Raw genomic sequence first — 105570 nt, 5'->3', positions numbered from 1 at the left:
TTTTTAATAAAATGTGTTATTTTATTTATTCATTTTAATATTCATTTTAAAATAAACTTAACTCATTTTATTATAATTTTAAATTACTTTTAAAATCAATGGCAACTTGATAATCTTGTTTTCTTTTCATTGAACTTAATTTTTAATTTATCACATTCATTCAATGATTCACAAACTTTCTAAATTGTTGCTTTTAAATCTACTCATTTTCACATATAAATCCCTTAAAGTAAATAACACAAACTTCATCCTCTATTCCACTCAAATTCATCTTCTCTTTCTCACTCTCCCTCAAATCAATTCACACAAATGAATATACAATAAGAAACTGTCTTCAAGTTTCAAAGAGATGTTTTGTCTGTTTCTTTGTAGAGATCTAGAACAAATATTTTTTATAAATGAACACACCCTAAGAGATAGTCTTCAAGCGTTTTTAAGAGATATTTTGCTTGTTTTTTGGTAGAGAGACCTTAGAAATTCAAAAGTTTTTTTATTTAAAAAAAATTGTAGGAATGAAAGACAAAAATAATATTTTTGTTTTTCTAAAATTTGTTAAATCAATTTATATTTTTTTAAATTAGTGTAGTTAATTATTCTAGGTTTCAACATAAATAAATATAGTGAAACCAAACATCATTAATTATACCCTATACAATGTCCTATTTTAATTATTGAAGTTAATTATTTTAGATTTCAAAATAAATATAATGAAATCAAAATCATTAATTACACTTTAAACATTATTTTTAGGATACTGATTATCATTTTTCTAACTAAAACAATACTAATATAGTTGTAGAGTGTATTTATTAGATTTTTTATATAATATTCAACGAGAAAGATAAATTATAATTATATAAAAATAATAATAAACTTATTGGCAGTTACGATCGCTATTAAATTTTTAAAATTCTTAAACTTACAGACAATTACAAACGCAACTAAAATTTTGAAATTCCTAAATTTAGTCGATATATTTTTTTAAAATTAATTTATAAATATTTTTAACAATTTTAGTAACGGTTATTCCAATAATTATAATAAATCAACGTTATTATAATTTTATAGTACTAATGTGTAAACTAATTAACTGACGAAAGAAAAAATAATAATAGTTATAATTGTCACTAAATAATACATTAAACTTACACTAAAATTTAAAATTTTAGTAATGAAAGCAAACATCACACACTTATAGATTAAAGATATAATATATCAATTAATTGAATTCAAAATTTACTAGTTGTATTTAACTCATGTGAATCAACCTTAAATGTGTCTTTCCTATAGCTAATGGGAAAATGTTTTATAGAAAATTGTCATGCAAACTTTAGTCGTTGTAAAGATTGAGTTTGGCCTGAGACATTATCAAAGTTATTTAGTTAAAAAATTTCGTTTTATAATTTATAATTAATTCTAATACTCTAAGTCACGAGAGACAATATGCTGAAGAGAATAAATATATAAAATTATAAAAAATAAAATAAATTTTTGTTCATATATTTAATAATAAATTTAACAAAAATTATGAATGTGTTTGTCGATGTTCGTTTACGTGTAAAACCGTCATATCCATTGGTGCAAATTGTTGATTTCATTTATTGACTACAGAATGCATACTATAATAATCCCATTATTCGTGAAATCAAAGTAAATATGCTGACATGTAATATTTAACTATAAATACACATTTATAAGCAAATTAAATCATTATTGAAAATACTAACATTGAATTCACGAACCACTAAAAAAAGACAAGCCGTGGCAACTAAATTTTTAAAGAGTTATGTAATTTTCGTTGTAGTCATATAATTTTATTTTCTTGATGCTATACAACTTTAACTATTTTATCAACTTCTCTTTTTTTTTTTATACACATTATTTTCGTTGAAAGATATTTACATTTTAAACTTGATAATAAATATGAAACATGTTTATTCCGTTAGTTTCTTAAACACAGGTTGATCCTAGTTTTCCTAAGTCATTATTTCATATGTTCTTTCCGTTTAACAAGGTAACCTTAATTTTAATAACAATAGATTAATAAAAATGAAATTCTTGGAGTTAGTTTTCCTAAACTTTATACAGAACCATAAAATATCTACTTGAAACACATCAACAAAATCAAATATATAATTCATCATCATTAATAAAGTTAAGGTTGGCAGCATCTTGTGTGTGCATAGATGTTCTGTAGTTTATTTTAGGTACTACAAAAATTCAAATACACTGGTAACACTTTATCATGATGTTTCTATACATGGTTATGAATTTAAGTAATTATTTATAACATATTTACCGAAAAAACTCTAATTTTGTCTCTCTCTTTTTCACAGAGACACGTAAAATGAGAAAAAAAATTATTACCTGTGATATTATACTAATTATTTATTGTTGAGAATAATAGTTAATAGGAGAGAAGTTGGACATGTATGAAAGGTATTTTTTTTTCCAAGAATACTTTATTCTATATTTAAAGTGACATCTAAAAAATACTTATTTTAAATATGCATGAAAATCTCTCATTCCCCTGATATACGTTTTTCTTTTTCAAAGTTTAGAAAAAAAAAATCAAAGTCACGAAAGTAAAAAAAGAAAAATCTTAAAATTAGAAAATACTATTCACATATCATTTATCAATATAATTATCATAAAAAAATTTGAAATTAAATCATATCTAAATTGTTGCTTTTGAGTAGGATTGTCAAGCATGTTTGACTTGTCAATTTGCCAAAAAAGTTATGGATTAGGTTGAAGTTTTTAACCTGTCAATCCATTTTAATTTAATTTGTCTAACCTGTCAAATTGGTGGACCAATTTGTTCCTAACTCGTTGACTTATTTTTCTTTATTTTTATTTGTATTTTTTAAAATAAAAAAATACTTATTTTACATTATATTCTTGTATAAATATAAATATGCAATATTATTATAATTTAAATTATTGACACTTACTAATTAAATTATAATTATTAATTATAATAGAATAATTTAACATGTAAATATAATATTTTTTTAGTTATCTAATTACAAATATTAATGGATCGCTTAAAAATATTTATCGATTAAATATACTCTAAATATGTATTTATAAATATATGTATAAACAAATTTTATAATTACAAATTAAAAAAATTAATAAATTTAAAAGAAATTAAAAAAAAAAACGGTAGTGGCCTATTAGCTTATCGATCTTATGACGAAACAAATTATAATTTATTACTATTTTTTATGATGGATTAATTTGAGGGGCTTTTCCCTGCACCCCAAATCTTCACCAGTATTCCCAATAATTACCATTTTATCCCTAATAAATATTTACCTGACAGGTGGGTGAAAGTAGTAAATGGTATCTATTGCAAGGCAACAATGCTTTCATTTTGTCTGTTTTTATCTGTGCACACAACTTTGCACCCCAAATATTTTGACGGGTCTGGGCACTGGTTAAGGATAATTAATATACATTGGATCCTACAAAAATACATAGATAAATGTAATATTAAATAAAATCTGACCTAATAATCATTAATGCAACTTTATTTTCTTTAAAAGACAAAAATGTCCATAAATATTGTACATGTGTATTTAATATTTTATTTAATGTTCACAAATAAAATTTAAAAACTAATTAAATAATAAAATAACTATATTTTAATGTTGTTAAAATTTAAATTAACAAAAAACCAACAAAAAAATAGTGGTAAACATCTAAAACTTAAAAAAAACATAAGAAAGTATAAATTAACAGAAAAATCAACAAAAAAATATTGTTAAACATCCAAAAATTGTTACAAAAAAAATAATAATTAAAGTGTCAATTTAAGACATAATTGATTTTTTCTTTTTAATAGAGACCTTAAACATTCCAAAAACTTGTTTTGTAACAGTAAATTATTGTCTACACATTTAAAAGGGTATTTTTGTCTTTATAAAATTTATTATGTGCATTTATACTGTTTTAATTACTGTATTTAATTATTTCAGCTTTCAATGTAAAAATGATGATATCAAAGCACATTTATTATTCCTTAACCAGTGCCCTAAGGGCATTGGTTAGCATTCTCCATATTTTGACATCCATTTCTTGTTTCCGTTTTCTCCACACTTTCTTTCACAATATCAGTGCTTCTTGTGCTTCAAGGTGGCAGTAGTCCTTGTCTCTACCTCTGCTTCAAGCTCGTCCTCTTGTCCTATTGTCACATGTTCAAGCTGCCAGTGGCCCAAGCTCCATGCACCTCAGTGTTTCATTTTTTTTTTTTAAATTGTGTTATTGTCTTCTTTGATTTGAATGTTGGAATGTTGTTCGTTAAGATCCGTTTTATATTTTTTTTTTCTAAAATGTATGTCGAGATCCGTTTTAGAAAAATAAAAACAAATCTCAACATTTATTTAGTATTTTTTTGTTTTATTTTTATATTACGGATGTCGATATCCGTTTCAGAAAAATATGAAATAGATATCAACATCCATTTTATTATTTTTTTTGTTTGTTAATGAAACGGATATCCGTTTCACATTTTACAATGGACAAAAAAGTAAAAATAAGAAAAGTGTTGGAAATACAGAAGTAAGAGTTGAGGGTACAGTGAAAAAAAATAAAATAACGTACCCGAGAGGCCGGTTTTGCCACCCTACTTTTGAGTTGAGTCTTATTGAGATTTGTGATTTAGATAAAAATCAATATACTACACCAACCACCATGTGCATTTTTATGGAGTTTAAAAATTGGCAACGAAGGAATTGAACCGAAATTCTCTGAATCTCTTTCTTTATACCAAAGACTTTGGAATTCGATTCTATCACAAACATTACAAAATATATTTATATGTTCTTATGATGACTATTAATTAGCACGAAGACCTATATGTCCAACACCACGCGTGGGTAAAAAGGTCTAAAATGCTTCCCAACAAAATTTAATTAAAAATCACATGATTCACGCATCTTTGTTAATTTATTATTCATTACTTAACATTGCATTATAAATCAGCTCTTTCTTCAACCCCCTCACCTAAGTTTTTGTTTTACCTCTTTTTGTAACTATTTTTCTGATTATCCTGATCAAAGCTTCTCATATAATTTTCAGGACCCTAAAAGTTTGGCACGTGTTAAAACTACTATGGCTTGCTCATCTTTCCTCTTTATATTTGTGCATTAGTCACGTTTATTTGTTTTCGTGTATGATGGTCCGTTAGCAACTGAATCAACATTATTTATTTACATATTTCTTTTTTTTTATAATTTTGAGTATTAAATATGTATGTAACTTCTAAATTTCTACATGAAATTGAAATTTTTTTTTTTTTTGAAATGTTGTACTTATAGATTTTTTAAGTCACAAGTAAATAAATATATTAAACGGTTAAAGTTAATCAAGTATTATACCATAATATATTGTATGTTGTTTTCATATCAAGAGAAATAATATTCATGAAGACATGATTGAAAGTGTCATGTATGCTTCGATCACATGATATATGCAAGGAAAGGAAAGCGTTAAGTTGAAGGAAAAAGACTTAATTTCAATCTCCACAAAGATTAAGGGTTTGTTCGTTTTGGCGAATTTTCTATTTCAGCTGAATTGAGAGGATGGATCATCAGGGAAAGTAGACGTTCGTTTGGGATGATATAAGGGCGAGTAGTTGGAGTGATTTGAAGGATGAGTGATTTTGTTCATCTCGTGTGTATTTGGCGGATTTGAAGGCTTGCTCTACCAAATTACCCTTTTATCCATTGTCACCTTCTTTTTCATGTGCTGTAGTAACAAAAATTACCTTTTTTTTTTCACGTGTTGGATCGATCCCAAAATTGTAGATCCAATCCCTCATGTTTTTGGAACGGATCTCCTCTTCGTTGGATTCGATCTGGGCAAGTGGAGAGTGGATTGGAGGATTGGATCCCTTCCTTTGTGGTGGCTCCATTCATACAACTTCCTTCCTACAACTAAATTAATTTATTCTATTAATTGTTGTTATGCATTTCTTTAAAGTGTAGTATTAAATAAAAATTTAAAAAATTATTATAACTCATACAAATACTAATTTATACTACTTTTTACTTAAAGGGCAAAATGGTAAACTATTTTTTCTATATATTATAATTTTTTGTTTTATCTATCACATCAATCAAATCACTCATAAACTCTCACAAACTTCACTTTCAAAATCACTTACAATCACCTCTAAATCCCTTAAAAAGAACTCATATTTCATTCTCAAATTCACTCAAACCCATCTTCTTCTCCTCCCACAAATCCATCTAGCCAAGTGAACAAAGCCTAAGGTTGTGTTCTTTTGAGAAGAAGGAGTAGAGGGAGAGAAAGAGGTAGAGATTGAAAGGATTAGAGGGTGAAATTGATGTTGTTCTTTTTAAGGAATTAGGAGGTGATTTTAGAGTAGATTAGAGAGTGAAATTGGTGAAAATTTGAGATTGAATTGAGTGATGTGATATATTAAAAAAAACTTTTAATAGATAAAAAAATGAGATTACCAAAATATCCCTAATGTTAAAATTAATATAAAATACTATATAAATAATTTAAAACAATTTAAAATAATTTATTTAATTTGTATTGATTGTTTGAAATAATAATAAATTTATTTTTAAAAAATGAATAATAAATTTTATTTTATTTAGGAATCTGCTATGGGGTTTGTATGTTTTGCTCTTGCTTGGATTGAATAGCCATCTTGGTCAGGAAGTTATTAATTTTCATGTGCAATGTGTAGAAAATATAAAATAATCAAAGGGTAATTATGTAAATATACATGTGATCCCTTCCAATCTCTTTATGTGCAGTGTGATTGTATTTTTAACGTATCCTACTGATCATCGCCTATCATCATCTCTTATCACCTTTAAACGAATGTAAAAATAACCTTTTTATCATCGCTCACACTTTCTTCTAAACAGTAATTCCATTCGTAAAAATAGGATTTTTAGAGAAATAAGTAAAAGGAGCCCTAACTTGGAAATGATGCTTCTTCGTGCACCTCCCTGTTTTTCTTCGTACACTCCTGTAGAAGTTGAACCCCTCAAATTGTTCCTGGTTACAAATATAATAAAAGTTCGTACATTTCTTTATTTTAATATTTTTCAAATTGTATGTTCCCGAAGATATTTTCAAATTTGGAAAATATTTTTCAGAGTATATAGTAAAAAAAAAAATCATAATAAGTGTTTCGGCATGTATTTCCAAATTCAGAATATCTTTTAAATCACTTATTCCAGGGTTGTTTTTTTTTTTAACACCCATTCCGAAATATAATTTTTTTTTTTCCAAAATACAAAAGAAATTCAGGAATTTCTCTCTATCAACACCATCTACCTATAAAGACAAAAAAATGAAGAGGAGTGCAGCGGTTGCAGCGCCGACCTGATGCAGAGACAGAACGGGAACGAAGAGGAAGTGTGGGACGACACATGTAAAGATAATTGGGGTTATCTTTTTACTTTTTACTTTTTATTAGGGGTTAGGGGTGGGAAAAAAATATAATTTTCTTGATCCAATTCACTTTTGTCAAATCCACTCCATTTATAATCCATTATATTAAAAATCTAATCCATTTAAAGTCCATTTAATGGATATGGATTTCAATCTAATTTACATTTTGGTTAAATTATACTTTTAGTCCCCATTTTCGTAGCAAAATTTGAATTTGGTCCCTCAATTCATTTTTATCTCAATCTGGTCCCTATTTTGGGAAATTTGACCCAATCAAGTCCTATCCGTTAATGGTGGAGTAACGGTGTTAAATGGGGTGCCACGTGTCAGCTTCAAGATTTTTTGAATTTTTTTTATTTTTTTTTGAATTTTTTTTTGAATTTTATTTTTATTTTTTATTAATTTTTTTAAAATTTTTTAAAAAATTAAAATTTTGCCACGTGTCAAGCGGACATTGTGTCACGTGGCAGTGACAGTGCCACGTGTCACTATTTGGGAGGTGTCATTTTCTCATTCTCAATTTGGTCCCTGTATTTTATTTTTTGTCTCAATTTAGTCCCAATTTTTGTAAAAATTGTGCAATTTTGTCCCTCTCCAAATTGAAACCAAATTTAATTTCTATATAAATATGCACAAATATTTCTATCAAAATTGATATTTCAAGTAAATATTTTTACCAAGATTAAGTTTATTTTAATTTATATTTTACGTTAAACTTTATTTAAAATTGTTTTAAAGTTGTTAATAGAAAATAATGTTAATAAAAAAATTCATAAATTATATTGATATTTTATTACATTATACTTTAATATTGTTTTTTATTTGAATTTATATTTTAAATAATTGCATATTTTTAAAATGTGTAAAATTCAATAATTTCTATACAAATATTTTAGTTAGTATAAAAATAACAATTATATAATTTAAGAAAAATTAACTAGTTTATGTAACAATAAAAAACAAATAAATTTAAAATTTGAAAACAATTTTAAGTAAAATTTAATGTGAAACAAATTTAAAGAAACTTGGTTTTATTGAAAATATATAATAAAAATATCAATTTGAATAAAAAAATCAAATTTAATAAAAATATTTGTATAACATTTTATAATTTTTGTTTCAATTTGGAGGGGGACGAAATTGCATAAATTTTACAAAAATTGGGACTAAATTGAGACAAAAGATAAACTACAGGGACCAAATTGAGAATGAGAAAATGACACCTCCCAAATAGTGACACGTGGCACTGTCACTGTCACGTGGCACGATGTCTGCTTGACACGTGGCAAAATTTTAATTTTTTAAAAAATTTTAAAAAAATTAATAAAAAATCAAAAAAAAATCAAAAAAAAATTCAAAAAAAATTCAAAAAATTCAAAAAATCCAGAAGCTGACACGTGGCACCCCATTTAACACTGTTACTCCACCACTAACGGAAAGGACTTGATTGGGTCAAATTTCCCAAAATAGGGACCATATTGAGATAAAAATTAATTGAGGGACCAAATTCAAATTTTGCTACGAAAATGGGGACTAAAAGTATAATTTAACCTTACATTTTATATATCTTATGGATTGGATATCCATTTTATAAATCAAAATTTTTAAATATGGATAATCCAAAAAATCCAATCCAAATTTTGAATTTAATTTTTTACTTGGGTTAGACTAAAGGTTGAGATGAACTATGCTAAATTCAGACTTGGACGGGCCTTACTCGACGACCTATACGGATTGGACAGGCCTGACAACCATAAGAGGTTGGGCGGGCCTAAAGATATGAACGAGATAGGCGAGCCCGAAAAATCGAACGAGTCGATCAGGCCGAATGACCTAATGAGCCAGGTGGGCCCAAACACCCGAACGGGCTAGCCAGTTCGAAGATCCGAACAGGCCAAGCGGGCTCGAAGACCCGAACAGACCAAGCGGGCTCGATGACCCGAATGGGTCAAACGGGCTCGAAGAATTGAACGGGTCAGGCAGGCCCGAAGACCCGAACGATTCAGGCGAGCCCGATGACCCGAACGAGTCAAGCGGGTTCGAAGAATCAAACGGGGTAAGGCGGGCCCAAAGACCTGAACGGGTCAGGCATACCCGAAGACCCAAAAGGGTCACACGGACCCGAAAACTCGAACGAACCAGGCAGAACCAATGACGAAAACAGGTCAGGCAGCCCAAAGACCCAAATGGGTCAGGCAGACCCAAAAACCCAAATAGGCCTGACAATCCGAACGGGCCCGAAGACACGGATGAGCCGAACGACCTGGATGGGCCAGACGACCTGGCGACCCAGACAGGCTCGACGACCTGGACAAGCTTGACGACCCGGATGGGCATGACGACACGAACGGGCCAGACGACCCGGATGGACCTGACGACTTGGACGACCCTGATGGGCTTGGCGACCCGGACGAGCCTGACGACCTACATGGGCCTTACGACCCGGATGGCATGATGACACGAACGAGCCCTACGTCCCGGGCGGGCCCTACGACTTAGACGGGCTCGATGTCCCGGACGGGCCCTACGACCCGGATGGGCCCGACGACTCAGACGGGCCTGATGACCTTGACGTACCTGACGACCCAGATAGGCCTCACGATTCGAACGTGCCTGACTACCCTATTGGGCCCGACTATTTGGACCGGTTCGTCCGGGTCGTCTGGCCCGTCTGGGTCATTGGGCCCATTCGGGTCGTCCGGCCTGTTCGCATCGTCTAGCATGTTCGTGTTTTCGGGCTCGTTCGAGTTGTCCGGCCCATTCGCGTTGTCAAGCTTGTTCGGGTCATCGGGCCCATCTGGGTCGTTCGGGTCGTCGGGCCCGTCTGGGTCGTCGGTCCGTCCGGGTCGTCGATCCCATCCGAGTCATTCGGGCCTTCATGACACAAGTTTTAAGAAATTCAATTTAAATTTCTTTTATTAAAAATGGATTCTGGATTTTAAACTTGATCCAAATATTTGGATTGGATTTAAATCTTGATCCAAATATTTGGATTTGGATTTAAAAAAAATCCAAACTACTTTTGCTAAAGAAATGGATTTGGGTCAAAAATCTAATCCAATTATTTGGATCTAAAATGGATGTGGATTAGATCATTAAATATCCAATCCATGCCCACCCCTACTTTTTACTCTAGAGTAGAATGGGTATTAAAATAAATTGTGGACGTGCAGAAGAAATAATTGGCCCAAACGTCAGTCCATTAACACAAATACAGAACCAGACAAAACCCGCTATTCACTTATGATGTATTTGATAGAGCAGAAATAAAAGATAATTTTCAGAAATTATGGATTTATCATAGTATTTTTTATTTATTTCTCTATCTCAATCATTGTTTTCTATTAAATCAATTAAATTACATACTTAATAATTTTTTGCTATATTGAAAGACTTAAAAAATATAACCCAAATCATACCAAATTTCAATTATGAACTAATTAAGAATTAAATTAGTTGAGAGATTGAGGTAACAATTAAGGAATTTCCACCAAGTTCTGTGATGGGGGTAAGAAAATGTTGGAGAGGAGAAAGATCACGATCATTACAATCTTGAGCAGAAATATAATTAATATTTTTTAATTTTCTAAGTAACTAGCTATATCCTTTCATATTTAAATGTTCCACAAGTTAGGTTAACTTAATCGGTTTTTAGTTTCATCCATTGTTTATACCTTTGTTTGGATTAAGTTTAAATTAAGTGAAGGAACCGAAAACACAGAAAACAGATTGAAATTGTTCGAATTAAGATAATAATAGTGAAAAAAAGAAGAAGTAACTTGTACTTATCGCGTTAGTACTTCTTATCCTATAAGTATATGTTGATTACAAGTTGTGTTTTTTTAAAGATTTTCTTAGCAAACTAAAATTTTAATATATTTTAAGAAAGTTCAAGTTACAACTTATTAAAATATTTCTTTTTAAAATCCTTGTTTTACATATTTGAAAGGAAACCAATTCTAAATCAAAGAATTTTGGTTTAGAGAAAAAAGACAAAAAAATATTGTTTTCTAAAAGGAGTTAGACAAGAAATACTTAATTGTATTTAAGAAAAATTGAGTTAGTTGTTACTTATAAATAGGGCAAGCTAATTGCGTACGTATTTCTTATCCTTTTAAGTATATGCAAATTACAACTTGTGTGTTTTTTTTTTTTTAAAGAATCTCTTAGCAAACTAATCTTTGAATATAATTTAAAAAAGTTAAAGTTATAACTTATTAAAATACTTGTTTTACATATTTGAAAAGAAAACAATTCTAACTCAATTTTGATTGAGAACATTTCTTCCAAAGAAAAAAGGTTATGTAAGTATAGGCTATAATTACAACTTGTGCTTTTTTTAAAAAAATAAAAAACTAAACTTTGAAAAAATAAAACGAAGAAAGCTCAAGTTATAAGTTACTAAAATATTTCTTTTTAAGGTATTTGCTTTAAGAGTTTGTCACACTTCACTTCTTAAAACCTCTTTTCTTTCCTTTTCATAGTTTCTTTAAGACTAAATTAAAAAAAATAATAAAAAATTTAAATAAACCAAACTAACAAATTAGAAAACTAAATCATTAATTAAACTTTTATATCATTCAAATTACGAAAAGAGATAGACTATTATATAAAATGAGTTCAACTTACAAATTAATAGTATTTCCAATTTAAAATTTTAAGTGAATAAATTTATAAGTGTTATTTTATACCTAACTAATATTTTTACTTTTAGAGAATGCGATATCTCAACTCACACATAAATTTTTAACACGTTTTTCTCACTAATTATTTGTCTTCCTGAAACTTAGTTGTCCCATAATTATGTTGTTGTCTAAAAGTATTGTTGGGATGATCCTACAGGCACCAAAAAGATCACTTCCAAGAAACCCATTATTGGAAGTATAACTATTTCTGGCCATAAGTTTCTGGGTGTAGTGTAATAACACGTGAACAATACATAAACATATTAAGTGATGTTGAATATATTGCTTCAAGCGATGTCCCAATCACAGATAGTGGTTCTGGGCATGCATCAATTTTTCTTTGGTATGTCATCAAAAGAAAAGCTTTTGTGGGACTTCAAAGTGATGTGCATAAATGCATAGACAATGCATGCCGGCCATTTACAACATCGATTACGAAATGCTGGAATTGGTGCAATGTTAAGCAACATCGTTGTCTTTGAAACATTACCAGACAAAGGCTAATAAAAAAAGAAGTAGTGATGCAACATGTTACCATCCAAATGTGGGATTCTTTTTGTTGATGAATTTCTTCAGAAACGATCCATTTGGTTTGAAGATGAACTTCTGAATAATAACCGACAAAAAAAAGCCCCTTTTTAAATTGTTCATATCATAACTCGATTAAAATGTTATTTTTATCAAATGATGTAATTTAATTCAAATAATTATAATTAATGAATGAGTATGGAATTTAACTTGGAGAACAACTAGATTAGAGTGAAAAAAAAAATACAAAAACATACCTTAATGCATATCATAAATGACCATAAGATCAAAAGAAACTATTGAAGATTCCTGGATATGGTTGAAGGAAGAAGAATAATCGTATACAAATATACAATAAGGTTGTATACAGTAAGGTCGTATGCAGTAAGGTCTACAAGACATTATAGGTGGGGAAGACAATAGTGATTTTAAATCTCTTTGGTCCTTAAATGTGCTTCCAAAGGCACAAATACTAAGATGGAGGGTAATATGGATACGGTGGCAATTAAGACCATTTTAGTAAGCAAAGACATACATTTAGGAAATACCTTATGTGAGTTGTATGCAGGAAGTGATGAAAGTGTCATACATATCTTCTTTGATTGTAAAATAACTAAAAAAATGTGGGAGATGTGTGATCGATGCATCATAACAAACCAAGTGCCAATTTCTAACACTTTTATCTTATGCAACTTAATGGAAAACAAAACAGAAGTTAAAAAGGAATGTGGTTGGCCATTATCTAGGAAATCTGGAAGCATAGAAGCAGGATTATTTTTAAGCAAAGGAAAATAGACCCAAAAGAAATCTTTTGTATGATACAAGTGAGTGCATGAACTTGGATGAAACATAAATCACCAAATATAACATTTCACATAGTGATTAATACCAATGGTCAATTCAATGCTTAAAATAATTGTGATTCTATAAAGAAATTACTACTCAATGACAAACACACTGGGTTTGAAAGTAAGGAAGTGAGAACTTATTTTGTAAGAAAGGAGTGTATGAGAAGAGTTGGGAAAGATATGTTCTATTTTTGCAGGGGATGAGATTGCAGTGGAGCACAAATGTTCTTTCTATATGGAATAAACAATAGGACAATACAATTCTTTTACTGAATGAAACTGGGTGACAAAAAGCACACGCAAGCATGGGGGACAATGTTATAGCAGGTTAAACAAGGGTAGACAGTCACTAGAAAAATGACATTATGCCCATTACGTCGTAGAGCATAATTTCATGTGACTCTTAATATGAAGTGGTACTAGATATGTCTATCATTCTAGCACATCTGTGCATTTATAGATTGTTGTAATATTAGACTAACATATTAGTCTCTCCTCAACACTTTGTTAGCATAGGTACCTAAAAAATGTGTAAACCTTATGTGAAGGTATCCTGTAACTCTTTTTGTAGAAGAGTTAGAATATCTCAATTACTCTATTTTATTTAATATATTCATTTTTTTGCTGATAAAAAAATTAAAATTAAAAACAGATGGTTTCACAATTTTTGTTAGGATAATGATATTTTGACCAATTTTTTTTGATCAATTTTTAACCCAGCATTCCAATCACCCTTAGATCATCCTATCATATCACTACAAAAAAGATAATTGAAAGATGATTTAAGTGGTGGGTTAAAAATGGATTAAAAAATCAAGTCAAAATATTATTATTATATTTTTTATTCAAATTTTTAAAACTAATTCATCATTTTCTTGCCATGTATTCAGCTAATCTACCCTCACGATGTGAGTTACGTTTCGGCATGATAACTCTAACGGAAATGTGAGAGAGAACACAAATTAAGAGACAAGCCTACTCTGTGAAACCAAAATTTGTTTGCTGTTTTAATCTCCTAAAGTTATAAAAAGAAATTCAAGATCTCACAAAACTATAAATTTTTAGAAACAAATTTTTAGATGTTACACGTTTTATGCATGTTTATTGTGTAGTATGCATATATTTTTTCTGGCATATAAAGTTTGTTGGAAATTTCACATCAACTAAAAATAAGACAACTTCATAGTATATGAGTGAAGTATGAATCTTATCTTATAAATTAGTTTTGTGAGGTTGAGTTAGACTTAAATTAATCTAATTTAAATTTTAGTGTTATCCAAATATTTATTATTATATTATTTACATTACCATAATTTAAAATATATCATTACAAGAAAAATGTTTTGAAAACAAATTATTAGTCTTTAAAGTTGTAAAATTAACCACTAATTTAATTAAAAATATAATTTTAATAAGTAGCTAAGACGGATATATCTAATAAAAGGTAAATTTAAGTTTTGATTTAGATATCAGTTTAGTTACTCTCAGAAACCAACTCCATATGTTATTATATCAAAACGACTGTGTTATTTAAGAATACAGAGAAGTGAAAACGTATGATTCATTCTGTTTTTTCTCAGCTTCGCTTGGCCTGCACTTCTCTTCTCCTTTTCTTTTCTGCATAATCAACGGCTTCTGTTATTTCAGTTTATCCGTTAGTTTCTCTTTCTACCCTCTTTATGTAAATAATACAGAAACACTTTTTCCTTTTCTTCCTTTCAGTTCAGTTGCTTTATTCTTTCCACTATTATTTGTTCTGCTGTTTTCACCTTTATGTCACATTGACTCTGACTTTTTGGGGAAAGCACGTTGTGCTTTTCTTGGCTTATCACAGCACTTGTAATATACAGCTTTCTAAAGAGTTAATTGTATTTAACTTACGTCTAAGAAAAGGTAAGCCAAGTAGCTTTTAAAATAAATAAAAAATACTCATTTTTCCATAAATATTTAGGAACAAGTTGCTCAAAGATAGATTTTCGACTATAAATGCACGTTACCATTTGTGTCTTTTGCATATGCACTCTCTGGTTGATTCTCAGACACAGTATATGGAGAATTCAATGGAGAAGAACGTGGCAATGTTTTTTATTCCAACAACTCGTGCTACAGAGTTGTTGTCAACTGAGGTTAGTAGAGACAATGTCTCTGGAGGAAAAGAGAAGTTGCAGATAGATATTGAAGACAAGCTTGCCATCACCGAGTTCAATGGCGAGACACAACCCAATTTGGATTCAGTTATTTCTCACTATATTCAAAGTCTAAATCAGACCAACTTACGATTCTTGGGTACCTTTCATGTCATAACTTGTTTTACATTATTCTTAAAATATAAAATGACACTTCAACAAATATTGATCTATAATACGTGCCAACATGAGAACATAATTGTTGATATTTTTATACTTTTCTTGTTTATCTCAATGCACTTTCAGGCTACCCCACTAATCAAAACTTCAACTATGACACATTAGCACCATTGCTTCATTTTCATTTGAACAACGTTGGTGATCCATTTCGAGGGAGCAGCTTCTCCATGAATTCAACATCATTTGAAGTTTGCGTGCTTGATTGGTTTGCAAATCTATGGGAGATAGAGAAGAGCAAGTACTGGGGATATGTCACAACAGGTGGAACCGAAGGGAATCTTCATGGGATTTTAGTAGGGTTAGTTTCGTTAAACCTGGTGGTACAGTTTCTAGACACTTTTGATGCTTCAAAAATATATGTTCTAAGCACAATCATCGACTTATATATGTTTTACGTAGGAGAGAAAAATTTCCAAATGGGATTTTATACGCCTCACAAGATTCCCATTATTCAATCTTCAAAATTGCAAGAATGTATCGAATGCAATGCATGAAGGTTAGCACTTTGGTCTCTGGAGAGATTGATTGTGATGAACTAAAGACATTACTTCTTGCTCACAAGGACAAGCCAGCCATCATCAATCTTAACATCGGTCTCCTCTTACCTTTGACATCTATACATATAACAAATTAATAACATGCACGCACTTGTATAAAATTTGAAAGGTTTCTTGTTGCAGGGACAACTATGAAAGGAGGGGTTGATGACCTTGATCTTGTAATAGAAATACTTAAGGAATGTGGTTTCACTCAAGACCGATTCTATATTCATTGTGATGGAGCTTTATTCGGAATCATGCTGCCTTTTATCAAACAAGTAAGTGCTACACATACATCACTACCTAAGAACATCTCTTGGCTATAGGTTGGATATATGGATATATGGTGATTATTAAGAATTGAGTTTAAATCTAAGGATAATTTTATTTATATATTATAAATTAATATAATGTTTAGTGGATATATAATCTCAACACATCCATCATTAGTTGATTGCTATTATATAATGATTTTCTTTTCTCCACATAGCACTAGTGTAGTAAGGGCTTTCTGCCCCGGTTGTTTTTCACATTTTGCCTCGGGTCTGGAACCGAGGCATATTGGAACGAGGCCAAAATGTACCCCTTTTGGCCTCGGTTATCACCCGAAGCCATATACCCAGTTTTATGCTTCGGTTGTTTCAAAACCGGTGCCATATACCCAGTTTCACGATCGCAAAAAACCACCTTCCAGATGCCCTGCAAGGGTCTCTCCGGCGTGGGCGAGCCTCTCCTTCTCCCTGCAACCTCCATTCACACCTAATCGGAACCCCCCATTCCATTCTAGCATCAAACACTCAAGCCTCTTCCCCAAACACACACATCTAATCATAAGCGGAGAAACCACAGGAGGAAAAGAAAATATCGCCGGCGAGTCAGATCTGGTGTGGGTCTCGCGAGCAGCAGCGACTTCAATCACCGTTGGGAGCGCGACAGCAGGGCTCATGGCATGGCTTCCAGACCTGGTGTGGGTCTCGCGAGAAGAAAGGTCGGAGCAGCGAGGGAGGCAAGGCCACGGTGGGCGCGGCCACATTGCGAGCACCGAGCGCGACCATGGAGAGGGGCCTGAATTGGAAGGCGAGCTTGGAGGGTGTGGTGGCAGTGGGTGCAGTAGAGAGATTGAGAGAGAGAGAGAGAGCGAGGGGAAGGAGTTGCGGAGGCGCGGGCGCGGGGAAGAAGAAGGGTTCGCGAAATTTGAACCCTAAATAAACCCTATGGCTTCGGTTGTTAGGGGAACCGAAGCCATAAATCCCCTTTTGGCACCGGGTCTCCTTAGACCGAGGCCAAACAGCCACTTTTTGGCTTCGGGTCTTACTAGACCGAGGCCTATACCACTATTTGGCACCGGTTTTGGGGGAACCGGGGCCTATACCCCTCTTTGGCTTTGGGTATTTGGAGAACCGAGGCCTAAAACTTGGCTCTAATTGCAAAAATGCCACCGCGTCATTATATGCTTCGATTCCTGGCCAACCGAAGCATATAAGACGAGGTAAAATGGGAATTCTGCACTAGTGTAGATTTTGCCTTTTGTTTAATTAAAATTGTACGTGTGAACCTACGTAATTATGTACAATATTATCATTCATCTTCAGATCATATGAAATGAAAAATTAAAATAAAATAGAGTAGAAAAAATTAAGTAGAGAATTCTTTCAGATAAACCATGTTATTTCTACCATTTTTATTCATTTCTGTTCACACGAACAAAGAGTGTTGAATTTCCAATTTAACCACAGTATCTGATATTTTATAAAATGTCATTCAAGTTACAAAAAGAGATATAGACCACTAAATAAATAAGTCTAATTCACCGATATTATTTTTAATTTAAAATTTTAACTCAATGAATTTACAGAGTCTTATTTTTTTTTATGTAACTAATCATTCTTAATTTCAGACAATGTGATATCTAAACTCACACATAAATTCTTTAACACACTAATATTCTCACTGATTATTTGTGGTTGTCGTATTTGAAATTGTTAATTATGTGGTTGTCTACAGGCACCAAAGATCACTTTCAAGAAGCCCATTGGAAGTATAACTATTTCTGGCCATAAGTTTTTGGGATGTCCAATCCCATGTGGTACTCTAATAACTCGTCAACAATACATAAACGTGTTAACTGATGTTGAATACATTGCTTCAAGAGATGTTACAATCACAGGTAGTCGTTCTGGTCATGCATCAATTTTTCTTTGGTATGCCATCAAAAGAAAAGGTTTTATGGGACTTCAAAGCGAAGTGCATAAATGCATTGCGAATGCATGCCATCTACAACATCGATTACGAAGTGCTGGAATTGGTGCAATGTTAAACAAGTTTAGCAACATCGTTGTCTTCGAAAGACCACCAGACGAAGACTTTGCTCGTAAGTGGAGTTTGGCATGCGAGGGAAACATTGCACATGTTGTAGTGATGCAACATGTTACCACTGAAATGTTGGATTCCTTTGTTGACGAGTTTCTTCAAAAACGGTCCATTTGGTTTGAAGATGGACGATTTCTACCTCTATGCATTGCAAGTGACGTCGGTTCTAGACACTGTGCTTGTTCAATACACAATTCAATGCGGTGATTAAGAATCTATCATTTAAAATAATACATCTCATGCTATATATATAAACACACGTTTCAGATTGCTAAAAGTGGTCAGATTTGTTATCAGTTGACTTTTAGTGATTATTTCTTAAAAACTAGTATGTGAAGTCTAATTTGTTAGTGGACTTTTTGTGTGATTTGAGAATGGATCGGAGATTTGGAATTGAAAATGAATAACTGTTTTATTTTTTATGAGTTTTAATTGATTTATTAGTTTGTTATTTTACTTTTTTCAATGAATGTGCTGTAAAGAAGAAGTAAAATTCTAAAATTTTAACTAATTAAATACTAGTATACCACCAATGATTGATTAGTGGACTGAACAACTAACAAAACCGATTATAGAATAAATGTCAGATTAATATTTATTCAATGATAATCACGAATCAATCAACTATATATTGATTAAGGTGTGAATGTTCATGTAAGGTGAGGTTTACATTCCACTTATATACTTTGAAATTGTCTTATCTTTAATCGATACGAGACTTCTAATATCAGGTACCATTCAAACGATTTTGAACAAACAAAAAACCTTGAAGACCGTACGGACAAAAAAAATGAGCGTCATAAGACAAACTATATTGAAGTTGTGGATATTCAATCGTCCCATACTAAAATAATATCTTTTTCCAATTCATTTTCCAAATAAAGCAATTTATTATTCTTTCCAATTATATCCAAATGTTAAAAATAGAATATATTTTACATAATTTATATAACTGACACAAAAAAAAATTAAATTGTTTGAAAAGAAATACCCGTGTAGAATTACTTAACATCATAACTCGATTAAAATAAGCTATTTTTCATCTTACATATATCAAAGATGCAATTTAATTCAAATAATTAAAATTAAAAAAGATGGTTTCACATTATTTTCTCTTCATTTTTTTTAAAACTAACAAGTATACAATTATACAAAAAAGGAAATTAAGATTTTTTTTCCTACTTTAAGTAAACCTCACATAAATGTTTCAATACACCAATTACTCACGAAATCTCAAAGTAAACAACTATAATATTAATGTCTCTGCCGGTATGAGTACCATCACAACAACATTCACTGTATATTACAAGTATCAAAATGAGTTGGAATCTGCGAGTAAACTCGGCTCACCACGGGTTCGAGCCGGGTTAAATTGAATTTTCTTTACAAATTTCAATATGGGTTAATCTTTTATTCGACTCATCCGGGTTGAATCCGTGGTGAGCCATGTTGGCTCACCAACCCGCAAATAAAAGGTCACACAAGTGTTTTTTGTTAAGTTGGGCTTTGTATTTTGGTCATATTAAGTTGTTTTTTTAGTCAACACATAAATAATTTATATTTTTGTGATTTTGGTTTGTATTTGGTTTGTATTAAAGTTTATTTAGATTTTAATTACAATTATAATTTAGTTTTGACTACAAAAAAAAAATGTATTTTTTTAATTAAGTGAGCCTGTAAACCAACCTGTTTAACCCACCAACCCGTGGTGGGCCGAGCTGGGTTCAAATTTTTTTGGTTCGCTAATAAGTGAGCTAAGTGAGCCGAGTTGGGTTGGCTCACTAAGTGATCAACCTGTTGTGGGTCGAGTCAGATCAGATCGGGTTACCCATTTTGACAGCTTTACTATATATATTAGAGAAAACACAGACGTTGTCTCTCTTGTGTGTTCACATTTTTTAATTTTCATATAAATTTGACTTAATATGAATATGAAATATATAATTAATTTTTAAAATAGTTGTTAGATGTAAAATTAAAAAAATAAAATATGCACAAAAGAAGCTTTAAAGACAAAAAATATATTATTTATAAAATAATTAATATTTAAAATAATAATTTAAAGTAAAACTAAAATAATTAAATGTGAACACAAATATATATATATATATATATATATATATATATATATTCTTTATAAATTTTTTATATATTGTTATAGATTCATCATTTTCTTATCATGTATCCGGCTAATCTACTTCCTCGTGACGTGAGTTATGTTCTTGTATGATAACTCTAACGGAAATGTAAAGAGAAGATAAATTAGGAGAAAAAACCTATGTGAAACCAAAATTTGTTTGTAAGATTTTGTTTGCTATTTTAATCTCCTAAGATTACAAATAAGAAATTCAAGAAGATCTCCCTCAAAACTATAAATTTTAAGAAAAAAAATCTTTTAGATGGTACACGTTTTAAGCATATTTACTTTTGTAGAAGGCGTATATTTTTTCTGCCATATAAAACCGTCATCCTTATGTGAAGTAAATATACTGTCAAGATTATATACGTAATTGTTATAAATGTTTCGTCAAGCATGCGATACTATTATATATACTACCAATTTAATTTAAGTTTTAATGTTAAATTTCTAACCAAATATTTATTATTATATTATTTACATCACTACGATTTAAAATATATCATTACAAGAAAAATGCTTTAAAAACAAAATATTAGTCTTTAAAGTTGTAAAATAGACCAGTGATTTAATTAAAAATATAATTTTAATAAGTAGCTAAGACTGATATAACTAATAAAAGATAAATTTAAATTTTGTTTTAGATATCAGTTTAGTTACTCTAATAGAAACCAACCCCGTATGTTATTAATTAAAAACGACTAATCATGTTATTTAAGAATACAGCTTTCTAAAGGGTTAATTGTATTTAAGAAAATTAGAGTTAGTTGTTACGTATAAGAAAATGTAAGCTAAGTAGCTTAGCACACTAAACTTTGAATATAATTTTAGAAATAACTAAGTACAATATTCCTTTAAAATTTTAAAATACACGTTTTACATATTTGAAAGGAAAACAATTCTCAATCAAAGAATTTTGACACATATATAAATGCACCCACGAGTTAAAGTACACGTTTTACATATTTGAAGGAAAACAATAATTCAATTCTAAATCAAAGAATTTTGAACCACATTCATATATGCATTTAGTATTTTCTTGATTGAGAAAAATAATATATTTTGGAAAGTTATACATGTAAAAAAAGTTTTTAATATCATTGATTAATGATATTTTAGAAGTCAATCTTCGATACTCAAATGATCTGTAATAGGGATTGACTTAACTGACTTTTGATCAAGATTGATTTGTATCAACTTTCAACTTAGTCATGAGTTCCTGAGTTCCTTGATTCGATTTAAACACCTTAATTTTAGATTTTCAAAACCTAAAAAATTAATCATCTAAATTTAATTATTAAGTGAATTGAAATTTAGATTTTTAGAACCCAAAAAAAATTGTAATCCAAATTCAATTAAGTGGGTTGAATTTAAAATCCAAAAATATGAATTTAGATTTGAAATAAATCCATTTATATGGATGTAAAACAATACAAATTTGAATTATTATAAATTGAATCTTGAAATTTGGATATTTTGTCCATCTTTCTTTAAAAATAACTTTTCTAAAATTAAAGTTTCACATCTTAATACATTAAGCACCCCGATTAAATATCTAAAACAAAATATCCAAGTAGAAATTATGTATAAGATATATTAAATTGAAAAATCACTTTTCTCAATTATCTTTATTAATATCAATTACTAAAACACTATTAAACTAATAGATAAAATATTTCTATGAAGTATATAGAAACTCCATTATTTTAAAGTATTACTTATCTCTTTAATTTCCAGATGGTTTGATTAATTTGTGAAAAGGATGAATATTAAAGAGAAATTTGAGTGATAAAAAGGAAGGGAGATGATTGGGAAAAGGGAGCGTAAAGAAGAAACGATAAACACGTGGTGTCCCTCTCCTTTTTCTTTTCATTACGGGTGTCCCTTTCCTTCTACTTTTCATTACTTTACATATTATATTATTTTATTATTATTGCATCTATTATTGCCTGTACACTTATCATTGGAATGGAAAAGCAACTTGCCACACATTTGCAAAAGCAAAAATTATTTTATTATTTTTCCCTTCGAAGACTTCGCAGAGAAAGACAAGTATAGAAATGAGTGTGGACGGGGTTTACACATATCATACACAATTTCACGTACAAACATCATATAAAATATCAACATTAACATATAAATAATATTCATAAGCAATTCTAATAATTTAAGACCAAACAGACTACTAAGAGAAATCAATACCCTAAAATACCTTTTTGTTATCCATTTTCGTCAAATTTTTTCAAGTAAATCCTAATTTTAGTTTTGTGTTCAAACAGGTTTCAATTTTTGTCAATTTTGTTCAATTGGATCCTTTTTTTGCTAACACCATTTAAATCATTAACGGCCATGAACAGTGACTGCCACGTGTCACTTCGTGGTTTTTTTGAATTTTTTTTATTTTCATTTTTATTTTTTGAATTTTTTTTGAATTTTTTTTAAAAGATTTTTAATTTTTTCTAATTTTTTTAAATGTACATGTGTCAACCCAATAGCGTGTCACGTGTCACTTTGTGATTTTTATGATTTTTTTTTATTTTTTTTTTAATTTTAAAAAAAAAATTTAAATGTCCACGTGTCAACCGAGTAGTGTCACGTGTCAAAGTCAATGTTCTATATTTGGTCCCTATATTCAATTTGGTCCCTATATTTGTTATTTTTGTTCAATTAGGTCCCAATGTTTGTTAACATTAACCAATTTGGTCCTTATCGAAGATGTGACCAAATTTAATTTTTATATCAAAGTTATAATGATGTGAATTTTATATATTATATAAAAATATTTAATAAAAAATGTGAATTTTAATATAAAAATTAAATTTGGTTTTAATTTGGAGAGGGACCAAATTGGTTAATGTTAACAAAAATTGGAACAAATTAAACAAAATTAACAAATATATGGACCAAATTGAATATAGAACATTGACTTTGACACGTGGCACGCTATTGGGTTGACACATGGACATTTAAAAAAAATTCAAAAAAATTCAAAAAAACCACGAAGTGACATGTGGCATGCTACTGGGTTAACACGTGTACATTTAAAAAAAATTAAAATTAAAATAAAAAAAATAAAAAAATACGAAGTAACACGTGGCAGTCACTGTTCGTGGCCGTTAATGATTTAAATGGTGTTAGCAACAAAGGACCTAATTGAACAAAATTGACGAAAATTAGGACCTATTTGAACACAAAACCAAAATTATGACTTATTTGAAAAAATTTGACGAAAATTGAAACAAAAAGATATTTTAACCTAAATTTAACTATAGATAATCCAGCTATTCTTGGTTTTCAATTTCTTCATCAAAATTTTGATATAATCATTGAATTTAGTAAATATTGTGAACGAAATTTCATTCAATTTTATGAATTATGCAGAATTTGTAATTGTATGTAATTATACTAAAATCAGTTCTGCTTCTAAACAAATCATTTTCCCATTTTATCAAATTAAAAAAAAAAGAAATAAAAAATCCTCTTTGACACAAATAACAACCTATATTTCTCAAATTTAACTCAAATCCAAATTCAATTACGTTTTTATGGCACATAATTCATTTTCCATATATATATATATATATATATATATATATATATATTAATTATTCAATTCCATATAAAAAATTCAAAACTTTAAATCTAACATATCAATAAAAAATGAAAATTCATTTTCAATAGTACCACCTACTCCAAAAACATAACACACGCACACGAACACACACGCACGTCGGTGCCTCCACGCACACCCGCACACTCCACGCACACCCCACACACGCCCCCACAAGCCCACCCATGCCCACCCACGTCCACTCACGCCCACCATGCCCACCCATGTCCACTCATGCCCACCTCTATATATATATATATATATATATATATATATATATATATATATATATATATATAAGCTTCTGATGAACATCCTCCAACAATAAATAATAAATCCTATTTATGCATGATTAATTCACCAAGAAAATAAGAGGTTGTACACTTGATAGTTACTATTATCCAAATTTTCTCCCTAATTAAATTAAGGAAAATTATCTTTTGACAAAATCTTTTTAATAAATTTGATAAAGTTTTCATAAATAAAATAAAAACAGATTATTTTTTTATTTTTCAACTAAAATAAAATAATAAAATAATATTTTTTATCTAAATTATTAGTTTCATTGTAAAAAAAACTTTGTTAACGTATCATTCTTCTATTTGCAAATCTGTCTGGTAGTACAATAAATGAGCAGAACCAAAGAAAAGAAACATTAAATGTTGTTATGGGTTTGTGTTATATGGGTCAAACAACAAATTAGGCAGTGAAAACAGTTCCTAACAAATAAGATATCATAAGTAGTTTTGGTTGTCATAGGTGTTGATAGAAAAGTTCGGGTTGTGAAAGAACTAATTGGCCAATAAAAGGAGAAACAAGATGAATACCTAACTTTATGCCTTAATATTTTAAACTGTTTCATTTTTTCTTGCCGATGTTAGAATTTTGGTAGATAAGACATCGAATCATGAATGAATATATATGTAGGGAATGATCTAATACAAGTTAAGAATGAAGTTGCCAATTTTTGTGTTAAGTGTAGAACCATAATAAGTTGAAAGGAAAATACATACCTCAAACATGCAAATATTATTAATAATGTTAGTTATTTGAATTTCAAGCAAGTCCACATTCTTTTGCAACTCTATCAATAACACTTTTTCCTCTCCTTTGATTTAGCAGTAGATTCCCTGTCGGCAACAATCCTACAAAACACAGCAAAATCGAACGTGTATATATATATATATATATATATATATCAGTGTTGAGAATAAATCCCACAACCCCCACACTTATTTTTCATGCGCAAATGGTCAACTCAATATTATTTCATCTAAAGTAATCTCAAAACAGATTGAGACAAAGTAATATTCCGTTATTTATCAGAAAATAATATTATTAAATTTATCATAACTTGTTTCAATAGAAGCAAACTGAGATACAAAAGCCTTTCCCTCTCGGTAACAATCTCAGCAGCAGGTTTCATATACAATATATAACATGATAACATACATAAAGAAAATTGTTTAAGGTTTAGCATTTAATTTCAATTATATGTAAGAATGTCAAAATAATTTAAGGCTATAAAATATGTAAGATGATGACATTAATTAACTAAAGATACACAATAAAAAAAAATCATATTTTCTATCAATTTTGTTTTCACATTTATCTATATTGTTATTATTTTGTTCCTAAAAAAGTATCCACCTTTATTTTTTAATTCATTTAAAATCAATTCTTCTCTTTTTTCAGATTTTTGAATAGTCTGATTCAAATTTTTTAGTTGACATATCTATATATTTTTATGTAAAATAAAAAATAATATTATATAAAATATAATTAAATATAAGTATATAAAACGAATGAGTTAAAACAAAAAAATTTCTCTAATTGTTAGAAAAATAAACTCGATAATAGACTTATAGTGTCTTGAAATCTGAATTCTTTTTTTCCTTTTCAGGTTTCAACTTTTTTCACAAACCTGCATAATTTATTTTAAGAATAATCATTAGTAAAAAATAATTAAAAAAATTATTGTCCTTCTCAATTTATAGTAAATATTTTTTCCATAAACTTTAATTACTTTTCTACAAAAAATTGAACTTTGAATTATGCTCTAATTAATCTATTATAAAAAAAAAGATTAAACCTTAATTTAATTAATAGTTTTGTTGAAAAATTTCAGTTCCTTATCAAAATATATACAAAAAAACTCTTAAAACCCGTAATTATAAAAATACTAAAAAATATAGTGGGCAAAAGAAATGCATTTCTAATTATAATGCAAATCTAAAAACAAAAAAAACGAAGAAACAACACAAATAGATAGACAAAACATTATAATCTTTGGGGATGCAATAATTGGTACACACGGATAACATGAGAGTCAAGAAATGTAATCTGTCAAAATCTTAAAAAAAGGACTCTAGATAAGAAAAAAACAATGAGAGGCCAGAGAAGTCACAAAGAGATAAAAGAATAAACGTAATCAAGATTGATTATAAGAAAATTAAGATAACTAATCATGTTTATTTTATTTTTCGTAAACAAAAATTATAATTTACTAAAAAAATATTTTAACTCATTAAATCTCATTTTTAATATCAATAAAAATCAACAAACAGTAATAATAATTTAGTTAAACTTTATTCTCAAACATAAACTTATAATTAATTTAATAAAACTACATGTTAGTGATAAAATATTCCCTTTTAGGCCTTATTTCATAAACATAAGTTTAAAATTAATTTAATAAAGATATATTAGTACTAAAAAAAATTGAGACCTATTTTCTTAAATATAACATTATAGTTAATTTAATAGAAAAATATTAGTAATAAAACAAAATTTTGAGGATTTCTTTTTTTAGGTCTAAAAAGAGTGTATTACTTGTTTTACCCAGTCCTGTTCAATGTATATATATATATATATATATATATATATATATATATATATATATATATATATATATATATATATATATATATATATATATATATATATATATATATATATATATATATATATATATGAAAATGATCTTTTAACAACTTTCTCTCACCATAAAGATAATGGAAAATGATACTTTAACCAATTTTTTTTTATTTTAAAGTATCATTGTCCAAAGATAATATAACTTGAGAATCAAATTAATTAAGTATTCAAATAATTCAAAAATTATTGAACAACATTCTAATATTTTCTAATATTTAAAAATATGAACTCGTGAACCTATATAATTAAGAATAGTAAATAATTATATTAAAAATAAAAATAAAAATGTAAAGAAAATGTTAATGGATTAACCTTCAACATGAGAAATAAGTGAGTCGGGTTCAATTCAACCCATTTTTAAAAAATTTGAATGTTTTTCAACCAAACTTCACTTGAATCCTAATGAGCCAAATTCACTGACAGGTTGGAATCCATTTTAATATCTTTAATACGAGATTATATCTTTTAAATAATTTTCTATTTTTTCTATTTTCTTATTTCTTTATTTCTAAAACCATATTAAAAATATGACACCAAATTATAAAAAAAATTATTAAAATTATATAAACCGATAGTTACTGTTATCCAATTTTTCATTTTAATTAAGTTAATAATATATATTAGTTTCTGATAGTTACTATTACCCAATTTTTCATTCTAATATCCTCCAACATTAAATAATAAATCATACTTACACGTAACGTGATTGATTTGACAAGAGTAGTACACATGTGCGTGTATATATTCAAATAAAAAAAATAGTTAAATTATAAAAAAACATTTAAAAACTAAAATTGGTGAAATTATTTTCAATATATATATATATATATATATATATATATATATATAATATGTGTTAATAGCGACTAAAATATAATTAGTGATATTTGATTTTATATTTTTACATTAAAAATTAGAATAATTAATTTTATTAATTAATTATGTTATAAATTTATATGATAAATTTGATAAAGATAAAATATTTTTAAAAATTTTTATTAATATTTCTCTTATATAAAAAATTATTTTGCGATTTTAAAATTTCTCTTAAAATATAAGAAAAAATATTAAAAATTTGAAATGTGAAGATTTAAAATATTTGAAATGCGTGATCTTTATTTATTTATCTTTTAAATATCTTTAAAATTTCTAATAATATGAAAATACATATATATTTTATTGTTTAATTCATATTTTAATTGTTTTTTTTCAAATTTTCAGATGCTACTTTTTTTTTTCTTATAAATCAAGTAACAATGCAAAACATATGAATACACATTCTTATTTCGCTCTGCTAAACTTATCTATGCACATTATTCATACAGTTTTATAATCCGTCTCGCGCATCCCAATGGCTCTCATTCCAGCACTTCATGCCACAGAGCTGTTGCCAAGAGTTGTGAGCACCGGCAAGTCCTCCATAAAAAAACAGAAGTTTCAAACAGATATTCAAGAGAAGCTTCAAACAGATATTGAAGGGAAGCTTGCCATCACTGAATACAGTGCCGAGTCACAACCCAATTTGGCTTCCATTATTTCTCACTACCTCCAGACTCTAAAACACTACAACTTACGCAACTTGGGTAGGCTTTTCGTGTTTTCATTTTCTTTCGTTTATGTGCGCGATTCATTTTCATTCCGATACACAGTTTCATTCATTTCCATAACTATTTTCTGTTCATGGATGCATATGAGACTTTACTAATGGCATCCATCAATTGCAATTGTAGGGTATCCTACTAATCAGGATTTCAACTATGACCCATTACACCCGTTACTTGATTTTCACCTTAACAATGCTGGTGATCCATTTCTGGGCAGCAGTTTCTCCCTAAATTCAACAAGTTTTGAAGTTTGGGTGCTTAATTGGTTTGCAAGTATTTGGGAGATAGAGAAAAGTGAGTACTGGGGATATGTGACAAGTGGAGGAACCGAAGGAAATCTTCACGGGATTTTAGTAGGGTCAGTAATGTCCAACACTAATAATTTCTTCTGATATTTCAAAATCAAACACAAACATTTATCTATGTGTTTTTATGTAGGAGAGAACAACTTCCTGATGGGATATTATACACCTCACAAGATTCACATTATTCAATCTTCAAAATAGCAATAATGTATCGAATGAAGTGTGTGAAGGTTAGAACATTAATCTCTGGTGAGATTGATTGTGCTGATCTGAAGGCTCAAGTTCTTGCACACAAGGAGAAGCCAGCCATCATCAATTTAAACATAGGTCTCTTCTTCTCTCTGACTAAGTTTTTAAGCAGACGCATGCAGAACTTAAAAATGGATTCTATATTGTATTGCAGGGACGACTATGAAAGGAGGTATTGATGACCTTGATCTTGTAATACAAACTCTGGAGGACTGTGGCTTCACTCCTGATCGATATTATATTCACTGTGATGGAGCTCTGTCTGGAATTATGTTGCCTTTTCTCAAACAAGTGAGTTAAAGCTAGATTTAAATTTACGTTTGTTTACTATGAAAATTTAATACCACTTTTAGGCATTCAAATATTTTAAATTAAATAATTTTATCAAAATCAATTATGATCTAATATTATCAAAAATACTAACCTATTTTTTATGATATAGTAATACAGAACTTCGTAACTAAATACTAATAGTAATATTTTACTTAAATAATTAATTACTAATAATATAATTAAATATTAAAAATAAATAAAATTAATATCAACTTAATGGATGTTCACTAAAACAAATGTTAAAAATAAATAAAGTATTCGTTGGGAAGATCTGAAAAAAAAAATAGATGAACAAGGAGAAAAAAAATCAATTAAATCTTCCCTAAATAAATAATATGTAAAATAATAAAATTTATAAATTAAAGAAACCAACCAACAAGGTGTATAAAATAAGAATAAAACATTTTCTCCAAAATAACTTTTTTACAGGTTTGCACAAGATAAACTGATTGTTCTTTTTTTCTTCTTCACTTTTTGTGGTGACTTCTTTCTTTTTCGAGGCATTAATAACTTTGTCTCTCTGTCTCTCACAATTTTTTTTTCATGACAAACCTAATGCAAGGATTGCATATTTAAATTCCATAATAAATTAAGAATACATAAAAATAAATACTTCCATTTTTTAAAGTAAATTAGTGTGGACCCAATAAATTAATGACTCACCTAATAATATTATTATTAACTAAAATAAATAATAAAAATGAATAAGTTGATGTTTGATTTAGTGAATGACAACTAAAATAAATATAAGAAAACAAATTAGTTAAAGATACTTATCAAGTAAATATTAAAAATAATAAGGTTAACTATGATTTAATAATATTAACCTTATTTATTTTTAATATTTATATTTATTTATTTTAATATTGATTAAGTCAACACTAAGGTAAATATTATGTTTTGTGACAACAATATAAATTGTATATTATTTTTATTCTAGAGGTACACTTGTAATTTTCTTTTTTCACTTTCTATATAAATTTCATTACATTAATCTTCTTCGTTCATATTCATAAATCTCATCAATTTATCTATGCTTTATCTTCTTCACCCACACATATCTAATTCATCTATATTAATCTCTTTCATCAACACATATATGCTTCACTTATATTTTTTTCTTATCTTCTTCACCACATTCTTCTTAGATTCGTTATATTCATTTTCTCTACTCACATTTATCTCCTTCATCTACACTCACTCCCTTCATCCATTATAATTTTTCTCCTTCTATTTTTTAGTTTATATTAATTGTTGAACATGGAGGTATTGTATGAGAATTGTAGTTTGCATTAGGCAAGCTAACATCAATTAAACTAACATTAAAGATAAATTTTATATAGCGTTGACTAATGAAAATGCTTTATCGTCAATTTGATCGATGTTAAACTACTTTAACTAAAAAAATTAACTTAAAAATTAACAATGAATTAATGTTGTCTAAGTTGAGGCTATTTACAGCTAACTTCAAAACCTAATACTAATGAAATAATGTCCATGACTTTGGAATCATGTGATGTGCAACGCAAATTTAGTACCAATAACTATTTGTTTTCTTGTAATGATCTAAAATAATGCGTGGGTGAATTTTCAGGCACCAAGGATTACCTTTAAGAAACCAATTGGAAGTGTGACTATTTCTGGTCACAAGTTTTTGGGATGTCCATTTCCTTGTGGTATACTACTAACTCGTTTAGAATACATGAACGCAGTATCCAAAGATGTTGAAATTATTGCTTCAAGGGATGCCACGATCACAGGTAGCCGTAGCGGGCATGCTCCAATTTTTCTTTGGTACGCTTTAAAAAGAAGAGGTTTAGTAGGACTCCAGAATGAAGTGCAGAAATGCATAATGAATGCACAATACTTACAAAATCGATTACTTCATGCCGGAATCGGTGCAATGTTGAACAAATTTAGCAATGTCGTTGTCTTTGAAAGACCTTTAGATTATAACTTTTCCCGTAGGTGGAACTTGGCATGCAATGGTAATATTGCACATGTGGTAGTGATGCAACACATCACCGTTCAAATGTTAGACTCTTTTGTTCATGAATTTCTTCAAGAGCGATCCATTTGGTCTGAAGAAGGACGATTTCAACCTATATGCGTTGCAAATGATATTGGTGCTGCAAATTGTGCTTGTATATTGCACCATTCAATATCATGATCCAAAATCTATCCATTATTTAATGCATATATGTGACTATTGTAAGATGTATTATCCAATATAATTTAAGATATATTATTCTCCACTCTTTAGGAGTGTTCTTTCGTGATATAGAAATAAATTTAATGTATTGAATTTTTTTCTAAAGGAACACGGTTTTCAATAAATTTTGTTTATGTGACATATTATTCACAATATCTATTTATAGATAGTGCTCGTAGTTGTTTATCATTAAATTGTTCATTATTATTAAAATTATTTGATGATAAAAGTTAAAAATTTAAGTAATAATTTAAATTAATCATTTGAGTTAATTATGACTCATTATTTCACTTTTCATTTTTGTTATTAAGTTTGAGTTTCTGTTCGAAGTTTAACATTTCACTTTTCGCAACATTTACAAAATTGATGCACCTTTCAACGGAATTTTATGATATGGATCGGTAGGGGAGATGTGGAAATAATTAGGAATATTATCCATTTTTAAATAATGAAGTTAGTTGTTGATTTACAATAAATGTGATATATCTTTTTATATTAATAATAAAATCAATTACATAAATTCAATTGGAAAATAATAAAAATTTTGAATAGTCAATATATTAAAAGAATTTAATAGAAATTCAATTTAAGATGTCTAAATTTATCATGAATTTAAAATTTAACTAAATCAATTTTAGGTTATCAAATTTAATACACATATATTTATAATATTTTATATATAATAACAACTATTTAATAATTTGTGTTAAAAACTAATATGAAAGTGAAAGTTATGAGAGAGAATAACGGTATGAAGAAGGATTTGGAAGTTTGATGAAAGGTTGAATTTTATCATTGGGTCATCGAAAAAATAGGTAAAAAATTGGTAATTGAATATAATCTCTCATGTTTGATATGTATGTGAGCTCGAGAGAGTACTGCTCTCTTGCCGGTAAGTTATTTTAAAAAGTATGAGTATAATTTACCATCTTAATTAAAATTGATGAATGGGTATCAGCTTTATATCTTTATTTATAGAAATTAGAGACCTCTTCAAAAATTACTAAACAATATCACAGACGTTCACTAAACAATTCAATCTATCATAGACCCTTCATCAGAAATCTAATAATTACATATTATTTATAAAATTAATAATCACGTACAATATAATTAATACTATCAAATAATATAATTTATTAATGAATGTTAATCAATAATAATAATAAAAATGAAGAATAATAATTTTATATAATAAAATTATATAAAATACAACATTTTGGTGTGTAAGTTCATATCAGTTAAAGAATGAATGTATATGTCATCAGCCTACAGCTGGGATGGTTGATGTAAGAAATTATAACCAATCTAATAAGGTGTACTATTCTTTGAAGGAAGCTGAAAACTCCTTAAATTTAATCAATACACTATTTAATATAGATTTAAGGTGTTATACTGAATTGTAACCAAACATCTGTCAGGTGGTAGAATGCTATATATCTATGAAGTAATATGCTACTAGGGATTTTGAATTTAGTTTCCTGAACTGTTATATACAGCGTAGTAATACATATTCATGTTGTGTATTTGTAATGTTGTATAAGGGTCAGAGAATACTCTAATATTTATTTAATTTGTTGTTGTTTATAAAAAAAAAAAGATATAAGATTATATAAGCATATATAGTAAGATTTCGCTCACACAAGGTGACACATCCACGAACATACGGCTCAGAAAAAAGATGTTTTTCCCTTCCGTTTCTTTAGCATAATCGAAAGTTTGATCATGTATCTTCGGAAGCTACCAAAGCAATATATGAATTCACAACACAACCATTCATCAAGTTCAATTTTTCCACCACAGAATGTTGAAAATAAAATTGGAGTCTGGTTTTTTAACCTAAAAATGCAGTAGTCTGACACGGTAAAAACATAACAACAATAAAGACAAAATTTAGGAGAATGATATCCTTCCCAACTCTGGAGCATTGCAACCATAGACAAGATGATATTATCTCTTATAGCGATTGTGCTAATGAACTAGTTTTTGTGATTGAAGTTGGAGAAGTTAGGCCCATAATTCCCTGGGAAATTACTCGGGCCAGACGGTGGAAGAGGATTACGCATGGAGAGTTGTGGTTGGTGAGATGGAGGATTATGAAACTTATGCAGAGGTAACTTGGAAGGGAGTGGAGAGAAAAGGTTCCCTGGAGAACGATAACTCATCAAAAGATTTAGGTTTTCATTTTCATCCTTCAGGCCCTGAATTTCTCCATTCAACACAACACTCAGAACTGCAAGAACAGGAGTCTGTCATGATCAAACTATAGTAAGAAATTACAGACTAATTGCGGCTTACAACTTCTCCTCATATCTTAAAAGGTTATTCAATTTCATGCATTAAAATTCTAAAGAAAAAGTGACATTCACTACTAGAAAAAACAGATTTTCTTACAAATATTTTGTAAAACTTTTAAAATTCATATGAAAATTTATACAATTTTTATTTATGAAGTTTTATGGTGATATGATGATATTGTTCATGGTAACAACTATGAAACTATGCATACCATCTTTAATTCGGTCTTGTTCTCGCATGACGTCTAATTTTCTTCTGAGTTCCTTTACATGAACAGCCCTTCCTGTAGTCCCTATCTGCATCATAGCAGATATTAATCTCCTTTTTTTTATCTTTTTTCTGTCATATGTGTACGTAATTAAACTGAATATAATTAAACTTACAAAATCAATATAATTATTTCCGCTCCTTTTTCATAAATCACACGCAAAAATACCATGAGTTTTGATTCTATTAGAGGAAAGTTATTAAGCTCCTCATCAATTGACCCAATATGTAAATGTAATGATGGTAAAATCAAAGTATATATAACATGAACGAAAAAACTACATATCGGGACAGAATCAATGTAACAGTCAGATAAAAACAAAATTTTAATGCAACTCTTTAAAAGAAAACCAATAGAGTTTTACTACTTCAATAATTACAAAATAAAAATCTGTCATTAATTTAGCCGTAAACACATAAGTGACTCTTCTCAATCATCATAAGGTCATGGACATAAACCTAAATTACAAAGGTATTATGATTAACCATTAGGAAATCATGTCCACCACAAATCATGGTGGTAAATTTGATTATATTTTTTGAAACTGTGTTGATCCTAACTTTATTACCCTAAAATTATACAAGGGAAGAATTATCACCAAATGAAGTTATTAACACAACCAACTTAATGTTATAGTGAAATCATTATGATCATATATATTAAAGTATATGATGTTTAAAAACAAAGGATACAACATGAAAACTTGATCACACATGATCATGCTATTAAGTGTACTATTTGAAGACAAGTCCTTTGATATTTTAGGTTCCAAACATTCACATGTGATATCTAGGAATTGGGGAATTCCATACCAGATATATTATATCAGATACAGTGAAATGCGGTGTAGACCAAACTTATCAAATCAGAGTTGTATATTTTTTTACAAATAAAACCCAAGCATGATACTTTATAGATAGTACTTTTTACAAATAAAACATAAAAATATTTGGAGCAATAAAAAAAATAGGCAATAAATTGTTACACGAGAATGATTAAAGAAAAATTCAGAATACAAAAAGTCTTGGGTAAGGAAAAAGTTGTAATATCAAATGAAGTTGAGCACCTATATAATCACATTCTAGAACATTTATTCATAGTTGTTAACAATGAACATTAAGGTTGGTATAAAATGGTCGGACTAGTCTCTCTAATAATATGTAGTCAAAAGAAAGATTAAGTATTAAGAACAATAAAATTCGTTATGGGTTTGTGTTATATGGGTCAAACAACAAATTAGGTAGTGAAAACAGTTCCTAACAAATGAGACATCATAAGTAGTTTTGGTTGTCATAGGTGTTGATAGAAAAGTTCGGGTTGTGAAAGAACTAATGGGCCAATGAAAGGAGGAACAAGATGAACACCTAACTTTATGGCTTAATATTTTAAACTGTTTCATTTTTTCTTGCAGCTGTTAGAGTTTTGGTAGATAAGACATTGAATCATCAATGAATATATATGTAGGGAATGATCTAGAATGAAGTTGCCAATTTTTGTGTTAGGTGTAGAACCATAATAAGTTGAAAGGAAAATACATACCTCAAACATGCAAATATTATTAATCATGTTACTTATTTGAATTTCAAGCAAGTCCACATTCTTTTGCAACTCTATCAAATAACGTTTTTTCTTCTCCTTTGATTTAGCAGCAGATTCCCTATTGGCAACAATCCTACAAAACACAACAAAGTTCAACTTATATATCAGTGAGAATAAATCCCACAACCCCCACACTTATTTCGCATGTGCAAATGGTCAACTCAATATTATTTCATCTAAAGTAATCTCAAAACAGATTGAGACAAGGTAATATTCGGTTATTTATCAGAAAATAATATTATTATTTATCATAATTTGTTTCAATAGAAGCAAACTGAGATACAAGATACCTTTCCCTCTCAGTAACAATCTCAGCAGTAGGTTTCATATACAATATATATATATATATATATATATATATATATATATATATATATATATATATATATATATATATATATATATATATATACACACTAAAAAAATGAGATTACACATAAAAGCACAACTTCCATTAAAAAGAGGAAAATTGTATTTACAAGTACATCTTCGGTTAAAAAAATTTAAAAAAAGGTTCATGTAAATATAACTTCTTATTGTTGTTAAAAAAAATAAATGAATTCAGGAAAATAAGTACAACTTCTTCATTAAATTGTAAAAAATATTAATTTAAAAACAAAGTCGTATATTTGAAATAAGATTTATTTATTTTTGCCACTGTGCTTCTAAAGGCAACTTACTCATCTGGATAATTTTCAAAAGCTTACCTATTTTATTCCAATAATTTAATATTTAGATCATATCAAAACTGCAAAAGGTTAATTTGATAACTTTAACTACAAAAGGTTTAAAGTTTCATGAAGATTTTTTATTAATGACAAGATCTTAAAAAATGAGTATCTACAAAAAATGTTTAAAAAGGTAATTTTAAGATTAAATATGTTTTCTAAAAAAGAAAAAAAAATAACATAACTGATTAATAACGCAAGAAATAATATTCTAAAACTTCAAATTTAGTTTTGTATTAAATATAATGTTTTTAAAATATACTGTTTAGCAAATGACATGAAAATTATATTACAATCCAAAAATTCCATTTATGAAAAAACAGTTAATCTATATATCATTTATTGAAAATGATATTTTATATTATTTTCACGAAGGGAAAAAATAATATATAATTTAGTTTAAATAAACAATGTTAAAAATAATTTAATTATGTAAAACATATTTAAATCTATAGCCAATTTAGGAACGACAAGGTCAGTTCAGGCCAGATATGAGTAATTATCTGTCTAGTTTGAATAAATCAGTCATGTTACATAATCTAGTATTCACTGCAAATCCGTAATTTTTTACTTATGATCTCTATGAATACTTACAAATATTTTTATATATTAATTTCTTTTAAAAAATTAAATAAATTTAAATATAATTCAAATCAAATCATTCAAAAAATATTAATACAAATAAATTTTATTTAAAAAAAATTAAATGAGTCAAAAGTTATAAATTTTAAGAGTGAATTTTCAGAAAATAACTTTAATTTCATATTTTTAAAATAAAAAAAATTGAAATATACAAAGTTAAATTTTAAATAATTTATTTTACTTATTTGAATTTTAAAAAAATAATAAAATAAAATTCACTGACAATAAATATTAATATGTAAAAATAAATGCAGATGTGATATTATACTTGTCCCATTATGATCAAGTAATTTAAAGAAAAATAATTTTTTGACTTTGATAACTTTTTTTTTAAATCTTTTCATTCTATTATGATCAAGTAATTTAAAGAAAAATGCAGATGTGATATTATACTTTTCATTCATAATATTCCAAAACCATTTAAAAGATGACATTATGTGTGTATACATTTTTTAAATATGTGTGATATTATATTAATAGGTGATTATAATATAATGTTATTAAGTTAATATATAAAATATAAAATAAAATTATATTTATTAAAAATAAAGTGAAATATATAAGAAAAGATAAGAGAATAATTGTTGATAAATAGAGAAAAAAATTGTAAAAATAACTGTCAAGTTTTAAAAATTTAATAAATAATTATATTTTAAAGGGTAAAATCGGTATTTTGGATTGTAGACACAAAAGAGTGATCATCTTTATATATTGTTATAAATTACAAATTTTTGTATCCTTCCTCACTCAATCATAACTCTACATATATAAATTATATATATATATATATATATATATATATATATATATATATATATATATATATTGGCGTATACACAGGTGTTATCGCGTCTATGTACGCATATTTTGAATATGCATGATATTATATTAGTAGTTGACAATATTGTAATGTTATTAAGGTATTAAAAAAATAAAATTATATTTATTAAAAAAAATTAAATATATTGAGAAAATATGAGAAAATAACTATTGGTGAATAATAGAAAAAAGAAGAAGGACATAAATAAATAGTTATATAAAAATATGCAAAAGTAACCATTAATTTTTAAAAATTTAAAATAAATAATTACATTGTAAAAAGTAAAGTTAGAATTATAAAATGTGAAGCAAGAAGAAAGAATCTTTGTATATAGTTATATATAACTCAAAATGAAATAAATTTTCCAAGTTTTAATTAAAGAATAAATTAAATGGAAAAAAAAATTGAAGACCTCTTAGCCTTCTTGGGATCAACCCTAGCAAGTTCAGCAAGCTCCTCCGGCCCCATGGGCCTCCTTGCCAGAGAAATCGCTGGCCCGGCCTGAATCAAAGCTGTCAGTGACGCGTCCAGGGAAACGTTCTCCCGACGTCGCTTCGGGTTGTTCTCTCCGGAATCCTTAGCACCGCCGTCAGCTCCGCCGCTTGCCATGCAGATATCAGCCAACACCACGGACTTTCCACGGTCGAGTCCGTCTGTGGACCCTACCGGTGCAGGCTTCGAGGTCTGCTCGTTGGGTTTCTCCGAGGTTTCGGAGTGAACGGACTCTAGAGGAGCGGTTGGCGGCGGTGGAGGAGGCAGTGGAGAGTTTAACATTTCGAAGGTATCGACGTTGAGAAGGTCGTCGAAGGTGTTGATGAGAGGGTAGCAGGGGTCGGAGTGTATGGAGTTGTGTGGTTGCTCCGTCGCCACAATCTGGTCAAAGAGCAAGGCATCTGACGGAGCTCCGGTGTCGTTGTTTTCCATCATAAAAAATGTGAAAAACGTTTTCTATCTTTGGAATTTGTGATTTGGAGTTTTGTTGAAATGTTGAGTGGTGACAGGAAACTGAAGTTAAACAGATAAACGGATTGGGGAAGGAGGTGTTTGGTGTGACTCTGACCCACGACCCTCGTGTGTCTGTATATATAACTCCGCTCTCTGTTAGATCCACTGTAACACTTGGTGTTCACCATAAAAAGAAAAAAAAATTAAAAACACAAAACCATTAAATCATACATATTTAATTCACTTCCATTTATTTCTTTTATTTAAAACCATTTAATTTTCAATACTCTTAATTTTATTTCATTTTTTAAAAACAACTTCTTTTATTAAATTGATAGTAACGTATGATAAATTTTATTACAGTATAGCATCATTGATTTTATCGGAGATATTAATTTGATAGGAAGTATTATATTAATTAAACTTAAAAAGGTGATATTAAATTAAGAATATTTAAAATCGTCTTATGAAATTGAAAACAAAAACTCGTAAAATAAAAAAAGAAAAGTATTCAACACTCATTTTCATTGTATTGGAAAATTAAATTACAATTAAATGTAGAAGATGAATAGGGTATAAAATTTAAATTTAAAATATTTTTTAATATATTTAACACAGTTGAGTTTAATAAAAAGTTAAAAATATTCAAAAGGATAAATTAAAAGACAATATATTAATATAGCTCTAAAATCTATTTAAGTAAAGGATAATTTCATCAGTCAAGAAATTATGGAATAATTCTTACAAATACTTTAAGTTTTATGTAAGAAAATGTTAACTAATGTCTTAATTGATTCCATCACTTTTACATTGACAATCGGAATAATTTAGTACATTAATTAAAATAATATAAATGCATATAATAAGTTTTATAAAGATAAAAATACGTTTATAAATTTTTAGACAATAACTTTCTAATAACGAAGACTTTGACTTTCTAAGATCTCTACTTAAATTGATACTTTAGTTATTTTTTTCATTTTGTAAATATTTTTGAAGTTTAATACTATTTTTTTTGTTGATTTTTCTGTTAATTTAAAAATTTTTATGTTTAATTATATCTAATTTTTAGCAACATTAAAATATATTTATTTTATTATCTAACTATTTTTTAACTTTTATTGGTAAACATTAAATAAAATATATGCAAAATACTTAAGGACATTTTTGTCTTTAAAATAAAATAAAATTGCATTAATGCTTATTATGTTAGATTTTATTTAATATCACATTTAACTGTGTGCTTTTATAAGATTCAATACATATTAATTATTCTTAACCAGTGTCGTACACTTGGATATTTATGATATCTATTTAATATTTTTATTCTCTTTCTTCAATAAATGATCATTACTCCATTAAAAATTAAACTTTAACCATTCTCATGGTAGGTAATATATTTTTTGTATTTTATTTTAATAAATTATACTAAAATATAAATTTAAGTAACGATATTTTGAAGGTTTCACTAAGTTTTAAGAGTAAATTGATATTTTTTATTCAATCTTTACTAAATGTTTGTAGTAATTGAGCACTTGCATTTTTTATATTTTTTAATTGGGTATGTATTGTTTATTTTTTGTGATGTAATTGTTAAATTATTTCCTCATTCTGTTTACTTGTTTTTGTGTATTAATTACAAATGTAATAATATTTTTTTAATATAAAATTATAATAAGATATAGTAAAATGACAAAAAATATGTTATATTAATTAAAAAAATTCAGATATTGATATTCATATTGTATATATTTATAAATAATAAGTCATCTCATGTAGGTGACAATTGCATGTAATACAAACAATAATAAAAGTTGTCTATCATTCTAATAATATCATTTTATATTAATTATCTAAATATATACTTTTTAATATATAAAATGATTATATATATTTTTGTTCTCTTAACCATGAAAATATAATTTCTTTTTAAAATTAATTTAATCTTTTAATTTTAGAAATACATGAATTCATTACTTTTAACTATATATTTATTAAGTTTATTTTATATTTCAAATATGTTTTAAGGTAACATGAAACTCATACATTTCTATCATGAAATGTTATCATAAAACATATTTCATAAATTTAATAAATTATAATTTAAATTACTAAATTCTTACGTTTCTAAAATTGAATGATTAAATTCATCCAAAATTTAAAAAAAGACTAATTTTAATTTTTGCTAAAAATTAAGAGACTAAAAATATATATAGCTCATATATAAAAATAAATAAACAAGAAGATAAATTAAAATAACAATCACATGAAATTAAATCAAATTAATGAAAACATTAAATAAAAGAAACTCAATTAAAAAAAACGTACAAATTGTGAATACTTAATAGCTAACAAACAAATGTAATAATAACTTAATTAAAAATAATCAAATTATAAAACTTTAGAATTTACTTTTTTTTTAAATAAAGTAATGAACTAATTCTATTGTATTTCTTTTAGGCTTTACTTTTTTATTTGGACAATGATATTTTAATTTAATTTTTTTATCCATTTTTAACTCACTCTTTTCATTATCATTAAATCATCATATCACTAAAAATTATTAAATCATTACATCATTAAAAAAAATCAAAATAAATTATCTAATAATAAGTAAAATAATAAATTAAAAATGGATAAAAAAAATAAATTAAAATATTATTTTCCTACTTGTTATGCACGACGGAAAGGCAACGATATATAAGGAAAGTGTCAAAACCAAAAATGAATTTGCACAAAAATCGAGAGAAACTTTGTACGAACTTTCTTCGTTCCATTGAGGATATTTGCATGGATGTCAGTTTAATCAAATAAAATATATTTATGTTATATACTGTCATTTTGAAATATACTCTTTTTATACGTTAAAATTTTATATTAATTTTTAATCTACTAAATATTTTATATAAATTTACATCTCAAATATATTTATTATCTTTATTATTGGACGAAAAAAAAATACTAAATGAAAAAGATGTGAAAGAAAAATAAGAAATTTTAAATTATTTGGTAAACATGTTACAAGAAATTTTTTTTTCTCTTATTTAATTGGATAGAAAATGAAAAGAAAATACAAATGACATGAAAAACATTAAGTAAAAGTAAATATAATTTAAATGTAAATATTTTTTATATTTTTTATTTTGATTAAGTATACAGTGTTTGAATATCTATAACAATATATAAAGAGATTTCCTCTTTTGTGTCTACATTTCATAATATCAATTCTACTCTTTACAATATAATTATTTATTATTATTTTTTAAATTAACAATTATTTTTACCCATTTTCTATAAAATTGTTTATCATTTTTTTTCTTATTCATCAACAATTAATTTTTCTATTCATTTCATTTTATTTTTAACATTTCATTTCATTTTTAATAAATATAAATTTATTTTATATATTAACTTAATAATATTATACTATTATCGCCTACTAAAATACTATCATTCATAATTAAAAAATGTGTATGCACAGGCGCAATAGCGCATGTGTGCACGCTAGTCCATAATAAAAGAAATACCTTTTCACGTTTTTTAAAATTATAATAATCTATAACAATATATAAAGAAGATTTTCTCATTGTGTTCACATCTCATAATATCAATTCTATCATTTACAATATGATTATTTATTACATTTTTTAAAATTAATAATTATTTTTATCTATTTTCTATAAAACTGTTTATCATTTTTTCTTTTTTCTTATTCATCAACAATTAATTTTTCTATTCATTTCATTTTATTTTTAACATTTCACTTCATTTTTAATAAATATAAATTTATTTTATATATTAACTTAATAACATTACACTATTATTGTCTATTAAAATACTATCATTCATATTTAAAAAATACGTATATACAATTGTGATAGTGCCTATGTGTACGCTAGTATATCTAATTAGGATTCTAAGATGTGTTGAAATAAGTTAATGTGTTATATCACTAATACAAAATTAAAAGTTTTGAATCTTTTGAAGAACATGATAAAAGAAAGTAATATTCCTACTAAGACGAAGGTAGTTTAACTTTCAAATAGTTATCAGAGTATTATAATCCTTATTCTTTTATTAAGAAACAAAACTTCAGTCTTTTTATTAGTTGTAACGTTGTCATAGAGAACGTTTAAAATTTTAATTTATTAATTAAATTATCCAGAATAACACTTCAAAATAAAAATAAACGTTTATATGAAAATAAAAAGTATGTAAAGTATTCAAGAAAATTAAAAAAAAAAGGAAAAGAAAATGGTGTGTATTGCAATGGTGAAATCCGAAAAGTTTTTTTTTTTTAATGTATTTCGGTACGCATATTTTGAATGATATTTTCGAATTTAAAAATAACTTCTAAAATATGTATTTCGAGATATATTTAAGAATATCTTTCAAGTTAAGTGTTTTAAATATATTTTTAGATCCACTGAATTTTAAGATTGGGAAGATATTTATTGAAAACATGATCTGCAGTGAGAAAAAAGGAGGCGCAGGAAGAAAAAACTCTCCAAAACATATTTGTTGGACCTTTTTGACTTGCCAGCCCACCGAAACTAAACTAACCTGCCTCTCGGGCTCATTAAGCTGAGAAGCTTTTAAATTTACGTGATATGGCCCAAATAAATGACAGGAACAACAAACGATGTCGTTTGTAGTATAAAGTAGGAATAGTGCCAAAAGGGCTAATCAAGTGTATGTTTAATTTTAACTCGTTCATAAAGTGATGATATGACATGTTTTTAATACAATTACTTATCTCTATGTCAATTTAGAGACGGTAGTCATCATTTTAATTTGACAAATTATTGTGACATGAGGTTTTGCGTTAAGGAAACCCATCACAAATATATGAAGTCAAATCAAAATCAAACAGTACAATACCAACACGCACCTAAAATAACTTTTAGGTTGTTGTTTTCTAAAGAAGGAAGAAATAGAGTAAGAAAAAAATGGATAGGTACGTACAGTATAAAATTTAAATAATAGATAATATTTAGATTAAAAGAAATAAACAGAAATAGAATAAAAATACAGGAAAAAAGTTGTTTGATTTTAAATAAATGATATTTTTTAAACAAAGTTCACTCTGTATTAAGATAACTTCATCAGTTTTTAAGCGCCACTCGCGTCTTCTTTTAGTTTCTCCTGTTCTTTGAATTTAACTAAACATATATTGCTCACTATTTCTTCACTTTTCTCACTCTTTTTTTCTCTTCTCTTTTATTGCAAAGTGTTTTTCGGAACTAAAAAAAATAAAAAAAGTTTAAAAGTTTAGGGAATAAAAATTCAATATGAATCCATAATAGTTAACTAACATTGATGACTGATATTAATATTGATCTCATTTTACAGAAATTAGAGGTTAAAAGAAATAAATTAGACCGTTGGGCTTAGTTCATTTATCAACCGGTAAATATGACTTTTAGTTAAGGTAAAACTTATATATTTTAATTTATAATTTAAACTATTAATTTTTACATAATATTATATAAATATTTTGAACAACTAATCACTATATTTGTTTAGACAAATTTAAGTGCATTTTGAGATTTTAATAATTTCTAGCAGTGTGTACATGTGTAAGTGAGATAAGTTGGGTCTAGTTAACGGTAGAGTTGGACAAAATATACCAAACTGCACTGCACTACCAAAAATTGCACTGAACTACAAAAATAATTCGCATGAACTGCACTGAACTAAAAAACAGTTCAGACGAACTGAACTGAACTGTTTTTCTATCTAATAAACTGAACTGCACTGCATTGAACTGCACTATAATATTCACTTTATCTATTTTAAACCTCTCTTTTATTTCTTGATTATTTTAAACCTCTCTTCTATTTATTTATTTCTGCATTTTATTTTCTTAAAAGTTTATATTATCCACTTTATCTTTTACATTTATTTTAAAATTGAATTTTAACATTTATGAAAGATACTATTTACCAGGTAATAAGCAAATTTATCACAAATAAAATTATTAAACATAAATTAAAAATATTTATTGTTATTATAAATATTTTTGCATAAAAAAATATTTCAAAAATTAAATACTGGTAAATTTTTATATTCCTTAATAGGTATTTTGATATTTGTATATGTGAAAAATATCTATTAAGAAATTGTCCTCTAAAATTGATTTTAATATTTTATAACAAAATAATTTCTAATTCTCAGTAAAAATATCTCAAGTATTAAACAAAAGTTGCCGTAAATTTTATATTTGAGTTAAAAAACCGAAACCTTGAATTATTTGAATAGAAAAAATATGTAGCGTAAGTTGTCGTAAATTAATATTACTCTACTTACTTTTGTTCATTGTGATGGGACGCTTATAATATAACATTTTATACTATTATAATAACTTACACAGTATACAAAAATTGGACAACTCCAAACTTAAATTTAATACAGTACAAGAGGTTCAAACAGTTAACTGTACTGCAAATACAATGGTTTAATTTTTTTTAACTGAACTTTCAAATAGTACAATGCAGTTTTTGTTAGAAATAGTTTAGTTTTTTTAGTACAATATAATATAGATAATCCATAGTTTAGTGCAATTAAGTTTATTTTACCCAGATCGACGGATACTCTTATTTGAGCCAAAGTTTTGACAAAAATATTTGTGTGAAAATCTGAATTTCAGTATTTGAGTGCACTTAGAAGAAATCGGAACAACCAATATACTGACATCATATATTAATTTTAATAGTACATACCGAAATTATAGAATTAAATAAATATTGAACTACAATAAGATATATTTTAAAATATAAATTTAATATAAATGATATTAGTATAAAAAAAATTATATTCGAAAAACAATTACGAAAAAGTGAGTTGTATATATTATTGATACATAGTTATTAAATATTTTATTTTCTTAAAATAATATAAATATTAGGTAATATTTGGAACGATAACGTGATTAATACGAACTCATTCTTAAATTATGTTGGAGGATGATTGGTATAAACTATTGTAGACTACGGTATTTTCAGTTCATTAGTTTAGGATACGGTGTTTCTTCGACACTCAATTGTTTTTTTATATCCATTTAACTTATTTTTTATTATTTTTCACTTTCTCTTCATATGTTTAATTTTTGTTTTGTTTATTACTATTTTGACAACCGTTTTCATGCAGGAATAAAATAGTCATAAAAAAAATACATTTTTGTATTTGTAGAAAAAAAGAAAGTGAAAAATAATAAAAGATAACGTTAAATGAATGTAAAAAGAGTTTGATTGTCAAAATTCCATTCTTCTAAATTTATTAATTTGTTAAAAGAAATACCTATTATTTCATTTAAAGCCTTATAGATGAAATAACTTAAACAAATAAACGAATCAGATTACAATTTGTATAAAAGTCAAATGAAACCTTAAAATGGTACAGGAGGAGTGAAATAATATCATAAAACATGTTTAAGAAAGACTCATTTTGACTTAGTTGAACTCTAAAAAAAATTTGTACCTGATTAGCCCTGTGTTAGTAGGGAACCAAACGATCTAAAGAATCCTATATCGATTCTCTCCACTTTTTTCCGGACTTTTCCTAGGTCTACTCGTTGCATGAACTCTGAAGGTGGGATACCTGCAAATAATCCGACACTCAAGTCAAATAGTGATTCGATATAAAACGAGTGTATGAAAGTGAAAAAAACATATCTATTTATAGTTACCGGATCTTAATTTATATTATTCACTTAAGAGACCTACAAAATCATAATTAACAACCAAGATTTAATATAAATATTTTTCTATACGAGGCCCTCTCACAACAAAGTGACTTTTGGATTGAATCCACTAGTAGTCTTCGTCCTCTCTGGCCAAACTTTGAAGATGGATAAGCTAATTTGGTTCAACGTGGAATGCACATTAGACTAGGATTCAATCCACCAGACAAGATATAAATGATAACATGTCTAAGGTGTTACCAACATATATTTGTCGGTTTTGGTAGGGTTCTGCAACCTGCATCAACAAAATGTTTTGCAATATTGCAGTTGTGCTATTCTACATGGTCAACTCTTGTTAATGTACTTTTTTTTTTCTTTTCTTTAGCAAAAGCGAGTAATCAATTCTACCGTAGCCATTTTTCTTCAGAAAGGGGAAGCGAACAAAAGCCTATAATTAAATGGCATATTACAGATTAATCATGAATATCATATTTAATTAATTGATTTAGTCTGTTCTTATAATTAATCACGGAAATCGTTTTTAAAAACAGCACTGTGCCATATATGGAATTAAAGAAAACTTTGTTTTCTTTCAAAGAGCTAGGGGAGTTTCATCTCTCGCTATCATATTTTCTTTTTCTTTTATGATTTTGGTTTTGAGCTTTCTTATCTAGCTTTTGATTCTTTTAAAAGAGTTGGACAATTACGGTTCCATTCTTGAGGACGTTAATGAATTCTTCGAACACTAAAAAATCACAAGACGTGGTTTGGCCGTATGGGATATTTAAGGAAACGATATATGGCTGTGATCTCAGAAAACTTAAATCACTTTCATTGTGATATAACACGTAATGTTTGATGCAATCTAATTTCATATTTTTAGATTTCTTTTCGGCTACTAATAGAGGAAAGGAATCTCAAGCTTTAGATGCACGATGATCATTTTGAAGGGTGCAAGAACCTTTTTTGAAATAAATGTTCAAAGGGATAACCAATTGGAATTTAACAAATTATTCATGGAATTTTGAAATTTAACTAATCATCATCTTTCACCATCACACTCTCTTCGTTTTTTGCTTGATCCACACACTCTCCGTCTTTATTTTAGCTTTTTTTATTTTATCTAACTTTAATTTAACCTTTAAAATAGTTGGAATTATGAGTCCTGTTAACGTCGTTTCTTTGACCTAAACAAGACATAGCAGTATTCTAAAGGTGGGTAACAAAAACTGACAAACTATAACCAGACGTGTGATGAGAAAATTGGAGTATTATTTATATAAGCTATCATTTCACTCCATTATTGTAAGCCAAAAACTGATGCGAGTTGTTTTATTAAAGAAAAAGTTGGCGGTGAGACTTTAGTGTTTAATTTGATAATGGTGAACAAACATTTTATGTTGGTATAGCTTTATGTATTAAGTTAAACAAATAGAATATTTTGACCAAGTGTTTGTTATGTTAGTTAATAGAGATATAATTTATGAATAATAGAGCATGAAGAAGAATGATTAGATGATTGTTGAAAAGGAAGGATGATAAGTAAGGAGATGTGGGAGAGGAATTGAAGAGAAGCACGGCATTTGATAATGGATGTCACTGTTGAAGTAGTAACCAGAGGCAGCTTTATCTGTTGAGACCAACTTTAGCGTATTGGGTTTGACGAGACAAAGAGTGGTGGAGCTTGTTGGTTTTTTTTGCCCTCATCTGTGAACCAAGTTGGTGATGGAATAGTGCAATGAAGTACATGGTTGGTTTCGAGTTACATAAATCACTTATCACTAGGTTAAAAGTTATAATCATTAGTTGGTATATAATTTTTTTTATAAATTATAATCATTAGTTGGTATATAATTTTCTTTATTTAAGAGTGTAACCGTCCTAACATCACAGTTCGATTATGATCCGACCTAATTGACATTTGTCATAAAATAATTGAGATCACCTGCAACAATTTTTCTCTGAACAATTATCTTACTAAGAATCTAGGTCTTATACGCGACTTTGGACTGTGGTTGGAGAAGAAATGAAGAGTTGATGAGGTGGTTTGTGTGAATAATCGGAAAGAATAATGCAGAATGTGGTGGTCTTCGACTAGGATGTACACTCTGTTCCATTATATATAAATTATCCAATTCCCTTCACTTCCTTTATATCCCAGCATGTAGTGCTTTCCTCTTCACCAATCCATTCTTCCTTTTCTTTCTCTCCTACCTTCTCACCATAATTACCTTATCATTACAGATTATAATCAATCGTTAAACCTCCTAATCAACTTATGATGATATTTTTTTCAGACTCGGATACTTTTTTTATTAATTAATATCGTTTAGTTGTACTAATTGCATTTAACAATAAACCTTTTGTTTTTCACTGTCAAAGATTACAACCTCATATGCTGTAACAAAAAATTATTATAAAAAAATTAAGTTAATTCAAGGATAATTTGAAAACGGTAGAGTTAATACCAGCTAACATTGGTTTATATTTGATTCGTAGTTCACAATTTGTTTTATGAATTGAATATAAAAAGAGTATAAGTTTATATGTCTTCATTTATGTACAAAAGGAGAAATTTTGTTTTAATCTTTCATAAAGAAATCGCTATATACTTTAACCAGTCAAAAAGTTTAATTTTTTTCTTAAAATGGTTTCATTACCATTTCTGTTATCTTAAATTTAAATCTCTTAACAAAAATTTAAAACAAACAAAGTAAAAAAAAAATTAATTTTATAAATAAATATGTATTGAAAATATATTAAATTTAAAATTAATATATATATTAATATACAAAATAATAAAAACTATTACTAACAATTAAATTTTAGTTCAATGGAAGAAAATAGTATGATAAAAATCGTGACTACACATAGATGCGGTGTTTTCGTTAGTTACAATAATTATTTTAAAACTAATATTGATGATAATTTTTATTGATCGATAATATAAGAATTTACATTGGATATATATTCATCAAAACTCATATTTGATTAGTAATATATATACAGGACCGAATAAGATATATCTTAGTGTTCTTTTTCATCTTCCCATTTTCAGTATATTTAAAAAGTGTACAACATTTTTTCTTGCTATTCCACTATACTTTATTTATTTAACTAAATTTATCAAATACCAAATAGAAGTTATATATTATGTTTCATTTCATTCTATCACTTCATTTTACAGTTAGTTAAATATAATTAGATAGATGTTTTGAAGGAAGATTCATTAGAAGAAAAAAAACAACACACCTATGAGACATTAATTTAACTCACCCATAAAGAATTAATAATACTTTAAATTCAAAATATTAAAGACAATTAATTTATGGTTTTTATTTCTGTCTGATACTCAATGAATCGCTAATATATATAATATAACGTGGATAATATTTGGTTTCGTTGCTATGAATACATTCAATTTGATTATTTGAAATAATCATTTGGGTTGAGATAGTTAGGAATTCAAGTGTGAGTTTAAGACCCATAAACTCATTGGCTTAAGATTTTGGGTTTAGAGTGGTGTTTATGTGGTTAGGCTCAAGTCTTATTGGTGTTTGTTCTCTCCACTTAAACCCCTTGTAAACCTAACAAGAATTGTCTTAAGGTTTTGGGTCGAAAGTGGTGTCAATGTCTTATGTGGTTGGACTCAAGTCTCATTGGTGTTTGTTCTCCCCACTGAAACCCCTCCTTAAACCTAACAAGTGGTATCAGAGCCGATGGTTAAAACCAGCTCAGACGAGTGCAGTATGGTCCTTGTATCGAAAGTCTTCTTAGCAAGGATTCCAAGTAAACGTGTCCCGTTAAGAAGAATGACGGTACAGAAAAGGCGAAAAATGAGTACTCGTGATTGAAAATGCTTCTGCTGGAGGGAAAGTGTACCAATGCGATTAAAGGGACTTACTTTGAGGGGGAGATTGCTAGGAATCCAAGTGTGAGTCTAAGACCCATAAACTCATTGCCTTAAAGTTTTGAGTTGAGAGTGTCAATATCTTATATGGTTGAACTCATGTCTCATTGGTGTTTGTTTCCCACTGAAACCTCCTCTTAAACCTAACATCAATTTTCATAAATCAGTTGTGTTAGTTGGTGCTGAGATCGCATAGAAATGAGACAAAATGCTATTGTATGGACCAATAACAAAATTAAAATGCAGAAGTGGTAAACTCTCACAATCCCAATACAAGTGCAATTGCAACTGCAATTTTTAATTTAATTTAAAACCTTGTTAAAGATTATATTGGTTGTATAATATAGGACCATGGCTCTCGAAATTGTTGTTGATAATTGTAGACCTAATAATTAAAGCAACTCATCATGGGATATAATATTGCTAAGGGTTGGTATTATGGTATGAACTATTATGTGGTATCTACCTAAATTGGAGGAGAATAAACCTTATCTTTTAGCTGTTTTGTTATAAAAAATTGTTTGGAAAACTTTCATTTCAAGTATGAGATAATGATTAGTATCTTTACACTATTAATCCCTTTTAGTAAGTTTAGGTTACATAGATTAAATCCATTACATTTTAACGAAAGGATAGTATATTTTAACTCACTTTTCATCCATTATTTCAATCATCCTCATCATACCATTAAAAATAATAATAGATAATTAAAGAGTGATGAAATGATGAGTTAAAAGTATATCAAATTATCATTATTCTTTAATAAAATATATAATTCTTAAATAATATTGTTATCTTAAATATAAGTCCTACTCTAATATTTAATATTTAAAAAAATATAATTCTTAAATAATATTAATTAAATTGAAGTATATATTGCAAACTATATCTTAATTATATGTCTATGATATTACCTTTTAATTATATTGTATTAATTTGATATATTATTTTAATAAATAAAGTTGATATTGAAACTAAATAAAATAATTTAACGAGAAACAAAATCTGTTGATAATCACAAAAATATATCAGTAAGGGATAATAAGGGATAGCTTACTTGTGGTAAAACATTTGTTAATAAAATGTTTGTTGATAAATTTTACCAACGAAAAATATTAGTAATTATTGCAATTTGATATTCTTCCTCCTTCTTCCTTAATTTTTCTTCCTCCTCCTATTATTTTTTCTCTTCTTCTCCTTTTCCTCTACACCATGGTCATTGTCGCCACGTTCATTGTTGTCACCATCGCTGTATCATCCGCCTTCGACTCTTCCTTCTTCTCATTTTTCTCATCTCCTTCTCCTCCTTTTCCTCCTTTTCTTTCTTCTCCTTCACCGCTCCTTTTTTTTTTTCACTTTTTTTCCCTATCTATCTTTATTTAAGTTATAACATATTTTATCAAATTTGGAAAGATAAGTGAACCCATTTTATTGAAGGATTTTTTTTATAGATTTTTTGGCAAATTTTGAAAAATACAATTACCAATGGATTTACCAATGATATTTTAAATAACAATGAATGATGAATTTATTGACAAGTTTTCAAAAAATCCAATGACCGAGATATTTTAAAACCAAAAATATTCATCACCCAGCAATTTATAGACAAATTTTATCATGACAATGTCAAAGCCCAAAGCAAAAATTTTGGCATCTATCAACGAAAATATCTTTCAACAAGAAAAATTATAAATTATCGATGAATATCAACGACAAATTTCACCAACAAATCCATGTGAATATTTTCATTAATAATTAAAATCTTAAAAATATGTCAATAAAATTTATCAATTACATTTATTTTACCGATAGATTTTTTTATCAATTAAAATTGTCAATAACATGCGTTATGAAACAATTAATGTCACATATAGTGACAAGACCAAATGGTATAAAAACTATCCCAAATCTAAATCTACACTTAATGTGTGTATTAATAAATTAAGAAAAATATTTGTTTTCAAAGTAACCATTTGGATATTTTAATCAAAGATGACAAATAAACTCGCACACATGTATATTGTCTGAACTCGTTCTCGTTTTGACTAAAAATTCCCACTTTGACTAGGTATGTTTATGGGTATGCAAACCCAAAACATATTTAACCCTATAAACTTTGTTTGTGTACAAAAAAAAAATATTTCATTAGAATTTAAAAATTTAAAATAAACATACATTTAAAATATTTTTTTAATTTAAGTATTTGTTTTCCTTTTGTATTTTCTTGAAAATATTTTTAAATTTTATCAATTAGATAACATTAACATTTGCAAATTTAATAAATGTTTTGACTCTGATAAAATTTTATTTGGTATTTTAGTTTTAAATGTATACAATTGTAATTACTTTCAAAATATTTGATATTGAAGAAACAATAATACTCTCTTTTAATATTAAATATTTGATAATATTATTATTTCTTTACTATAATTTTTTTTATTTTATAAAAAATAATTAATTGATATTGAAACAGTGAAAAAGTGACAACGGAGTACGAATATATAGTTATTGATTACGTTTAAATATGTAAATGAAGATGAATTTATTTTTTTGAGATGAGGATTAGATAACAAAACCTATCCTGTCTGCCCCAAGGTCATCCTAATTCCAATAATTATAATACTCTTACGCACCCAAAAATATGTTATTCTGCTAATTCTAATGGTTATGATTTAAAAGTGACTCACATCCTACATATCCTGCCTAAAACTAAGAAAATGACCATCACATTGCCATGACAACTACAAAGAGAGTACGTAAAGAACATATACAATTTAATGTGATGCACACATAAAGTTTTCATCCGTTCTCCAATGCAATACGAAACTCTGTGTGGTACGTAGCAGAGTGTTATAACCGAAGAAACAAAGGGGCCTCAATAATGTGCTTTTCCCTCTCCTTTTCGCGTGTGAAAAAAAAAAAAGCAATTTCATTTTGGTTATCTTTTGGTTTTGTCCTTTTATCTGAGTCATGCCATACATGAGCTTCTGGTCACTATAAATTTTGATTACTTTTGTGGATAGATAGATCGTCTACAATTATGGTTTCTCTGAATCGTTCCTTCACGTCGTGACACTGTCAATGCTTTTACTTTCTTTGTTTGGATCCTTATATGTACCATTAATTCTACCTCTCTTCTATGATTCAATGATTTAAATTCTCAAATTTAATTGTTGTTGGAGAATATCTTTTTATCCAATCAACAGATATGATCTCATGAACACTCACAAAGACTTGCTCTTCTTTTTGCTGAACAAAAGCTAGCAGTGATATTACGTTAATTTCATGAATATATTTTTCTGTCAAATGTACTTTGGTTAATTAAGATGTCCGTATTAACAAAATACACATCTGGTTTCTTTTTTCCAACTTTCTTTTATGCATATATCTGAAAACCAGTTGACTGCTGTGTAATGTTTTTAAATATTTGTTAATGTTGTGAATTCAAATATACTAAAGTAACATCTTTAGATATTGTAGTTTTGTTGTGAAAAGAAATCTCTATAAAGTAAGAATTTTTCTTGTGAAATTTGAGTGTACAGTAGCAGTTAATTATTCGCTCTAACAAAAATTATACACCCCAGATTACATTGTGTAGAGTGTACAAACTTTTACAAATATAATAAATTCTTGTATTACTGAGTATTGATCGAGTCATTGTAGAACTATTTATAAGACCATAAAGCCTCAATAATTTGAAAAAGAAAAACACAAAGCTTGACTGCACATTAGAAAGTGCATTTCGTATTTGACCACCCCAGATAAAGTCACACTAACATACTTTAACAAAATGTCACCATTTGCAGCACACACTTGCTCAATCATTCCCCTCTTTTTTTCACACATTCTTTAATAAATGGGGAAAATTAATCTTTATAATGATATTCATTGTTGAGAATGTTTATTTTATATTTTTTTTTACCTAAACTAGATTTTGAAAACCTCATAAATATTTTTTTCATTAAAAATTTATTATTATTTAAACTTAAAAAATTAAGATTAAGATATTATAAATATTTAATATTATGTTACATTTTGTAAAACATATCCACGATATACAAGAAAAACTTATATTATTGACTATCAGCATTCATTGATAATGCTTAAGTCGATAAATAAAAAATATCAATAGTCTATCAGTATTAATAAAATTTTCGTTATTAATTATTCATGATAAAAAAATTTTGTCATCATAACTGTGACGAAATTTTTCATCGATATAATTTGTCGGTAAATATTGTAATTTAGTTACTCTTCATCCTCCTTTTTTTTACTTCATTTTATTTTTCTTTTTCTTCATTTTCTTTCTCCTCTCCTACTCCTTTTTCTCCGGCAATGTTGCCACCACCATTAGCTCTTTCGACTTTATCGCTTCTCCTGCTCCTCCTCCTCTCCTTCTTCCTTCTTCTTTTCCTTCTTCTTTTTTACTCTTGTTGTCCTCTATCGTCACCATTACCTTTATCTTCATTGTTGTCGTTATTTTGTTGTATCTCCTTCTTTCTTCTTCTTTTCTACTCTTCCTTGTTGTCCTCTATCGTCACATTACCTTTATCTTCATTGTTGTCGTTTGTGGCTATACCACCTATGTCTCCTCTCTTTCTCCTTCTTCTCCTCCACCACCACCTTCTTCTCCACTTGCTTCTTATTTCTCTTCTTTTTCTCACATTTCTCTAATTTGGTGTCTAATTTTCTAACAAACTACTTATTTAGGTCAAAAAATACTACTTTATTATTTAATTTTGATTAAAAAATAAAAAAAGTAACCTATTTTAATTTTATTTACAAAAACATTGTCAAGTTTGTAAAAAAAAAAATTGTAAAAAATAATTTTCCAAACATACACATATCCGTATGCGTTTGGTGAATATATAAAATTTGTCTTTTGATTAGTGGGGTTGCCCCACCGTTGCCACCAAGATAGAGAATTTCCATCCATAAATACCGTTCTTTGTTAGCGTGTGTCCTCCACATCCTCCATCACTTATCTCTTCCTCAACTCAAACTTCATCCTTTTTCATGGCATCTGATCACTCATCCCTTAACCAAACCAAATTCGCGCTTCCAAACAATGACCTTGAGCAGCAAGAAACTATGGAGGTTGAAACCAAGGACTTTGATTACTCAAAGCGATCTCAATGGCTACGTGCTGCTGTTCTAGGAGCCAATGACGGGTTGGTCTCAACAGCATCTCTAATGATGGGTGTGGGAGCAGTGAAGCAAGACATCAAGGTGATGATCCTAACAGGGTTCGCAGGGCTAGTGGCTGGGGCATGCAGCATGGCCATAGGGGAGTTTGTGTCTGTGTACTCGCAGTTGGACATAGAAGTTGCTCAGATGAAAAGGGACAATGGCAGACACAGAGATGAAGAGGAAGATGAGAAGGAGAAAGAGAGTTTACCAAACCCTATACATGCTGCAGCAGCCTCAGCTTTAGCATTTTCTGTTGGTGCAATGGTGCCTCTTCTTGCAGCCTCTTTCATAAGGGAGTATAAGGTGAGGCTTGGTGTGGTTTTGGGAGCAGTGAGCTTTGCTCTTGTGGTGTTTGGTTGGTTAGGGGCAGTGTTGGGTAAGGCTCCAACATTGAGGTCTTGTGTGAGAGTGTTGGTTGGGGGTTGGCTAGCCATGGCCATAACTTTTGGACTAACCAAGTTGATTGGGTCAAGTGGTCTTTAGTTATCTATGTATGTGTGTTCTTATGAAATGAGTTTTGCTAACTGGGTATAATATAATATCACTCTCCTTCAGAGTCCCCTCGTTTTTGCTTTTCATGATGATAAAGCATGAGGTGAGACGACGTGAATGGAAGAAAGTTGGCATGGCAATAAGCTAGTATGAAGAAAAGGTCTATCAGAACCTTGTATACATGTATTGTTGTTTATGTATAAAAAACCAAAAGACCTTTCACTGGAATGCAGCATTGCATATTATTCAAAATCCTTATCCAAGGAATGTTTTTATCTAAATTTCAAGATTAAACTCGAAATTTTATATCTAAGTGAATTAAGAGTTTTGTTTACATTTTCTAAGGACTTCAATTTTTTTTTTAGGAAAATTGAAGGAAATTGATATTAAAGAGATTTAAATATTTTACTGTATATTATCTTTTGCCATTCAATATTTAAAAATTGGATTTTCTCGTCGATGGGGGTTGAAAAGTTGTAGATCCTCCGGGTTAATATTTCATCCAATCTAACCCTTTTAAACCTCAACTTTTTCACCATCTGCATTTAAATCTGGAAGGTTGTGTAGCCTTCGAGTTGGTATTATTATATCGGAGTTAATTTTATCCTATTACAACCTGTTTCAAATGAATTTGAGGCATGTTGAATATAATAACAATCCCAATTAGAAAATACAATATACTCAAGTTGCCTCAAGCCCTATTGAAGAAAAAATCTTAAAACTTACAAAAAGAGAATTTTTTTATTTTGGTAACTATTTTATCCTTGTTTTCCATTTGCGTGTTGGATATGACTAATTTATATATTAAAAAAAATGTTATCGAACTTTTTATTTTAAAAATTGTATTTAAGTAACTTCTCATAAATTTTATTTTAAAATCTCTTAATTTTACAGTCTAAAGGGGCAAACAAATTGTGTAGATGGTTTCAGTTCGGCCAATCTCATTAAAGCGTATGGTAATATCTCAATGGCAGACTCTTTTTTTTTCGTATATTTACAAATTTTTTTTCGTGTATTTACAACTTCAATCGCTACAGTATCGAACACGGGTAAATCAAAAAGCAAAATTTATACATTGATAAACCTTGGTGGTTACTTGCACATCATAATTTAATTTTAATATATAATTGTAAAATAGTATCTTCAGCAAACTCTCACAACCTAAAATGTTATTATACTAATTAACTCATTAAATATTCAAATGATGTCGAATGTATAGGATTGATTGTAAAGGAAGTAACTTTTAAATTTCCGTAATTTTACCTTTTCTGATATTTAATTATGTTTTGATTTATGAAAGTTCTGTATATCAAGCTAATAACAGCACATTCCCCCCTCTTTTTTCATATTTCAACAACTTAATAACACGAGAATAAGATAGCACTCGATAAGATTATTGGCAAAATCTCTTTACCTAGTACGTTTATAACTTGATCCGGGGCTTTAACAGAAACTAGTGGTAAATGTGGTTTTTCAATCTTGGCGGTACTGATTAATTTTTCTTGTTTGTATTCTGTGTACAAGAATCAAAGACTAAGGAAACAAGGATTTGTCTTTGAAACAAGAGTGAGCAAATAATGAGAATGTTTTTCTCCTCTCCATCACTGTTCCCTATTACCATGATACGAAATGGCAATTACATTGCCAGCTGAAGTGACGACAACGACGCACCATTCTACCATTAATGAACGAAATGGTAATAAATTGTGAAAAGCAGGAGAAAGAGAACAAAAACAAAGACAAATTCTATACCATTGATTTGAAAATAAGTAAATCTGACGGTTCTAATATAGTTTCACCGGGTGGGAGATATGGCTGGCTATCTCATGCTCTATCCAAACACATAAATTTCAGGCTCCACGTGGCTTAGTTAACCTTTGCTCTTAATACCAATTTCGACAACCAAAAGGATATATAACTCAAGACAAATAAATTGCCTATGGCTACAAATGTAAAAAATTTGTACACAAGTACACTCGTAAACCAAAAGTTATCAATTTTAGCAAATCAATGATTACTCCCGAAAAATTTTCCTTTTCCTCACTGAACAGCATTTAGAACCCTTATTTGTTTCCATGTATACCACAGATATGTATATAAATACGATAGTAATTCACAAAATTTGGACCTTGCCAGTTACCCTTTCCGCACCCTTTTTATCTGAGCTTCCCACCTGACAAAGTATTGGAGTCTCGTCTGTTACACTTAGCCTCTCTCCATGACAGCGCCATCTACCTGAATCTTCGTATCATCTACTGGTCTCCATGGGGAATCCCACCGCATCCTCAACAATCCCTTTAATGCGTTGCATAAAGCCAAACATTCGCCAAAACCTTGCTTTTCTGAAATGAAATACTTGAGCGCCCACACATTAAGTCTACTCACTGTATCTTGAAAAGATTCTTCAATTTCACAACCAACCTCCATTCCTCCATAGATAGATCATCCTATATCAATCAACAGATGTAACTTAAAGACATTTTCAACTAAATCAATAAACAGTAAAATATATTTGCTCATGATGCTTGTTATTGCAGACTTACCCGATAATTAGCTTTGAGAATATCAATAGATCTCCGTGAAATATGGCTTACAAGTTCATCGTCGATCTCAAAATGTCTCCCAAACATTTTTTGTTGCTCTTCAGGATTGCTGCCAACAATCTGTAAAAAAAAAGTGGAGACTCACAGTAAGGTTGCCTTGCCACAAAGAATATCATCCACCTCTTAACTTATCTCTCACCATTTCCTCAATAACCATCGTATCTAATTATTGATCATGACTAAACCATGTAAATGGGATATGAAATTTGTCAACGTAATAAAACTATTACACTTCAAATAAATTTAAAACAGACATTAATGATTAATGATCTTCTACATTTGTGACATGGTAGAACTTACAGGTAAAAGCTTCTTGGTTCTTGTTAAATATAGGCTTTCTTATCAATATTTCGAATTCCATTTTCATTGGTAATAAATTTGGGAGTTTGCTAAGGTTCATTATAAAGCATTTAATTTCAGTCCAAGAACATACCTTAATGGCTACTTTCTGGCCCTTCTTGGCATAATCAACAGGTTTGTGGTTATTTTCAATGGAGGCAATGCGACCAATATCAATGAACTCTCTGGAAGGAATGCAAATTGGAGTCCCAATCTGTCAAATGGACAAATATTAGATGCAAATTATGGAATGAAAACAATTATCTTTGTGCACAGCACACAACAGGCTTCATAAAATTAAAATAAATGTTGCTTGTAAAGGAGATAAGTCACATTAAGCACATTTTCATGCTTCAAAGTGGCCAAATTTGTGGGGTGGAGAATAAATAAGTTCATTCCATTTTCACTTTTCCAATACTTTTGTTGTACCAACTACCGAATGTGTGCAACATATTTCATGCATAAGTTTCCACTTCACCACATTATAATCACTCAAACCACAGCTTAGATTATACAAGGGACAAAGAAATATAATTAGTTCCTCTGTAAAAAAATTGATTTAAAACGGGAACTAAAACTGCTGGATGCACCCCAGCCAAAAAGGACCTCGTCCTTGTGTGAAGAAAACAGTTATTCGCCAGATAATAGCAACCATATAAAATAAATACCTCAATAAAAAGTAAGAATACCTTTGCAATGCCTTCAAGAATATCAACTCCCAAAACAATTGGGTCCTTCTTGTTGAAAATGCAATTTGGTAAGATTTTAAAAACGCATGGGAAGACTGCCTCATCAGCAGCTTCTTTCTTTTTCTCTTCTTTAATGTTGTCAATATAAGCTTTAAATTGATCAAACAGATGATAAATGATATCAGCAATAAATATCTTCACACCCAATTCATCTGCCAGTTCCCTAGCCTCAGGTGTAACTTTGACATCAAATGCCAATATAGTTGCATACTCTCGCTTCTTTTCAAGCATTACACTGGCCTTCATTACATCTTTTTTGTGCACAGGACCAATGCTTATACCACTAACAGGGATACTAACTTCTGGAGTTTTCAAAAACTCCAGTAATGCTTCTAAGGAACCAAGGGTAGATGCCTGTACACAAACACCTTCACCAGTCCTGTCAATCCTGCTCATGACTGATCGCATATCTTCCATTGCTGCTTCTTTGATATCTTCCAAATCATCATCAGGCTTCACCACATATAAACCAGTGCCAGCAATGGCATGCTCAAGGCCCTGAATGAAACACAGTAAAACCAAAGCTTAAGCATTCATAAGCACAAGACAATAGAATAAAAATAGAAAAAGAACAATAAATATCACTAGGAAATACCTGGGCAGTGATTTTTATACCCATTGCAGCTTTGATTTCTTTGTGATGAAGATATGTTCCCTGAAATTATACCATCATTACTACGTTGTAAAGTGTAAGAGATAGATACTAAACAATACACTCTCTGCCTAGATAGAATTTGCCAATATAAAACACATTACTCAACAAATTGCCGATGCTGACATGAAACATGAAAGGACGAGATATTGACTTGTTCAAATAGTTTTCTTGTCTAAATTAATTATCTAAGACCCACCCCTCTGGTTTTGGCTCGCTCCACCGTGTTAAGCATAATGATCAGGATCTCTTCCAACACTTTTAAGATCATTGGAACACATTAAAATTTTACCGCAACATTTTTCCCTCCAAAACCATACTTGCTATGAATTTTAATAATTCAAGACCAAATTATCTCATGTTTACAGTCGTAGTAGATGGCAATTAAATAGTGACAATACCTTGACACGAAGTTCCTTCATTGGATGAGGTGTCAATAAAGCTCGAATTGTGGTAACAATTGGACCCTATAATAAAATCCCATTAGTCTTCACCAGTGATCGGGTGCTAAAAGATGTAGTGAGAATTTAAGACACTTACCTGCATTCCGCAGACAACTATTTGTTCTCCTTCATGAAGAACACCATTAACTAAAACAACATCAATAGTAGTTCCATGGCCTTCAACAACCTTAACCTCTAAAACAGTACACTGGTGACAACAATAAACAAACAATTAGGTCCCTACAGTTAAACCATCAAAATGCATTCGACTAACTTTAATATTAGGTGACACGAAAGCTAACCTGTACTTCTTCACTGTATGTAAGTTTCTCAACCATTGTTTTTTGGGTCCATTGAACCAATAGTAATAATAAATCGGGAATTCCTTCACCACTGAAATATCAAAAAGCAAAAATAGTGTCAATAAGACACCCACATGAATAGCAATAAGCAGATTGTGTAACAATTTTAGGCAACACTAATTAAAAAGACTGTTTGTCCCAAGGCAAAGTCCAGGCATACTTTACATGTGTTAGTGTGCAAAGATAAATGGAACTCTGCCCCCACTTTTCATATACCACCCCCTCACTTCTCCCACCAAATCACCACTTTTTAGATAATTTCAGTCAGACCTCAGACAGTTTGAAACCAATATGAAACATTACAAAGAAGTTAAGATGTTCTGGAACACACTGAAATACTAGAATTTAGAAGCAATAGATGATACTTCCTAATAGTGGAAAAAATGTTAAAAAAGCAAATGGACTGAAATTGCTTAAAACCAACAATATGTTTGATTTAGGACTTCTGTTCTTCCAAAACGATAACACATGTAGTAACATTGCAACATATTGACATTAGTGTTAGTAAATCTAGTGTATATAATGCAATACCGTATCAGATATAAACTCTCACACCCACAATCCCATAAATTAAACGTTTCCAAAAAACATAATTCAGACATCTGTTTCTTTTAGTATTATCCCATTAGGAAAGTTTAAGTGTGTGCAGGAACACATGCAGTACATCGGTCTCAGAATCATAACCCATCCATTTTTCCTTGTTCTTAAAGACAAAGGAGACACCTACATTCATCAGACCAGAGAACTTGATTCAATGGAAATATTCACTGCATAAAATAGATGGTGCAAGCCCAACTATGTCTACCAAACAATCCATTGTTTCAATTACAACACCAAACTGATTTTATTTCAGACGAGGGTGAGGAGGCAGAATGTTAATTACAAGGCTACTGCAATTACCTTATTGCACTTGTAGGCACAATGCTGAATGTTTCTCCCATTTCTTTGTTTTTATAGTACAACTCAGTATTCATCCCTTGTTCTTTGAATTGAGTAACAATCTACAAATAGAACAGAAGAAAATTAGGGTTACAAACAATAACAATAACTAACAGAAATAAAATTTTGCGCTACCTGAGTGAGCCTCATATTGAACTCATTTTGAACATCCTTAGTCTGCTGCTTCAGTGCTTTGACAATTGGGGAATTGCGACATGTTTTCCAGCCATAAAGCCTGTCAACCTGCAAAGTGTCAAAGAAAAATGCAACAAGCATAAGCATCACCTATTAAAAATATTTAAGTGTTAAGGCAGAAATACTCACCTTATTTAAGGCAACAATAAATTCTGTATTCCTCATTTTTAATAGATTTAGTGACTCTATTGTCTGCGGCTCTAACCCATGCATAATGTCAACAACCAAAATTGCAATATCACATAGGCCTGAACCCCGAGACCTCAAATTAGTAAATGACTCGTGCCCAGGGGTGTCAATAACCAGTAGACCAGGAACTTTCAGCTTGGCATCAGCTTTCAGTTCCTTCGTTCTTTCGCGTATGTTCTCAGCAGGAAAGTATGTTGCACCAATCTGTTGTGTGATACCTCCAGCCTCACCCTCCTGAACATTAGTACCTCGAATACAATCCAGCAGCTTGGTCTTGCCAGTATCCACGTGCCCCATGATACAGCAAATTGGGGAGCGGAGGTTTTCATCATTAGGCTGAGGAGGGGCAGCAGATTTTTTTGACCTATTCAAGTCAGAATCGTGTTTCTTATTTCTGTCTGTAACCACAGCATTAGCTTGCTTTGCATTTTCAGTTTCATCAGTCACAGACCCAGAAACAGTTGAACTAGCAGCCCCTGTTGAATAGGAGAAAAACAGATTATTTTTATATTAGAAGGAAGTAGTAATAAGTAAAGAATAAAAAGGTTATACTTTATTATGGAAACAAAAGTGTAAATAAATATCCATTCACACAACCCCCTTGCTATACCGGGAGACATAACAGTAACAACTAACAACCAAACACAGAGAACACAGAAATCTACTAGTGCCAATCAAACTCCATTTGTTCTAGTATAAAGCAGGGTTGGATATAAAACTACTAATTGCTATCATATACCAGAAAAACATGCATCGTAATGCCGGTTTCCAGTTTAACGCACTACTTCATGAAAGCAGTGATGTTAATTTAACAAAGAAGTCACTTGAATTGGGAAGAAAAAATTCAAACCTAAATTTTTGGTCAAAAAATTTATAGAACCATAGTTTTTAATTCTTTATACCAAAAGAAGTTCACAAATGCGTTTACACTATGGACACTATATAAGGGTACAACAATAGAGAACCGGATGCTATGTCTCCAAGCTTGTAGTTTTCAATCATCAAAGAGGTTTTTAGTAGCATAAGAACAAGCAAAAATGCCAATAAAAAAATTAAAATCTCACCGGCGTTCTGAGTAGGCACGGCATTTTTAATCTCCTTTTTGATGACAGGTTTAGGTTCGGAGTCAGCCTCTTCATCTGCAAATGCACCTTTGGCATTTAGATTAACATCATCCCAGCTTTTTGCATCCCATTCATCATCTTCATCATCTTCCACCACATCATTTTCAGCAGTGACAGGAAGTTCAATTTTATCATCCACCTGAATCGACTCCACTTCTTCAATATTTACAGGTTCCTCAGAAACTACATCAGTAGTAGTCTCCTTCGCTTCAACAATGTCAGCTGCCTGAGCAGCAGCACCATTCTGATTTCTATTATTTGGTTTTGCCTTCTTTGTCTGGTATATGGGTTTTTTAGCTGGAGCACCAGAGTCCCCAGAAGGGAGAGTCAGACCCCCAGTGCTATTGAGAATCTGCCTCCTCATTGCCTCCAAACGACGGGCTTCTTCCTTCTGCTTACCAGTTAACAGTTTACCTTCTTGCTTTTTTTTCAGAAGTTTTTCCTTTTCTCTTTCCTTCTTTCTACGTTTAGCTTCTTCTGCCTGTCTCTCAAGTTCCTCTTGCCTGCGTCGCTCCTCTTCTTCCTTCTTTAACTTTTCTTCCTCTTCTCTTTTCTTCTTTTCTTCTGCCTCTTTTCTTCGAGCTAGTGCCTCTTGCATCTCTCTAACATGCTTTGGCACTTTCTTATCAGCTGCCTTAGCCTTTGAGTCATTCTTCTTTGGTTCAATTACCTCAGCCTTAACTTCTACTGATTCTTTTTCTGGTGCACTTCCTGCTGCTGCTGCGGCAGCGGCAGCTGCCTTCTTCTCCTTTTCCTTTTCTTTTTTCTTCTTCTTCTTCTTTGCAGCAGCTGACTCTACCACCTCCTCTTCACCCTCCTTTTCCCCAGAAGCATCAGCAGCAGCAGGACCTACTTCAGGAGTAGGCTGAACTTTATCATCCTGTGGTGCAGAAGCAGTTGGTTTTGGTATAGGAGCCTCACCGAGCTCTGCAAGAAGCTTATCCAAATCTTCCTCCTCTTGAGCAGTTCTTCCACTCTTTTTCTTATTCTTCTTCTTATTTTTGGAAGTTTCAGCAACTCCTTCACTCTTATTTACATTGCTGTTGCTAGCATCAGCACTCTTCGTGGGTGCCTCAGGCTCAACTACATCCACATTTTCCTCACTCCCTTTGGCAGCAGTGCTACTGCCCTTCTTTTTAGAGGACTTCTTTTTACCTGAAAACGAAACTAAAGAAACATCATCCTCATCCATGTCATCACCATCCTTACCAGACTCGGGTACAGAAACATCATCCTCAACAGAAACAGCTTTGCCACCGGAACTTGCAGCTTTCTTGGAAGACTTCTTCTTCTTGCCAGAGAAAGTAATTGGTCCAATGTCATCGTCATCATCACCACCACCATCTTCCTTCTCCTCTCCGTCATCGATTTCAGTGAGAACAGAGGCTGAAAACACAGCACCACCCTTCTTACTGCCTTTCGAAGACTTCTTCTTCCCCGTGAAAGTAATAACAGGTTCATCGTCATCAAAATCGTTATTCTTATCATCTGCCACCTCACCATCCCCACCATCATCAATAGCATCAAAAGCTGAGGCAGAGAACAAACTACCACCGCTTTTCTTCGAACCCTTCGAGGACTTTTTCTTTCCAGTAAAGCTAACCACCGGCTCATCCTCCTGCTCCTCACCACCAGCATCATCGTCGATAGCATCAAAAGCTGATGCATTGAACAAACTACCACCTCCTTTGTTCGATGCCTTCTTACCCGAAAAACTAACCGCAGGTCCATCCTCTTCAGACTTATCTTCTTCATCACCTTCCTCATCACCAAGCAAACTAAAGCCAGATGCAGTAAACCCACTGCTCCCACCGCCCTTCTTGTTTTTCCCCTTCTTCTTCCCAGCAAACACAACTTCAGGCACATCCTCGTCATCATCAACACCATCATCATTACTCTTATTTTTAGCATTGCCTTTCTTACCTTTCTTCTTTCCCGCCGCAGCAGGTTTCTCTTCCAAAGCCGGCTCCTCAGAGAGCTCTGTTCCAATGGAATACTCATCGTCGTCGATGACCACGGCCTTCTTCTTGGATTTCCCGCCACCGCCTTGCTGTGACGCGTTCTCCTCGTCCTTCGCAGTCGGCTTCTTCCGCCCCATGTCCGATTAGGGTTTTCTCCTCTCCCGCGAGTAGGAGTGAAAACGGCGCCGCGCTGGAATAACGGAACTGCGAAATGGAAAGGAAAATCGCCTCGATGGAATAAGAATAAGATCTATTCGCCAAACTCTACGCCAGAGAATAAAATAAAGGAAACGAACGAGATTGGTGTAGGGCGCACCCCAGGTGAATCTGACGGCGGCGCAGAGAATCTGCGACGCAAGGGAAAGGAAAACGCCGATTGCGATTGGGTTAAGAGTGGCGAGAAAAAGTGATTGTTCCGGAACGATAGAGCGGCGGTGAAGGAATGAGAACAAAGATTTCAGCCCTTGAAGGAATGTGAATGAGAAAACAAATATTAATTATTATGTATACGTCCTTATGTATTATACGTAATGACAAATGAAGCGGGCAAGAGTGAAAGAAGAAAAGAAACACAGGGTTGCTGTTCTAGGGTTATTTGTTTGTGTGAGTGTTGTAAATTGATGGTATTATTTATTAACCCAACTCAGTTACAAACTTTCACCTTGGTTTGGGAGATAAATACAGAAAAAAGATATACAAAATAATAGCATGAAAAGAAATAGATAAAAATAAAATCGAGTGCTGAATTATCTAAAAGTAAGAAAGTGAATGAGAAATAGTGGTTGATTTGTGTCACATAAATATCAATTTATTTAAGTTTATATTTTTATCTGATTTAAGGTTTTGGTTTCTAGGATATTAGACATTATTTTTAGATATTAGTAGATATTAATAAGTGATAATGAATTATTTTTAAAAATATTTATTTGAATAGATATAATAATTTGTTAGTATTTATTTTATTTAAAATATTGTATTTTTTTAAATTCTCAAAATAGATATTAGAAATATATTTATCATGAAAAATATTATTATAGAAATATTTGATAACTAAAGGAATATTACGTAAAAGATAAAGTAAATATTGATATATTAATTAAATATTTATTACGTCAATAAATTTTAAAAGATTATAGAATGAATGAGAATTATATTTTAAGATAATTTTTATTTATTTTATTTCCAAAAACTATCTTTAACGTCTAATGTTTTATTTGAGATGTGTAATAAGATTTTTCCTAATAAGATAAAAAATATATACTTGATATTTTATGGTTATCAGATTATATAAAATATTTAAAAAATATATAGGATTTTAAGGGTGAAGAAAGTTTATATATATATATATATATATATATATATATATATATATATATATAATAAGGATGTTATTATGATTTAGTAAGAAAAAATGTGAATAATTTGAAGGAAAAGTAAGAGTAACAATTATAGCGAAAAATGATTACTTGCTCAACCTAATTAAGAGAAGTTAATATTTCATGGAATCACAGATAAATATCTATATGTATTGTTATGTTTTGTGTTGATAAATTGGAATGTTATGAACATATATCTATGAATGCTCCAAGATATGTGTGATTATAAGTGTTCTTAAATGTCTAAGTATAATTAGACGAATGTGAGCATGTCTCCATGAATGTTCTTAGACGTCTAAGTATGATTAAACGAGTATGAGCATGTTCTCATAAGTACTTTGAGACATTTGAGATGATGTTTTGAGAAAAATAAAATCAAGCATAGATGATGACCATCTACTGAATTATGTGTTGTGTATGTGATATTAATAATTCTTTAATTGCAATTATAGTAGTTCATTATTTTATTTAGGCTACATGTGATTATTATGTATGTTGCATAAAAATGCACAAAATTAATGTTAAATTAAGTGTGTGCTAGAAGAGGTTACATATTCATGTTTTTATTGGCTTCTCCATTAGGATTTTTTTTTTTCATTTGTTTAACAAGAAGGATGTAAGCGTTCTAAACATTTTTTATTTTAAATTTAAATGTTAATTAATTTTCACAAAGATATTTATCTTTCAATCATTTAGTTAAAATGTCTTACTTTTCTATAGATGAATTAGTATAATATCATTGAAAATTGTATTTCAACTATTAAACGAGACTAGTTTTGAAAAAAATTTCAAACAATTTTTCTTTAGTCCTGATTAACAATTTTTCTTAAAGAATATGGTTTTAAATTCTAGAAAAAAAAAAAGGAACATTACACCTCCACCTCCCACCACTATTTATTTAATTGTAATATAAAATAATTATTTTTTTTATTCTCTTTGATCTTTAATCTTTATTTGTTTGAAAAGAAATTCTCCACAAAATAGTTTTTATTATATGAAAAGCGTATTTATATATATATATATATATATATATCAAAGGTACTTTATATATATATATGATAATGATACAATGTCTCAGTTATTTGATCCCAATCTTACTCGTCTACGTGACATCCATTATTTTAATATTTTTAAATGAAACAGTAATTGGAGGCAGCGTCCCAGGTAATGGATGCGTCATGTGCACGCGCGGTGAATTGGAGAAACATTTTTAAAAAACATAGTGTGTTGGTTCGTTTTACCTCGTTCTTCTCCTTCCCCGCAAGTATCTTCTTCAAGTAGGTCACACAAGCACAGAGGCATTTGTATCGCAAGAGTTTTTTCTTCCCCAAAAGGCTATCCTTCCATAAAGGTTGGTGTTGTGGGTCGCAGTGGAAGCGGATAGCGGAGTTCTCGAGAGTGGTTTGGGTTGTTGGAGGCGGCGGGTTTGGCAGAAAGTGGTGGGTACCGTTCGGTGCATTGCTTGGGCGCACTCTTGTTGGCATAGTTGTTGGTTTATTAAAGGCCATTCAAAGGTATTTTTACATGAAATCTGGTTTGGACACAATCCAAAGGCCATACAAATAATTTCATCACCATGAATCATGACCAAACATCTCAAACAAGTGTTTGAGATTGAAGATTGAAATAAAAACCAACTTCTCTGGTACGAAAATGAAATGTCCTTTCCTAATTCTATAAGTGTCTTTTTACACTCAACTTTTTGTACATGCACTACCGGAACTGCTTTTCAAGTGTATTTCTACATCAAATATGGTTTGGATACAATCAAAAGGCCATCCAAATAATTCCATCACCATGAATCATCACCAAACAACTTAAAGAACTAATTGGAATTGAAGATTGAAAGAAAACCCAACTTTTCTGGTACGAGAATCAAGTGTCTTTTTCTAATTGCATAAGTGTCTTTTTACACTCAACTTTTTGTACATGCACTACTGGAACTACTTTTCAAGTGTATTTTTACATCAAATCTGGTTTGGACACAATCCAAAGGCCATACAAATATTTCTATCATCATGAATCATCACCAGACAACTTAAAGAACTAATTGGAATTGAAGATTGAAAGAAAACCCAACTATTCTGGTATGAGAATCAAGTGTCCTTTTGTAATTACATAAGTGTCTTTTTACACTAAACTTTTTATACAGGCGGTACTGCAACTGCTTTTCAAGTGTATTTTTACATCAAATCTGGTTTGGATACAATCAAAAGGCCATCCAAATAATTCCATCACCATGAATCATCACCAAACAACTTAAAGAACTAATTGGAATTGAAGATTGAAAGAAAACCCAACTTTTCTGGTACGAGAATCAAATGCCCTTTTCTAATTGCATAAGTGTCTTTTTACACTCAACTTTTTGTACATGCACTACTGGAACTACTTTTCAACGGTATTTTTACATGAAATCTGGTTTGGACACAATCCAAAGGCCATACAAATAATTCCATCACCATGAATCATGACCAAACATCTCAAACAAGTGATTGGAATTGAAGATTGAAAGAAAACCCAACTTTTCTGGTACGAAAACACAACGAAAAAAATTGTTCACAACTACATGTTTCATACGTTTGAATTACAATTTTACGTTCTTATAATTAAACAAATGAAAATGATATTTCATTTCCATCAAACAAAACAAAATAGATACATATTGCTGCAACTCTAACAACTATTTTGGTATCTTTTTCTTCTTTTGACTATAAACTGCGAACGGAGTTTGGATTACACGACTTTTGAACCGTAACCGTGGATCATTCCTCATACGCACGTACATATATCGCTGTTGGTTACATCTTTGTCTTCTGCAACTTCACTTGGAACATGCACTCCATTCAAATTAATAGGAGAAACAAATTGATCTTTATTGAGGAAAAACATCACAAAAATAAGGAATTGCAATCGGGGTAGTAAAACATACCAAATTGCCATTTGATTTGGAGAAGAAGAACACCAAAATTAGGGCTTCCAATTGTCGGCGAAGCTATGACAGCGATCCACCTCTGTTATTCTTTCCCAAAACCGCACTCTCGCTTTTCCCTAATCCGCACTCTCGCCTTTAGTTTAAACCGCAACATTCAGTTCTTTTTTTCTTACTTTTCCCCTGCAGCGCGTGTATCCCAAACTCAACATTCACTCGAGCTTCTCTCACGCGTCACTGCTCTTCTCATATTAAAATATATTAAAATAATGAATGTCACATAGACGGGTAAGATTATGGTCAAATAACTGAGGCATTGTATCATTGTCCTTATATCTATTCATACAATTTTTTACTTTGTATTATTTAGTTCAATGAAAGTTGAGAAAGTTAAGGGTGATATAGGGAAAGAAACATTGAAAAAATAATTTTGCAGTCTATAAGAGAAGCCACCCGCGATACTTTCCTTTAGCGAGGAGGAAACAAAAAGCTTTTCTGCTTTACCTATTGAAAAAAGGAGGAATATTAAGAAAAATTATTAATTATTACTTATTGTTTTTAAAATTTAATATCAAATTGTTTATAAAATATGTATTTTATTATTTTTATTTTTTAATATTTTTATTATTTTATATTTTATCACGTAGAATAATAGGTGATTATTTTATATAATTATTTTTTTAATTCACCTTCACATATGTAATTTTACTCGTAAAAGTGTAAATATGTTTCATTTACTATAATAAAATAATTTAATTTAATATCATTATTATGAATCTTGTTAACGAGCATCCAAGTTAGATCGATAATCAAGATAATCAAGAGAATAAATTCTAAGTTGTGTAAAAATTAATATTAGTTTAATATTTTGTTTTGTCCAATTTTGTTAAAATAATGTATTATAATATTTTGTTTTGTACAATTTTGTTCAAATAATGTATTATAACCTATGTTTGTGTATAAAAAAAAAGGATTTCATTATAGTTTAAACAAAAAAGTTAAAAACCATTTAAAATATTTATAAACTTAAATATTTTTCTTTTACATTCTTTTAAAAAATATTTTTTAACTTTATCGATTTGTTTTATTAACCTTTACAAAATTAATAGATATTTTGATTATTATGAAATTTTATTTATGTTCAATTACTTAATATTTTATACAATTCCTTTAATTTTATCCAACTGTGATATGGTATTATGATTATAAATTTATTTAATTTTATTTCCTTTCTAAATATCTGACATTTGAAAAAACAAAAAATATATCATTTTTGTATTACATATTTGATAACATTGTGTTTTCTTTATCATTATTTTTTTTAATTAAATCAATTAATTTATATTGAAACAATAAAAAATTGGTATAGATACATGAATATCAATACAAATTTTATACTAGGAATGCAATTCAAGATAAATTATGATTTGAAAATGGGATGAGGAATGACAAAATAGTTTCTGTGGTATCTGTGAATAAAATCCACAAAAAATAGTTTATACCCATAAGTATTTATTATCCGTAGATACCAAATGTTTTAATATCCATTTATAAATGACTTGAGTACGAATATCATACTATTCCTACCACGAATATCTATTATCTACAAAAAATTAAAATTAAAATTTAATTTATATTTTATTAAGTTAAATTTAATAAAAAATAAAATTTAATTTATATTTTATTAGATTAAATTAAATTAATATTTTTTTATTTATTTTTAATTATAAAATATATATTTTTAAAATATTCACAAACATTCACATGTATCCATGAATTTTAAAATATCTAAAAATATATTTTAAACAAATATTCGACAAATAAAAGAATGGCCAACACCGTAAATCTTTTTATCGTGAATAGACAATACCAATACCGATCCAACTTGTTGCCATCTTGTGAGACGATCAGGGTGTCTGTATCTGGTACTAGTCATCGCTATTTAGAACAAACTATTAAAAGTTACAAATTCATCAATAAGATATACTGAAGAAAGGAAGTAAAATCAGGATAAACATTTAATAATTCTCTATATCATATAATATCTGACATTTAATGAAAAATAATTTAATGGGTCTGTTTTTTTAACATATAGAAAACATTTTTTTTTAACTTTATATCTAAGCAAACAAGCTAAACGTATACTATTTATTTATATTTGAATATTTGAATTTGATGTGTCATTTGTTTTGTTGTAGTGGCTTCTTGTTGAAGATATGGTTCGCCTTTACCTTTTTCTTTTTAATATATTTTGCAACATGTTGTTGGAATAAGAAAGTACAGAAAGAAAATATGTGATTTATGAACTTTCTACAAAAACACATACTATCTTCTGAAATAGTTTTTTAAGGAAAGAAAAACCACAATAACATCATGTATTCATTAATCTTTAGCCATTATCTCTCTATTTTCGTTTTGTATTTTCCAACAAGAATTCTTTATATAGAATACTTTCTTAACAATGTGAAGATAAGATAAAAACCTTGTTGATACATAAATAGATAGAGTGCACTTACATAGTTACACCTCAAACTTCAAAGAAATATTGTCATGTTGAACCATAAATGAGAAGAGTTAAAAAAAGTCTTAAAATTTTGAGATGATTATGATTTTTATTTCACTTGTGTTTGATATATGATTTATTGATTAAGGTGAACCTTTGGTAATGATCGGGAAAGTCATGGTTCTTCCAAAGTTTTTTTTTTTAATTTATATATATATATATATATATATATATATATTTAAAATTATATTTATGTATTATTATATTATTTAAATTAAGTTTATATTATGAAAAATTATAATAAAAAATAAAATAAAACCTAACTTAATAAAGATTTTGTTAATGAAAAAAATTAAGGTTATGTTTTTAATTATAAGTTAAATCATCAAGAAAATGTAAGGGAAAAATAACATATAGATAAATTGAGAAATTGATATTAAAAAACAAAGATATTAAAAAATGCATTCTCAATTATCTCTTAGTGAGAGATTCAATAACACATTCTCACATTATCTTTTCCAAATTAAGTTTTTTTCAAATTAGTATGAATCTTGATTATGATTTTAGGAATTTTTTGTGAAATCGATATAAACCCTAATTATATTTTTCTTCAAAGTAGTATAATCCTAAATTTTGAAATTTAGTTTTTTTTTGTTTATTTTATGGTTATTTTATGTCATATAGTGAATGATAATCATATTTTTTTCTATTATCATGTGTGATTGTTTTGAAAAAAGAGAATAAATAATTTTTTTAATTAAAAAAAATAATTTAAATATAAAAAATCTAATTTGACACTCTTGATTTTTTTGTCCAAATTTCATCACTATTATATAATGATGTTATGAGAAGTCAAACTTCTTAATGCCATAACTCCAAATAAGTTTTGTTCTACCTATTACAATTAGTATCTCACATGAGATATAGTCTTTGGCATCATGCTTCAAGACCAATCAAATTTACAATGAGGTGTTTTTTCCATTGGTTCGTGCATTAGGATTATACGAAAAAAAGAATGAAACTTCTTATCTGTGGGGTCAATTAGAATGTACCACGTTATATTTAGCTTCGAATAGTTACTTGTGTGGTTCATCAATTGGACAAACATGTTGGAGATAACTCTTTTGCAGATACATTGAGATATTCATTACTATTAGTTACTATAACTTTTTTCAATTAAAAATGTTTTTCTAACCTATTCATTTTTTTCCCCTGCAGGAATGAGTTGAATTTATAAACAACTATACTATACTACTCACAAGAAAAAGATGACACTTTAGCACCATCCTTAATGGGATAATGACACATGTATATCTTTATTTGATATACATCTATCAATGTTTTTTTTCTTTCTCCTTCTAAGTATATATCGTGTGTTTATAAATATCTTTAAGCCTTTGTAAATCATTTTTCTTCTTAATTTTCAAATTAAAGTATTATCATGTTATTAATTTGAAATATTCACAATAAAAAATTGTTTTTTTTAAATCACATTTTTTTCCTACATAAAATTCAAAAACACGACTTCATTCAAAGCATTTAAAAATATTTCTAGTTATATCATGGACAATTTTTAATTTTATTGGCATGTTAAGAATCTTCTATTTTAATTCATTTTCGTCGGTTATTTATTTTTTTATATAAATTCTCAAATTTCTAGATATTTAATTTATCATTTTCTCATCTTCAGAAGGCTATTTAAAATGATAATAATGATGCTTGCTAATAAACATAACATTCGATAACATTTTTATTTAACAAATTTTAGCAATTTAAAGTTATTTCATATATTTAATCTCTTAACTATCCGCATGAGCCTTGTGCATAGACACTGCTGAATCTCAGTTAAGTAAAGATCGGCATATTATAAGTTGCTCCTCTCTTCAAACACATTCCTAAGAGAACTTTACAAGCATTCATAAGAGAACTTTACAATTTTCTGCACAACAATGTTCAAAAGGGAGAAAAGGCAATTAACAGAAAGAATAATGAGAGGCACCTCCAAGTCATAGAAGAAAACAAAACCGTGTATGCAATAACAGGGTCAATTTGTAATGCGACCGTGACAACTTAGCAACTAATGCAAATTCACGAGTATCCTTTCCTTAGTATGATAGCTGATCATTGTCGAACAAAAAAAAAGGTAGTTCAAAGTTTAACATACTTGAAACATAAGCTATATTGCAGTTCACAGCTTTAAGAGAAGACAACCTTCCTTCTAAAATCATCTAATTTTTTTGGAACAGACGGATATACAAATTCTAGATCTAGATTGATGTTAATTCATTCAAGCTCAAGCCAAACAAGCACAAAACTATTCTGAGATTAGTAAACAAACTGACTTTCCCTTCACAAGGGGAAAAGCTATAAATGTAAATAATAACAATGTGAAGGCTGATGGCACAACTAATTCTAACTATAGGTACACAAAATCGAATTTGGAACTTTCTCAATCACACAGAACAATATCTTCATTGTCCCCTCAGTTTTTAAATAGATGCCAAGACTTTCACACTATTTTAGATTATACAAGTTGCACCTAGGTTACAAAAACTAATGCAAGACAACGGAGAGCCAAGAAATGAAGAAAACAAAAAAAATGATCCTAATGAAAGAAGCATTGACAAAATGGCAACTGCAGCTTACCATTCTTTTAATGAGATGAGAATCTAATACAGAAAGAATTAAGGTTAAGACTTGATCTATTCGGTGGATAAGTAGTGAAGTACAGGCCATTAATTTCGGAGAATGTGGTATGCAGTTATTTATTGGGAAAGAGGGTAGAATGTCTAAGAGCATGATTGGATAACCATGTAGGACTCGTACTTTAGGAAAATGTTAATGTTGGCCTTTAGTATCTTTTATTCTGAAGCTACTACTGGAAGGATGCAACTGTTATCCAAACATGCACCAAACTAGGCAAATCAAACGCACAATCTATACACCAAGGTTGAATTTCAAGAAACATCATCATCAAAGAGAACTCTATAAAACCGTTTTCTTTCTTCAGGGTCAAATAACCCTCCCACCTTACTATCTGCACCATTACTATCACCATAATCATCATCAACTTCGTGACTTCTCCTTCTACCCTTTGCACCATCTACACTAATCAATGGAACCCCTGACCTCCTTCTCTTTTCAACATTGAGGAGGCGACGCCTCTGATTGTATTCATGAAGCCCCTCCTGCATCAAGTCCCCAAACTTCTCCTTCACAACCACCAAAGGATCCTTATCCACAAGCTGAGACCCGACATAGGCCTCCCTAAGAAGCACAGTGTAAATCTTATACTTATTGGAAACATAGAAAATCCCAGGGTGCTTGAGCAAGAACACATTCAACCTATCGGGCAAAAGGAACTCCCTCTTAAAATGCCCCAACTTCACAATCGAAGCCTTCTTCCAAAGAGTCAAAGACAACAACTCATGTACCAAACCGACATTCCTCTTCTCCATCTCCTTGGACCCCTCCACCAAACCTCGAGGATCCGAATACGGCGAAATGTAAGGAATTTCGTCGAATTCGCGAAATCTCTCCCAGGATTTCACCCAACTAGACGGCAAGGAACATGAAAAACGTGGCGGCGTACCGTGCTTCGCAGCGGAGGATTCGACGGCGGAGACTGCGAGGTCAGGGTCCCAATGCAGCAACTCAATGGCCATGGAACTCCTCCTGCCGCTCTCGTTGACGATACGGAACAAATTAGGGTAGTTGGGCAGGATCCTGATTACGTAATCGTCGGGGAAGCCAAACGCGCGTTTGAATTCGTTGATTTTGAGGACGGTGAGTCTGTTGCGGAGGGTTAGCATGAGAAGTTTGGCCAAGCGGCGAGCGAAGAGGGGTTGGAGGGAGTCGATGAGGGAGTGTTCCTGTGCGACGAGGTTCATCATGCGTTTGGTGAGGCGGCAGCGGTTATCGTGGATTTCGAAGCAGCATGGGTACTTAGAGAGCCAGTTGAGGGCTTTGCCCTGGAGATCGAGGGTTTTGAACTTCTTCTGAAGGGTTTCGATGGGGATTTCGTTGTTGGGATATCGGAGGATGATGTTCTTTATCTGGTTGTTCACTATCCATCGTCGATTGCGTGAGAGTGCTGATTCTAACTCTGCTTCCTTCTTCATCGACCACAGAGACAATCTTCGGAGAAAAAACCATTGCTGTATCAAAGACACCCTGGCCTCCACATGATTAAAATTTCCTATTCTCATCATCATTGAATTCACGAACAAGAAATGGAACCAGACTCTACCCTGTTTTACTTATACATTATAGAAGAATAGAATTAAACTTGATTCCATCCCATCCAAGAATCAAATTATCATCATCTCTGAATATGGTTGCTTTTCCATTTGGTGAAGGTTGTTGTATAGTATGTGAATATATCACGTTTTTATTCTATTTTAAATTATTCTGGAATGCATGCGGAAGCTACTCATGTTTCCCACAGAAAAATGTCATCAATACAAAAAATTCGCGTAAAAACGACCATCCCATATAATAAATGCTGGTGCCATAACGTCCAGACACAGATACAATATCAACGTGATACAGCGATACAATCAGAGTTAAATATATTATATATGTAATTTACTAGTTACTGTAATCATATTAAAATAAAATAATATAAATGTCATTCTTATGTGAAATCATCTATAAAAAATAATTCATTTTTAGTTTATTACATCTCAGTGTCACATATCTAATTAATTCAAAATTGCAAATGAATATAGTATCCAAGGATATCAAAGTTGGACAAAGAATGAGTAATAAGATTCATTACATCACACGAATCTTATTTAACAAACCCGCATAATTATGAAGATGTTAATATTTCAGTCACTTCAAATCCTCAGAGCCGGGTGCAGAGAATTTGAATGACTGACACACAAGAAATAATAAAGACGCCGTTCATCTCAAGAGAAAGATGTTCCACAACAGAGGAGGCGATGGTATTATTATGACTGTTCATTTTCCCAAATTCCAGAAGCCAAGCATGATACTTTACTATTACAACAATTTCAGAAACAAGAACAGGTTTTCACGTTTATTACTAACCTCCCAAGAACTGTATATAACTCTTCCTAATTGGTGGCATTACATTTTGGATGCTACATGCAGGCTTGACAATAAATATCTCCACCCCCTCTTTTTTTTTTTTTTTTTTTTTGTTTTAACTTACGAATGGCATGCTAAAATAGAAGAGAACGTTCAACATACATCAATCCACATTACATAACGGCTATGCACATATTGGAGAAAATTTGGAGATCTGAACCCCCTATTCATGTGCCTCGAGATACCACATCAAAATAAAACGTAAAGGCTTTGTCTACTCTTGATTGAAATGGTCGTGCTTTCCTGTAAAACACCTGTAAGCACCACATACGACTCCAAATAATGCCTCTCAAACTATACTAGGAGGATCCCCAAACCAGCTGCAGGTAGCACGGGCCCAGCGTGTTCTTATGCAGTCCACCAAAGGCGCATGCTGGGAAGGCTCCGGTTTAGATACTTCATTGTCCTTCCCAGCAGAGTCACTAGCACTAGGAGCAGATGAAACCTTCACATCTGCCATAAATTCCTCAGGCGTCCACCTTGGAGGCACTGAAACTCTCAATTTTGTCAGCCGGGGTCTTTGTAGTGGAGTTTCACCCGCAGAATTTACTTGGCTGCCATTCAGATCTGATTTAGCAATCCCATTAAAATGGTATAGATCAAAGACCTTCTTACCCATCAATCCTGATGAATCCTTCAAACCTCCCAAACTTTTGTCTAGATCCAAAATTACTTGCCAGAATTCACTCCACACAATGAACCCTGCAGAGCAAAGATGTTCCAGCTTCTCTGGTGGAAATTTGATATCTGTTTCTCTGAGGACTTGATGGAAACCTTCCACACTAATGAAACCACCACCTCCACTCTGATCTTGTGCATCAAAGGCTTTGCGTATCTGTGTTTCCCTTCCTTCCAGTTCATTCTCACTTTGAACGCTGGGGTCTAGAGCAAACAGCACAGTGTAATGGGATTCACTCCCCACAACCCATATAGGCCACTTTGGAGATTTCAGATGCTGACCAACCTTGCAAAAATTCAGGGATTCCAAAAGTGTGAGAAATCCAACTTCCACATCTCGAGATATACCTTTTAGAAACATCCCTCCCCCTAAATCCATCCTTCCATCAAACACATTAGGGACGGCCTCCCCACAGAGCAGTAGGTTCACAATTTCCTGCAGCACAAGATTCAAAGAAAAAGACAAACTCATATTCTAGTTGTACAGCATTATTTATCAGCATTACTTAAGGATGGGAGCTCTTTCCAATTATATGTATCACGTATAGTACCTGAGAGGCATGCCCAAAAGGTGCTGTAACCAGTGGTAGGCTGGGATCATCCCTGTCGCTTTGAACCAAGTCCTAAAGGAGAGCAAAATATTAAATGCATTGACTAATAATTTTTCAAGTCAAGTCATAATAACAACTGATGCAAATTCACTTATCCAGATGAATTTATCACAACTAACTTACTACCATTTTATTCATCACATTCAAGGATGAGAGAACATAATAGACTCAATTTTCTAAAAACCATATAAATAGAACTAGTTTTCTTTAAAGGATGTAGCAACAATTGTCCCACTGCTTTACACAGCTTTGAACCCATATCAGCTCAAAATTTACAGGAGATTAAGATGAAATTTGGATCTTACAATCCTGGATCTAACTCGATGTTGATCCCTGAGTACGCAAGTTGATTCAAGCATATGAAGATATTGTCATCCACATTACTTCAATCCAGATTCCACAATATCTCGGTATAAACTATACTAATCAGTGGCTGCGATTGGACACCACACTTCAGATTTTGTGTTGAATCAATATTTTATGATTACTATTGTATTAGGAGTCTTGTTATGTTAGAAGCGTTATTGGGCTAAACATTATATTGGTTGTATCACGCTTGTAATTGAACTAGGTTATATTTTATTATATTATTATAAACAAGATTGTAATGTTAGCGCTTTCTTAGCACACTATAAAAATTATTTAGAGGCATAATTAGTAAATACAGTAAATTCTCTCATTTTAATTTTCCACCCAATTACTACAATTTCAACTTGGTATCAATGTTACCAATCATGTCCGTGCCATGTCCATGGTGACAACAAAGATTCCAAAGTAGTCTTGTGTATTTCTTTTCTGCATCTTACTTCAAAATTTCAATCTCCATATTAGTTCTGAAGAATAAATAGAACCACTACTAAACCAGTGCTATCATCTCAAAATCACAATCATTCATTTTCCTATAATAGTAATGTTTACTTTCACTTCTCTTTTCCATTCAATTATGCTTTCAGCAGAATCCTTACAAGCTTGTTGGCTTTGTGACTTTTCAGAAACAATTTCTTGACTACGTCTACACATTCAATAAACCATTTCCCAGAAAAGCACTAAATCAAAATTTTCCCTCAAGATTGGTGAACCAGGAAGAATAGTCACAAATATTAACCACATTCCGAAAATAGCCCATTTATGGTAAAAACAAACAGCATCTTCAAGTAAATTTTTTGAATTTAGAGTTTAACAAACAAATCAGAGAACCAAACATGAAAATCTTTTAGATTATGTTTTAAGAGAAGCTTAAAATTAAAAAAAAAAAAAAACCTCGGGTAAAATCATTAATCACCGACCACTATAAGACCACTTTGGCTCCAGGAGCTCAGGATCCTATCAAGTTTCTGAACAACTAAAGAAGCATGAATTGAATTCAAGGGGGATGGGGAATGGCATCAAGAGACCCTGATATTTTTTTTAAGCCAATTCAAGCCGCAGCAACACATTAATTATCTAGGTTGTCATTGGCCTCCTGCCAATTTCCAAGCATTTTAAAGACTTACATTCATACCTCAAATACAATGCATTACCGGGACAACCAAAACACAATAAATAATTCTATCACCTTGTCATTGGTTTAAATTGTTTGGGTTGTCCGTCCTTAAAACAGAAATAGGCTACTATTTTCCATTACATGAATTATAGGAGCAAGCAATTAGAAGTACAAACTCAATCAAGCTAAGAATACAGTTAACAAGTCACCCAGCGGAATTCTTCTAATTATGCAAAAAGAGTTTGTATATTAAGTCACAAGTAGTTCATTCTTAGTAGGAAGAAAAGAAAATGGAAGGAAAAATAGTCCAATATCTCTTGCTTTAAAAGACAGTGAATTCAGGGTCTGTAAAATGCAATGTGCTGTAGAAGAGCTTGAAGCAGGCAAACATACCAGTCCTCGAGAAAGTAAAGCAGAGATTAGGAAAAGCAATGCTCCCATTCGACTTTGGAAGAAGGGAAGATTTGCTTCAAGCCGTTGCAATGCAGTTGTTTGTGATGTGCACGTTTCGACTCTAAGAACTTTCTGCAGATCCACGGCAGATTCAATAGAAAGACCTTGAAGTGATTTTGCAATAACCTGTTAATTAGACAAGACTTCATTCATCAGATAAGGTTATCATGGGAGTGTTAATGTAGAAGACAATAATAATAAGATAGGGAATACAATTCAAAATATTGCCAACAAGATGCCATGCAAAAAAACAATATCAGTGTACAATAACCAAGGTACCTCGTCCTCTGAAATCCCTTCAAAACGTGGAATGTGATTCTCTGGAAAGCTCAAAGTTGCAATCACAGCCCTTCTATTACTTCCACATGAAAATAAAATTTCAGCCATACTTCTTACGAGGGCCCTGCCACAAAATCACACAACAGAAATATATCATTAAGCACTGCATATGTAAAAACCATGAAAGAACACACTGACCACTTTTAAAGACCAGTGGAACTCAGAAGGACATCAGATAGGAACAAAGATTTATAAACATACGAATATGATTCAACAAGACTAGATTTGGTTAATAAGGATGTCATAGTAGAATCACAATAGAAGACACTTATAAAAAAAATGGAAATTTTAATTCAATCTTATTTCCAACAAGATGCATAAATAACCAATATTAGTACAATAACCAAGGTACCTCATCCTCTGAAATCCCTTCAAAAGGCTGAACATAGGAGAATCTGAAATAAGCACATTTAAATATATGGACATATACTAATAAGCAAATGAAGTCCACAACCAGAAAACCTGAAATCTTCACCATTCAATAAGAAAAATGAGAAATAAAGATTAAACTATTATGAACCCACAGAAAACCCAAGAACTTGCACTTGTACTAAATACCACATTCAAATAAATAAATAAAATAAGTGAATACTACATAGATAATTTGAGAGCTAGGACCAAGAATTCCCCCAATGCTTGGTCATCATAGTCAGTTGATGAAACAGGGGGAAAGAAAAGTTATTTAGACACACCAAATCTTGAATATGCTTAATAAGCCAGTATAAGACTAAGACCAAGGTAAAGGTATAACGAGCTAAAAACTAACACTTGGTGTAATCCTAAAATTAAAGGAAAATTACTTGTGGCATTATATTGCCTTCTCACCCTAGCCATGACCCTTCATACATATATCCTAGATTGAATGAATAAGAAATACAAACTCCTTTCTTCAGTAGATCACTCCATAATACCTCTCCTGACCATGTGCCTTTTCTAAATTAGTGAAGAATCACATACAAGCCCTTTTATTCTTTTGACAATGCTCCACCAAAAAGCATAAGTATATTGTTTTCCGGAGAACCTACTCGGCATTAACCAATACTTTGAATTGGGTAGTCAAACTTCCCCTAGATATGAAATAAGTCCAAGCAAAGTTTTCCATATAATTTCCTTAAACATATACCACCTTCCTTTTCTAGGTTCGTAGGATGTTCTTCCCGTTTCATAAAACAAGTTTCAGCCATTTTAAAGTCATAAACTAATGAAAAATCTAGGATATAATGGTAGATTTACCCTCTCCGCTTGCTTTTCCTCGGCCATAATTTACATGTGCATCCAAGTACCTCTGGATGTTCTCCCCACATAAACATTTATTTCCCTTCTGAAGAAATCTTTTCTCCTAATAGTATTATCTGGATTATAGTTTCTAAGAGTTGCCAAAATTTTATTTTTATACAAGCTTCAAAATCTACCTGAAATACTAATAATCGAAATTAAGTATTCCCCTTCCCACCACAGATATTACCGCTATGAACCTATCTGCTAGGCTGTTACATTTATAACATCATTCTTTCAAAAGTTAGCTACAATTATACCCATCTTATTTCTTGATTTAAAAATCACATCTTAAAAACCCAAAGTGTTAAATTCCTTTACCTTTTCTCCTACCCAGTTAGTTTAATTTTTTTTCTCTCCTTTAACATGTATATAAAATTGATAAACCTAATCATGGTGTATACTATTTCCACTGATTAACCTGTAGCTACATGTATGCCTGCCATTCTGTTCCTAAACAAATAATTTTCCAGCAAATAAACTTTTTTGCCCACAACAATTTGTGGAAATGTGGGTATACTTGCATTTTTGTCCATATCAAGGCAGACAGTAACTATGAGAACCCTTCCCTAAAAGCTAGTTGCCAAACAGAGAGAACCCAAAACTACTACATCGAGCATCTCATAAACTCAATATGGGACTTAAACATCTCATGTTATCCAAGTCCTTATAAAAGACTGCTCCAAAGAGTCAAGGTCTCAGTAGTTGATTGACACTCTACAATGCTTCAATTAAACCCTGCACTGGTAGCCTTTTCCAGTACAATCACAACCTGCTCAAATACCAATTGATACAAACAAAGCCGAGCATTTGAGAAACCTCCCTTGCAAAGTTGGGGTGGGGGGCGAGGGTGAACCAAACACTTATTCCACCAAACATCCTATAATCCTCAATGTTGGATTCAGATGCCTCATGGTATCCAAGTTTCTATAAAAGACTTTATATTAAGTTGTGACACAATTTTGTTGATTGAACAAATACTACTTCTGTCTACTGCTCATGAAATAGAACAAGTTAACACCGAACTCGATCAAAATTGAAATTATTAAAAGCAAACATATAAAACAATATTAAAAAGAATAGTTAATTGAATAAAAAACAGTATTCATGTTGACAATACACCAGGAAACAGGGCGCTATAGACCAAAGAAAATGGCTGAATAAAGACATGAAGTACAGAATACAAAAAATGGATATAATTTTATTATAATGAATTTTACCAAGCTAAGCAGAAACGATTGGTCAGGAGAAAGTTAATCACCTTACTTTTACACCTTCAGGGAGTGAAGAAAAAGTATAAGATGGAACAGACAGACTTTTAAATGATGCACCCAGACCCTTTTGTGGCAGGCATGGTACATCTTTCAACTCATCACTGAAGAAAATGATGTGTTTAAGCACAAATGCCTGAAAAGTTAAAGAAAAACATGAGCAAAACCAACACAGGACAAAAACATGCTTTTAGGAATTTACATTATGTCAAATTCTTTAAAGTTGGTGGAGATATCACATTGATATATTACCAAATTATAACATATAAGTCGATGCAAATCTTCCATTACAAGTCAATTTTATGATATTGAATTAAGCTTAAGGTCCATCTTTTATGATTCTATTAGAGTTTGTCCTAACAAGATCCATTGGGTCTATCATGTCTCCATTATCAAGACCATCCACAAATAATTAGTCTAACACTCAAGATGTCTAGTCCTCGGTAAGAGGTGTGTTGAATATGTCATATCAACTAAAGTTATGTGGTCAAATTATAGTATATAAGTGAGTGTAAACCCTACCATACAAGTCAGTTTTATGAGATTGAGTTAGACTCAAAATCTTCTTTCTAAAAAGAATAAATAAATGAAATAAAAATAATAAATCAATATTTAATTATACACTCACAAGCGAGCTCAGTTGTTACAACAGTATATTTATTCATTGAATCAACAAAAGTCAACACTACTAAAGTGGAAAAGTTAAAATGATCCACCGGGTGTGGGTGTGGGTGGAGAACATATAATCTGCCCCGTGGATACCTCTTTACTTCTTAAACTTATTATTACATCTTTTTTTATGAAATAAAATTTATTTTTTCTTAATTATAATGAATTTTTAAAGAATAAACATATGCACACAATAATTATGTATACAGATTACTATAAAGTATATAAATGAACTTGATATGTTTTTTGCAATACTATTTAATTTAAAAAAAAATAAAATTAATAAATAGTTATAATATGATTTTTTCTTCAAGATGTTTAAATTCTTAATATTTGTCGATATCCATGAATACCCGGGGTCTGTATGAATACCACAAATATGAATGTAGGAATATACCTGCAGTCATCATCCCCATACCCATCCTTACATGAGAGTAAGAAGACATCATTAAATTTCTTTTACTTGAAACATATACATGGGAAATCATATAAAGAAAACACCGAATAGATTTATCATACAGCCATTTGCTAATATTTTCTGACTACAAAATACTTGTTTACTGCCTATAGTTAATACGTGTACCACACAGTCAGTGTACATTCTAGAGGTTAAAGCACTCATTTAGTGCTTATTGTTTCACCCAAAACCATTGTAAAACAGTCTCAATAGTTTAAGGACAGTTATGCATATTAGGTGGGTTTGTTATACTGAAGGTCCCTATTTGGAGTGAAATCATCACAACCAGATCAGTAGCACTTTCATTGTTTGAAAAAGGGACTTCTTAAACAGATCCGAAAAATGGACAGCATTGAAAAAATGTAGCAATTACTTGTATAGCTGCCAAAACGCCACAGGGACCGCCTTCATGCTGCACTAGGCCCATTGATGTTACAGGATCAGAGCTAAACCTATGGTGCAGTTTTTCAAAGTATTAGCAATAAAAAGCAAGTACACAATCTTATCTGAATTTAAAAGTATTGAAATCAAACTTAAGAGAAAAGAAACTTTGAATTGATTATACTGAGTTTTATAGAAGTGATGAGCTTCTGTTTACAGCAGTTACACATAGACTACAGATGCGTTCTAACTGACCGGATCAGTTGTAACAACCTGATTATGACAGCTGTAACAATCTACTCAATACAACAGATAACAGGGTGGTAACTAACTGGAAAATTGATAAAAGGTATTATACACAAACAAAAGGTATACAAAAAATAATTCAAAAGTCAAAACATCAATATGTTAAAAAATATAACATGCAGATGAAGAGTTGCAAACACACATTCATGATTTCCATTATAATGATGTTTTTTCGGTTAAATTCATCCATTCATAAATTATGTTTCACAAATACAAAATGAGCAGCATAGCAATAGTTTCACAGCAGGAAGGTTCAACTGGACATGATAAGCAAGTTTCAAAATAAGAAATATTGGTCCTTGATTAAAGGACAAGATACAAACATCTCGTGCCAATATTTAGTTGTTATATTAAAAATACCTCCACAGAAGCTCAAAAATGAAAATAGTCTCCAAGTAACTAACAAATAATATCAAGGAATGACAACACATGTTCATGATTTCCTTTATAATGATGTTTTTTCAGTGAAATTAATCCATTCATAAATTATGCTTCACAAATAGAAAATGAGCAGCATAGCAATAGTTTCACAGCAGAAAGGTTCGATTGCACTTGATGTTCAGAAGCAAGTTTCGAAATAAGAAATATTGGTCATTGATTAAAGGACATGATACAAACATCTTGTGCAAATATTGAGTTATTACATTAAACATACCTCAACAGAAGATAATAAAATGAAAATATTCTCCAAGTAACAAACAGATGATATCAAGGAACCACAAAAACCAGGCATGGCTTAGCTATCTAATTAAGAAGGAATGTAGCATCAAGTGAACAAAATCACTTTGTATGACAAATAATTTTGCCACTCTACAACATACAAAAAGGATTATGTTCAATAGCAATGTTGCATTCTTCTGTGGTTTTCTTTTTGTTAGTTTTCTCAAGTAGTTTCAACAGGAACTTTTTCATTCTTTACCAAGCAAGGAGAACCAACCAATTATTTCATAAACTGCATCCATCAAGCAATCAATGAAGAATCGTACACAAGAAATTTGTCTAACACCAGTACTACGTAAGAACTTCAACCCTAGCAGCCCTCATTTAGTTAGTCAGGCTTTCACATAGGAAGTTCTACACTTTCTCCAGAGGAAAAGAGAAAAAAGGCATATTGACAATACGTTAACTAATACAGTTTTATTTTTACTGCATTCCTATACCTTTTCTAAATCTTATTCCTTACTTTTTGAATGATCATTCACCAAGACTTTAGCGATTAAGGTATATTTACAAAACCCTCGATATGTTTTACTGCTGGGAAAATGCATTATTTTGAAGATAAAGTTCCAATTTCCCCCTTTTTCTTGTAATATATTGTATTTTCCAATGCCAGAATATACAGGTTCGATTTTATATTGATTAATAATGAGAGCATGGCAGTGAAGTCATGGGATTTTCAAGACTGTATGAGTAACTGAGCTCACTTCAGAATCAGAAATATGATACAAATAGATACATATCCTGATTCAGAACAAACATATATCCAACTCCGACTCCAATCACATAGAAACAAGAAACACATACCGCTGGATAACATAACAACATTATGGGGGGAAGCAGGAATATGCATCGAACATTAAATAAGAAAAACAAAGCACCAAAATAGGTATACCAATTACATCCTCATCTAGAAAATGAAAGTATGCAACAGGGGTTTCAACACAAGAACATGTTAAAGATTTGTGTCTATTAATCCTACACTTGGCAACATATCCATACACTTCAGATAAATTAATAAGTAATTTGAAATTATAAAATACCGTATTCCCTGGTTGCTCCACTGTGCAAGAATCCCCTTAGAGACTTCATTTCCAAACACCATAGAAAACAATTGATTTGCTTCTTCCGCTGAAAGTTCCTTACTCGAATTCACACTCTTCAAACGCAACTCCTCTCTCCTCCCCAATTCACCACTTTTCTTCCCCGGTGGCAATGATGATGGCAAAACCCTCACCGCTGCCGCTATCCGCTTCTCTGCCGCCGCCGCCATGAGCTCCCTCCGCCGGGTCTTAGACTCTGGCGAATCTTCCGACGATTCCGAAACCGCCCCGGCGGCGGCATCCTGCGGCTTGCTGCGCTTCGTCTCCGGCGTCGCGCGTTGCATGCTCATTCGAATCGCCATTTGCAAATCCTCGTCCTCTCCTCGTTCCCCCATTCCCGAACGGATCAAAAATTTCAAAACCAAAACCACGCAAAGACAGAGAAACCCTAGAAGAATTATTTTTAGGGCTCCGTTTCTCGGCGATCGAGAATCGAAGCTTCTGGAATGGAGTGTTTCGCAAAATCGAACTTCGATTGGAGCGAATTGAAATTCGAAACGCAAGGGAGGGGCAAAAGTGGAAATGAATTTGTGAGAGGGTGGCGACGACAATAGCGGGTTTTGGCGGGGGTGAGTCCCCGACGGAAGCGTGGAGTGGGTGAAAACGGTGTCGTGTGAGGATGAATCTTTGTAGTGGTATTATATGCGTAATGACTGCGAGGCCCCTCTGTTAAAGATTCGCGTAGTGGTAGAGTGAGTAATTTCAGTGAAAGTTGAGGGTAGTATAAGGAAAGAAACATTAAAAAAATAATTTTGCAGTTTATAAGAGAAGCCACCGGCGATACTTTCCTTTAGCGAGGAGGAAACAAAAAGCTCCTCTGCTTTACCTATTGAAAAAAAAGGAGGAATATTAAAAAAAATTATTAATTATTGTTTATTGTTTTTAAAATTTATCTATTATTTATTAGGGATGTAAAAACAATTACGTGGATACTTGTGAATAAAATTTATAACGGGTAGAGTGAATATTGTAAATGGATATTCGCAGATAATGGATACGAATAAATTTTACACCCGCTTGTTAACATGTTTCTTATCAATTGGTTTTAAAATAGATTATCTCTTTCTTTGTAAATTGTCAATCAACACTATTTAAATAGATTACTTGAACTTGGTTTGAAATTTATGAATGTTATGTACTGTATTTCATTTGAATTTATGATTAAAATATATTATTAAAAAAATTTATTTTTATTTTACAAATACCCGCAGATATATGTGGATATTAAGAAAACATGCGAGTAACCGCATAACGGATACCCACACGGATATGAGAACGAATACGGGATGAACAACGGTAGGGTAAGGGGGAGTTACTACCCATAACTAGGGATGACAAAAATACTCCTGTTCGTAGGTATCCGCGGATAAAATCTGCGACGAATAGTTTTTGCACTTGGTGACTGGCTTGAAGAAATAAATAGGTCAAATCAGATAGGTAAATATGTTAGGCACATTGAACAAATATGTGAAACGCTATTTGTTACTTTGCGTACAATTTTTTAAATTTTACTAATCAATTTCTTTTTATCATCCGAAGAGATGTACTTCTTATTTACAACAAATTTAATTACAATTCATAAAAATCAACCTTTAAATTTTGCACTAGGTGGCTCGCTATAAGAAAAAAATAGGCCAAGCAAGTTACGCAAATAAGTGGACACATTGAAAAAATATGTGGATAACTGCTTGCTACCTTGCGTACGAATTTTTAAATTTTACTAATCAAACCCTTTCTTTATCACCGAAAGGGATGTACTTTGTACCATAAATTTGATTACAAGTCACAAAAATCAACCCTTATTGTTTGCACTAGGTGGCTCACTTGAAGAAAAAAAATAGACCAAACCAGATAGGCAAATAAGTGGGGCACATTTAACAAATATGTGGAAAACTACTTGTTACTTTGCGTACAATGTTTTAAATCTTACTAATCAATCTTTTTTTTATCATACAGAGGGATGTACTTCTTATGTACCACAAATTTGATTACAAATCACAAAAATCAACCCTTATTATTTGCACAAGGTGGCTGCCTTGATGAAAAAAACAGGAAGGCAAATAAGAGGGGCACCTTGAACAAATATGTGCAAAGTTGCATGTTACTTTGAGTACAAATTTTTAAATTTTGATAATCATTTTTTTATCATCCAAAATATGTACTTCTTTTATACCACAAATTTGATTACAAGTCAGAAAAATCAACCCTTATTATTTGCACAAGGTGGCTGCCCTTGAAGAAAAAAATAGGAAGGCAAATAAGAGGGGCACTTGAACAAATATGTGGGAAGTTGCTTGTTATTTTGAGCATCAATTTTTTTTTATCATCCAAAAGATGTACCTCTTATATACCACAAATTTGATTGCAAGTCACAAAAATAACCCTTATTATTTGCACAAGGTGGCTGCCTTGAAGAAAAAATAGGTAGGCAAATAAGAGGGACACCTTGAACAAATATGTGGCAAGGTTCTGGCTACTTTGAGTACAAATTTTTAAATTTTGATAATCAATTTTTTTTTATCATCCAAAAGATGTACTTCTTGTGTACTACAAATTTGATTACAAGTCACAAAAATCAACAACCGTTATTATTTGCACAAGGTCTGCCTTGAAGAAAAAAATAAGAAGGCAAATAAGAGGGGCACCTTAAACAAATATTTAGGAAGTTGCTTGCTACTTTGAATACAAATTATTAAATTTTTATAATAAATTTTTTTATCATCCAAAAGATTTACTTTTTATGTACCACAAATTTGATTACAAGTTAGAAAAATCTAGCCTTATTATTTGCACAAGGTGGTTGCCTTAAAGAAAAAAGTAGGTAGGCAAATAAGAGGTGCACCTTGAACAAATACATGGGAAGTTGCTTGCTACTTTGAGTACAAATTTTTAAATTTTGATAATCAATTTTTTTTATCATCCAAAAGATGTACTTCTTATATACCACAATTTAGATTTCAAGTAACAAAAATCAACCCATATTATTTGCACAAAGTGGCTGCCTCGAAGTAAAAAATAGGAAGGCAAATAAGAGGGGCACCTTGAAAAAATATATGGGAAGTTGTTTGCTACTTTGAGTACAAATTTTTAAATTTTGATAATCAAATTTTTTTTACCATCCAAAACATTTTCTTATTATATACCACAAATTTGATTACAAGTTAAAAAAAATTCCACCCTTATTATTTGCACAAGGTGGCTGCCTTGAAGAAAAAATAGGTAGGCAAATAAGAGGGGCACGCACCTTGAACAAATACGTGCAAAATTGCTTGCTACTTTGAGTACAAATTTTTAAATTTTGATAATCAATTTTTTTTATCATCCAAAAGATGTACTTCTTATATATCACAAATTTGATTTCAAGTCAGAAAAATCAACCCTTATTATTTGAACAAGGTGGCTATAGTAAAAATAGGTAGGCAAATAAGAAGGGCAGCTTGATCAAACATATGGGAAGTTTGCTTGCTAGTTTGAGTACAAATTTTTAAATTTTGATAATCAATTTTTTTTATCATGCAAAACATGTACTTATTATATACCCCAAATTTTATTACAAGTTAAAAAAAATAAACACTTATTATTTGCATAAGGTGGCTGCCTTGAACACAAAATAGGTAGACAAAGAAGAGGGGCACCTGGAACAAATATGTGGGAAATTGCTTGCTACTTTGAGTAAAAATTTTTAAATTTTGATAATTAATTTTTTTTATCATCTAAAAGATGTATTTATTATATACCACAAATTTGATTACATGTCACAAAAGTGAAACCTTTTTATTTGCACAAGGTGGCTGCCTCGAAGAAAAAATTAGGAAGGCAAATAAGAGGGGTATCTTGAACAAATACGTGGGAAGTTGCTTGCTACTTTGAGTACAAATTTTTAAATTTTGATAATCAATTTTTTTTTATCATCCAAAAGATGTACTTCTGATATACAACAAATTTGAATACAAGTCAGAAAAATCAACCCCTCATTATTTGCACAAGTTGGCTGCCTTGAAGAAAATTTGAAGGAAAATTGCACAAGGTGGCTGCCTTAAAGAAAATTTGAAGGCAAATAAGAGGGGCACCTTGAAAAATATGTGTGAAATTGCTTGCTACTTTGAGTACAAATTTTTAAATTTTGATAATCAATTATTTTTATCATTCAAAATATTTACTTCTTATATACCACAAATTTGATTACAAGTTAGAAAAATCTACCCTTATTAATTGCACATGGTGGCTGCGTTAAAGAAAAAATAGGTAGGCAAATAAGAGGGGCACCTTGAACAAATACGTGGGCAGTTCCTTTCTACTTTGAGTGCAAATTTTTAAATTTTGATAATCAATTTTATCATCCAAAAGACGTACTTCTTATATACCACAAATTTGATTATAAGAGGGGTGTGTACCTTGAACCAATATGTGAGAAATTGCATGCTACTTTGAGTACAAATTTTTAAAAGTTGATAATCAATTTTTTTTTATTATCCAAAACATTTTCTTATTATATACCACAAATTTTATTAAAGTTAAAAAAAATTCAACCCTTATTATTTGCACAAGGTGGCTGCCTTGGAGAAAGAATAGGTAGGCAAATAAGAGTGTCACCTTAAACAAATTTGTGGGAAGTTGCTTGCTAATTTGAGTACAATTTTTTAAATTTTGGTAATCAATTTTTTTTTTATCATCCAAAAGATGTACTTCTTATATACCACAAATTTGATTACAAGTCAGAAAAATTCAACCCTTATTATTTACACAAGGTGGCTGCCTCGAATAAAAAAATAGGAAGGCAAATAAGAGGGGCACCTTGAACAAATATATGGGAAATTGTTTGCTACTTTGAGTACAAATTTTTGAATTTTGATAATCAAATTTTTTTTATCATCCAAAAGATGTACTTCTTGTATACTACAGATTTGATTACAAGTCACAAAAATCAACCGTTATTATTTGCACAAGGTGCCTGCCTTGAAGAAAAAAATAAAAAGGCAAATAAGAGGGTCACCTTGAACAAATATTTGGGAAGTTGCTTGCTACTTTGAGTACAAATTTTTAAATTTTGATAATCAATTTTTTTTATCATCCAAAAGATGTACATCATATATACCACAAATTTGATTACATGTCAAAAAAATCAACCCTTATTATTTGCACAAGGTGGCTGACTTGAAGAGAAAATAAGTAGGAATATAAGAGGGGTACCTTGAACAAATATGTGAGAAGTTGCATGTTACTTTGAGTACAAATTTTTATATTTTGATAATGATTTTTTTTTATCATCCAAAACATTTTCTTATTATATACCACAAATTTGATTACAAGTTAAAAAAATTCAACCCTTATTATTTGTACAAGGTGCTGCCTTGAAGAAAGAATAGGTAGGCAAATAACAGGGGCACCTTGAACAAATACGTGGGAAGTTATTTTCTACTTTGAGTACAATTTTTAAAATTTTGATAATAATTTTTTTTTTATCATCCAAAAGAGGTACTTCTTATATACCACAAATTTGATTACATGTCAAAAAAAAAATCAACTCTTATTAATTGCACAAGGTGGCTGCCTTGAAGAGAAAATAGGTAGGAATATAAGAGGGGTACCTTGAACAAATATGTGAGAAGTTGCATGCTACTTTGAGTACAAATTTTTAAATTTTGATAATGAATTTCTTTTTATCATCCAAAACATTTTCTTATTATATACCACAAATTTGATTACAAGTTAAAAAAATTCAACCCTTATTATTTGTACAAGGTGGCTGCCTTGTAGAAATAATAGGTAGGCAAATAAGAGGGCCACCTTGAACAAATACGTGGGAAGTTGCTTGCTACTTTGAGTACAATTTTTTAAATTTTGGTAATCAGTTTTTTTTTATCATCCAAAAGATTTACTTCTGATATACCACAAATTTGATTACAAGTCAGAAAAATCAACCCTTATTATTTGCACAAGGTGTTTGCCTTGAAGAAAAAATTGATAGGAAAAGAAGAAGGGCACCTTGAACAAATATGTGGAAAGTTGCATGCTACTTTGAGTACAAATTTTTAAATTTTTATAATGATTTTTTTTTATTATCCAAACGATGTACTTCTTATATACCTCAAATCTGATTACATGTCAAAAAAATCAACCCTTATTATTTGCACAAGGTGGGCCACCTTGAAGAGAAAATAGGTAGGAATATAAGAGGGTTAACTAGAACAAATATGTGAGAAGTTGCATGCTACTTTGAGTACAAATTTTTAAATTTTGATAATCAATTTTTTGTATCATCCAAAAGATGTATTTCTTATATACCACAAATTTGATTACAAGTCAGAAAAATCAACCCTTATTATTTGCACAAGGTAGATGCTTTGAAGAAAAAAATTTGAAGGCAAATAAGAGGGGCACATCGAGAAATATGTGTGAAATTGCTTGCTACTTTAAGTACAAATTTTTAAATTTTGATAATCATTTTTTTTATCATCCAAAAAATGTACATCTTATATACCACAAATTTGATTACATGTCAAAAAAATCAACCTTTATTATTTGCACAAGGTGGCTGCCTTGAAGAGAAAATAGGTAGGAATATAAGAGGGGTACCTTGAACAAATACGTGAGAAGTTGCATGGTACTTTGAGTACATATTTTTAAATTTTGATAATAAATTTTTTTTATCATCCAAAATATTTACATCTTATATATCACAAATTTGATTACAAGTTAGAAAAATCTACCCTTATTATTTGCACAAGGCGGCTTCCTTGGAGAAAGAATAGGTAGGCAAATAAGAGGGGCACCTTAACCAAATTTGTGGGAAGTTGCTTGCTAATTTGAGTACAATTTTTTAAATTTTGGTAATCAATTTTTTTTGTCATCCAAAAGATGTATTTCTTATATACCACAAATTTGATTACAAGTCAGAAAAATCAACCCTTATTATTTGCACAAGGTGGCTGCCCTGAAGAAAAAATTGATAGGAAAATAAGAGGGGCACCTTGAACAAATATGTGAGAAGTTGCATGCTACTTTGAGTACAAATTTTTAAATTTTGATAATCAATTTTTTTTTTATCATCCAAAAGATGTACCTCTTATATACCACAAATTTGATTACAAGTCAGAAAAATCAACACTTATTATTTGCACCAGGTGGTTGCCTTGAAGAAAAAAATGATAGGAAAATAAGAGGGGCACTTTGAAAAAATATGTGGGAAGTTGCATGCTACTTTGAGTACAAATTTTTAAATTTTGATAATGAATTTTTTTTATCTTCCAAACGATGTACTTCATATATACCACAAATTGGATTACATTTCAACAAAATCAACCCTTATTATTTGCACAAGGTGGCTGCCTTGAAGGGAAAATAGGTAGGAATATAAGAGGGGTACCTAGAACAAATATGTGAGAAGTTGCATGCTACTTTGAGTACAAATATTTAAATTTTGATAATCAATTTTTTTTATCATCCAAAATATTTACTTCTTATAAACCACAAATTTGATTACAAGTTAGAAAAATCTACCCTTATTATTTGCACAAGGTGGCTGCCTTAAAGAAAAAATAGGTAGGGAAATAAGAGGGGCACCTTGAACAAATATGTGGGAAGTTGCTTGCTACTTTGTGTACAAATTTTTAAATTTTGATAATCAATTTTTTTATCATCCAAAAGATGTACTTCTGATATACCACAAATTTGATTATAAGTAAGAAAAATCAACCCTTATTATTTGCACAAGGTGTCTCCCTTGAAGAAAATTTGAAGGCAAATAAGAGGGGCACCTTGAAAAATATGTGTGAAATTGCTTGCTACTTTGAGTACAAATTTTTAAATTTTGATAATAACTTTTTTTTTATCATCCAAAATATTTACTTCTTATATACCACAAATTTTATTACAAGTCAGAAAAATCAACCCTTATTATTTGCACAAGGTGGCTCTGCCTTGAAGAAAAAATTGATAGGAAAATAAGAGGGGCACCTTGAACAAATATGTGGGAAGTTGCATGCTACTTTGAGTACAAATTTTTAAATTTTGATAATGAATTTTTTTTATCATCCAAACGACGTACTTCATATATACCACAAATTTGATTACATTTCAAAAAAATCAACCCTTATTATTTGCACAAGGTGGCTGCCTAGAAGAGAAAATTGGTACGAATATAAGAGGGGTACCTAGAACAAATATGTGAGAAGTTGCATGCTACTTTGAGGACAAATTTTTAAATTTTGATAATCAATTTTTTTTATCATCCAAAAGATGTACTTCTTATATACCACATATTTGATTACAAGTCAGAAAAATCAACCCTTATTATTTGCATAAGGTGGCTGGCTTGAAGAAAAAAATATGAAGGCAAATAAGAGGGGCACCTCGAGAAATATGTGTGAAATTGCTTGCTACTTTGAGAACAAATTTTTAAATTTTGATAATCATTTTTTTTATCATCCAAACTATGTACATCTTATATACCAAAATTTTGATTACAAGTTATAAAAATCTACCCTTATTTTTTGCACAAGGTGGCTGCCTTGAAGAAAAATTTGATGGCAAATAAGAGGGGCACCTTGAAAAAATATTCATCCAAAATATTTACTTCCTATATACCACAAATTTGATTACAAGTTAGAAAAATCTACCCTCTTTATTTGCACAAGGTGGCTGCCTTAAAGAAAAAATAGGTAGGTAAATAAGAGGGGCACCTGAACAAAATACGTGGGAAGTTGCTTGCTACTTTGAGTACAATTTTTTAAATTTTGATAATCAATTTTTTTTTATCATCCAAAAGATGTACTTCCGATATACCACAAATTTGATTACAAGTTAGAAAAATCAACCCTTATTATTTGCACAAGGTGGCTGCCTTGAAGAGAAAATAGGTAGGAATATAAGATGGGTACCTTGAACAAATATGTGAGAAGTTGCATGCTACTTTGAGTACAAATGTTTAAATTTTGATAATGAGTTTTTTTTTTATCATCCAAAACATTTTCTTATTTTATACCACAAATTTGATTACCAGTTAAAAAAAGTCAACCCTTATTATTTGAACAAGGTGGCTGCCTTTGAAGAACGAATAGGTAGGCAAATAAGAGGGCCACCTTGAACAAATACATAGGAAGTTGCTTGCTACTTTGTGTACAATTTTTTAAATTTTGAGAATCAATTTTTTTTATCTTCCAAAAGATGTACTTCTGATATACCACAAATTTGATTATAAGTAAAAAAAAATCAACCCTTATTATTTGCACAAGGTGGTTGCCTTGAAGAAAATTGGAAGGCAAATAAGAGGGGCACCTTGAAAAATATGTGTGAAATTGCTTGCTACTTTGAGTACAAAATTTTAAATTTTGATAATAAATATTTTTTATCATCCAAAATATTTACTTCTTATATATCAGTAATTTGATTACAAGTTAGAAAAATCTACACTTATTATTTGCACAAGGTGGCTGCCTTAAAGAAAAAATAGGTAGCAAATAAGAGGGGCACCATGAACAAATTCGTGGGAAGTTGGTGTACAAATTTTTAAATTTTGATGATCAATTTTTTTTATCATCCAAAAGATGTACTTCTTATATACCACAAATTTGATTAAATGTCAAAAAAAAGCAACCCTTATTATTTGCACAAGGTGGCTGCCTTGAAGAGAAAATAGGTAGGAATATAATATGGGTACCTTGAACAAATACGTGAGAAGTTGCATGCTACTTTGAGTACAAATTTTTAAATTTTGATAATGAATTTTTTTTTATCATCCAAAAATTTTTTTTATTATATACCACAAATTTGATTACAAGTTAAAAAAATTCAACCCTTATTATTTGTACAAGGTGGCTGCCTTGAAGAAAGAATAGGTAGGCAAATAAGAGGGGCACCTTGAACAAATATGTGGGAAGTTGCTTGCTACTTTGAGCACAATTTTTAAAATTTTGATAATCAATTTTTTTTATCATCCAAAAGATGTACTTCTGATATACCACAAATTTGATTACAAGTCAGAAAAATCAACCCTTATTATTTGCACAAGGTGTTTGCCTTGAAGAAAATTTGAAGGCAAATCAGAGGGGCACCTTGAAAAAATATTCATCCAAAAAATTTACTTCTTATATACCACAAATTTGATTGCAAGTTAGAAAATCTACCCTCTTTATTTGCACAAGGTGGCTGACTTAAAGAAAAAATAGGTAGGCAAATAAGAGGGGCACCTTGAACAAATATGTGGGAAGTTGCATGCTACTTTGAGTACAAATTTTTAAATTTTGATAATCATTTTTTTTATCATCCAAAAGATCTACATCTTATATACCACAAATTTGATTACATGTCAAAAAAATCAACCCTTATTATTTCCACAAGGTTCTTGAAGAGAAAATAGGTAGGAATATAAGAGGGTACCTTGAACAAATATGTGAGAAGTTGCATGCTACTTTGAGTTCAAGTTTTTAAATTTTGATAATGAATTTTTTTTTATCATCAAAAACATTTTCTTATTATATACCACAAATTTGATTACAAGTTAAAAAAAATTCAACCCTTATTATTTGCACAAGGTGGTTGCCTTGGAGAAAGAATAGGTAGGCAAATAAGAGGGGCACCTTAAACAAATACGTGCGAAGTTGCTTGCTACTTTGAGTACAAATTTTTAAATTTTGATAATCAATTTTTTTTTATCATCCAAAAGATGTACTTCTTATATACCACAAATTTGATTACAAGTCAGAAAAATCAATCCTTGTTATTTGCACAAGGTGGGCTGCCTTGAAAAAAAATTGATAGGAAAATAAGAGGGGCACCTTGAAAAATATGTGGGAAGTTGCATGCTACTTTGAGTACAAATTTTTAAATTTTGATAATGATTTTTTTTTTATCATCCAAACGATCTCTTTCTTATCTACCACAGATTTGATTGCATGTCAAAAAAATTCAAGCCTTATTATTTGCACAAGGTGGCTGCCTTGAAGAAAATTTGAAGGCAAATAAGAGGGGCACCTTGAAAAATATGTGTGAAATAGCTTGCTACTTTGAGCACAAATTTTTAAATTTTGATAATAAATTTTTTTTATCATCCAAAATATTTACTTCTTATATATCACAAATTTGATTACAAGTTAGAAATATCTACCCTTATTATTTGCACAAGGTGGCTGCCTTAGAGAAAAAATAGGTAGGCAAATAAGAGGGGCACCTTGAACAAATACGTGGGAAGTTGCTTGCTACTTTGAGTACAAATTTTTAAATTTTTATAATCAATTTTTTTTATCATCCAAAAGATGTACTTCTTATATACAACAAATTTGATTACATGTCAACAAAAATCAACCCTTATTATTTGCACAAGGTGGCTGCCTTGAAGAGAAAAGAGGTACGAATTTAAGAGGGGTACCTTGAACAAATATGTGAGAAGTTGCATGCTACTTTGAGTACAAATTTTTAAATTTTGATAATCAATTTTTTTTATTATCCAAAACATTTTCTTGTTATATACCACAAATTTCATTACAAGTTAAAAAAAATTCAACCCTTATTATTTGCACAAGGTGGCTGCCTTGGAGAAAGAATAGGTAGGCAAATAAGAGTGTCACCTTAAACAAATTTGTGGGATGTTGCTTGCTAATTTGAGTACAATTTTTTAAATTTTGGTAATCAATTTTTTTTATCATCCAAAAGATGTACTTCTTATATACCACAAATTTGATTACAAGTCAGAAAAATCAATCCTTATTATTTGCACAAGGTGGGCTGCCTTGAAAAAAAATTGATAGGAAAATAAGAGGGACACCATAAAAAAATATGTGGGAAGTTGCATGCTACTTTGAGTACAAATTTTTAAATTTTGATAATGATGTTTTTTTATCATCCAAACGATGTACTTCTTATCTACCACAGATTTGATTACAAGTTAAAAATAGGCCAAACCAGATATGCAAATAAGAGGGGTAAATTGAACAAATATGTGGAAAGTTGCTTGCTACTTTGCGTACAATTTTTTAAATTTTGATAATCAATTTTTTTATCATTCAAAAGATTTACTACTTATATACCACAAATTTGATTACCAGGCACAAAAATTAACCTTTATTATTTGAACTAGGTGATTGGCTTGAAGAAAAAAATAGGTCAAACCAGATAGACAGATAAGAGTGGCACATTAAACAAATATGTGGGAAGGTGCTTGCTACTTTGCGAAGAACTTTTTAAATTTTGATAATCAATTTTTTTTATCATCCAAAATATGTACTTCTTATATACCACAAATTTGATTACCAGTCACAGAAATCAACCCTTATTGTTTGCACTAGGTGGCTGGCTTGAAAAACAAAATAGGCCAAACCACATAGGCAGATAAGAGGGGCACATTGAACAAATATGTCGGAAGGTGTTTGCTACTTTGCGAACAACTTTTTAAATTTTGATAATCAATTTTTTTTATTATCCAAAAGATGTACTTCTCATCTACGACAAATTTTATTACAAGTGACATGAATCAACTCTTATTGTTTGCACTAGGTGGCTTGACTTGAAGAAAAAAATAGGGCAAACCAGATCGATAAATAAGAGGGACACCTTGAACAAATATGTGTATTGGAACAAATATGTGCATTGAAACAAGTGATGTAAATTCTTCATTTCTTATAGTTGATATATATATATATATATATATATATGAGAATTCAACAAAAATATATTTCCTCCATTCCACACATTGTTGTCAGAAGTGATTTTTGGTGACAGTCTGTGACATGTGATATCTTCCATGTTTTCAAGTATTTTATGCTGCAAATTAAAGTAGTGCAACAATTTTTTTGTCATTTCAAGAAGTGTTAATACTTACTACCTATGAGCTTCTTGCTTTGTTAAACTCTATTACATTCTCTTTGCTTCTTCGTTGCTCCTCTTTCATTTCTTCTGTTTTCTGTTCATCCTTCCCATGAAGAAAAGCGTAAAGTCTATTAATTAATTACATTGAAAATTCTTCAATTTACGACCAATGAAAGTTTTTTTATGTAAGAGAATTTAAAGTAATGTAAAATAATTAAGAGGGGAAGGTGTTAACGAAAGAAAGGAAATGAACTAATACCTACAGGGGAAATTAAGAGAAGAGAGAAGAAAAGGAGGGAAATAACGAAAACGAAAAAGGAGAAATAGTTGTGTGAGACTATAATATAATATTTTTATGTGCTACAGTGGTTAAAAACATTAAGCTTTTATAACATAGAGACTAAAGGATTTGATAGGAACTAACAATTGATGCTTAAGTGTAAAATTAGTGAATAATAGAAACTAAATGAGTAACTAAAATGCCTTTTTGAGCTATTGAAATCGAGTTGTTTATCCTTAACCTTATCTAATAATTAATAAAAACGAGAAATATATGGGATATTAGTTTATATGCTTTTATAAATAAATAAATATGTTAAAATATTAAATAAAAATTAATTAGGTGAAAATAATTGTTGTAGTGGATGAACGATTCTCTTACATGGTGTACACAAATTAGGTTAAAAGGCCGAAAATACACATAATGTGGATAAAACGGAGCATTTTTTGTAAGGTTTAGAATGGTTGCTTGCTGGAAACTACAGAGAAGATGTATCTTTCAACACAAAAAAATAAAAAATAAAAAACAAAAGAAGAGAAAGGTGCATCCACACATAATCATATAATATAAGATAAAACGTTGTATCGTACCTGAAATTTGCATGGTGGTATCTTGTCGTGTCGTGCATGACGACGAAAATCGTTATCCGCCGCCATCACCACGAGCTCACCCTCTCCCTACGCCTTCCACGTGTCACCCCAAACTTCCTTTCCCCATAGATAATATCATCTCTTTCTCTTTCTCTATATTGAAATCAAAAACTCATATGCATAAGCATGTAATGTAAGTATATCATCACTTTGTGGGTTAGTGAAGAGTGAAAGATGGATCACAGTGCGGATGCTCAACGCACAGACTTGATGACCATAACCCGTTTCGTGCTGAACGAACAGTCGAAGCAACCTGAGGCTCGCGGCGATTTCACAATCTTGCTCAGTCACATTGTTCTTGGCTGCAAGTTCGTTTGTTCTGCTGTTAACAAGGTTCTTCTTTCTTATACTTTCCGACTAATTCATTCCCTGTCATTTCATTACCACTCTCGCATGTTCAATGTCTATGCATGCCACCGTTTCATTTTATCCACTTCAAACAAGTTCCAACCATTGTTATTTCAATGAGTATCAGGTGAAAACGCATAAACAAACAGTATGAATAAGTTGAAATCTAGATCAGATCGCTCTAATACAATGTTATTTGACACATATACACATGCCCGAGATTTATTTTACTTGTTTCTTTATGAATCGGTTTATATAGATATGAAAATTTTTTAATTATAAGAATTGATTACGCAGGCGGGTCTTGCTAAGCTTATTGGACTAGCTGGAGAGACAAATGTCCAGGCAAGTGGCTGATAAATAAATCTTAGTTATGCATATTATTCCAGCATGGTAACTTTCTACTGTGTGATGATTTGATCCTCTTTGATTAATTATTATCATTTTTTTATTGAATTTGTTTTTTAATTATCCGGAATAAAGGGCGAGGAGCAGAAGAAACTGGACGTTCTTTCCAATGATGTCTTTGTGAAGGCTCTGGTCAGCAGTGGACGAACAGTGAGTCATGAATGTTGTGAAGGCTCTCTCTATGATCCATAGACATTTGTTGATGGGTTCAAATATTTTTGCAGTGCATCTTGGTGTCTGAAGAAGATGAGGAAGCAACATTTGTGGAGCCTTCTAAGCGTGGAAAGTTGTTAACCTATCTATAATCTAGTAGTGTTTCTTCCCAAGTGTTTTTTTAACATTCATTTTCCTTAGTCTAATCATTTAGTACGAATTTTTTTTATTGTGCAGGTACATAGTTGTTTTCGATCCGCTGGATGGTTCCTCTAACATTGATTGTGGTGTTTCTATTGGCACAGTATGTCTAATATCTGAAATGCAATCCATGTTCTTCTCTTTCCATTATATATATTTACTCACACACACACATTATATTCCAGATTAACTACAATATTGCAGTTGTCAATTGAGTGTGTTGTGTTCCATTTAGATTTTTGGGATTTATTTGGTGAAAGAAAACCGCGAACCAACCATAGAAGACGTTTTGCAACCCGGGAAGAACATGTTGGCTGCTGGTTATTGTATGTATGGAAGCTCTTGCACGGTATGGTATTAAATCCCTGTTCAAGTTTCTGTCTTTTTTTCCCTCAGAGAGCTTCAATTTCTTCTCTTTGTGTTTATGATAACTTTTTAAGGGGGTATCCAAGTTACTGATCGATTTTTACTAACAATAGATAATAGTACGTTGTGTCGGTGTGAATTTTTGTATTGACTTGACTATTTTTATAAGGATAAGCTCGGTTTCTTTTGTTTTGTTTGTTTTCCTGTGCACCTATGGACTAAGTTGTCGTATGCTTTAATTAATTTTAATTCATTCCAAAACTATAAATTTTTGAACCACTAATTTGGGACATTTTACAGTTTGTGTTAAGCACCGGAAGAGGTGTGAATGGTTTCACCCTTGATCCATCTCTTGGAGAGTTCATTCTTACTCACCCTGACATCAAGGTACTAATCTACCAGTTCATCAATAACTATATTGCACATTGCTATTCTCTCTCGAAATGCTCTTGCTTGGGGACTCGACTCTTTAAAAGGTCACAAAGTGCTTTACTTGAATCATGTTAATTGCTTTATCTATATGGTTCACCATTCAGGTCCCGAAGAAAGGAAAGATCTATTCAGTGAATGAAGGAAATGCTAAAAACTGGGATGGTCCTACTACCAAGTATGTATAAATCCAATGTTTCAGACACCACAAGGCAATTTATGAGTTGTGACACTTTCCTTTCTTGCATCTGTTCAGGTATGTGGAAAACTGCAAGTTTCCAAAAGATGGTTCATCACCAAAGTCCTTAAGATATGTTGGAAGGTATATATATATATATATACATATAGACTATAATGGATTCTCAGTCCTCCAAGTAGTTTCATTGCTGTTAGAGTATAGCATGCTTTGATTTACAGTGTGATCAAATACCTTCAAAATCAAGGGGGCTACTTCAAAATCACGTCAAAAGCATAACTTTTCAAAAGCAACAATGTGTTGCTTCTCATTCATCATGAAATTGAAATCGATTTGGGTTGACTCTATTGCCTCCCCAAACACGCTATTAGTCCTCATATAGTTGCTCTGCAACCAAGATGTGGCTACTGAATGACTAAGTCATATATGTTTTTGGTGACCTTAACAAAAAACATTTTGTATCGGTTGATGACATGGCTTTGTCTGTATTTGTATGATTAACAGCATGGTAGCTGATGTTCACCGCACATTTCTTTATGGAGGTATCTTTCTGTACCCGGCTGATAAAAAAAGTCCAAATGGGAAACTTCGGTATGCCATGCTCAATCACTTCCTTATTTCCTGAGTAGCATATGCAATATTCCTACACTGTTTATGGTTTAACTGAAGAAATGATTGCAAAAATTTTCTTTGATTGGTGCAGTGTTCTCTACGAAGTCTTCCCAATGTCATTCTTGATGGAGCAAGCAGGAGGACAGGCTTTCACCGGCAAGGAAAGGGTAATTTACCAAAAACAGTTTTTAAGTTCTGTCATATCGTTTTCTTCCTGTGTTGGTTGAAGGAGCAGGCACTCGGTGTGCCATTGCATTATCACAAAGTTTCAAATAAAACCAATTTATATTATATAAATAAGTGCAAAATTCATTTTAGAAGTTAATTTAGAAGTTAATTTATAAGATTGAGTTAACTTTAAAGTCCATTTTCTAACCGACATGATATTAGAGTTTATTTTAGTAAAATTTAATGTTTTGTTGAATTTATTATTTTACCCGCTATCGGATCATCTATTAATATCTATTTCATCCGACAATATATATATCTATCACGGCGGAGTGTATCGGTAGTCCTTCACCTTGATGAAGTTGTGCACCATAAATTGTGTCTTGTTTTCTCTTATCTGATAATTGAGAGAGTGAAATTGATATATACGTATGTATATGTATATGAACAGGCACTTGATTTGGTTCCGACAAAGTTGCACGAGAGATCTCCCATATTCCTTGGTAGCTATGAGGATGTGGAGGAAATCAAGGCCCTTTATGCTGCTGATCAAAAATTGGAATGAAAGAAACCATAATTCTTTGTCTTTTCCAACTTACAGTCAATTCTCATCTAATTGTTGCACAGATACATTGCCATGTATATATGTCAAGAAGGCTTGTTAATGGTTTGTGATTTACAAAAGGTATTATATTACGTGATATCCAAATACATTTTAATTTAATAATTTCAATATATAGCAATATTTTAATTTTTGTAGATAGTTTTCTGATGATTTCTTGATTATTATAATGTTAAAATTGCATTTTGTCTAAGTATTTAACATTTTTTAATTTCTCATCGTTGATATCATTTTACTAGATTTTTAAAGTGATATGGTATGTTAGTGTTTGTTTCTTATTAATGTATGATTTTGTGAAAATTTATGACTAGTGAATTTTGTCAATAAACAAATTTATACTAATTGCAAAGCCCTTAACATAATTTTATGATT

The 105570-nt window shown here is 30.2% G+C and overlaps 7 protein-coding genes and 1 pseudogene across 8 annotated transcripts; 4 read left to right on the top strand and 4 right to left on the bottom strand.

Moving 5' to 3' along the window:
- Positions 1-15512: 15512 nt before the first annotated feature.
- LOC114192578 (serine decarboxylase-like) lies at positions 15513-19198 on the top strand. The gene is made up of 5 exons (XM_028082338.2): positions 15513-15790; positions 15937-16168; positions 16270-16463; positions 16551-16687; positions 18414-19198. Exons 1-5 carry the CDS (start codon positions 15520-15522, stop codon positions 18984-18986), a joined length of 1407 nt encoding a protein of 468 aa, XP_027938139.1. The 5' UTR covers positions 15513-15519; the 3' UTR covers positions 18987-19198.
- Positions 19199-28758: 9560 nt separating this feature from the next.
- On the top strand, positions 28759-32270 carry LOC114191408 (alanine decarboxylase-like). The gene is made up of 5 exons (XM_028080580.2): positions 28759-29046; positions 29194-29425; positions 29506-29699; positions 29776-29912; positions 31549-32270. The coding sequence occupies exons 1-5, from the start codon at positions 28815-28817 to the stop codon at positions 32122-32124; spliced, it is 1371 nt and encodes a 456-aa protein (XP_027936381.1). The 5' UTR covers positions 28759-28814; the 3' UTR covers positions 32125-32270.
- A 1575-nt stretch (positions 32271-33845) lies between these two features.
- Positions 33846-39563, bottom strand: LOC114191407 (uncharacterized). The gene is made up of 4 exons (XM_028080579.2): positions 38934-39563; positions 36272-36404; positions 34676-34760; positions 33846-34399 (listed from the first exon to the last, which is right to left on the bottom strand). The coding sequence occupies exons 1-4, from the start codon at positions 39446-39448 to the stop codon at positions 34146-34148; spliced, it is 987 nt and encodes a 328-aa protein (XP_027936380.1). The 5' UTR covers positions 39449-39563; the 3' UTR covers positions 33846-34145.
- Positions 39564-56010: 16447 nt separating this feature from the next.
- LOC114190644 (vacuolar iron transporter homolog 2 pseudogene) lies at positions 56011-56970 on the top strand (annotated as a pseudogene). The gene has a single exon (XR_014996607.1). The product of XR_014996607.1 is annotated as a vacuolar iron transporter homolog 2 pseudogene (transcript).
- A 1665-nt stretch (positions 56971-58635) lies between these two features.
- Positions 58636-66733, bottom strand: LOC114191702 (eukaryotic translation initiation factor 2 (eIF-2) family protein). The gene is made up of 12 exons (XM_028081052.2): positions 64278-66733; positions 63154-63689; positions 62965-63072; positions 62791-62891; positions 61831-61921; positions 61626-61736; positions 61487-61552; positions 61029-61088; positions 60374-60931; positions 59779-59898; positions 59286-59405; positions 58636-59189 (listed from the first exon to the last, which is right to left on the bottom strand). Exons 1-12 carry the CDS (start codon positions 66433-66435, stop codon positions 59124-59126), a joined length of 4095 nt encoding a protein of 1364 aa, XP_027936853.1. The 5' UTR covers positions 66436-66733; the 3' UTR covers positions 58636-59123.
- An 8626-nt stretch (positions 66734-75359) lies between these two features.
- Positions 75360-77571, bottom strand: LOC114190075 (Ubiquitin carboxyl-terminal hydrolase family protein). Its single transcript, XM_028078840.2, has one exon. It carries the CDS (start codon positions 77318-77320, stop codon positions 76064-76066), a length of 1257 nt encoding a protein of 418 aa, XP_027934641.1. The 5' UTR covers positions 77321-77571; the 3' UTR covers positions 75360-76063.
- Positions 77572-78033: 462 nt separating this feature from the next.
- Positions 78034-88672, bottom strand: LOC114192233 (ubiquitin interaction motif-containing protein). The gene is made up of 7 exons (XM_028081887.2): positions 87905-88672; positions 85831-85909; positions 84322-84467; positions 81726-81849; positions 81387-81572; positions 79451-79522; positions 78034-79335 (listed from the first exon to the last, which is right to left on the bottom strand). The coding sequence occupies exons 1-7, from the start codon at positions 88297-88299 to the stop codon at positions 78511-78513; spliced, it is 1827 nt and encodes a 608-aa protein (XP_027937688.1). The 5' UTR covers positions 88300-88672; the 3' UTR covers positions 78034-78510.
- A 13111-nt stretch (positions 88673-101783) lies between these two features.
- Positions 101784-105335, top strand: LOC114190652 (fructose-1,6-bisphosphatase, cytosolic). The gene is made up of 12 exons (XM_028079617.1): positions 101784-102028; positions 102341-102388; positions 102527-102601; positions 102676-102737; positions 102842-102908; positions 103041-103154; positions 103472-103558; positions 103708-103778; positions 103857-103922; positions 104301-104387; positions 104500-104575; positions 105028-105335. Exons 1-12 carry the CDS (start codon positions 101870-101872, stop codon positions 105139-105141), a joined length of 1026 nt encoding a protein of 341 aa, XP_027935418.1. The 5' UTR covers positions 101784-101869; the 3' UTR covers positions 105142-105335.
- Positions 105336-105570: the final 235 nt, after the last annotated feature.

Source organism: Vigna unguiculata, chromosome 7 (genome assembly GCF_037176805.1).
Source record: "Vigna unguiculata cultivar grain cowpea cultivar isolate G323 ecotype 2 chromosome 7, ASM3717680v1, whole genome shotgun sequence".
NCBI classification, from domain to species: Eukaryota; Viridiplantae; Streptophyta; class Magnoliopsida; order Fabales; family Fabaceae; genus Vigna; species Vigna unguiculata.
Note: the sequence above shows the minus strand (reverse complement) of the source record. Positions and strands in the feature narration are given on the sequence as shown.

Coding starts and splice junctions, on each gene's coding strand:
- LOC114192578 (XM_028082338.2), top strand. CDS start 15,520: ATGCACTCTCTGGTTGATTCTCAGACACAGTATATGGAGAATTCAATG. Junction 15,791..15,936: donor GACCAACTTACGATTCTTGG/GTACCTTTCATG, acceptor ATGCACTTTCAG/GCTACCCCACTAATCAAAAC. Junction 16,169..16,269: donor CTTCATGGGATTTTAGTAGG/GTTAGTTTCGTT, acceptor TGTTTTACGTAG/GAGAGAAAAATTTCCAAATG.
- LOC114191408 (XM_028080580.2), top strand. CDS start 28,815: ATGGCTCTCATTCCAGCACTTCATGCCACAGAGCTGTTGCCAAGAGTT. Junction 29,047..29,193: donor CTACAACTTACGCAACTTGG/GTAGGCTTTTCG, acceptor TTGCAATTGTAG/GGTATCCTACTAATCAGGAT. Junction 29,700..29,775: donor CATCATCAATTTAAACATAG/GTCTCTTCTTCT, acceptor ATTGTATTGCAG/GGACGACTATGAAAGGAGGT.
- LOC114191407 (XM_028080579.2), bottom strand. CDS start 39,448: ATGATGGAAAACAACGACACCGGAGCTCCGTCAGATGCCTTGCTCTTT. Junction 34,761..36,271: donor ATAATATTTGCATGTTTGAG/GTATGTATTTTC, acceptor GCTATGATGCAG/ATAGGGACTACAGGAAGGGC. Junction 34,400..34,675: donor ACAAGACCGAATTAAAGATG/GTATGCATAGTT, acceptor CTGTTCTTGCAG/TTCTGAGTGTTGTGTTGAAT.
- LOC114191702 (XM_028081052.2), bottom strand. CDS start 66,435: ATGGGGCGGAAGAAGCCGACTGCGAAGGACGAGGAGAACGCGTCACAG. Junction 62,892..62,964: donor TCAATATGAGGCTCACTCAG/GTAGCGCAAAAT, acceptor TTCTATTTGTAG/ATTGTTACTCAATTCAAAGA. Junction 59,899..60,373: donor TTCTTGAAGGCATTGCAAAG/GTATTCTTACTT, acceptor TCCATTTGACAG/ATTGGGACTCCAATTTGCAT.
- LOC114190075 (XM_028078840.2), bottom strand. CDS start 77,320: ATGATGATGAGAATAGGAAATTTTAATCATGTGGAGGCCAGGGTGTCT.
- LOC114192233 (XM_028081887.2), bottom strand. CDS start 88,299: ATGGGGGAACGAGGAGAGGACGAGGATTTGCAAATGGCGATTCGAATG. Junction 84,468..85,830: donor GCGTTTTGGCAGCTATACAA/GTAATTGCTACA, acceptor TTAACTTTTCAG/GCATTTGTGCTTAAACACAT. Junction 81,850..84,321: donor CCTGAAGGTGTAAAAGTAAG/GTGATTAACTTT, acceptor ATTTTGTGGCAG/GGCCCTCGTAAGAAGTATGG.
- LOC114190652 (XM_028079617.1), top strand. CDS start 101,870: ATGGATCACAGTGCGGATGCTCAACGCACAGACTTGATGACCATAACC. Junction 102,909..103,040: donor GTGGTGTTTCTATTGGCACA/GTATGTCTAATA, acceptor TGTTCCATTTAG/ATTTTTGGGATTTATTTGGT. Junction 103,559..103,707: donor TTACTCACCCTGACATCAAG/GTACTAATCTAC, acceptor TTCACCATTCAG/GTCCCGAAGAAAGGAAAGAT.